The 144,179-nt window shown below is 42.4% G+C and overlaps 6 protein-coding genes and 1 long non-coding RNA gene across 11 annotated transcripts; 2 read left to right on the top strand and 5 right to left on the bottom strand.

The window, feature by feature from the left end:
* Nucleotides 1-32,071: 32,071 nt before the first annotated feature.
* On the bottom strand, nucleotides 32,072-34,584 carry lhb (luteinizing hormone subunit beta). The gene is made up of 3 exons (XM_076975328.1): nucleotides 34,521-34,584; nucleotides 33,279-33,465; nucleotides 32,072-32,465 (listed from the first exon to the last, which is right to left on the bottom strand). The coding sequence occupies exons 2-3, from the start codon at nucleotides 33,462-33,464 to the stop codon at nucleotides 32,226-32,228; spliced, it is 426 nt and encodes a 141-aa protein (XP_076831443.1). The 5' UTR covers nucleotide 33,465; nucleotides 34,521-34,584; the 3' UTR covers nucleotides 32,072-32,225.
* Nucleotides 34,252-35,716, top strand: cox20 (cytochrome c oxidase assembly factor COX20). Its single transcript, XM_076975329.1, has 4 exons — nucleotides 34,252-34,395; nucleotides 34,547-34,661; nucleotides 34,960-35,023; nucleotides 35,422-35,716. The coding sequence occupies exons 1-4, from the start codon at nucleotides 34,363-34,365 to the stop codon at nucleotides 35,546-35,548; spliced, it is 339 nt and encodes a 112-aa protein (XP_076831444.1). The 5' UTR covers nucleotides 34,252-34,362; the 3' UTR covers nucleotides 35,549-35,716.
* A 2,159-nt stretch (nucleotides 35,717-37,875) lies between these two features.
* On the bottom strand, nucleotides 37,876-81,314 carry arfgef3 (ARFGEF family member 3). Of its 2 annotated transcripts, none has more exons than XM_076973870.1 (35): nucleotides 80,901-81,314; nucleotides 79,686-79,737; nucleotides 76,591-76,672; nucleotides 76,044-76,175; nucleotides 74,369-74,437; nucleotides 72,774-72,896; nucleotides 72,209-72,245; nucleotides 71,829-71,913; nucleotides 70,813-70,917; nucleotides 70,395-70,722; nucleotides 70,062-70,174; nucleotides 69,019-69,977; nucleotides 68,633-68,799; nucleotides 68,241-68,406; nucleotides 66,453-66,560; nucleotides 65,737-65,952; nucleotides 64,160-64,270; nucleotides 57,498-57,648; nucleotides 56,655-56,951; nucleotides 55,839-55,972; nucleotides 55,471-55,616; nucleotides 55,010-55,189; nucleotides 54,449-54,590; nucleotides 54,245-54,367; nucleotides 54,015-54,118; nucleotides 53,587-53,731; nucleotides 53,141-53,269; nucleotides 50,550-50,726; nucleotides 50,309-50,423; nucleotides 50,031-50,133; nucleotides 45,367-45,498; nucleotides 43,933-44,063; nucleotides 42,498-42,999; nucleotides 41,193-42,077; nucleotides 37,876-40,758 (listed from the first exon to the last, which is right to left on the bottom strand). In XM_076973870.1, exons 1-35 carry the CDS (start codon nucleotides 80,983-80,985, stop codon nucleotides 40,567-40,569), a joined length of 6,726 nt encoding a protein of 2,241 aa, XP_076829985.1. In that variant the 5' UTR covers nucleotides 80,986-81,314; the 3' UTR covers nucleotides 37,876-40,566. The 2 variants fall into 2 exon arrangements, with proteins under 2 accessions (XP_076829985.1, XP_076829986.1); XM_076973871.1 differs by having other exon boundaries at nucleotides 76,044-76,172.
* A 957-nt stretch (nucleotides 81,315-82,271) lies between these two features.
* fbxo9 (F-box protein 9) lies at nucleotides 82,272-87,369 on the top strand. The gene is made up of 13 exons (XM_076975016.1): nucleotides 82,272-82,448; nucleotides 83,030-83,107; nucleotides 83,274-83,396; nucleotides 83,574-83,631; nucleotides 83,738-83,837; nucleotides 84,085-84,215; nucleotides 84,315-84,429; nucleotides 84,689-84,807; nucleotides 84,903-84,993; nucleotides 85,226-85,321; nucleotides 85,897-85,990; nucleotides 86,480-86,634; nucleotides 86,861-87,369. Exons 1-13 carry the CDS (start codon nucleotides 82,446-82,448, stop codon nucleotides 86,967-86,969), a joined length of 1,272 nt encoding a protein of 423 aa, XP_076831131.1. The 5' UTR covers nucleotides 82,272-82,445; the 3' UTR covers nucleotides 86,970-87,369.
* Nucleotides 87,370-88,835: 1,466 nt separating this feature from the next.
* elovl5 (ELOVL fatty acid elongase 5) lies at nucleotides 88,836-103,748 on the bottom strand. 3 transcript variants are annotated; one of them, XM_076973867.1, is made up of 8 exons: nucleotides 103,630-103,748; nucleotides 101,623-101,687; nucleotides 97,620-97,807; nucleotides 94,267-94,344; nucleotides 93,289-93,460; nucleotides 92,549-92,673; nucleotides 92,220-92,354; nucleotides 88,836-90,768 (listed from the first exon to the last, which is right to left on the bottom strand). In XM_076973867.1, the coding sequence occupies exons 2-8, from the start codon at nucleotides 101,678-101,680 to the stop codon at nucleotides 90,640-90,642; spliced, it is 885 nt and encodes a 294-aa protein (XP_076829982.1). In that variant the 5' UTR covers nucleotides 101,681-101,687; nucleotides 103,630-103,748; the 3' UTR covers nucleotides 88,836-90,639. The 3 variants fall into 3 exon arrangements, with proteins under 3 accessions (XP_076829982.1, XP_076829981.1, XP_076829983.1); XM_076973866.1 differs by lacking the exon at nucleotides 103,630-103,748 and adding an exon at nucleotides 102,757-102,930; XM_076973868.1 differs by lacking the exon at nucleotides 103,630-103,748 and adding an exon at nucleotides 102,343-102,651.
* A 3,090-nt stretch (nucleotides 103,749-106,838) lies between these two features.
* On the bottom strand, nucleotides 106,839-118,609 carry gclc (glutamate-cysteine ligase, catalytic subunit). Of its 2 annotated transcripts, XM_076973865.1 has the most exons (17): nucleotides 118,176-118,609; nucleotides 117,785-118,017; nucleotides 116,787-116,899; nucleotides 116,011-116,193; nucleotides 115,645-115,758; nucleotides 114,645-114,703; nucleotides 114,045-114,181; nucleotides 113,843-113,917; nucleotides 110,903-111,019; nucleotides 110,655-110,793; nucleotides 110,414-110,526; nucleotides 110,166-110,258; nucleotides 108,895-108,999; nucleotides 108,641-108,722; nucleotides 108,389-108,486; nucleotides 108,174-108,294; nucleotides 106,839-107,976 (listed from the first exon to the last, which is right to left on the bottom strand). In XM_076973865.1, the coding sequence occupies exons 2-17, from the start codon at nucleotides 117,932-117,934 to the stop codon at nucleotides 107,795-107,797; spliced, it is 1,881 nt and encodes a 626-aa protein (XP_076829980.1). In that variant the 5' UTR covers nucleotides 117,935-118,017; nucleotides 118,176-118,609; the 3' UTR covers nucleotides 106,839-107,794. The 2 variants fall into 2 exon arrangements, with proteins under 2 accessions (XP_076829980.1, XP_076829979.1); XM_076973864.1 differs by having other exon boundaries at nucleotides 117,785-118,609.
* Nucleotides 118,610-129,222: 10,613 nt separating this feature from the next.
* Nucleotides 129,223-129,932, bottom strand: LOC143476703 (uncharacterized). Its single transcript, XR_013121360.1, has 3 exons — nucleotides 129,720-129,932; nucleotides 129,564-129,633; nucleotides 129,223-129,354 (listed from the first exon to the last, which is right to left on the bottom strand). It is a non-coding gene; the product is annotated as an uncharacterized LOC143476703 (long non-coding RNA).
* Nucleotides 129,933-144,179: the final 14,247 nt, after the last annotated feature.

Here is a 144,179-nt window from a genome sequence, read left to right as displayed (position 1 = left end):
ATGTAAAAAGAATCGATACTTAGGAGAAACGAGTATTGTACTGTTTCAGAATGTTCAATATCGATACATATCGATATATAAATTATTTTGACAACACTACTAGAGACCACAGTTCACAGGCTGGTTTGGTCTTCCCAGATTCTGAGCGATGTGAAGACGTTAGTTCTGATTGGATGGTTACCCGGTTTGTCCCGCCTCTCCGTGTATGCTAAAGTAGTTACGGGTGGATCTCTTCTTAACTCATCCCTACCTTTCTCAAAAGCTAAATCAGATCTGACTGAATGTCATCGCTGGCCAATATTTTCGTCTCGTTTTTATTCGTTGACGAAAATGACCCAGTGTTGCCAACTTAGCGACTTTGTCGCTATATTTAGCGACTTTTCATAACCTCTAGAGACTTTTTGTAGTAAAAAGCGACTAGCGACAAATCTAGTGACTTTTTGTGGTGTTATCGGAGACTTTTGGAGACTCTGAACACACACGCTCTTCAGTTGCTATCCTCTGGGGCGGATGCTGCCGTGAGCCCCGCCCCACAACACTCAGTGCAGTCTCTCACTCAGAACAGACCCTCACGGCTCCATGTCCACACTGCAAATGAACTGCGCATGCCCAAAGCTGCCGCAGACGCCCCACACCGTATTTACAGGGATGTTAATATAAATGCTTTAGTCTTCAGTGAGACACGAAAAGAAAATCACTGCATTTAACTCATGCAGTCTCAGTCATTCTACACCTCATTCACCACGTAGCCTGTCACTCGACTCGTCCACAGTGTGTCAGGGTTTGTACGGTCATGAAAAACCTGGAAAAGTTATGGAATTTGAAAATAGCAATTTCCAGGCCTGGATAAGTTTTGGAAAAATAAAAAATACTCAAATGTTTTGGAAAAGTCATGGAAATTTGCTTGACACAATAAATGTATGTTGTTCTGATAACCGGAATAAAAAATTAATAAATATAATATAGCCATTTTTTTTCATTGTGCGGACCGCTAACGTAACTTCACACATTAGTTCACTGCGTTAGCGTCGGACTCCAAGCGGAGCTGTAGATTGTACTTTGATGTAAATCAGCGTAATGCTGGTAAATGCCGATTAAACAATGACTGCTTCAGTTGGACAAATACAAGCTATGGCTTGTGAAAGACAAGGACACGGGGCGTGCAAAATGTGCACGGTTAACGATGGGGTTAGAAACTGAAAAGTCCGTCATAAAGCAGTTTTCGTCGTTAAGCGCGACCCTAGATTTAGATACGTTTTGATCGTAAACACAGTAGGCTATAGAAAAAAAACTAACGATGTCCTCGTGCGTACAACGCGAGAAAGAGCGATCGTGTTGCCGAGATGGGCTGCAGTGGAGCCTGTGCTGCCTCAGCTTATCGTACACAACACTCCACAACACTCCACTGTGCTGCCACTGCTCCTCCGTGCACGCGCAAAATAAAAAAAAAAGTAGGTCGTAACTCCGGTTTATATTGATATTGAAAATACGGTAAATGTTTATTTTTTCAATTAAATCACGTGGCTTGTAATTAATTTATGATATACTGTGGAATTTTGGCCTGGATTTTTTCTTATTTTTCATGTCTACCCATATGTTTAGAGAATGTATAGTCATTAAAATTTGCCTCAAAGTCATGGAAAAGTCATGGAAATTGATTGTCAAAAAAGTGTATGAACCCTGGTGTGTGCATCTCTGTGAAAGCTAAACATCTAGATGCTCATCATGTCTCACTCTAAAACTTTATGTAATTTACGTAAAAATGATTTATACAAAGCCTATTTCAAAGGCAACAGATGTTCATTTTTAGTTCTAACATATTTAGGGTGTTTTTTTACTCACTTTTTTCTCTCCCAACGTTATTCTTTTACAGCTTCAAAAACATGTATTATGCAAATTACGTGATGACATCATTTAGCGACTTCTAGCAACTTTTAGGACAAACAATAGCTACTTTCCTTACTGAGGAGTTGGCAACACTGAAATGACCATTAATTTCATCATCGTTTTTATCCCTTCGTATAGTTTTTATTTAGTTATTGTCTCGTTTTCGTCATGAAAAAAAGGTTTGTTGACGAAAACTATGATGAAAATTATTCGTCAACGAAATTAACACTGATGTGGACTTCATCGCATGTCAACTTTGGCCTTTACTCGTACTAAAAGTTTTCTGTGATTTATTTTGTGGACTCAAAATCTTCCACTGAGTTCCACTGCAATACTCCTCAAGTGGCATTTACTTTTATTTGGATCTTGTCATTATGATTGATTTTTAGATGAACAAACCATAGTTCATAGAAAAGTAGGCTAGACTTAATCCAACCTACATATGAGGCTAATTAAGCCTACACTCACAGAGCAGCAGACACTATAATGAGTAATCCAGCTTTGGATATAAATCAAATAAAAGGTCATTAATGTCAATGTCCTTGCTTACAATGAGGGAGTCAATGTCCTTGCTTACAATTAGAGAGACTCTTGTAAAAGTGTTTAGGCTATGTGTGAGGTTAATGGTGTTAAGTATTGGTTTAAGCTTAAGTATAATCTATCTACTGATGGCCATTGTAACATTATTTCAGTAGTCATTAAGTATGACAACATTAATTTCATATCTGTTACATAGAATGATACTTTTGAGCCCTTAAAACGAACCCCCTCATACATTATGATATTTTGTGCTTCATTATGTAAACAAACTCAGACACCCACTCACCCCTAAGATTAACTCCTGGTCTCCCACTTTGTGTACCTAAAGAGATTCATTCAGGCTCTCTTTTGCAGCCCATGCCAGAAGTGTCCCCCACAGAAAAGTGCGTATCGTCACAGCACAAGCCGAAAATACCAATGAATACTTTTAGTTCAGTGCTTAAAGTCTGTAGATAAGACAGGTAGGAGGATCACAAACTAAAGCAAATTGCCGGTATAAGAAAGCACATATGACACACAATGGTCCTCTGCTGTCCCCACAGCCAGTTCATATTGGTCTGTATCTCAAAGGGACAGATAGAGAAGACAGAAGTTTCACTGCAGGGTAAGAATACACTGTGGTTATCCTGTGTGAACAAGTGATGCATCTTTCATCTATGACCAGAAACAAGTCTGGCTATTGGGAAACTGGCATGGGAGATGAATTGTTATCTTTTCTTTCTGGTGTGTATGTGTGTGTTTGTTGGGGGGAGGGGGCGAGTAATGTTCCACTGTAAGTGAAAGGCTTGAGTTATTTTTTATTTTCTTATATTGAAATGTGTTTGATGGACAAGGCATTCAGACAAGGCTACTCTTGAAGTAAGAATAAGAAGGAAAATAGTTTTAAGAGGGAGACAGAGAGATGCGACAGCGGCTGACAGAGCCAGACGTTTCCCCTCGTGTCCCACACATGCTGTTTAGATATAGATTCATTTGTGAAGAAAAATGTGTAACTTGAGGTTTGCAGCCTACCTAATTTGCTTTGATGCCATTGTGGTGATGGCAGTGAGCCTTGATGTAAAGGTCAGCTCTGACACCATTATTACTTTCCTCTAGCTTGGAAAGTCTTACCTGGCCTTAACACCATGAAAGCACAGAAAAGCAGAGAAGTGACAGATGATTTATCCAGAAGCTGATCCATACTATAATACTATTGCTGTTTGGCCTTTTTAAATTGAGACAGGTTTCTGTTCTGTGTGCACTGTGAGCCTTAAATCACTGAGATTAAATCCAGAGGGGACCTTACATTAAAGTAAGAGAATAATTTCAGTCAGGTCATGCATTTTAGATGAGTCACAACTCTGAATATATTTAGGCATTCCCTGAAGGCTCTGCTGCTCTTCTAGCTGAAGGTGATTATTGTAAATGGGCTTGATATTGTCCACCTAGTTAACACAGTAATCAGTGCTTTGAACTTTGAACAGAACGTCTTGTGGGGTGTATGTTAGATGATATGCACAAAAACATTATCAGTATCAGAAGAACCTCACCTTAAAACTGCTCTGCTTAATAAATCATTTTTTTTATTACATGTCTTTTAACTCAGCAAATACATCTGGCTTAAGAAGATGATTCTTTGTTATACTCTTTTACCATCTTGTGGTGGTACCTTGCAAACACATCTGAGTTTTGCAGTTTCAAATGAGAACCGGAATATAAACTGAAACATCAATACATTCTCTATTTATTGCCTTTAGGGTACAACTTGGATTTATTTCATTTTAATAATCAGACAGAGTGTATCTATATGATTCTTTTTATATGTTACTTTGTGTATTAACACATTTTAGATTTTTGCTGATCTCTACTCTGGAATCTGTGTGAATGTTTAAGTAGACCAATTTATGTCTTAAATTAAAGACATTAGACCAATATACTGTATGTTAAACAGGGACAAAGTTTTGTTGATGAGCACCAAGACTCTTTAAGTGATATTTATTCTTCAAAGCAGGTTTTTAAGAATGGTGTAATGGAAGACAAAGAAAGCTACTAGGATAGAATTGTGATCTGCCTTGTGCTTTAATAATGTTTATTGTGTTCAGATGCAGAAGTCAGAAAAGTGAATAAGTGATTTTAAACCGACAAACATATCAAGGTTCCTTCCAATTCAATTAATAAAATAGGCATATGTTTCTTCCAAATTATGCACACTATCAAATTATGCACCAAGTCTCTGATTTTAAAGGTTGTTTCATAATAATCCAATGAGAGGCTTTGAAGCAAGCAGTAAGTCAATGAACTGAAATATCTCAGCATGGCAAGATCCTCGCATATTTCAACCAATCACTGCTCCGTCAAGGCCAACCTGGCTGCAGTCAAGATGGAATGAGCAGAAGATCCATTTTACTTGCTCAATTCATTTGTGAAATCTGAGATAAACAGAACAGAAATATTAAGCTCATCATCAGTCTTTCAACTGTTGCCTAATAGACTGCCACAACATCATCTGAAAAGAAATGTGCCTTAGGTTTGTTTACAGATAAGACCAAACCTCTGCAAAATAATAATATCATCTTAACTGTCACGCACTTCCAGTGGAATAGAATGTCAAAGTCACAGTCAAACACATCACAACAGCTTCACAAATGTTTGGGTCCTGTGGGGCCATTTACAGATTTATAAGTCAACAAGAATATTTTAAAGCCAAGTTAAAATTTAACTAGGAGACAGAGTGCAGAACTGAAAGAGCTAATGTATTCAATTTTTTTTAGCTTTTATAAGGTCACTGCATTCTGCACAAGTCCGAGTGTCAGGAACAGCACATGATCTCCCTTCTGATTCTGTTCACCTGCTGCTTGTCACCTCTCCCCTTCGCAACTACTTAAGCCTCCTCCTCTCTCTTCCGGGTTGCGAAGTATTGTTGCCATGCCACGTACCGAGCGTTTCTTCCGAGTTATTGCCTTTTCGTATACTGACCTCTGTTCTCCTCCTAAACCTCGTTTCCTGCCTAGTCCCACTGTACCTTCTGGCTTCTGTCTTACTGGCGTGACCCTGGACCATCCTGATTACGTATGCAGTACTCCTGTACAGTGCGCCCTGAATGGAGTTACTCGTCAGTTCGATTGCTCTGTAATCATGATTTCAATAAAAGCGGCTATTTTCAGCACTTGGATCCTTGTCTGCCTGATCAATACATTTACATTTACGGCATTTAGCAGACGCTCTTATCCAGAGCGACTTACAAAAGTGCTATGTAGTTGCTTGGAATCTCCAAGGTAGTATAGATAGTCCTGAACACAAGGTACTCTAAGCTGGAAAAACCACTAGACGAAAGTCATATGATACCTAATAATTATACCTGAATATACACTGAGGAAAAATACAGTAAACAATTCCTGTAACCCAATTATGCACAATACCTGAGAAAAGACAGTAAGCAATACCTTTAACAAACACCTGACATAATAACGTTACATAATAATTCGCCTTTATCGATGGATCCAGCGGACGTACCTGCACTCCTGACTCAGTAAGGAAATACTATAGCCGTACTCCAGGGAGAGGTTCGATAGCTCGCCGAGGCTATGAACATCCAGGCTGCACAGTTACCGACGGCTCAACAACAGGTGACGCAACACCAGGCTGTACGACAACAGTCAGTTCAACGTTAGGCTGCTGTAGCCGCTACTCCGCCCATCTTTCCCCCCTGTATCCCCGTAGCAGTACCGCAGCGGTATGACGGCTCTCCAGAACGTTGTCAGAAATTTTTTATGCAATGCTCCATGTACTTCAAGCATCACCCTGCCCAGTACCAGACAGAGAAGCAGAGAATACACTTTGTTTTGACACATCCCACTGGAGAGGCCGGTACCTGGGTTCTCTGCGTTGTTCAAGTCAGTGTTCGACCACCCGGCTGCAGGAAGAGACGTGGGCACCCTGTTATGCGAAATACATCAAGGGCAACGTAGTGCAGCGGATTACGCTCGAGCGTTCCGTACCCTGGCTGCCGGTAGCGAGTGGAGTGAACCAGCCCTCAAGACCATGTTCCGTAAAGGACTAAGGCAGGATTTACAAGTGGAGCTCACCTGTCGTAGTGACAGTCACTGTCGGAATTCATTCAATCAACTGTGAACGTCGACAAGCTGTTACTCACCCGCCGTCCGACATCTTGGAGAAGCAAACCCTACCTTTGCCTGAAGCACCATGAGAGGGTGCGGAGCCTATGCAATTAAGCAGAACACCCCTGTCCTCACATGAAAGGTCTCGGCATCTACGAGAGGGCCTCTGCCTGTACTGCGGTGAGAGCGGCCACTTCCATGATCGTTGCCCAGTTCCGCGGCTCGCACTGGGGAGGAGAATCCCATGAACAGACGCGTAAGCAACCTTGTTTTCTGCTTGGATCGTAATAATCAACTTAACGTGCCTGTTTAAGTCATCTGTGGGGGGCATGTCTACTCACCTGTCAGCACTTTTAGACTCTGGGGACGCGGACAATATTCTGGATGTTGATATGGCACACATTCCACATTCCCACCCCGTCTGTCTGTCCTCCTCTGCGAGTTAATGCTCTGAAAGGCCAACCTACAGGTGAGGGACTGATCACTCAGTGTACGGTACCAGTTACGCTCCAGGTAGGACTGTTTCATACCGAGACTATCCAGTTCTTGCTCCTGCCGTCACCCCGTGATCCTGTCATTCTCGGCTTTCCCTGACTGTCTCTACATAGCCCAGTAATTTCCTGGGAAAAAAAAACGAAATGGGGTTCTTACTGTTTCAAACATTGTATGCACTTACCTCTCCAGTCCTCATCTATAGAAAGCCCAGAGTCCCCTCTCGAGACTGCCATTCCCATGCAATATCAAGGTTATGCAGACGTTTTCTGTAAAGACAGTGCTAGTCACCTGCCACCACACAGACCAGGAGACTGTGCCATTGATCTGCTGTCCGGCTCCCTGCTCCCACGTAAAACAAAACCTTACCCTTGTCCCATCCTGAAGATTTAGCGATGGAGCAATATGTAGAAGAAGCCCTTCAGAATGGATTTATCTGTCCCTCCACGTCACCTGTAGCGGGGTTCTTCTTTGTGGAGAAGAAGGGGGGAGGCTTGCGTCTATGTATAGATTATCACTCTTTAAACGCTGTCACCTCTAAGGTTGTTTATCCCCTTCCATTCATCTCTGTGTCACAAGAGCATCTCAGAGAGGCACGTATATTCACAAAGTTGGACTTAGAGTGCCTATAACCTAATTCGTATTTGCAAGGGAGACGAATGGAAAACTGCGTTTGTTACTGCCCGAAGCCATTACGAATACCTTGTGATTACATATGCACTAGCCAACAGCCAACAGTTTTCAAAGCATTTATGGATGAAATATTCCGAGACATGATAGGGAGGTTTGTCCTTGTCTATATTGATGACATCCTGATATATTCCAACTCGGTTGCAGACCACGTCCGTCACGTCACTGCAGTACTGGCCTGTCTGCGGCAGCACCGCCTCTATGCCAAATCAGAGAAATTCGAGTTTCATCTGGCTTCCATGAATTAATTCGTCGGCTTCCATGACTCCGTTTATCTCCTGGGCAAATCTCTATGAACCTGGACAAGGTGTCGGCCATCACACAATGGCCCGCACCCCAAACAAGAAAGGAACTGCAGTGTTTCCTGGGATTTGTCAACATTTATCGCCGCTTTATTAGGGGTTTTGGTTCGCTGGCCACTCCGCTTACTAATCTCCTTCGGGGTGGGCAGCATCTGCAGCTAAACTGGACAACTGGAGCTGATCGGGCGTTTTCATTGCTCAAAGGAGCGTTCACCTCGGCGCCCATTCTACATCTCCCTGATCCCCAAGTCCCTTTCGTAGTTGAGGTCGATGCCTCTGAGGTGGGCATGGAGGTGATTTTCTCTCAGCGCCAAGGAAACCCCCCCTAAATTGGTCCCCTGTGCGTTTTACTCAAAAAAATTGCCACCGGCAGAGCTAAATTATGAAGTCGGTAACTGTGAACTCCTAGCGATAAAACTCGCTCTAGAGCAGTGGAGACACTGGTTAGTGGAGGCTGAACATCCCTTTGTTGTTTACACAGACCATAAAAATTTGGAATACCTGAAAGAGGCCAAGCGACTGAATCCCCAACAAGCCAGATGGGCATTGTTCTTCTCGTTTTGTTTCTCTGTCTCCTTCCGGCCTGGTTCAAAAGAACACAAAAGCTGATGCCCTCTCACGCATTCACAAAAAAGATCCCACTGACAGAGTACTGGAATATGTACTGCCTCACACCTTTTTCCTAGCTGCTGTTCGTTGGAACCTGCAAGGTGAAATGGAGGATGCTCTGCAAAGTGATCCTAGTCCTCACGACTGCCCTGAAGGAAAGAAGTACGTTCCTGTGTCACTAAGAGGACACTTCCTACAACTTGCACACAATACCAGAGGTACTGGTCACCCCAGAATTACACGTATGGTACATCTCCTATCACGGCGGTATTGGTGGGTGTCCGTACAAAACAATGTTTGGGACTATATATTAGCGTGTAGCGTATGCGCAAAGGGTCGGACCCCCTGAACTCTCCCTGCAGGAAAACTATTACCACTCTCGATTCCACGCCGATCCTGGTCACACATTGCCATGGACTTCATTGCTGATCTGCCCAAGTCACAGGGAAACACAGTTATTTTAGTATTAGTAGATAGATTCTCGAAGATATGTCGCTTAATTCCTTTTCCGGGGCTGCCCACAGCCATGGAAACAGCCCAAGCCGTTTTCACTTTCGTTTTCCGCGTCTTCGGATTACCCGAAGATATTGTATTCGATCGAGGAGTCCAATTCACCTAATTCACCTCACAGCTGTGGAGGCAATTCTGTAAACTACTCGGGGTTGCAGATAGCCTTACCTGTGGGTATCACCCTCAGTCTAATGGAGAGGTAGAATCAGGAAATAGGGAGATTTCTACGGCAATACTGTGTTTCTCAAACTGACTGGAGTAGATACTAACCCTTGGCTGAATATGCCCATAATTTGCTGATGCATTCTTCCACCAAAATGACTCCCTTCCAATGTGTATATGGCTATCAACTAGCCTTCTTTCCCTTCGTTCCAGTGCTGGACGACTGGTTTAGGAACAGTGCGCGAACATGGGAACGGGCCCATGTACACCTACGATGTGCCTTACACACTCGGAGGCTCTACGCTGATCGTTGCCGCCTGCCCACTCTGGTTTACCAACCAGGTCAGAGAGTATGGCTATCCACCCGTAACCTGAATCTGTGACAGAACAACAAGAAGCTTAGCCCTAAATACATCAGGCCCTTCAAGGTTTTGAGTCGTGTTAATGCCTTGACCTATAAATTGCAGCTCGCTCCTCAGTATCGCAGTACCCACTTTTCATGTCTCACTGCTTAAGCCTGTGTTTTACAGTCCTATGTCCGCTGCCACGTTGCTTACCAAGCTACTTGAGCCACTGGAACTCGACGGTCGCCCTGCTTACCTCATTCCGGACATTCTGGAATCCCGTCGGGGTAGGCTTCAATATCTTAGAGTGGGAAGGTTATGGTCCCGAGGAGTGGGCATGGATCCCTGCATGGGATGTGCTGGATCCTACTCTCATCGCTGAATTCCACACTGCACATCCTAATTTCACTGCTCCCCGGCATCGTGTCCGCCCCCCATCTAGCCGTTCTGTTGCGGCTCGAGCTGCTTGTCGGAATCATCTGAATTTGTTATTAGCCCCCTCCCACAAGGTTACAGTATCTTGTTTACCCTATATGAGCTGGGGTGCAACCTACTCCATGCACTCTGCCTCTGTTGTTCAGAATCATCCAAATTATCCTATCCCTGGGGAGCGCACACACACCAACAAATGTAGTATCTGGTCCAGCTTTACCCGTTATGGTCTGTACGCTCTACCCATCCCCAGATAAAGCAGGCCAGTGCACTATGCCTCTAGCCAACAGGGAGATTCTCCAACAGGGAGATTCTCCACACATCAGGGCTGTCCTCTGTCTGCCCAGGTACTGGAACCTTCTTGCAATGGCTGGCGTGAATCCACGTTGCCCTCTCGGCCACCTTCACTGCTGTCGGGGTTGTTAGGAGGATCTGGAACACAAAAACGTTATGATAAAGCCAATCAGTTTGACTAGGAACATCAGAAAATAAAGAAAGGTGAGTATTAATCTTTAAATCTTTAATAAAAAGGTGAGTATTAAGCTTTAAATGTTTGATGAAATCGTTCAAGTGCACCCTGAGATTCGGGATGGTAAGCACTTGACATACAATGTTCAATATGTAACAATTTCATCACTTGATTAAACAAACATGAAGTGAAGTTTGATCCCTGATCGGTCTGAATGCGTTTGGGTAACCCAAACATAGAGAGGAATCTAACTAATGCTTTCACGATCCCTTTTGCTTTCAGGTTGCGTAGAGGCATAGCCTCAGGATATCGGGTAGCTGTACACATGAGAGAAAGCAAATACATATTACCAGACTTGGTTTTAGGTAGGGGTCCAACACAGTCAATAATCAGCTGTTCAAATGGTGCCCCCAACACAGGATTTGGATGAAGTGAAGCCAATTAAATTGTCTGATTTGGTTTACCCGCTACTTGACAGACATGACATGAACAACAATAAGTTACGAAATCACGTTTCAACATCACGTTTTCAACCACTTTCTCAACAATAACCCATTGTGGTCGAAGTATGTTACAGCATGTTGTGGCAATTCTTCTTCAGTAACAGCTTTTATCTTACAACAGTTTAAAGAAGAATCTTTACTCTGTTCCTCAATGAATGACTCCCTTCCGAACTTTACATCTGACCCCAAATCTATTTCACTCGAGTCACCATATAATACTTTATATGGCAGAACTTCACAATCAACCTTTGTTTTTGCTTCAACCAATCCTGATACGGGGACAGAGAGATCAATCTGATCTGCAAACTTGCATGCTTGCGCATGAGTCATTACACAAGCAGAAAACAGGATTCACTTTACCCCCTGCCAAATCATTCCCCAAAAGAAAATGTACTCCCTTCATAGGAAATGGAGGTAGAATTCCTGCCCTCACTTCACCCGTCACTAACCGGGATTTAAGATGAATATTATGCAGAGGAACTCTACATATGCTTAATTCAATCCCTTGGATCAGAATATCCCATCCACAAGCAGACAGCACCGTGTCTGAGGTTTATTTCATCCTATCACAGCCTCCAACCTTCTGAGTTGCATGTGTACAGAACCTGGCCTTATGATGTAACCAAGGAAGTTTACCTTGGTGAGGTGAACCTTGCACTTCTCAAGCTTACAATAGAGCGTATTGTGCAGGAGAGTGCCCAGGACAGCATGTACGTCACGCGCATGTTGATCCATGGAGGTGAATAAATGAGGATGTCGTTGATGTAAGCAATGACGCATCTATTCAAATACTCCCGTATGACCACATTAATGTACGCCTGCAAAAATGACGGCGCCAAAGCCAAGCCAAGCCATAAGGCAGTGGTTCCCAAAGTGGGGGGTGCGGAGCTTGGAAGTAAAGCCTGATTTATACTTTCGCGAGTGACCGTAGCGCATGACTCCGCCCACCTCGCGCGACCCTGCACAAACCGTGGAGGTGTTTATACTTGCGCGAGCTTCACTGCAGTGTTCTCCGAAACGATAGGTGGCGATAGGTGGCAATGGAGAATAAAAAACTCCTGCAAAACCAGTGAAAGAACATTTTTACCTGACACTACACCAGGGGGGTATTCCAGAAAGCGGGTTTAACAAACTCTAAACTTAACCCTGAACTCTGAGTTGTCTTACCCCGAGCTGACATACTCAGAGTTTTCGATTCCAAAACGGCTGATCGGAGTTAAAGTAATCAGGGTCGCTCAACTCTGAGTAGGTTGACCCAGAAAGAAGCGCGTTATACAGTAGCTTTGCTGACAGATTCCGCATCTCCTCTATAAAGAAAACTTCCACTAGCAAAAAACTAAGATGTATAACAATCTGGAGAGAATTTAGGGCTGATCCACGATGTGTAATATTTTAAATGTGACGCCTAATAATGTTACTAATGTAAGTAATGAATTGTGAAACGATTACGAACGATAACGTTCATTAAAAAATAATCCGAAAATGATAGTAGGCCTATGTCTATTCGGGGTTTTATAAGGCGTTCCCGACGAAGAGCTCGGCGAATAAACTGAGCTTCAATATCCACATGATCTTCGAGGAAAGGACATGTCATGATGACGTGTTTGTAACTCTGGTTCAGGTCCAAGTTAACCTGCCAGCGAGCAGGTTAGCTTCAGAGCATAAGTTGCTATAGTAACTGACTCAGGTTCTCTCTAAGCTCGGTTTCTGGAACGGAAAACCTTGAGTTTCTGTGAACTCTGAATTAACTTACCCCGTTTTCTCGCTTAACCCGCTTCTTGGAATAACCCCCAGTTCTCTTGTATCACGTTAACAAATTCGAGCCTCTTGTAATTCCAGGACGAAACATGAGAGAACGTGAAGACATTAAGATTGGGCATTTCGAAAATAAATAACCATTAAATGTGATTAAAAAGCGAATTATTTCGAATCATTTTGAGTATATGTATAAATATTTAACTTAATTAAGTTTAACGTGCTGGGAAATATTGAAATGGACCTTGAAAGTGATGTACAAGTGCTTGAATTCCACCTTGTTTAGGTGATGAACCCTGCAAACATGACTTTGTTCATTGCGCTGAGGCGCGGCGCGCGCGAAGTTACAAATTTCGAGAGGTGCAAGACCTCGCAAATCGACAGCGTGCGAGGCCTCGTGCACGTGCGGAGCCACCGCGATTACGTAATTTTTGCCGTGCGGACACTCGCAAGGCGTCAAGTATAAACCAGGCTTAAAACATGTGCACATGTGTCAAGATGGGGGTGTGTGTGTAGGGGGACGCAAAAATATTCTTATCTACTAAAGGGGGGCACGGCAGAAAAAGTTTGGGAACCACTGTCATAAGGCAAGACCTGGTACTGATAGTGCCCAGTGGATGTACTAAATGCCGTTTTCCACTCATCCTCCTCCCAGACGTGGATGTGGTTGTAGGCGCTGCTTGGTGAACACCCTTGCTGCTCGCAACTGCTCCAGCGCCGACGGCTGCTCAGGCGAGCAGTCTCCTTGGCTGTCGTCGTCTCTTTGATCTGCATGGGCTCCACCATCGGGCTTTCCTGGGGACTCGCCTTTGAGGGATGCATGGGAGCTGGGCTATGCGGCACTTGAATGCCTCGCTCCTGAATGAGTAGTCATAGGTAACTGCTACCGGACTACCTGGTTAAAGCTTTGCCCCTCCTGCCTGCAAGCCAACTCGGCTCGCAACTCAGGTCGCAAGCTGGCTACGAAAACATTCACTAAGGCGGCGTCATTCCAACTCGTGCTGGTTGCCAAAGTGTGGAAGTCCAAGGCATATTCCGCAGCAGGGCATGTAACTTGCCACAGTTTCAGAAGGCTCTATCCACAGGTACTGCCCTGACAAGGGTGGTGGAACACTTCTCGCAGCTCTGCAATAAAAGAGTCATAAGCAGACAGGAGAGGTGACTCGTTTTACATCAGGGCTGCCCCCCATTCCAGCGCCTTATCGGTCAGGCATGAAATAACATACGCAACCCTCGCACTTGTCGGGGTCTCCTCCGTAAGGCTCCGGTGGCGCAATGTGGACCTTCTCCTCTTCTGGTTCGGGTGCTGAAGAGACCGTCGCCTGGGAAGTAAGGCTCTGCAGACAGCTGGATATAAGATGCATCAGGTTCTTCATCTCGATTTCTTGTTGTTGCTTGCCAATGGTCCTACCTTGTAATGTTAGGATCTCGACTAGCGACAGCTCCTCTGCTCCAGTGTCCTGTTATGAGAGGGTGTGCTCTGTGTAGACGTGGGCGTGTGTATGAGAAGCGGTGCATGTGTGAGCCCTCTGGTGGCGTCCGGGCCAACCCACCATGACAAATATTGCCAAGCTGAGAAACTTACTATCACGTCCAACCCCTCCCTCCTCCCTGGTCCCGCCTAGCTTCCCCGTTCCCTTGGTTTCTTCCTCTGTCTGCCACACCCCTATCCTCATTATTCCCACCTGTATATCCTCCGATAATTTTGGAACAGTGAGAAACTGCAGGTAAGACTCACACTGGAAAAGATCCTGACCAACCCATTCTCGCCATTGCATTCCTCTGGACAGAGACATAGGGAGGGCAGCGCCATGGGCTTACCCTCAGTGTCTCTGACAAGCAATGCTTGGATAGAGTCCAGCTGCTCCCTGAAAGCATCCATGTCAAATGGTTGTATCGGTACAACCAATGTTTTTCCACTCTGTTGCGTCATATCGACTGGGTCGGTCATTTTGTAACATTTCAAAATACCACTAAAATAAAATACCAACACTAAAATACCACACAAAAGGCAGAATGAGACTAAACTAAATACCGAAGGGAAGACACAGACAAACGGGCAAGCATGACGACTAGGAAACGATAATACAACTGAGAACATACTAATCCATAAAACCACATAAACATTACGGGAAGATTCATAACTATGGAGTTTTTTTTAGTGTCACCAGAACCTGAACCTGAAATCATTATTACTTGAAAAAAATTCATTCAAGTATGCACAAATTCAAGTTCATGTCGAAATTCAGGTTCGGGTCGAAATTTGGGTCGGGAAAAGTAATCTTTAAAAAAAATAATCTTAAAATGGACTCTCTGTTCCACCGGCAGCCAGTAAAGCACAAATAACAGTGGTGAGGCATGAGAACGTCTCCCAGACTTGGTGAGCAGCCTCGCTGCCGCATTTTGAACAGCCTGAAGGCGTCCCCGAGCATGGACACTAATAGATGTAAATAGAGAGTTACAGTAGTCAAGTCTCGAGGTAATAAAAGTGTGCACCAGCATCTCCAGCTCCTTAGGGGAGACCACTCGCCTCAGTTTGCTGATGTTCCTTAAATGATAAAAACTAGACTTGACCACCAGGTTAATATGGAAGTCAAACATTAAGGTTTTATCAAATAAAACACCCAGATTTCGTACAGTGGGGCGGACTGCAAAGGAGAGTGGGACTAGGCCCTTGACAATAGGAGGAGTGACTCTGTCAGGTGCAAAAAACATTGCCTTGGTTTTATTAGCATTTAGCTGGAGTGAGTTGCTGGAAGCCCAGTCTCTGATTGCGTTGACAATTTATGAGCCTATCAAGGCAATTTATCTCACCCGGGGTAAAGGACACATATAACTGGATGTCATCAGCAAAAATGTGGTACAAGATATTGTAACTCCCAATTAGCTGACCCAGAGGCAATAAATAAAGTGAAAAAAACAATGGCCCCAACACTGATCCCTGTGGAACCCCACAGTACAGAGGGGTCCCGTGTGACCTATTGTCATTAGAGGACACTGAAAAACTCCCCTCAAGATAAGAAATGAACCATTTGAGGGCTGGTCCAGCGATTCCAACCCAGTCCCTTGGCCTGTCAATCAGTATGGCATGATTGACCGTGTTGAAAGCAGAACTCAGGTCAAGCAAGTACAGAACATTTTCCAGCATCAGCCATCAGTAAATCATTCTGAACTTTAACAAGAGCAGACTCTGTAGAGTGCTGCTTTCAAAAACCTGACTGGACGTTGTCATACACCTCATATTTGTCCAGGGTTGCAGTCAACTGGTTCGCTACTACCTTCTCCAGGATTTTGGTTATAAAAGGTAAATTTGAAATCGGTCTAAAATTACTAAACCGATGGGTCGAGGTTAGGCTTTTTCAGGAGAGGTGTAACAGCATGCTTAAAATATGATGGAACACAACCACTTGATAATGAGGAGTTCACTATAGCTAAAATAGATGGACCTATACTGTGAAATAGCTCAACAACAAAATGAGATGGTATTATGTCAAGAGAGCTGGTGGAAGGCTTCAGTGACCTGATCACATCTAGTAAGTCTTGAAGTAAAATAGGTTTAAAAACGTCCAAAATGAGGGATGAGTCTGGTAAGTATTTAGAAGTCATCCCCTGGACAGGTTTGATAATAGACATGATAGCTGTTAGGGTGCGGTACATGTTTGGCGTGTAAGTAGCATGTAAGCAGCACGACATTGACCACTGTGCCACCCAGAAATTGCATCTTGTGGCAGCTGCCACATAATCGTGGCACTTAGTGTGGCCAGTGCTGCTTGACTGTGGCCTCCGTTGACCAGAAACGCCACCTGCCTCTGCTGACAGACATCTAAAGACTCTTGGGTGACTCTGCATATCGGCCACTCGCTTAAATCATCCCAACGAGCTCTGAATCGCCATTTGTTGCATTTGTTGAAATGAAGATGGTTCATAACTTGTGTTTGAAAAATATGTTGAGTGAGATACTAGCCGACATCCAGCTAGACAGCTCTAAATTACTAGTATTACTAGAATTACTAGAATACAGTTTTGCGATAACGTCGAATTAAGATTATAGGAGGGTACGTGAATCTACAGTGGTAGACCGTTAATGACAGCACTGTAAATTTAAAGGATTCATAATTATAGATGTATGGTTATCAGTGAATGTTCCTCCACACCATCAGCGTAATTTAAACCTTTGCGAGCGAGTGGCATAGCATTAGTAGTATTTGTGCAAATGTAGATAGTTTAGCTTTGTATTGGTTTCGATTGTTAGTCTAGATTTTTAGCAGCAGTATCAGCCATCAACCACCGAACGGCTCCTGCAACTCATCGTCTACCACTAATCTAAATTCGACATTATCGTTAAACAGCATCCGGTGTTCTGTCGAATTTTCCTACCATGTCTGAGTGTATTGCGTATTTGTAGACGTATCTCTGTAAAGTTTGTTTACCTAATGGAAATGTCATAATGTAGTGCAAATCAGCGTTTAAAAGGTAGGATAATCTTTAAATTAAGTTTTATTTTGCGTATTCATGTATTGTTATAAATATTAATACAAGCAAATTGGATTGTTTACATCTTTGTATGAACATGTTTTATCCTGTGTGTCATTATAAACCAGCATTAAGCCACCAAAATCATGACGTAATAGTGACTTGCGTATGCGCTGTAAGCCTAGGTAGGCATTTTCGGCAGAACACCGGAACTTGTAGTTTGGAGCTGTCGGCTAGCTCCGAATCGTTCACCCAACATAAATTAACAAACAAAAAATAGAATCCATCTTCATTTCCACAAATCCTACAAATGTGATGCCACTCGCTCGGATGAACGTTCACTGATTAACAATATGTAATAAATCTTTATTGTTCATGTTGTGACATGGGGGTGTAGTGTTATCAATGGGAGGATACACTTGCTGAGAAGAGCATTTTATATAAGGGGTTTCACATTTAACATTAACTAAGTTAATATAATAGAAAACACATGGACAGCACGATCATGATAAGGCATGACTATACTAAACTAGACGAAACCAGAAACCACTACAGCGACACAACACGGATGACTAAACCGAACATACCAGAGAATGCGTACAGATAAACACAAAAACACCCAAACTCATGCACACACATACTCTCATACAAAACACATACTCTTTAAACTGTATAATACCATAAACAGAGTTGTATAGTAACGAAGTAGAACTACTTCACTACTGTACTTAAGTACTAAAATGCTGTATCTGTACTTTACTGGAGTATTATTTTTTTCTCCTACTTCCACTTTTACTTCACTACATATTTTCCATCAGTTTAATACTTTTACTCCGATACATGTTTTACGTGCTGTATAGTTACTCGTTACAATTATAAACATGTTAGTTGGCGCTGTCATCGGGTCAAGCGATCAGGCTGTCTCATGAGAAAACTGCGCATGCTCCGATCGCGTCTCGTTTACTTTGCTGCTGCCTTCACTCAACACTTGAGCTTCGTAATCTAGGTTCACTTGACACGTCGTGACTGCCGTTAGGGTATGGAGTGATTTTTGTTTCAATAGTTCCACAAAAGCAAAAGTAAATCCAAGAGCAGAAAGTATATGTTATGAATGCAAAACAGAAAAAAATATATCAAAAGTATATATTTTTTATATAATTGGTTATTTGAAACTTATTTTCGTTTGCATTTTGACAAGTTTTTGGTTCCATTGTTTTTGTTTTTTTGGATTTTCCCAGTAAGGTCTTTTGCTTCTTGAATCTCTCTTTGCTTCTGCTTCGTTTTTTGCTTCTGACTTTTGGAACACATTTCACGTGTGGGAGGGTCTTAGATGAAGGCGTTCCTCTGCAATCTCCATTGGTCACTGATTGCGGACTGACACAGAGCTCTGAGACCGCCTCTGGGACCAAGCCACGCCCACCCCACCAGCTTCCCAGCGTTTTCAAACATGGCGGAACGCGGTGGTTCTGTTTCACAGTAGCATGTAAACTAAGTTTTACCATAAAAGTTTATACAAAGGTTAGAATTAATTGCTAAATGGTCTGTAGATATTGCAAATGTACACTGTATAATAACTACATTAAGCATGGCAGTTAATATTTAGCACACTTCACCAGCGCGAGCTTTTTAAAATTTTAGTGAACTGGATGCAGGCATGAAAATCTGTCACCTTGCGGCGAAATTCGCCGTTTTGAAGTTTTCATATTTTGCGGTAAAACAAACTCTTATGAAAAATAGGTAGATAGTAAAATAAGAAACAAGATTTTTTTGTAGTTCTAAATGATGAACCCTGGTATTTTTTACACTCATTTTTGCCCCTGATGTTATTTATTGGTTCATTAAGATGTAATGGTTTTGACTGAGCCATCTGGAATGGCGAAAGCGGCTCGCGTTTACGGATCTGGCTCCATATATTGACAAGACAGGTCAATATTTTTCAGCGCGACATTACCGTGAGAGAAGTCAACAGGGAAGAGCGTGTTTAAAGCTAGCCTTTAAATTATTTTTAATTTAATCGCTGCTGTAGCTTCTGTCACCGTTTTGCTACATTCACAATAGTAGCGACTAGTTACTCGCTCCTCCTGGATCATTCGCTAGCGTCCCCGCGGGTCTAAAGTGAGAAGGAAACTAATCCGCACTCTGCGTTTTAATGGACTACTCTTCTTACTCCCACCCCTCCAAGTTAAAATCTTTTTGTTTTTATCTCTGAGTCGGACAGTGTCTGAATGTCATGTCTGACATGTATTATGTTTAGTATCTCTATGTTCAATGGTTCAATGAATATTGTTCACTTCTTAATAAAATATGGACAGCACAAGATGCATGTGATGTGTGTTTGTGTGTGGTACCTGCAGAACACTGAAAAACTGTGAGTGAACAAAGCTGGTTGTATATAGGGTGGCCACTTTTCAGTATTGCTTTAATTTTGGTATTTGGCTTTAATTTTGGTATTTTTGACTATTAGGCTATGGATTTTACAATATTTGGCATCACCTCTCGTACACCAGCTGCCCCCCACCCCCCGTCCGTCGCCATACCAGATATTGCAAATACTCATATTTCTTCCACACATCAATGTTCTCTCCATCCAGTTCACTAAAATTTTAAAAAGCTCGTGCTGGTGAGCATGCTTAATGTAGTTATTATACAATGTACATTTGCAATATCTACAGACAATTTAGCAATTAATTATAACCTTTGTATAAACTTTTATGGTAAAACTTAGTTTACATGCTACTGTGAAACAGAACCACCGCGTTCTGCCATGTTTGAAAACGCTGGGAAGCTGGTGGGATGGGCGTGGCTTGGTCCCAGAGGCGGTCTCAGAGCTCTGTGTCAGTCCGGAATCAGTGACCAATGGAGATTGCAGAGGAACGCCTTCATCTAAGACCCTCCCACACGTGAAATGTGTTCCAAAAGTCAGAAGCAAAAAACGAAGCAGAAGCAAAGAGAGATTCCAGAAGCAAAAGACCTTACTGGGAAAATCCAAAAAAACAAAAACAATGGAACCAAAAACTTGTCAAAATGCAAACGAAAATAAGTTTCAAATAACCAATTATATAAAAAATATATACTTTTGATATATTTTTTTCTGTTTTGCATTCATAACATATACTTTCTGCTCTTGGATTTACTTTTGCTTTTGTGGAACTATTGAAACAAAAATCACACCATATAAGGGTCCGCGCGGCAAAAATGGTGCAATCGCGGTGGCTCTGCCCATGCGCGTTGGACACGCGCGCGGTGGCGTCGCGAGGTCGTGCACCTCTCGATTTTTGTGCGTGCGAAGTTACAAGGTGGAATAGGCCCTTTTCACACTTCCGCATTTTTTCTAATGGACTAATGGAACCAGCTATACCTTAAATAATAGTTAGTTACCTAGCTAGTGCTAGCTGGTGTTAGCTTACCCTGGTATAAGTGAATAAAATATTCTACAAACAATTTGTAGCCTCTATTTAACTTGGAACCGTTTGTTGTTGAATGTTCTCCAACGATACTGGAAACGTATTTAAAATTCAGTCTCGGCAGCGAAGACAGGGATGAAGTAAACACACGCTCCATGCTGAGGTGAATTGACAACAACTATCTTCTGCGAGTACCGGAACTTGTTTTACCCGGCGGTGACGTATTTCCGTTTTGTTGTGAAAAGGGCCTATAGACCCTTTCAAAGTTTGTATACAAAGATGACGTCACGAAGATGCGCGCACATATTGGCAACGGAAGTGTAGCATTTTATCATTGACTTGCGTTAGCATCAGCACTGTTTTTTAAAATATGTAGTGTTGTTCAAAATAGAGATGTCTGGTTGTTGTGTATACGGCTGTTCGAACCGTTATTCGTCGGGTAAAGGTTTATAGTTTTATCGAATACCATCTGGATCGCGTCCATTTCAGAGCAATAGGAGACGGCTATGGCTGCAGGCTGGGTGGACTGGACAGAGGACATCATAAATCAAATCAAATCAAATCAAATCAAAGTTTATTTGTATAGCGCTTTTCACAACACATGTTGTCACAAAGCGCTTTACAGGATTTAAAAGGTTAACAATACTATGGGTCCAGAACCCTAATGAGCAAGCCAAAGGCGACAGTGGCGAGGAAAAACTCCCTATGATGGTGGGGAATAGGAAGAAACCTCGGGAGAACCAAGACTCAAAAGGGAACCCATCCTCCATTGGGCGGCCCGTTAACACACAAATTACACAAAATACAGACAAATACACAAGCCACACACAAATCACACAATCAGACTAAGTAAAGGTAAAAATGAAAGTTCTGGGTTTTGATATTGTCATTGTAAATGTCTGTTGATGAACGCCAGGCTTTCATTCCATGTCGGAGCAGCGATGCTGGTATTGTAGGCTCCGACTGCAGTGTTACTCTCCAGGTGAACCTTGGAGAAAAGATACGAGATGTAGTAAATATGTAACAAATTAATCAAAGGCCAAACTAAACAGATGAGTCTTTAATCGAGTTTTAAACATTGAGACTGTGTCTGAGTCCCGAATAGAGGCAGGAAGATTATTCCACAATTGTGGAGCTTTAAAAGAAAAGGCTCTTCCACCTGCTGTGATCTTTTTGATCCTAGGAACAGTTAATAACCCTGCGTCCTGTGAGCGAAGTGAACGCGCTGGGTTATATTGTTCAATAAGTTCACTAAGATAGTCTGGAGCTAAGCCATGCAGCGTTTTATATGTTAATAAAAGTATTTTATAGTCAATACGGAATCTAATTGGCAGCCAGTGTAATGACGATAGTACGGGACTAATGTGATCAAACAAATAAAAGAATGCCCGCGTCTGTAGCGCCCATTTCATTATTGCTAACTAGCTAGTGCAAGCACTTTCGGATTTCACGTATGTATTTCATACATTGTATATGCATTGTCTATTGTATATACACATATGAGATTTATAATTTCATTTGCCACGTTTATTAAACTGAGTACAGTAACAAATAAAATATTTTTCTACAATATATGTCTCTGTACTTTTTTTTAATCATTGTAGCATGTTCACCAAAATAATCACCTAATTTCATCCAGTGACTTGTAGGCGCGCAGTTTCTCTTTAGTGTAAAAGAAACTTAGGTTTCTCAATCAAATAAGTAAAGATATCTGGCCACTGAACTGGAGGCCATTCTGACAAATCATTCTCCCATTCTAATATTTTGTAAGGATCTGGAAGAATTTCTCCTGTCGGCAGGGTGAGTTTGCTCATATAAATGATACGATCTTGATTATTAAGCTGACTGACGTAGAGACTTACAGTAGATTCGGCTATTATTGAGAGACTTTTATTTTGAAAGATCGAATTAAATCTAAATACCTGCGTATATGCATCATCATTGTGTGAGGATAATAGTGCAATAATGTCTTGCTACACATACATACAGTGCTTGAAAATAGTAACGTTTATTATCTTGTTTATATGGTAAAGAATTTGGATCTGCACTGTGGTCCCATGGGACAAATCTCCACTTCCGTTGCCAAAAAGCGCGCGCATCTTTTTGGTGACGTTGCTCATGAAACCGTCTATTCATGAACTTTGAAGGTTCATTTTCAGTATTTTTCAGCACCTTCAGCTTAATTTACATATTTATACAAATACAGGTATACTTGAAATTATTCCAAATAATTCGCTTTTTATCTCATTAAAAGAGATGGTACCGTGTTTGGTAACAGCAGAAGTGCTGCCTAATAAGCTTGTTGGTGTTTTAATGTACATATTGGCACCTTCCACACCATCAACATCGAGTGATTGTGGTGGTGACGATGAGGAAGGAGACCACCCTGGCCCTAGAGACAGTGTTTGTGTTTGGAGTGAAAGTAAATTCCTATAGGATGAAGTGCCATCTCTGCCTCCCTAAAGAGGGTGAAATATTGGCCTTCAAACATTCACCTTCGAACTTGAAGAAACATCAATGTAAGTTACAAATGTTACGCACAGAAGACCCACCAGCTTTAGCTGTCAGTAAGCGCTAGTTAGGTTAGATATATTAGCTAACTAACCTAATTATGTTCATGACGCGCTGCAGTATTCACTTAACATTAGCTGGCAATCATAAAGGCGATGTGACACTGAGTTGTGTTTTTAGCAACAGTAAGCCATGTCTCTTTTCATGCTGACTAATCATGTGTCCATTTTTATAGTGTAGTGTTTTTATAGGGTAAGGGCATTTAGGGTAAACGCAGGGCAGTAGGCTCACCCTTAGAATCAGAATCAGACGGACGGATTTTACATCCAAAATACACCTCGTTTTCTCAGCTAAATTAAGGCGAATTTGTACTTCTGCGTCAAACCTACGACGTATCGGGACATGTGTTATCTGGTTTTTGTGTATGAAGTGTTAAGCCCAGTTAAGTTGCTACTTGTTTGTACATACAGAACACTTGTATTTGTGGTTTTTGACATCTTTGATTTGTAAGTGATATATAAAAACAATTGATAATCAAACTTTGACGGCTTTCTTTAATTAATTCAAAACACAATACTTGTACTTTTTACTTTCAGTACTTGAGTAATAAATTTTTGAATAAACTACTTGCAATACTTAAGTACAAAAAATGCTGAATACTTCTGTACTTCTACTTAAGTAAAGTTTTTAAAGAACACTTCAACTGCTACTCAAGTCAATTTTTTTATAGAGTACTTGTACTTTTACTCAAGTATGGGTCTCTAATACTTTATACAACACTGACCATAAAACAGACATCACAACTATTAACAATAAACTCAAACCTTATCACTTAAACAATGATTCTTAATGAACCTTACGTAACTTCCATCATTAATTTCATCAATGATCCCGAGGGTATAGTCTATACACACACGTGCATACATCAATGATCCCTGAGGGTATAGTCTATACACACACATACATCAATGTGGTAATGACGGTATGGGCTATACACACACATACAAAGATGCATGTCTACAAAACACTCAAGGGAAAGAGACAAAACTGGCGGGGGCGATTGATAGGTGATTATCTATATTATCTATATCTCTGGAAAGCTCTAAAAACTGACGTTATGAGACAGTGTGATTTGGCAGGTGTCATTTAAGTGTGATAAATGAAAGGCGGTACAAAGCCAATGACTTCCGACGGCTTGTAGTCACTCGCAGTGGCAGGAGCCGCTCGGTGGTTAAGAGCTGATGCTGCAGCTTTTATTTCAATGTTGATCGTCAAAAGATCTTGTCTAAAGATCTTTCTTTTTTATTTTCCTCACTACTGGTTACAAGTTAAGCAAAATAGCTAGGCTAAAAATCAAAACCAATACAAAGCTAAACTATCTACATTTGCACAAATACTATAAATGCGATGCCACTCACTCGCAGAGGTTTAAATTACGCTGATGGCGTACGCTGATAGAGGAAAATTCACTGATAACCATACATCTATAATAATAAATCCTTTAAATTTACAGTGCTGTCATTAACAGTCTACCACTGTAGATTTGTACCTTCCTATAATCTTAACTCGACGTTATCGCTAAACAGTATTCTGAACTAGTAATTCAGAGCGGTCTAGCTGGATGTCCGTTAGTATCTTTCACTCAACATATTTTCAAACACAAGTTATGAACCATCTTTATTTCAACAAATGCAACAAATGGTTATTCGGAGCTCATCGGGATGATTTAAGCGAGTGGCCGATACGCAGGGTCACCCAAGAGTCTTTAGATGTCTGTCAGCAGAGGCAGGCGACGTTTCTGGACAACGGAGGCCAGTCACGCAGCACTGGCCACATTAAGTGCCATGATTATGTAGTAGCAGCTGCCACAACGTGCCATTTCTGGGTGGCACAGTGGTCACTTTCGTGCTGCTTACATGCTGCTTACACACCAAACATAGACCGCACCCTTATAGGAAATTTTAGCAGAAATACTTAGCTCTGAGTTTGTTTGCTCATCCTAAGTATCCCGGATGCATTCCCGACCCTAATTCTTACCTGAACCTGAATTTTTACTTGAATTTTTGCATACCTGAATGAATTTTACAGACTGTTTTTTCAAGTAATAATGATTTCAGGTTCAGGTTCTGGTGACACTAAAAAAGCTCCATACATAACATAAAGGGAGCAACGACTAAAGGGGTTAGCAGGCATAAACACCAAACCATGAATGACTATGGTTTGAATGACATGACATAACGGACAACCAGGAAAGAAATAACCAATGACCATGAACGACAGGGGAAAACAACATACACAAACAAAACCAGTGCTAAACGGAGAAAAACATGATTTAACAACGAAGGCTAGGAACTAAGGACAAGAACATACATAAGGATAACTCATAATAGCAGGCTGACAGATAAACAAAGGAGAACTCACGTACAAGCAATGACCGACAAAGGAGTGTAGAACGGACGGGTGTAAATACACAGACAACATGACGGTGAAACGAGACGCAGATGCAAAACGTTTTGCAAATGCTTTTGTAAATATTGCAAATGGACATGAACCGTTGTCTGTTGTTGTTTACATTATCAGTTGCTTATGACATGTTTATCAAAACAGGTTGTACGGATTATCTGTTGAATTGTCTTACCCTCCCAAACATTTAGTCTTTAGGTCATCGCCTAGGTCATTATATGCAAAAGTGCTGAATATGTTGTCATAATCTCTAAGGCATCATTTTACATTTATTTATTTAGTTATTTTTTTTGTTACATTTATTTGTTACCATTATTAGGATGGTAATTTATCCTAATTTGATTAAATTGTTTGCAAGTGAACATTCAGTTACGGTTGTCACGGTACGGCGGCCCCCTACTGGTCGCCCCCGTCTACAGCAGCAGCTTGTCATGTGGGTGTGGCGTTGTGTTCGTCCCTCAGGTGGGCGGAGCCCGCGATCCGTCTCACCTGAGGGTCGTTTGTTCGTCTATATATGTCTTGTCTTTGTACCAGTTGACTGCTGGTTATTATATCCTTAATTCGGATCAGTTCACGGGTTTTGGTTTGCGCACTTTACATATTAAACCATCCTATTTCCCTGAGACTTGGCGTGATCGCTTCCATTTATTTTCGCTCACCCTGCCCGTCACAGAATAACCAGCCACCTTCGGAAGCCGCCAGTCTCCTTTGCTTTCTCCTTCGTTCGTGGTCATGTCTCGTGGTAAGTGTTTGTCTGCGTGGTGTTTTGTTTGAAGAGCTCCGCCGTGCTTTTGTGTTGTGTTTTGTGTGTGCGTAGCACGGCGAGGACCAGGGCAGTCTGCCCTGAGACAGCTCTTCATGTCCGTCGTTTGTCTGTCTGAAGAGTTTCGCCGTGCGTTTGTTTTGTGTGTTGCACGGCGAGGACCAGGGCGTCTTCCCTGTAAAACTCTTCATGTTGTGTGGGTGAAGTGTACATGTGAACGGGCGTGTGGACCTGTGTGCGTGCTCGTGGCGTTTTGTGTTTAGTTTCGTGTGTGACGCGGGTGCCGCTCGTCACTGTCGCCTCGCTCCCCTGTTGTCTTGTGTTTTGTGTGGGGGAGCGACTGCGAATCTGAGCGGCACGTCACAACATACCGAGCGCGCATGTAAGAGTTCCGTTCGTTCGTTGTTTGTACACTGTTTTTTGTTTGTCTAGTCTTTGCGTGTGTGTTCTTGCGTGCCCGTGATTATGTTGTGTGTAATTCCACACATGCTCCTCCCCTTGAATGTGTGTTGGGGGTGGACCAGTGGTGGTCCCGTGCCACGGAACATGGCACGGAGGGCGTAGCTCCTAAGGGAGGCCCTGACCAGGGAGTCGGGGGTGTTCTCCGGAGCCGGTAGGGGCCCCTCTCCTGATGAATCAGGTGAGTTGTTTGGTGTCCCCTCCTGCTGAGATGGAGACCCCTCCCCCCGGATGCGGGGTGCCGAGATGGTCAGGGTAAGTGCGCGTATGTGTTTTGTGTGGGTGTGTGTGTGCATTTTGTGTTTTATGTGCAGGTGCTTCTCCCTGGCGGTGGATCGTGGCAGTCCTGGACCTTGTGGGGGTCTCCAGCTGGCAGGAGCCCCCTTATGTCGTGGGGTGACTGGAGCCCGGTCGGAAAGAGCCCCTCCCTAGAGGGCTGGGGCCCCCGGATGTTTGGGGACGATAGGGCTCTGGTCCGAAGAGCTCCTGCTGAAGTTGGAGATCCTCCCTCCTGCTCGGGGTGACCAGGAGGCCCTTGGGGGCTGTTCCCCAGCCCGCGATAAGGGTGCTCTGGGCCTCGGTCTCTGGTGCTCCTGGGTTTGGTGGAGGAGTTCACCTCGTAAAGTCAGGCTCCGGCTGGGGCTGACTCCCCAGGAGGCTGGGGTGGCCCCTAGCAGAAGGCAGGGGCCAGCTCCGGGAGGAGGTAGGTCCAGGAGGTGACTTAGCCACGCCCCAGGGAGGTAACCTGCACACATACACCCCGGACGGACACGGAGCCGTGGCCCGCCGTCCTCGCACCTGTGGGGCTATGCGGCTTAAGGCCGGTTAGGGCGTGAGGGCCCTGTGACCGACCGGGGCGTGGTTTTGTCTTGTTGACGGCCCAGTCGGTCCAGGGTCCCGCCCAGGTAGGCGAGCTAACCTGTTTGTGTTTTGTGTTTCAGCTCCGGGACTACAGGGGGTGTGTCCCTTGTCCCTGCCTGCCTGCCCCTTTGTTTTGTGTGCTGCTGCTGTAGGCCGCACAGCCAGTGGAGGGGAGTGCGGCTTGGAGGGGGGATCTGTCACGGTACGGCGGCCCCCTACTGGTCGCCCCCGTCTACAGCAGCAGCTTGTCATGTGGGTGTGGCGTTGTGTTCGTCCCTCAGGTGGGCGGAGCCCGCGATCCGTCTCACCTGAGGGTCGTTTGTTCGTCTATATATGTCTTGTCTTTGTACCAGTTGACTGCTGGTTATTATATCCTTAATTCGGATCAGTTCACGGGTTTTGGTTTGCACACTTTACATATTAATCCATCCTATTTCCCTGAGACTTGGCGTGATCGCTTCCATTTATTTTCGCTCACCCTGCCCGTCACAACGGTAAGAAAGGGAATTGGTGAAGGCTTAGATCAACCGATGGTCTCAACCATAGGTCAGAGGTGCATCTCATGAACCTTTACTGTAATTGGCAAACATTTATAGACACTAAACACTGCAGTATCACAAAGTCTCATAATGGAAAGACAAGGTCATGTATAGGGTGAGCAGTCAATAAGAGAAGTAAGACCTGTCGTGTAGAGGGGTAAGACTGTGTGCTGTAAGGCTGAGGGGACACAACAATGAAATACAGTAAGGGCAACAATTGTGGACCATGTTTTACATGTAAGTCATGGTCTCACAATGGCTGAAGCTGGTCGCTGGGTGCAGCTGAAGAACAACTGTGTCTTCAATCGTTTAAACATTTCATAGAGAAAACATGTGTATACTGTAATTCAGAAATGTGCTCTCTGCTGTAATGCTGCACATTGACATACATTCTGACGTTATTCATGACATATATATATATATTTGCATTCTTATACCATTTAGGGTATCAAGACTAGCTCATAGGGGGAGCAGAGGTTCCATTTTCACATACAGTAACAAGAAGAGACTGTATGTGCTTAGGTTGTTTTGAATGTGTAGAGTAAGTTTCTAATTTTGCAGTATTTCCATACAGTCAAACAATATTGCTGTACAAATTTGATTCCAGTCCAATTTCTTGCTATCAGTCTCTGACATACAGTCATGTGTAACTTGTGTTCCATGTAAGTTTGTATGTGTGTAACATGTTTTTGATATACCACAAATGTGCAGTGTTCTTGAAATCAAAAGCTTAGCTAGTTTCCATCAGAATATACAGTCTACACTGACTGTGACTTATAGTTGCACTGACAACATGACTAAGTATTTTGACTGCCTTGTTCATAGGCAATGGCACACCGACTAGATATTCTGATGGCACTGACAAATTGATTGACCTAAATATTTGCTTTTGGGGCAAATACAAAGAATTTTGAGTGAAGTATGTGATTTTGCAGGTATTTCATTGAGTTCTGCTGTTTGCACTAACTGTTTTGAGAAATGCACTAGTTGTGATGCCAATGTAAAGCATGATGTGAGAAATGAACCAAACTGACTGGGAAAAACTGTAAATCGATGGTTGTCTAAACTAATGTTCACATACTCAACCTGTATTTTATATCTTGGTTGCATGTTTCTACCAAAGAAAATTTCATACAAACACCTAGGAGATTGTCTGTATTGCCAGCGATTGTGCTGATGCTGTGGTTGGATGTGCCATTGCCACAAGAGGACACGCTGATGTCATCTCCTACCTGAGGTTCACCATCTGCACTGAATGGACTGTGGCTACTCGTCCTGGAATTACAACTATAACTATAGAACTAGATTTGAACTATAAATACGGACTTCTGCTAGCGGGCCGCCCAATGGAGGACGAGTTCACTTTTGAGTCTTGGTCCTCCCGAGGTTTCTTCCTAATCCCTGTATTCTTCGGGAGTTTTTCCTTGTCACTGTCGTCTCTGGTTTTTTTTTTCTCATTAGGGATCTGGACCTATTCAATTGTAATACTTCTTTGTGACATGTGTTGTAAAAAGCACTATATACATTAATTTGACTTTGACTTTAAATAATTACATAGAGTACATAAGCTTCGGAAATCTCCAGAAATCAGTCAGTGCGTCACTGTAATGGCAGCATCATTGTCTGTGTACTAAGCCTTTCTCTTGATTTATCTGATCTGTCAGTGTACCAACTTCTGCCTGTTTATTGTGATCACCTTTTTGAACTGTTGTGGTCTCTGCCTGGAAACTTTGGCCCTATCGCCACATTCTCCTCTCTTGCTTCTGGTCCCTTGTGTATTTATTAAAATGCTCTGCACATGTATCTGCTTCAGAGAATATTACCTTTGTTATAGTCGTTTATGCCATCTAACTGCTGTCATCTATTTACAGACTGAAAATAATATTGGACTTAGTTGTCTATATACAGTAATTGTGAACTCTTTTTTCTATTATTTTGGTAATAAAGAACAGGTTCGAAATTAACATGTAACTGTAATGGGATTGTAATGGGATTACTATCACAGAGATGTGCATGGTGGGTGTCACGATACGGAGGCCCCGTCTTGTATATGTCTTGTCTATGTGTTGTATATGTCTTGTCTATGTGTTGTATATGTCTTGTATATGTCTATGTGTTGTATATGTCTTGTCTATGTGTTGTATATGTCTTGTATATGTCTGTGTTGTATATGTCTTGTCTATGTCTTGTATATGTCTATGTGTTGTATATGTCTTGTATATGTCTATGTCTTGTATATGTCTTGTATATGTCTATGTGTTGTATATGTTTTGTTTATGTCTTGTATATGTACCAGTTGTCTGCTAGTTATTGTTTCCTGTTTTGATTGTCACGTGTTTAGTGTTAGTTATTAAAACTCATTCTGTGAGACTGGCGTAACTGCTTTATTTTCATATTTTTCTGGCTTGTCACAGTAGGAAACGTGGCCAAGCAATAAGAAAAAAATGGAAAAAACATTGCTTGCACGAGTCCACAAGTGTGACACTGTTTTGTGTGAGAGATCACTTTAAATTTCATAGAGGTGCAAACGGTCCCACTCTAATGAAAGCGAGAAGCACAAGCCAATATATTGTCTCTTAAGCTTTAATTTTGCAGCTTCAGGTTCAACACCACAGTCCTAGAAAAGCTCAACTTAATGTCGGTCTAGGCATAGCAAATAAAATACATATATCTGGCTGGGAGTGTAGATTAATCATAATCATGCTGTGCTTTTTCCCCCTTTAGTAATATGCTGGCACAATCAGAAGACTATGATCAGCTATGTCTTGTTTAAAATTATATAATGAAACTTTATTTCTGAAGTGAGGCAGTTTTGAAAGTTTTTTAGAGACTTTGGGTCAAGAAAGGACACACCCCTGTCCACACACCCCTGAACACACCCCTGTCCACACACACCCCCTGAACACACCCCTGTTCACACACACCCGAGAACACACCTGTCCACACACCCCTGAACACACCCCTGTCCACACACACCCCCTGAACACACCCCTGTCCACACACCCCTGAACACACCCCTGTCCACACACACCCCCTGAACACACCCCTGTCCACACACCCCTGAACACACCCCTGTTCACACACACCCGAGAACACACCTGTCCACACACCCCTGAACACACCCCTGTCCACACACCCCTGAACACACCCCTGTCCACACACCCCTGAACACACCCCTGTTCACACACACCCGAGAACACACCTGTCCACACACCCCTGAACACACCCCTGTCCACACACCCCTGAACACACCCCTGTTCACACACACCCGAGAACACACCTGTCCACACACCCCTGAACACACCCCTGTCCACACACACCCCCTGAACACACCCCTGTTCACACACACCCGAGAACACACCTGTCCACACACCCCTGAACACACCCCTGTCCACACACCCCTGAACACACCCCTGTCCACACACACCCCCTGAACACACCCCTGTTCACACACACCCGAGAACACACCTGTCCACACACCCCTGAACACACCCCTGTCCACACACACCCCCTGAACACACCCCTGTCCACACACACCCCCTGAACACACTCATATTAATGGGCGATGACAAACAGGGATGTTTGAAAGGTCACTGGATATTATATCTCATGTTTTGTAGCAGAATATGATAAGACTATGACAATTATATGACTTTGACTATGAATCTTAAAGACTGTGAGTTTCTGGTGGTAGTGTAGCATCCTTTGTGTCACTACATTTCTCCCTCTATGAAGATGTTTAACCTTTGCTTAATCCAAGAAAATTTGTCCAAGAAAATGCATTTGGTTTTATAAGATATTGGTTGATTTCATTTAAAGCATAACAATACTGGATTTACCTACTACAGTAGTAAGTTTAGAGTGCAGTCGACAATGGAATAAAATCATCTTACAGAAATTACATTGAATGCATCCATTTGTATTCAAATACATCAAAACTACACATTTACTGGTCGATGGTCAGTAATCAAAAATGATCTCTCTCTGTGTCATGCAGTAATCTGGCTTCACACTCTCAATGGTGCAGTCAGAGGTGTCCATGGTGCAGAGAGTGCAGTCACAGCTGAGAGCTACAGGATATGTGACATGGGGGTCCACACCAGGAGGGCAGTCAGGCAGGCGGATGGTTTCATAGCGGACGTCTCTGTAAGTGCACACATGCTGATAGATAGTGGAGAATGGACTCTTGTACACCGGCTCCTATATGGGACACATTACATTGGAAACAATTTATAACACAGGCAATGTACTCTCTGGGATTCATTAGTTGTGTCAGTGAAGTAACAACAAGGAGATCTAGAGAATGTGGAGATAAAGAAGCTAGTGTCCATCTCTGTCTGCTTTAACATGGTCTGATGTCACCTGTCCAAATACCCCCTACCCTTAACTATACAGTTAACACTCACCTTACTGACAGCACCTCCCTTGTACCACCTGGCCACTGTGTTAGGTACACCAATCTGATACGTGCTTTGTAAACATGTATATACATTTGCTGACAGTTTTTTCTTCATTCAGTTCATCACTGTTGCATACAGGTCCACTGTAGAGAATATTATTTGCGTGGCGAACCATTATAAAAACAGCAGTAATATTGCAGTAGGATTGTTGTTGCATACATAGCTGCAGATGAATTGACATGCATCAGTTTTGCTGCATATTTTACATTGTTACTGGTGTGGTGAGAAATCCAAAAATATCCAGTCAACAAGCCAACAGTGGTCCTGTGGTCTGATAAGGAGAAGCGGAATGGCTAACACAAATTATGCCATGGTAACACAGGACTGTAGTCTCTAACTATGGCACGACAGGGCTAATAAATAAATGAGTGGTGTTTCTAATAAAAGTGAGTGGTGAATGGAACTACACAGCTCTCTAATTATTATTCACATTATTTCGAATGGGAATGGTTTGATAGCAAAAGTATGAGTGTTCAAGAATAGTTTTTGAATAGTCATTGTTTCATTATAAAACAGGTGTTCAAGAACAGTTTCCAAAGAGAGTTGTATTCACCTTGGTTAGGCAGTGCCCGCTGCAAATAGAGGTTTGAAATACCAGGCATTTCGGGCAGCCTTCTTTCTCCACTGACACGGTCTCGTTGACTGGCTCACAGGGCGGTAGAAGGTAACTGTTGGCAGGGGAGAATAAGGCGGCAGCATAACACAGGAGCAGAAGAGAGCAAACTGTGACTGCTGACATCCTGCAAGAAGACAGATATAAATGCAGTCAAATGTGCAATAACACAGTAACACATCAGAGTATCATGGAAGCTGAAGGCTGTTTGAAATGTGTGGGGCTCATTAAACAATATAAGTGTTGTCATCTTAATGCATTTATATGCTGCTGTATTAAATGCCCTTTTGGCTTACTTTGCAGATTCTGCTGTGAGCACTCAGCCGGCTGTTGTGCGGTGTGGTAAGTGTTCAAACAGGGAGCGTCTTGACCCATTTATATAGCACCAAAACCTTGGAGCTATTGTACTATGAATGACCTTACATAAATTGTGTTAATCTCAAACGTTTTGAGTGCGCTTAAGTATGATTACATTTAAGTGCGCTGTCATAATGACTTCCTAATTTCTCAAGGCTACACTGACTGTAACAAGACACTAAAGAACACCAGATCTCCCTTTATCTAGAAAAACCTTTTCCAAGATAATTTATGAACAACCTTTCTTTGACATTTAAATTAAAATTAGGAAACGTTCAGCAATGGCCCTTTGTATTCTTATAGAATGGACTGGAATCACTGGAATTAATCAAGATTATCATTCAGACAGGCTTGTCAAATATGATAGATCGCTGAAATTCCGTATTAACATCATTAATCATCATTGTTAACATAATTAATTCCAATACTTTCTGCACTCAAGACATGAAAACAGTAAGTAATTGGAAATTTAGAAGCTATTTCTTTATTATTTCTGTAAAAAAAAAACACGGATATACGGAACTAACGAGTTGGCTACATGTTGCAGTCAGGAATATTTCAGGACCGTACTGTTGGTACAGCTAGCTGTCAGAGTCACTCGTATTGTAACAAGGGTGGTAAATATTAGAAATAGTGTGTTGATACAAATACAGTATATATTTAAAACATGGCAGGGCAGGAGCCCGAGGACAAAAAACAGGTTTGATTTTTTCTTTGGTGTTACGTACTGTCTAGAAATAGAAGCAAATATTGTAGTAGCTACTTGGCTACATGAAGGTAGCTAGTTAAACAGGTCATCTCTTCGTTGTGTTACGTGTTTCTGACCGTTTTGATGGTCTGGTGCTTCACAGGGCTTCAAGCTTTTAGGGATCATTGACGTGGAGAAAACTCCATGTTCACGAGATGCTATTCTCCATGGTGCCGGTGCATCTGTCGTTGTAGGACTTGTACATTTTTTGGCGACTAGTAAGTCTGGTTTGTTTAAGAAAACAACAGCCTTCTGTTTGATTAAGAAACCCGCAATAAAATAAGCTAGACTATTACTGCAACGTTAAACACAAATCTTAAGCTGTGGCTGAAATGACCTACTACATACTGCATCCTAGTTAGGGGCCCAATCAGTTCGCTAGTAGTATGTAGTAGGGTCTTTCGAACAGAACCTAAGATCCATTACATTATCCTTTAAATATTATTTCAGTTGGCGCGCTAATTGTGTAATGGTGTTCAGCCTAGACTAAACGCCTTATTAAATTCTTATTGACAGGCAGAGTGAAGCGGTCATTTGATGTTGGCATGGCTGGTTACATTCTGACAACACTGGGTTCATGGTATGTGATCACATTACTGAATAGCGGAATCATTTTATACAAAATCTTCATATATTTTGAATACATTCATTATTATAATTATAATTATTATATTTTATCTATTTTATTACTGTTTTATCACTGTTATTTTTTTAAGTAAAATTACTGTTTCATTTCTTCACTGAATTCATTTGCTAAGATAGATAGTTTGAGTAGTGTCACAAAAAATAGGCCTAATTCGCAGAAAAAAAATTTATGTGTTAGATTTAGAGCAGAGAGAAGAAAAAAAAACATCCAGGATTTATCTTGGATAGATATTAACAAAATAACAAGTGTGACACACTTATAACCTTGACTGGGAGCAATTGATGAGAAATATTTGTTATTGAAAATAACAGTTTTGCTCTTAAATACTCTAGGTTCTACTGTCGTTACAACAATGCAAAACTACGGGTTCAGCAGAAGATGATTCAGGATGGGATAAAGAATAAAGTGTTATATGAAGGGACAAGTTATGACCCCAAACATAAAGCAAGGGATCAATGAAGTGATGGCAGACATGAACTACCCTCTTTCACATCCAAAGACCAGATCTTTGCTTTTCATCCAATTGAGTTTGTTCTCCTGTTTAAATATGAAACACATTTGTATCTGTTAAATAAAATTGTTTAGTTTGTTTATTGATGTGACATAATAAACATAATTATTTTTTAATTTGTGGTGTTTCTACCTATAATAATGATATAATTACTTTAAAAAAGTATACCTCATGTATACCACAAGAAAAAACCTGTCTGTAATGGAACTATTGCCAGGTAGATTTTGTCGGATAGAAAGCCTGCATTGCTATTGGTCCAATTGAAATCCTTCGTGATTACATTAGTTCCGTTCTCCTTGAGCTCCAAACATGTTTTGAAGAAGGATATAATACTCAGGAACAGCAAGGAGACCATCGCTATGACAACGTACAAAGTGACCTCCGTTTTCTGAGCTTTACACAATGTCGGTTCATCCACTTGGTAAACCTGCCAACATTACATAATATTTAGTGAGGAAATAGCTTTCAATGGCTTTTTATTGATTTGGCAATGTGGGTAATATTTCTTCAGAATCGATTACTTCACACACCTGGGCTCAGATCCTTAAAAGGGCATTATTTGCTTAATGCATACTTGGTCCATATTAAATCGTCCATGAGCTACAAGCTTGTCATTTCATTTGAATCTTTATCAGTTCATTCAGTAATACTCCATCTTTCTCCTTTTAAAAATCTAAAAGCAAGCCCAAGTATAATTAAATCATCTTCTCATAGCATTATATTTGTCCAACAAACTTAACCTTCAGCCATTGTTCACAGTACCAGTCAAAAGCTTGGATACAATAAAACAAAACAGGACTTGCACACAAAATAAGAATGAAGTTCAGAGTAGAGTCAATAAAATAAAAAAAATTATATACTGTATATAAATATTAAACAATACTTGCTAAGAAGTTTTTCAGATCAGATGGCTGAAGTCCAGTTGCAAGATCATCACCACAGTTCACATAATATCAATAGTTCTGCTACTTCTGAGAAGACCCCAGCTCATATGTACAGGAAGGACAAACTGATGGTGAAAAGTAGGAGAGAATGAAATAAAAAAATGATTGGGCAGAGAATAAAGATTAAAGATGGCCAGATGCAATAGACAAGGATGATGTGAACAGTTTTAAGGGATCGGTGTAGAATAATTTGAATTGGTAAATTAATTTGTGAATAGGGGATGTCAAGGTTTGGTAGGTTACAGAAAATGGAAAAGGGAGAAGGCATAGGGAGGTCAAGAGGGTAGAAATAGACTCATTCAAGAGTTACGGTCTCTTAGAATGCACCGGAGGTGAGTAGCAGAGGAGGAAAGAGGGGATAAATATGCTTCAGAAGCAGATCAATGGTTGTCTGGCAGTGTTGAGAAGAGCCGAGGGCTCGAGGAAAAGGAGGGAAAATATGGAGAATGCTAGGGCAGCCTTCTGGAACCCTTATTAAGAGCTCATTTAGTAAGGAGAAATCTGACAAAAAGTTGGCAAAAAGGAACTAGCATTGCACTTTGGTTGTGTGTGTATGTGTGTGTGCGTGTTCTGATAAGGATAAGGCAAAGGAGCTGGAGAGAGAAAAAAGAGAAGTAATCTGTGGGTATAGGACCGTCTTCTTAACCTGGAGGGTAAGGTTTTTAGTGTGATAGCATGACTAAATGTAGAAAGTCTAGAAATTGTCATGAAGTAGCCCCTTGGGCATGTGTATATATGGTCTGCATCTGTTTATCGTGCATATATGTATTTCCATTGGGTGTGGTTCAATGTGCGTGCGTGCGTAGTGGCTAGAGAAGATTATGAATACGTTTGTATGGTAGTGGCTAGGGGTGGTGCATTGTTGATGTAATATAGCACAGTATGGGGGATGGGTGCTGGAGCTACCACTGAGAGGCTTAATTTAAACGTGCTAGGGTGAGTCACAAGATGACTTTGTTAAGACCCAAAATGCAGTGATAAAAGTCGTGGTCATATAAGTAGGCAGGAGGTGCAATCCAAGAGTGAAGGGGGGGGCAGTTAGCTACAAGCTCACTACAATTCAGGAACATGATTGTCTGAGTGCAATGTGGAAAAACAGGTTTTGGGTGATTTCTGGATTTAAATACGGCCACGTTGGACATTTCACTGGTAGTATAGCAGAAGGCTATATTTGACCTCACATGCCCTCATTAGACACAAATGAAGGATTATGAATGTGGGTGAGTCTGGATGAGGGACTTCAGTCCCATTTGAAACTAAAAGCTCTGCTGATTTTATCCTAGTATAGTAAAAAATGTAATTAGTTATTAGACAATCAAAAAAATCAGACACCAAGTATTTTGCATTTTATTCTGTAATACATGACATAAATTATCATCTGGCAAACAGGTATTCAGCATGTGCACATACAGGATATGCCTACTGCAACAGTTTGATATTTGTGGCACAGAAAATATGAAAGGTAAAATAAATAAATAATGCTTCTGACTTTACACACCAACAGCTCTTTAAACATTCAGACAAGCAGGGTTGTACCATTATCATATAACCATAATCATAATCATAAGAATATCCAGTCCTGCATTAAATTCCAATACACAGCAGTAGAGTGTCACTGAGTGACAGATAACAAATACAGTAAAGTAAAAATTAAATGGCATTAAATGACTATAAGAAATTATTTGAATAATTTGTTTGCTTTCATCAGTTTTAGGAAAGTGTAAGGGATCACCAGTAACTCACCCCCCCCCTCCCCACTCAAAGCACATACCACTATGTTGTGTTAGGGTCTCAGCAGAGGCAATTAAAAATATTACTACATATCTCTCTTGAAGAAACTGAAATGGAAAACACACACAAAAATGACCCCATATAAATGACATGGAAGCTTATGGCATTTACAAGGGTGAATTTGCACAAAAATGACTCCCCTGTTAGTAAGATAGTAATAAATACTATCCCATTGGATTAGAAATTTTGACTTGCGTTATTAATAAGAGGAAAGCACATCCTTTTGGAGAGAAAAGTCGATTTCTGACCAAAATACATCCAGTTCTGTCAAATCAAAATATGCCTTAAAAACACTCACAGCAAAAACAGCTTATACATTTAGTTATACACTGGCTAAACCACAAATTCTCACTCCCAGTCATTTTAATACAAGTCTTTGGTCCTTTTCACTCACTGACACAATCATATTTACTGTCTGCCAAATAATGCACAGACTGGTTTGTGATAGAAGGTTTTCCATTTAAATTCTGCTTATTTTTATTCTGATTGTTAGACAAATCAGTGAAACCTCTGCTTAAATACTACGTATGGGGCACTATTCCGTTACAGTTATTGCCCAAAAAATATCGCAATAAAAATTTTGCAGTAACTTTGCTTGGAACTGGTAAAAATAAAAATGATTTAGAAACAAGCAGTAAGTTGTGATTGGTGCTCTACTCCACTACTAGGAGCTGAAAGACAAAGTCTATCAACTTATACAGGTCACATGATGCACTACTTCCAGAAATGATTACAGAAATGATTATTGAATAAGCTGTTATTGAGGATGCACAAACATTTCCTGCATTATGGCAACCATTTAAACTACGAAACAAGCAAGAAACATGTCGACTGAAGCACTTTTGAAGAGACACAATTGATAGCATTTGCAACACAGCGGTGCTATGTACAGTAGCAACAATCCACTCATAGAAGGGGAATCATGTAAATGCATGATTAAAGGGCTCAAGCAAAAACCTTAAACCTAAAAAAACAAGGAAACTATTAAAGGTCAATTAAATGTACTCGCAGTAACTCTTGACCAGAGTGGGTAATTGGCCTTAAAAGGTCATTTCATCCAGGACAGGTACAGTGCTCACACAGTCCAAGTTTTGACAGGTCTGAGAGTGTTAGGGAACCCGGGCGTGCGACAGCTGAGAAGAGGACGGTCTGTCCTGGCCTCCAGCAGTCCTGCCCCCGGGGCTGAGCCAGTCGAGGACATTTGTGAGGACTCTGCAGCCCCAGATATCAGCAGGCAGACAGCACTGCAGCTGCTGTCGCCTAACAGACCTTCTCGGTCATATGGAGAAAAAATGTGTCCAAGACAAAAAGGAAAATAAAGAAGGAAACAGAAAAGTGACTTTCTGGCATATTTCATGCAGAGGGGATCTTCTTTTATATTATGCCCTGGGCATAAAGTTAGCTGAGAATGAGGACAATGCAGTGGGAACCCATGAATATTTTCCCCTCACCTAAAATGTTTGAGATGAAAAAGGTCATACCATAGCAGAGCACAAATGTATCTGCAATGGGCTGCAGGGATTCATTCTAAATGAAGAAGGAACCCACATGTTTGCTCTTAATCAGTTAGTCTCAGTCTTCAAAGACGTTATTAATTGCATCAGGTGTGCTCCTGTTGGGCTGGAAGGAAACCCTGCAGACCAACCTGTAGTCACAGCAGACCAGAGGAGGACTGCCCTCCCCTTCAGTGTAAGACTGCCCTCCCCTTCAGTGTAAGGCTGCATGTTGGTAATTAACATGTTACATATGTCATGTGACATCAGAGATAAAAGTAGATCCATTTCGTGCGAAATTTCTAGGAAATATTGTATCATAGAATTAAAACAACATTTTATCAGAGGCATTGGTTATTGAGTCAACAAATGCGCAGGAAGTAAACACTGATTCATGGGAGCTAAATGTTAAAGCTGATAGGTACATAATGGTAGATAATGCAATCTGAATAAATTAATTTCTAAAGACACTAAATATAATAAATAAATTATAGACTGTGTGCTTACAATTTGCAAAGCATTCACATAAATATGTTCTACAGAGATTACAGGGTTCAACAATAAATAGGTTTGTCAATTATACAGGAAAATCCTTCTGAACTCAATGAATGCTACAATGTCAAGCAAAAAATAAATAAATTACAATCAAATGGGTCTATGGACAAAGCCAATTCACAACAGCAGCAACAATGACAATGAAAAGAAACAAAACAACAAACAAACAAACCAGCAGGCTCTTCACAGGATGATGTCATACACTCGACCGACGCGTCCCAGCCACTCACGCACCGCCTGACGCACTCTGAGGTCAGTCACATGACATGTCAGCTGACTGATGCACGGGAACACGACAGGCTGGAGGCCGATGAAGATGGGGTCTGAGAGCAGTTGGACTTGGTTGAGGATGGTGAGGACCATGTTGGTCCAGGCCTGGATGTACGGAAAGACAAACCAAGTGATGAAACAAAACTAAACAAACACTTCCATAGACGTCAGCATGACATCATTTGTACGATCTAGTTTGTACTTCTGCTGTAATGGATTTTAAAATTCATGTTAACTTCCACCAGCTACGTAAGGAGTTCATCTCTTCCCTTGAGGCGCAGGTCCTCCATCAACGCCCCTCCTACCAAAGCCCCTCTCACCAGACACACAGAGCACTTAGCCCACTCATAGAAATTAAATGACAGTGATGACCACTGAGTGTTTATTATTTGTGTTTATTAAAGAACCCAATAGGGTCACAGATAGTTATTGGCATGTCAAGATAGTTTTGCCGATGTCTTTAAGTATTTTTAAAACATTTATCAGGAAAATATCTAAACATACAGTATATATGATGAGCATAAATGCAGTTCCCTTACTTGTATTTGTGCCTCTGAGTCTCTGAGGGAGATATTATGGGAGCTGGCGGTGGAGCCGGATCGGGGCCGCTTGTCCTGCCGCAGGAGCTCGGGCCCTGCACTGAAGGAGTGACGCATGGGCCCCTGCTCCACCAGCTGCTGGGGCCTCTGGGGCCCCTGTGAGTCCTGCGCTTCCGTCCTCCTCTCTCCCGCCTTGGCCTCCCTCACAAACGCGGCGTGGTTGTGCTGCTGCTTACGCTTCTTGTACTCGATCATCAACTTGGTGATGGTTTTGTCCGTAGCAATGCTGTACAGCTTGTTTCCAGCACTCTCCCACCACTCCTTCTTCCGGCCGGCCGCGCCCCGCCTCTCGGCCCACTGGTGCTGCGCCATGGTCGGGTCCGGCCCGGCCGTAGCCCCGGGGCTCCGCTCCTCCTCCGGAGGTACCTCGGCCAGCTGGGGGCGGAGCCCGTCCTCTGAGGGTGTGCCGTGGCCGGAGGGTCCCCCGGCCGAGGGCGTGGACGTCTCCGACGGGAACAGGGGCAGGAAGAAGAGGGCGTCGGGTCGGGGGGCGGGCTGTTCTTCGATGCCGCTCTCCAGGTCCAGGTGCATCTGGATGTAGTTGTTGCAGAGGTCCGTGCAGAGCTTGTGCATGCGCGTGACCAGCCAGGCCCAGTCGGCGCTGCTGGCCGGTGGCGTGCTGAGGGACGGCACGCGCGCTCGCCACTGCCGCTTCTCACGCCCACGGGGCGGGCTCACCTGCGCCATCTCCTCGAAGATGTCCTCGTCCTCCGACGAACACTGCTCCGACGAGTCCGAGCTGCCCTCCTCCTCCTCGCTAAGGATCTTCTTCACCTGGTCCACTGTGATGTTCTCCTGGTTGACCAGCATGGCGCACAACAGAGCCTGTAGGGCCCAGCAGACAATCATGAGCGTGGAGTCACTAGAAGAGTCTATACCGTCGTTACTATAGAAGCCACTTCACTTTCAAATGTTATCTTTTAAAATACTAATGAGGCCCTGCAGCCTCCAATTATTAGCCAAGATGCCTAAAGAGTCACATTTACAGAAACAATTATTAATTGTCTAATTCAACAAGTCTACATTGACAAATGTAAATTAAAGCAGCAAGGAATGTATGTGCCTGGAGCCAGTTATTATGACCAAGTTCATCATAATAACTGAGCATTAATATCTTCATTCATCCTTGCAAAAATTAAAAGGCTGAATGTCAGGGTGAATTATTCCCTCAATACCAGTTCAGTGAGAATTCACATCATCAGAAAACAGCAAAGAACCATAAGCACCAGCTTTCATAATCAGCACCTGGAAATAGATGTTGAAGCTCATGGCGGACTGGCGGTAGAGGTTAGCAGCACTGCACACCCCAGACACCTTCATGAGGAGATACTTGAGGCCGGGCCTCGTGTCGAAGTCTCGTGCCGTGCAGTACGAGTCCAGAAGCAGGTCGAAGATGATGGCCAGGTTATGCATGGAGATGTAGCGCAGAAAGCCGGCGGACTTAGGCTCTGACGCGGGCGTGGGTTCTGACACGGGCGTGGGCCCTGACACGGGCGTGGGTTCTGACACGGGCGTGGGCCCTGACACGGGCGTGGGTTCTGACACAGGCGTGGGCCCTGACACGGGCGTGGGTTCTGACACGGGCGTGGGTTCTGACACGGGCGTGGGCCCTGACACGGGCGTGGGCCGATCATGGGTCTCCCCACTCCCTGAGCCCTTCACAAACTCCTCCAGAAGGATGTCATAGAGGTTCTGTAGGAGCACTTGATGAGACAGCAAACTCACCACAATCGTCCGGAACGGAATGCTGCAGAGGACATCAGATGGACCCATTACAGGAACCAATCAATAATCAATCAGATTATAGGAACCAATCAATAATCATTCAAAATCATGTGGACACCTGTTGGATGTTCCTGTAGTAAAATGGTAATCAAATTTTATTTATGAAGCAAATTTAGAACAGTTGTTGACCAAAGTGCTGTACAGTGTCGTCAGTTTAGTTAACAAGACGTTACATATATAAGAACATACAATGTACGCTTCCAAAGGAAACAGACATACTGACCACTTACATACTTTAAAAATATTAAAAAATGCTAAATGTATACATTTTTGTATACTTCAAAGCCATAACTCAAGGAGCACATCTAATGTTCAGCGGTAGGCTGATTCACAGTATTTGGCAAGAGACTGCAATGGCACTCGACTTGAGCATTCGAGACCATGGACCAGCCAAAAGTAACTAATCTGAAAACCTCAAAGACCTAGGGCCTGGGAAAGGCTTCAAGCAACTCACTGTTACTGGAAAGGGTTTTCTGAGGCCAAGTTCAATTTGTGGAGATGCCAAAAAGAACTTTAAATGGAAGAAATTATGATCTGACGTCCTGTGAGGTCAGTTCTATTCTACTGCTCTGCTGCGTAATATATCCCTGGAAAGGTCAGTGAAAAAGAATCAGACGAAATAAATTCAGTGAGACAAAGAAGCTCTTACCCAATTTTCCTGTATCACGTTGAAGCAGGATGGAAAAGAGAAACATGTAAGCATGCAAATGTGAAAGACAATCACGGCGTCTGGAAATAATAATCAGGAATTGCTGCAAATATCAGCGTGATTAATTTTTAGTACAACAATGGCGTTAAATCAGGACAGCACCATCACAATTAATCAGCTTCTGATTAGGACTTTTATTGTGCCTCTCTTTCTGCTCTCAGTATGATCTAACTAGACTTTTCCCACCTCTTCTGAGTGTGACCGTTGGATTGCTGCTCAGCAGGAAGTTCAATGATGAGCACACAGGACTGAGCATGCTCAAAACCTTCCTTGCTGCTGGGAGTCTTAGGAGAGCACTGTGTGTCCAGCATGAAGACCTGTAAAACAAGCACACAACAGCATATCTCCATATTCCAATGACTACTGGCTTTCCTAATTCATAAATGGATCATTCACCAGGATTTAGGTAAGGGTGGTCTGGACAGATATTAGGCCTTAAATCATCTGCTCAGGGTTCAGAGAACGTGAGGGTGAGCGTCGTGAGGGTGGGCGGAGTGAGGGTGGGCGGAGTGAGGGTGGGCGGAGTGAGGGTGGGCGGTGTGAGAGTGGGCGGTGTGAGAGTGGGCGGTGTGAGTGTGGGCGGTGTGAGAGTGGGCGGTGTGAGTGTGTGCGGTGTGAGGGTGGGCGGTGTGAGAGTGGGCGGTGTGAGTGTGGGCGGTGTGAGAGTGGGCGGTGTGAGAGTGGGCGGTGTGAGAGTGGGCGGTGTGAGGGTGGGTGGTGTGAGGGTGGGCGGTGTGAGAGTGGGCGGTGTGAGTGTGTGCGGTGTGAGTGTGGGCGGTGTGAGGGTGGGCGGTGTGAGGGTGGGCGGTGTGAGGGTGGGCGGTGTGAGTGTGTGCGGTGTGAGGGTGGGCAGTGTGAGGGTGGGCGGTGTGAGAGTGGGCGGTGTGAGTGTGTGCGGTGTGCGGGTGGGCGGAGTGAGGGTGGACGGAGTGAGGGTGGGCGGTGTGTGGTGTAGGAGTGGGCGGTGTGAGAGTGGACGGTGTGCGGGTGGGCGGAGTGAGGGTGGGCGGTGTGTGGGTGGGCGGTGTGAGAGTGGGCGGTGTGAGAGTGGACGGTGTGAGGGTGGGCGGAGTGAGGGTGGGCGGTGTGTGGGTGGGCGGTGTGAGAGTGGGCGGTGTGAGTGTGGGCGGTGTGAGAGTGGGCGGTGTGAGGGTAGACGGTGTGAGAGTGGGCGGTGTGAGGGTGGGCGGTGTGAGAGTGGGCGGTGTGAGAGTGGGCGGTGTGAGGGTGGGCAGTGTGAGGGTGGGCGGTGTGAGGGTGGGCGGTGTGAGGGTGGGCGGTGTGAGGGTGGGCGGTGTGAGAGTGGGCGGTGTGAGTGTGTGCGGTGTGAGTGTGTGCGGTGTGCGGAGTGAGGATGGACGGAGTGAGGGTGGGCGGTGTGTGGTGTAGGAGTGGGCGGTGTGAGAGTGGACGGTGTGCGGGTGGGCGGAGTGAGGGTGGGCGGTGTGTGGGTAGGCGGTGTGTGGTGTGAGAGTGGGCGGTGTGTGGTGTGCGGGTGGGCGGAGTGAAGGTGGGCGGTGTGTGGTGTGAGGGTGGGCGGCGTGTGGGTGGGTGGAGTGAGGGTGGGCGGTGTGCGGGTGTGCAGTGTGAGAGTGAGCGGTGTACGGGACTACGCTGCACCTGCTGTGCCATAGCGCGGATCCTCAGGTACTCGGCCTCTGCGGAAGCGGAATGTGTTGGTGCCGCCACCTTCACCTCACACGCGTCACCCGTGAAAGTGTCGGAGCCGCTCCGGAAACACGCCAGCAGGTTCTGTTAAATGAACGTTCAACTTATATAGCGCCTTTCTAGATACTCAAGGTCGCTTTACAATTTTAACACAGGTACAACTCTTACACTACCATTCACACACCGGCGAGAAGCGGCAGCCAGTTGCACACAGCGTACTCTCTACTGTGATCAGTGTTGTATAAAGTATTAGATACCCATACTTGAGTAAAAGTACAAGTACTCTATCAAAAAATTGACTTGAGAAGAAGTTGAAGTGTTCTTTAAAAACTTTACTTAAGTGGAAGTACCGAAGTATTCAGCAATTTTTGTACTTAAGTATTGCAAATAGTTTATTCTAAAATGTATTACTCAAGTACTGAAAGTAAAAAGTCCAAGTATTGTGTTTTGAAATAATTAAAGAAAGCTGTCAAAGTTTGATTATCAATTGTTTTTATATATCACTTACAAATCAAAGATGTCAAAGACCACAAATACAAGTGTTCCGTATGTAAAAACACTTCGTACACAAAAAACAGATAACCTATGTCATAGGTTTGACTAGAGCTGGGCGATTAATCGAAATTATCTATTAATTCGAATTTACAGTTAAGGACAATGTGTTTTTAAGAAAATCGATTTTCTGAGTTTTAATTTTCACCACCGACACTGCACTGTAGGCTCCCGTAGTTCAGTGAGTTTAGCACCTCCCACCCATCCACCCTCAACACACACACACACACATAAACATGACGGCGGAGCTTGTGCCCCAAAAAAGAGCAACTAGCTCCGTGATCTGGAGTTGGTTCGGTTTTGCGGCGTCAGACGTAGACCAAACAAGTCCTCGCTGTAAGGTGTGTTTGAAACAGATAGAGGGAGAGAGCAAAGAGTACTATTGTTCAGTTGCGCTGTCAATAAAGTTTCTCTCCGCGGGATATTTTGGATTAAGCAGTTTCTGCCTGGTTACCGAACCCGCTTCAATGGTTTATACTTTCGCGAGTGACCGTAGCGCGCGGCTCCCCACACCTCGCGCGAATCTGCGTGAACGGTGGCATGGAGGCGGCCGAAACGATATGTGGTAGTATAAAGAAACACCCCTCAAAAACAGGGGAAGGAACATTTACCTGAAAAATTTTAATGTTGCTTTGTATTCCAGGTTTGAAAAGTGAATTTAGGCTAAAGCCCTGTTCTTAATCAGAATGCAGACAGCGTGACTGTCAGTACGCAACATGCAACAATTGTTAAATTGTATTTGTTTTCCATTTTATTAAAAAGGGCACCAAATTATTTATATCTATTTATTTTTTGAGGGTGTGTTTTATTTATTTATTTTAAGTTTGAGGGTGCATTGTGTCAGTGCTTAAACTATGTTGGAGAAAGCCTTCTAAAAGTTACTGAATGTTCTCACTTGTTTACAATTGTTTTTTGCTTATTTCTGGTTGCACTTTAACCCCAAAGGGGAAATTTAAGTGAAAAATAAATTAAAACTTTTTTAACCATTCCTTTATCATTTGTAGTTTTTTAGTAGAGGAAAATAAATCTATTAAAATCGAAAATCGAATTAAAAAAAAATTTTTTGGAGGGCCATATCGCCCAGCTCTAGGTTTGACGCAGAAGTACAAGTTCGCCTTAATTTAGCTGAGAAAACGAGGTGTATTTTGGACGTAAAATTCGTCCGTCGGATCCTAAGGGTGAGCCTACTGCCCTGTGTTTACCCTCAATAAATGCCCTTACCCTATAAAAACACTACACTATAAAAATGGGCACATGATTAGTCAGCATGAAGAGACATGGCTTACTGTTGCTAAAAACACAACTCAGCGTGACATCGCCTTTATGATTGCCAGCTAATGTTAAGTGAATACTGCAGCACGTCATGAACATAATTAGGTTAGTTAGCCAAGATATCTAAGCTAACTAGCGCTTACTGACAGCTAAAGCTGGTGTGTCTTCTGTGCGTTATATTTATAACTTACATTGATGTTTCTTCAAGTTTGAAGGTGAATTTTTGAAGGCCAATATTTTGCCCTCTTTAAGGAGGCAGAGATGGCACTTCATCCTATAGGAATTTACTTTCACTCCAGCAAACGCAAACACTGTCTCACTGGGCGGAGCCACCGCGATTGCATCATTTTTGCCACGCGGACCCTTGCGGCAGTCACATGTCAAGTGAACCTAGATTACGAAGTTCAAGTGTCAAGTGAAGGCAGCAACAGAGTAAACGAGATGCGACCGGAGCATGCGCAGTTTTCTCATAAGACAGCCTGATCGCTTGACCCGTTGACAGCGCTAGCTAACATGTTTATAATTGTAACGAGTAACTATACAGCACGTAAAAAATGTATCAGAGTAAAAGTATTAAACTGATGGAAAATATGTAGTGAAGTAAAAGTGGAAGTAGGAGAAAAAAATAATACTCCAGTAAAGTACAGATACAGCATTTTAGTACTTAAGTACAGTAGTGAAGTAGTTCTACTTTGTTACTATACAACTCTGACCGGGATCCACAGCCCCCTGGGGGACTGAATGGGGTGCAGGAAGGGGAGAGAAGGAGAAACTAAGTGGTGATGCCGCCCACAACATGGCTGCCACACCTGCTCGGCAGGGGTGTAGTGGGGGGGGTCGCGGAGGGACGCCAACCCCCCACTTATTTTAACAGGGGGGACGCGTCCCCCCCCAGTGGTGTAGTGGGAGTGTGTAGCGGGGGAACACCGTCCCCCCACTTATTTTAACTGGATGTTGCTCTTGCTGAGACTGTTACGTCAAACGCTAGATTTATACATGATGCGTTAGTAATTATTCGCCAAATCCTGGTGATCGATAGCCACCCCCCGCTCAACAACTTACACTCGCTACCCCCCCCCCCCAACCCCATCCCGCTCAACAATTTAGAATCGCTACACCGCCACTCCAAAAACGACCCCCCACTTATTTTTTTAGGACTACACCACTGCTGCTCGGGTAACATAGGTCAGTCTGTTCATTGTATTTACAACCACAACATTTACAACCGCTCACAAGCTTCCAGCCTTGTATTAGGTTCACCAATCTTACAGGTGTTCAATTACAGACTTCTGTTGGTGTGCACAGGTTGCCAGGTAACTTCTCTCTCATTCGTCACTGGTCAGTTTATGACCATGGGACCCCTGCTTACCCAATATTGCTTGGGTGGATGGATCATTCCTGGAGTTTTAACAATAACATGATTATGGCTGTTGAGCTTGGTGAGCTGATTAGACACAGCTGTGGTCCTCAAGCTTTTCACGCGTCAGTGCTGAGTTGAGAGTAGTCCTCCGTTCAGCAAGACCACCAGCATACACAGACTGTACTAAGACTATATAAAAGACACATTGGGCCCAGGGTGTTTCCGATTGGTGACAAAACCACGGTGATCTCCACCAGGAGGCCAAGAGAGCTGAACTAAAGCTTCAGAATATGAACCGACACATGCTGACATGTCAAAGCACTTAAAGTTCAAGACTACGCAGTTTTCTCAACGCGTAAGGATAACTGGGATTAGGTTAGACTCATACTTAGAGTATGGTTGTGTTGTGTGTTATCTCTGCATACAGGGCACTCCAGTTCTTGACCTTTACATTATTTTTGTTTAATAATATACAGACAGAATAGGCTCCTGCTTTAGAACATGGTGGTAAGAATAATGGTAGTACAATCAGTCAGGTATTGACAGTCTGTGAGTTGCAAAGGTTTGTATAAAAAGTCATCTGTCTTCAGCTATAGAGTACAGATCATCTCCAATGTTTTCCCCCCGTGTAATCATTTTCCAAGTAGAGTTCCTACATGTATCCACAAGACTTATTTTGTCATTCTTAATGCCCCTGCTCTATTATTGACAAATATATGCTATATAACCAGCAGCGAATGCAATTGGCATTTGAAAAATTTGAATTAAATCCCAAAGTAATTCAGAGATTGAACAAATAATAAGCTTCATGAAACTTTGTAGCACCAGTGAATGGTGACACAGCAACATAATGTATAAAGCCATTGGTTGTGCGCTATAGAGTACTAATCATCTCAGTGGTGATGCTGGCCTACCTAAAATGTAGTACGTATGAAAGAAAAGGTGGATAGTACATCCTATAGTTCACCAGCTTAACAATTCACCAGTTCAAGAATTAATCAACCATCACTGCTAATCTAAATAATGTCCTCCGTGACACAGTCCCTTAACCAGCAGTATCAGCACAGGTATAGTGGAAGTTACTGCTAACACATGAAGTCAATGTCAAAGTCAAGTTTATTTATATAGCACATGTTGTCACAAAGCATCTTTACAATCATATGGGTCCAGATCCCTAATGAGCAAACAGTGACAGTGGTAAGGAAAAACTGGCTAATTGGGATTAGGAAGAAACCTCGGGAGGACCAAGACTCAAATGAGCCCATCCTCCATTGGGCAGCCTGCTCATTTATGTTTGGCTTCCTAACTGGAGGGTCTCTTGCGATCATCTGCCCATCCTGGAACAGGTACTGCAGGAGTCGCCTCACTCAGTAAGAGCAGAGGACCAACCAAACGTGCTGTGTGGGCTCATGGATGGTGGGTGGTGTTTTACCTTCACCGGTTCAAGCGTGGCTGAGAAAGCATCTTGCAGGGCACAGCAGGCCAACTTCCACATCTCCTCAGTGAAGACGGGCCCCGCCGTCACCAGCACGTACCTGGGAAGAGCAAACATCTAGCATCCGCACGCCCATCAAGTCTGTATCACTGCCGTGTGAAGATCTGCACATTGGCAACCAGCTCTAGGTGCCGTGTAGCAGATCACAGGCTTCTGAGAACTGAAGCTGTGTGGTTTTAGCAGAGAGCTCCTGACCTGCGCACGGCTACACTGACCTGATGCAGGAGCAGCCCACCCGTGAGATGATCTCCGCTGGTTCAGCCACACATGCCACGAGCAGCTTGAAGAGGTCCTTTAGCATCAGGTTAATGAGACTCTCGTAACCCATGTCTACAGGAGGTACAAAATGTAATGAAAAATAAAATATCTCACTGTAATGTCATTTTGAGATTTATACTATATCTCGTGCATCATACTCAGAAACCAGAAACCAATTTTTTGAAATGGCAGACCTACCTGAATGGATGAAACTCTGGATATGCTCCACCACCAGCTCACAGGACAGGCCGATGGCGTGCTTGAAGTTCGCAGCTGCGACGTCCCAGTAGGAGTAGTCTCCGTGGCTACGCTGTAGCCATAGCGACATGACTGGCAGAAGGAGCTGGATGACAGAGAAAATGGCAAAGCCAGGACCTTTGGAGGCAATCAGAGAACAGGACAAACGGGAGACGGTTTGTCATCAAGGAGAGGCCTGAGATAGCAGAGGCTGTCCGAATAGTTAGGCATAGAAAAAGAGCTTTAGATTAAAGTATTTTTCATATGTACAGAATTTGAGAAGAGAAATGTAATTCAAATCAAATCAAATCAAATCAGATTTATTGTCACATCACCAGAGTACAGGTACACCGGTGAGTGAAAAACTTGTGTGAAAGTTCCGCAATTTGCAGCGACAATATTTACAATAATATGTATAAATTACAAACAATTAAGCTAGTGTATGTACATTTAAAACTTAGTCTGTAGTCATGAAAATAAAATAAGTATTTACTAGCTTTAAGCCTTGTTTATACTTTCGCGAGTGGCTGTAGCGCTCGACTCCGCCCACCTCGCGCGAACCTGCGTGAACGGTGGAGGCATTTATACTTTCCACGTCACATTCTTTGCAGTGGTGTCCGAAACGATATGTGGTAGTATAAAGAAACACCCCTCAAAAACAGGGGAATGAACATTTCCCTGACGAATTGTAATGTTGCTTTGTGTTTCAGTGTGATTCAGGTTTGAAAAGTGCTGGAATTTAGGCTAAAGTACTTGAAAATGCTTGAAATTGTAACTACTTCATTTCACAACAAATAGCTATCTGACTGCACAGTTCTCTTGTATTAAGTTAAATATGAGCCTCTTGTAATTCCAGGACGAAACATGAGAGAACGTGAAGATAAACAACTATTAAATAATGTGATAAAAAGTGAATAATTTTGAGTATATGAATATGTATAAATATTTAACTTAAATATTGAAATGGACCTTTAAAGTGACGAACAAGTGCTTGAATTGATGATCCCTGCAAACATGACTTTGTTCATTGCGCTAAGGCGCGGCGCGCACGAAGTTACAAAATTCAATAGGTGCACGACCTCGCGAATCGACAGTAACGCGAATCGACAGTAACGCGTATCAATGCTCGCGAGGCGTCAAGTATAACCAAGCTTATACACGTCAGCTTATACGCTGTGTTTCATTCATTCAGTATAAAAAGTGTGCTTGAAAAAAAGTTAACAAAATAAGAGCCCAGGACCAAATAATATTTCATACAGGCTTCTGAGTGCTCATCCAGATCAGCTAAGTGAGATATTTAATTTTGTCTGGAGAGGAAGAAAAAACATTCTAGAAAAGGTTCATTGTTGTACCCACTGCATAATTATCACCCACAAAGCTGAATGATTTTCACCCTGCAGCCATCATTGGTGATGGAGGCATCGGAGTGAAGACGCTCATTAAACGGGAATTACTGGGCTTAGTGGAGGATCATTTAGACCCAGCGCAGTTTCCATATAGAACCAGTGGGGGAGGGGCACGGTGCTGCTGTCCCTCTGGTGAATCTCCAGTACAGACATCTTAAATGTTCAAAAACTCATGCAAGACTCCATCACTGTGGAGTTCAGTCAGACAGCAGGATTGATACTGGGCTACCCAGATGACACACACTGTCACAGTTGGCCCCTCCTTGGAATCTCTGTTTCCATGGTTTCCCTGTCTCATGTCTGGTCCTTGTTGTTGCGTTGCTGGGCAATGGTTTTTGCCTCGGTTGTGTTTGTCTACACCATCACTGTATACTCACCCTGCTCATTTGTTTCCCTGTTTTCATCTTGTATCATCAAGTATTATGTATTCATGTACTGGACCTGCTGGTCTCGGTACTGTAACTGGTGCTACAGGTACTGGGGTGTCTCATCGTTCTAGGAGATCAGTCAGGGTCACATTCAGCCAGTTGCTACGGGTCTACTTGATACACTACAGGGAGTTTCTCTGTTTCTCTCTGTATCCATGGCCTCATGTATAATTTTCTCCATTGCTGTTATCATTACAGACTGTGAGGTTTAGACTCTTCCTTCTGGACATGGATCCATCCTCATGGTGGGGAAAAGTAGTATATGGAAAAACTATAGCTATAAATTTGTGATAAACTGTCTTAACCCTATTGGACTGAATTGAGGATATGATATGTACTGTCACGGTACGGCGGGCCCCCTACCGGTCGCCTCCGTCTACAGTGGCAGTTGTGTTGTTGTTGTGGTGTTGTGTTTGTCCCTCAGGTGGGCGGAGCCCGCGATCCATCTCACCTGAGGGTCGTTTGTTTGTCTATATATGTTTTGTCTTTGTACCAGTTGACCACTGGTCATTATATCCTTTGTTTGTATCTAAGTCACGGGTTTTTGGTTTGCGCACTTTTTCTATTAAACCATTCTTTTTCCCTGAGACTTGGCGTGATCGCTTCCATTTTATTTCGCTCACCCTGCCCGTCACATGTACTGTGTATTTGTGAATGTGTATTTTGTTTTTTTAACCTTTAAGAACATTAACAGAACTGAACAGCCAATGCTGCTTACCTGGCGTTTTGGTGACCTCTCTGAGCAGCTCAAACAGCAGCTCCAGGGTGGGCGGTTGGTGCTGTCGAGGGCAGTTAGACACAGCTGCAGTCAGCTGCTCCAACAGTAGGATCCACACCTGGATCAGACCTGCAGAAAGGGTCTCACACACACACACACATTTACACACACACACACACACACACACACACACACACACACACACACACACACACACACACACACACATACACACACACACACACACACACACACACACACACATACATTTACACACACACACACATTTACACACACACACACACACACACACCCAGACTGAGTGCGATGATCTTGTCTCCAATCAGTTCAACAGGCAACAGCCTAAATTCAACACGTGTAGCACACTGCTATGTTCTACATCTTCTGCAGAGGTTGATAACACAGCCGTGAGCTCGAGGGTTCACCTGTGTCGTCGTCGAACTCGGCTAGCACGCAGTCCATGCCGTCCTCGCTGCTCACCGAGCGCTCCTGAGCTCTCATTGGCAGGCTGGCCAGCCGCGCCCCCAGGAACACCGGCTTGGAAGGCATCTTGTAGATCCTGGCCAGCAGCTGGAACCCATAAGCAGCACGTTACGCTCTATAAAAAAGAGCACTTCACATCTAAACCTTCTATTCTATGTTCCTCTATACTGAGCAGTGCACTTGACACCAATTTAAGGTAAGAGAGGAATTTTTACTTCTCAAAAGACCACACACTAGGCTTTATACTGCCAGATACGTTTTTTAAATGGGAAAACAAATAAATATCAAAATCTACAAAGCTATGGGAAGCCAGCATATTTGAGCAAGTATTATGTCTGACATGAGTTTAGTAAACTAGAGGTGCGAGCACCTGTGAGCACTTCCTCAGGTAGTCCAGAGCAGGAAGGCACAGATCTGTAGAGCTGTATCCGCTCATGTGAACACAGTCCCCAATTTCCTTATAATCCACTTCACCTGCGCACAAGACCCATGGCCAAAAATGCAATAATAAGACAAAAATTCTGATGTGGTTGTGTGTGTGTGTGTGTGTGTGTGTGTGTGTGGCATTTCAATAATGACTCTAGAACCCAGGCACCTTACCTAATCCCTTCACGAATTTCATAAGGCACATGATGTAGTCAGTCGCCGCATTGGCAAAAACCTGAATGTTGTCCGTGTTTATGAAGGCTTCAAAGACGTCGAACACGGGTGCCTGGGATTTGCCTGTAATCGTGCAAGATGAAGCAGAGATGAATCGCCTCCGTGTTACAGTACTGACCCCACAGCCGAATGTTGGACACTTACCCATGGAGTATTCTCCAATCAGATAGTCCTTCATGTCAGTCTTGCTTCCGTGTACGGTGCGGAGGGCGCTGAAGAGGGGCCTCCACCCGGACTGGATCTGAGGAGAGCACAGCTCCACCAGCTCCCCGATGGAGGTGATCACCTGCCAGCCAGGACAAGAGAAACAGCAATCAGGGTATGAGTGATGGGGAACACCATGTGGTGATCACATACAAAACATAACACATTTAGTATAAGTATAGTATAAGTGTAGTCTTGAGCTATATTATACAGTAAATGGCTAGTCAATATATAAGTAAAAAATAAAAAAAATAAAAACTTGGTTGGTAACAGTTATGACACAATGCACTGCTGAGTGGGCGGAGTTATGACACACTGCACTGCTGAGTGGGCGGAGTTATGACACACTGCACTGCTGAGTGGGCGGAGTTATGACACAATGCACTGCTGAGTGGGCGGAGTTATGACACACTGCACTGCTGAGTGGGCGGAGTTATGACACACTGCACTGCTGAGTGGGTGGAGTTATGACACACTGCGCTGCTGAGTGGGCGGAGTCACCTGGTCCTGCACGTCCTCGTCACACAACTCCAGCTGCATGATGTGTTCGAAGGGCCGGAAGAGCGCCTCGTTGAAGTGGAAGTGCGCTAGCTCCGCCCAGCTGGTCAGCACCTCCACCAGAACGTCGTGGATGAAGGAGACGGCCTTCTGTGACACGTGCCGCTCTTTGTGACAGGCAGCCTGCAAACCCCCCCCCAAAAAAAACAGACAGAAATAGTGGCTTGATGGTTAAGTGTTGTAATGAGTTTTTTGTCATTTCACTTACTGAATGTCAGCTCTGTTCTACATACAGGATATACAGGATATGTTCAAAGCTTCAAAAAATGTGTGAACATCTATCTTGAATATGCATGCAAATTAGTGAGCACCAAAAATGCCTGGTAAGTGTGGGCTTAAGATCCGTCATTGCCGTTGTATCAGTTAAGCCCATTGTGAGTCATGTGCGGTGAGTCCTTGCGTACCTCCACCAGGTGAGGGGCCACCACGCTCCAGGCCCTCATCATGTGCAGCAGAGGTCTGCTTTTGTTGCGCACCACGTGAAGCATGGCCTCCCCCAGCCGGAAGAGATGAAGGGCACTGCGCTTGTCGTGAGTCGACTTCGCCTCGCCTTTAGTGCAAGAATACAGAAACACGTTCGGCATCAAAGACAGCGGCTCCCTCCCCAGCAAACACTTGAGATGTATCGCGGTCGAAAAGCACCGTTACGGAACAGAAACCCCTTGAAATGTCAAACTATTTAACTGAAGACTGGATCAACAGGAAGTGGGGAACATCAACACACAGGCTGCTGCTGTGTTCAGGCCAGCAGGCCACGAGGGAGCCGTCTTACCTGGCATGGCTAAGGAGTAATCTCCTGTCTCTGTCACCGAATTGAAGAGCTGTGATTGGGAGGCTTTTCTCAGCTGGTGCAGGAAACCCACCAGGCCCACCAAGTTAAGTTTGCTTACTGCATCTTCAAACAGTCTTCAAGAAGGAAGCCAGAAACAGGTTGTACACAAAGAAGGAGAGAGAGAGAGAGGGAGAAAGAGAGAGAGAGAGAGAAAAAAAAACTGGAGTGCCATACATGAGCAGTAAAAAGTAAAACATCTGTACATTTACATCTATGTACATTTAATATCAACTTTAATATCAACTATTAACTATAAATTAACTATTGAGAGCTGCAAGTGATTTGATTCTCTTATTCATTCACATAAGACTAAAGAATAGAAATTTTTTATTAAATTGATAATCATGCATTCATGCGTGTCTTAAAATTCATTTATAAATTGTTAAAGTCACTCTTATTATCATAAATCAAAATTATTTATGAAGAATATCAGAACATACATTGAATTCAAGGAGTATTATGAAGTCTGATTACAGATTTTTTTCCTTTAAGTAATTGAATAAAAGGGGTGGCAGATCATTTGCCAGATCACCTTCATTATACCCTGAGTTTTTTTTTTGTTTTTTCACTTCATATAGTGGCTACAGACAACATGCCATCATACGATTTTAAAGGCACTCTCCTAGCCAAGAGCTCACACTGCCCCCTAGTGGCGAGAGGAATTCCTGCAGGAGGCAAAGATGTTAAAACACAGAAGAAACACGAAGACCCCTGCATCCCAGTCCCAGGCACCCCACCCCCCCACAGGCCCCCTACCTGTCTGCCTGCGTGGAGAGTGCGTACACGGCTTTGGCAGCTGCGGCGCCCGTCAGCAGGCTGCCCCCCCTCAGGTCGAAGCCTCTGGCTTGGCTGCCTTCACGCAGGAGCTCCTGGATTGAGAGTGGCTGGATGACGGGGTGGCCCAGGCTGAGGTCCAGGGGCGGGCCGTGCTCAGAGCCCAGCTCGGGGGCCTCTCGTCCCGCCTGCTGCGGGGTCTGAGTGATGGCTACCGGAGGCTGCGGCTTGCCGTCGCTGAAGTGGGTGTGCTCCAGTGAGCTGACGTATTCCATCACCCTGAAACAGGAAGTGAAGGTCAGGGGGCGGGGCCTCGCTCATCAAGTCTAGCTTGTTGAGGTTAGAGAAAATGACACCATTGATCCAGGGCCTTAATTTCAACGTAGTAAATTGAGCTAATATGTAACACAACATTTAATTCACATCTTGTAGTAATAATTTTCTACAAATCATTGAGAACATTTAACTAATGGAGCCATACCAATTGTACAGCACATTCAAATAAACTGCTATTAACAGTTTAATGTTGCAATCCTTTTCTCTGCAAGTGAAGTCAAAATCAGTTCAGTATCTGAAAAATCATGCTTTTTTTGGATTTTTAGTGAAATCATGACATACGCACGTTAGATCAGACTCCTCCAATCCTCTCTGCCTTCAACATACGCAAACCAAGAAATCTTTTTTTTACTCATTACCCGCCCAAAGGCCGTCACGAACCTTGGCTTGGGAAGAGGACGCACGTGAGCACACACTGTGTGAGCTCTCATGAAGACCTGCATGAAGACCTACCTGAAGACCTACATGAAGACCTACATGAAGACCTACCTGAAGACGTGGGGCCAGCAGTCGTGGTTATGGCTCCCCATCTCCAGGCCCACGTTGAGGATGGCGTCCATGCACAGCACATGGGCCGTGTGGAGCTTCACTCCTGGACAGCGGCCCATCTGCTCCAGCCTCTGCTCCATTCGCTGTTTGACTAGCAGCAACACAGATGATCACCCCATTAACACCAGCAACACAGATGATCACCCCATTAACACCAGCAACACAGACGATCACCCCATTAACACCAGCAACAAGCATGTTATACACAGGGATATAAAGTCAATGACAGGTAAAACATACAATGTTGTACATGTAAGTGCAGCAAACATGGAAAATGAATTTGAATTTGAAATTGAAAATGCAACGCTCAGTTGTCTTTATTGTTGATGTGAACATTGATCGTACTTAGCATGATCAGTTTAAAAATACTCAACACAGACCTCAATCACAGACCTCAATGCAACCATGTCAGGGTTCATACACTTTTTTGACAATCAATTTCCATGACTTTTCCATGACTTTTCCATGACTTTGAGGCAAATTTTAATGACTATACATTCTCTAAACATATGTGTAGACATGAAAAATAAGAAAAAATCCAGGCCAAAATTCCACAGTATATCAAAAATTAATGACAAGCCACGTGGTTTAATTGAAAAAATAAACATTTACCGTATTTTCAATATCAATATAAACCGGAGTTACGACCTACTTTTTTTTTTATTTCGCGCGTGCACGGAGGAGCAGTGGCAGCACAGTGGAGTGTTGTGGAGTGTTGTGTACGATAAGCTGAGGCAGCGCAGGCTCCACTGCAGCCCATCTCGGCAACACGATCGCTCTTTCTCGCGTTGTACGCACGAGGACATGTGGTGTTTTAGGGATCACACGCACCAGAGTAGTGTCCGTTTTATCGTGGTTTTTTTTTATCAACACATTCAACACGGCACACATACATATTCGTCGCGGCTACTTCTCAATCCTTCTAATCTCGTTAGTGACCTTGCGTTCGTCACTACTCTACTCTCGCGATATGTTACTTTATAATAAGAACACTACATCTTCCCTCTTTTTAATAATGAAATTCCTGGAGGTAGAATTAAAGAAAATGAAACATATCTACTCCAATGTAGCTATACCATGTTGAACTTGACTTGTATGACACCAGCTCTGCATTCTGAACTAATCCCATTTTGACATGTTAACATAAGTGTTCTTTCCTTTATATCAGAATGAAAAATAAATAAATATCAGTTTTAAACTAAACTTATAAGTAATTCTCCCTTCCCTCTTTTTAAACAACAACACCATTCTCCTTTCACTCTCCTTTTTTTTTTTTTTTTACATGTTAAGGTTAGAGGTCAGGCAGACATAACAAAGTCCTTCTGCCACACAGGTGGATGCCGGACACGAGTCGACTTCACAGGGACATCAGGTGTCGGTACCGCTGTCATGGGCTCTGGATCTACGGAAGGGGGGTACTGGGTGGGTGTGGGAATGGTGACTGGGACCGACTCAGCCGGTGTGACAACTGGATTTGGAATGGAGGGAGCACTGAGACTGCCATCACTGTTGAACTTCTTCACATGAGCAGCATTTCTCATTTTGGGTGGGCTGTTGGGTTGTTGAATGATGACTGCATTTCCTTGTTTCCTGATGACTTCATATGGCTGTGACTCGAAGTTGGGGTCTAGCTTATTGGACTTGTGTAGGTTCTTGCAAAGAACGGTGTCTCCTGGTTTTATTTCCTGATCCTTAGCCCCTCTTCGCTGATTAGCAGCGATGTTTCGTTTTAGCTTGTGCAAAGCGTCCTTGTCATGGATTTCTTCTGAAACAGCTGCATGGGGTTCATCACTGTCAGCAGGCATACCGGTGAAGCTTGGCAGTTTGTCGCGGAGATCTCTGTTCATCAACAGCTTTGCCGGGGACACTCCCGTGACTGCATGAGGAGTGGTCCGGTAGTGGAACAGAAAACTTTTCAGTGCAATTTTCCAATCTTTCTTTTCAATTCTGGCTATCTTCACTGATTTCAGAATTGTTCTGTTGAATCTTTCCACTTCTCCGTTCGACTGAGGCCAGTATGGTACTCCTTTCAGCTGAATGATGCCATGCGCGGTGAGATATTCGTGAAACTCTCTGGATGCAAACGGTTGTCCGTTGTCACTTCTCAGATACTTGGGATATCCATGAATTTGGAACATCTTTTCGAGAGCATTAATCACATTGGTGGCATTGGTGACCTTCATGTAGGCAACTTCGGGCCACCTGGAGTAGTAGTCAACTACAGCCAGCAGGTAGTTACCTTCAGAGATACTCAGCAGGTCAACTGCCAGGTAAGTCCAGGGTTGGTCTGGCAATGGCGTATGCTCTAACTCTTCTGGTGGAGCATTCTTGCCGATCACTTGACAAGGGTAGCATCGCTTTATTTGCTCTCCCACCATCTTGTCAATTTCCGGCCACCAGACTTTAGTTCGCAGTCGGTTTTTCGTTCGTACAATCCCCTGATGTCCTTCATGTCCCAACTGTACCACGTGCTCTTGCAGGGCTTCGGGAATCACGATCCTGTTTCCTCGCATGACCATCTGTCCAGCCGTCCAAAGTTCATCTTTGACCGCCTGGAATGCTGTACCCTTAAAGTAGGTCCAGTCGTTTGTCTGTATGGCTTGGCGCAGCTTGGAGATAGTCGGATCATCCTTGGAGACCTGCTCGATCTCACGGGGGGTTAGAGCATGAGGCGTGGAATCTTTGATGACACTGTAGATGTACTCATCTGTTTCTCTCTCCTCAGCTTTGTCGCGATGACCAACAGGTTGACGACTCAGGGGATCAGCCTTGTTGGTTTTTCCAGGGATGTGGACTACTTGGTAGGTGAACTGTTGCAGGTACAGCAACCACCGTTCCACTCTGGCTGATGGAGGGATTGAATTAGGTGACAACACTTTCACAAGCGCCTTGTGATCTGTGAGGATCTTGAATTCACATCCGATGAGATACAAGCTGAATTTTCGACAGGCCCAGAATACTCCGAGAGCTTCTCTTTCAAATTGTGAGTAACGTGTCTCAGTGGGTGTGAGTTTCCTGCTGGCGTAATACACCGGCTTCCAGACTCCGTCTGCCTGTTGTTGCTCTAAGATGGCGCCTACGCCAATAGGGGAAGCGTCACAGGTGATTCTGGTTGGTCTTCCAACTGAGTAGTATGCCATGACGGGGGCGTTGATCAAAGCATCTTTGAGCTGGTCAAACGCACACAGTTCCTCTTTGTCCCATCTCCACTCAGCATCTTGCTTAGTGAGTTCCCAGAGAGGCGCAGTTATTGTGGCGAACTTTGCACAGAATTGGGCCAATCCGAGGAAGCTACGCATTTGTGACGCGTCTGTTGGTGGGGGAGCATGTGTGATGGCTTTGACCTTTTCATCTGACACTTTAAGACCTTCTTGTGATAGGACATGACCCATGTACTTGATGGATGTCAGTTTGATCTGGCATTTCTTTTCATTGACTGTCAGTCCTCTTTCAGCTAGCCGTTGCACTACGGTAGCAAGCCTTGTGTCATGTTCAGCTTCTGTGCTGCCAACTAGGACTATGTCGTCGGACATGTTGTACGCACCTGGGCAGTCCTTGATAACTTGGCTGATTATCTGTTGGAATTTTTCTGAGGCCATGTTCACTCCGAATAAGAGCCTTTTATACCTGTAGAGTCCTCCTGGTGCAGCGAATGTTGTGATTTCTCTGGAGTCGGGGTGGAGCTCTACTTGGTGATACGCCATGTTGAGATCAATTTTGGAAAAGTATTTCCCTCCGGCCATTTCCTGGATTGTCTCGTCAATGGTAGGCACAGGATGACGCTCACGGACGATGGCCACATTGGCTCTTCGCATGTCAATGCAGATTCTCACATCTCCGTGTTTGTGGTCATTTTCTGGCCTTTTTTCCACAGTGACTAGCGGATTCACCCAATGTGCTGGTTCTGACACTCGCTCAATGACGTCTAGGTCAACTAGCTCTTGTAACTTTTCTATGACGCGCTGCCTCCGGTTAAAGGGAATCCTCCGCACGGGCTGAATGACTGGAGTGACATCTGGATCAATTTTTAGTCTGAGCTGGTAGTTCTTGAGTTTCCCCAGCCCAGTGAAGACTTGTGGGTACTTGTTGCGTAGACTTGACCATACGTCGGCTCCAGAGCAGCTCAGGATGTTCGCATTGATGCCAACTCTCAACAATCCTAGCTCTTTGCTGGTTCTGCTACTCAGGAGTGACGCCTGTGCTCGTGGCACCACGAAGAATGAAGCAGTAGCACACCGTGTTGTGTTTGGGACTTCAACTTCAAGTGTGCATTTGCCTAAGAGCCTGAGGGCTTGCTTGCTGGCATAAGAATACAGTTTTGTGGAGGCAGGTTGCAGACTGACTTCAGTCCTGGCCTTCTGTAATCTTTTAAAATCATGCTCGGACAGCGTGTTGTGGTGAGCACCAGAGTCTATCACCATGGGTAAGGTGAAACCGTTCAGGCACAGATCTAGGGTGTCCTCTGCTTTAGATATTCTGAATAGGTAGAGCTCCTCGGAACCACTCTGTGAGTCGTTTTCTCCCTCTTCTACCCTATGTTGGTTTTTTTTGTTTCGACCTTTGCTTTGCTTTGGATCATCCCTGCTGCGACCTGAAGCTCTGCTACGTCCCCGTGGACTCAGTGTGTCATCTTGGTTTGACTTATATTTATCTTTGTGAAAGCAGAGATCATCAAAGTGACCCTTTTTCCCACAGTGGCTGCACTTGTGGTTCTTGGATCGGATGCATTCGCGACCTATGTGTCCTTGTGCACCACACTTGTAACACCCTGACTGTGGTGGTGCCTTGGGCTTTGTTTTGAACCTTGCTCTACCAGAGACATGGTTTGTATTTGCTGGAGATCTGAGGATTAGCGCCTCCTTATAGTGATATGAGCCAATTACTTGGATAAGGCGATCCAGTGTAAGATTATCTTCTCTGTATAATTTGCCTTTTAACTCAGAATTTTTAATGTGCAGTAGTACTTTATCTCTTACATGGTTATCAGCTTCAGCATCGAAGTTGCATGTTTTCACTAGTACTTTGAGGCGAATGATAAAATTATTTATTGTCTCACCAGCATTGGGCTCTGTTTCCCAGAATTTTGTACGGGCTTTTGGTATGTTCTCCCTTAATGCAAAGGTGTTGTCAAGGAGTCGAATGGCTACTTGATATACATCTCGTTCAGGTTGCTCATCAGTAGCGGGTTGGTGGGCTTTCTGCTCGTCAGTGAAATTTTTCCATATCTCACGCAGTCCCTCTCCCCCTGTTAGCAATAACACAGCTCGCTTTTGTGCAGCATTTACGACTCCTGACGCTACAATGTATATTTCAAGTTCACTCTTCCACATTTCCCATCGCTGATGTAAAGTTTCAGGCTCTCCAACAGTGTCCAATGGTTTCGGTGGCGCGAGCCCACCGAGCGGGACAGCATTAGCCATTCTCTTTTTTTTTTTTACTTTCGATTTTAAACGAGTCTTCTAACAAGTTACGTGATCAGCAATTCTGGAATATGCACGCTCAATTCCTATCATTAAACGTTTTGGCATTACACAGAAAACTCATTTCACTTCCCTGAAAGAATGTTGTCGAATTCTCAGTGAAAATCCGGAATCGTAGCACCGACGTTTGTAGACTTTTTTTTTCGTCTCCCCCCCCGGGTCCGTTAACAGCTGAGAGAGCAATTTTCTTCCGTCCTCCTATGCTGTCGGGATCATCCTCGTCGCCAGTTGTGGTGTTTTAGGGATCACACGCACCAGAGTAGTGTCCGTTTTATCGTGGTTTTTTTTAATCAACACATTCAACACGGCACACATACATATTCGTCGCGGCTACTTCTCAATCCTTCTAATCTCGTTAGTGACCTTGCGTTCGTCACTACTCTACTCTCGCGATATGTTACTTTATAATAAGAACACTACAGGACATCGTTAGTTTTTTTTCTATAGTGTGTTTACGATCAAAACGTATCTAAATCTAGGGTCGCGCTTAACGACGAAAACTGCTTTATGACGGACTTTTCAGTCTCTAACCCCATCGTTAACCGTGCACATTTTGCACGCCCCGTGTCCTTGTCTTTCACAAGCCATAGCTTGTGTTTGTCCAACTGAAGCAGTCATTGTTTAATCGGCATTTACCAGCATTACGCTGATTTACATCAAAGTACAATCTACAGCTCCGCTTGGAGTCCGACGCTAACGCAGTGAACTAATGTGTGAAGTTATGTTAGCGGTCCGCACAATGAAAAAAAAATGGCTATATTATATTTATTAATTTTTTCTTCCGGTTATCAGAACAACATACATTTATTGTGTCAAGCAAATTTCCATGACTTTTCTAAAACATGTGAGTATTTTTTATTTTTCCAAAACTTATCCAGGCCTGGAAATTGCTATTTTCAAATTCCATAACTTTTCCAGGTTTTTCATGACCGTACGAACCCTGCATGTACTAAACATTGTCGTTCTGTAACTTGAATGAAAAGATGAGATCTTTACTACAACACCAGAGTTGCTTCATGTCCAGTCCTAGGTGCTGGAGTACAGACACTAACAATCGTGTTTACTTATTGACAGCATGGTACCTATATACACAAAACAGGCTCCATATAAGTGGGTGAGCACCTTGAGTAATGGCATCTCCAGCCTCCAGCAAATCTCTCTCCTCCTTCTCCTCCTGAACACAGGAAGCCGCTGCCATCTGGGCTACAGCTGACGCACAGTTGGCAGCCACGCCTACATGTGCACACACACTCACGCAAATACACACACACGCCAATACACACACACACACGCAAATACACACACACACACATCAGTGCACAGAGGCAGTCCTGTTCTCCACCTGCTAATATGTGTCAGCATTGCCAATGATCAAAAATCTTTGTTTGAAGGAATTTCATGTGAAATAAGGTTCTACATTGTCTTGTATCAAAAGCTCAAATCTGTAAGAAGTTTATTGACATTTTAAAATATAGGTCTTTTATTTTAAATAGCTGGAAGGACCAAAAACCCCCACAAAATCTAAACTGTCAATGCGAATGGTTCGAAACTTTTCATCACATGCAATTTCCAAATTTTGTCCCAAACTATGCTGCTGGAACCAGCTAATGCCTATACTAGGTTTTTGCCAGAGAATCTTGATTAGTTTGTTATGTATGCCATCTTTACATGCAGTATTATCATGGTTATTGCAAAAGCTAGTAGCAAACCTTCAAATATGAGGCAGAACCTTCCTCGTAAAGCTAACCAATAAAAGGCCACAGAACAAAAAGTATAGTTAAAGCTGCCAACGTATGAGTCACTGCCATATTCTCTATCAGGCACCATCCCTGGACCAGCACTGTTTACTCTACACCTGCTCTCGTTAGCCAAGAGATTTAATAACGCTTGTCTTTCCATCATACATAGATGTAACATATACCTTTATCCAGCTGTCTGTAAACCTCACTACCGAAGGCTTAAATCTCTGTCAAATCCATGGATGTTTCTTTTGAAAGTGATCTTATGACTGCAAAGCTGCATTCTGTTACTGGACAGATATATCCAAGGTCAGGGGGCATTCACTCAGTAGCTGATACCCAGAAGAAGCTTTTGTATCAGTGCATCTGGTTCAAATAATCATATAATTTTGAAAAATAATCAAATACTTTTGACTGTCATGAGAACAAGGCAGAGTAGTTGATTTGTTCTCAGACAGCAGCACTTATAGATTGATTTTAAGATACTGCCCATGACCTTCAAATACGCTGCATTGAACTTCAGTGGAGAGATAACTGGGGATCAACAGATCCATCAACAGTATATGTGCACCACTGCCTAAATGGTTAAGCTGCCTTCTCTTATTATGGCCCTAGGTTTTGGAATGCCTTTCCTAGTAATCTGAGGGCTCCTTACAATCTAGGCACACTGGCGAAAGTTAAGACCTGTATGTTCAAATTATCTTTTAGTTAACTTTAAAATTGTACCTTACTCCTCCACTTTACTTTCTGCTAGTGTATTTTATTATCTGTATCTTTCTTATCTTTCCATTTAACCCCATTTATTTTAATGCATTATTTAAGATATTTATTCTCCTCTTCCAATTTATTCTTTTTTCATATTCTATGTTAATTTCATCTGCTCAGCTGTATTTCTACTGTATCTTTCCCGTAATGCTCCTGGTAATCCCGGATTAACGGCGTGATTGGGTGGACCGTTACCCAGAGCGCAGCTGAGTGCGGCGGCCTTGCGGAGGCCATCCAGGCTGAGGCAGATGGTGTCACGTTCCCTCACGTTCTGGACCTTCATGCCCTCCACCCCCAGTATGAAGGCCAGCCCCCGCGAACTCCCCGCCATCCGGCCCGTCAGCGGCGTGGAGAGAGTGTCAATCAGGTTCTTCCAGCAGCCAGTCAGGATGTAGCGGGCAAACACAACACCTGTGGGAGAGAGAGAGAGAGAAAGAGACAGAACGAGAGTGAGAAAGAGAGAGAGAGAGAGAGAGAGAGAGAGAGAGAGAGAGAGAGAATGCTGAAAAAATCAAAAGGTGTATGGTGCAGCTTCACAGTATACGAATGAGACCATCCTAAATAGTGCATGCTAGTTTACGATCACTATCTATGTTAGCATGTCTAGGAACTGAAGCATTCACCATTAGTGTCTTTTCATGGCTGACAAGGCTGCAGTGGCTAGTGTAGTGTGTGAATAACTGACTCAGGAACAGAGCAGTGTGCCTGAGCAATAAACAAGCATGGAGATTTGGACATGAAAATGAACCATCAGCCAGGTAGAACACATCTTTTGTCCTCTGCTGGTAGCAGCTGGGACGCGGGCGGCCTAACTGCCTTTGAGCACTCATAAAAGAAGAAAGCCACGCCCACCCAGCACCAGGTGTACACACGCACACAGGGAAGTGGTGGAAAGCACACACACACTGTACCTGCCGTCATGGTGTCACTGTCATTCTTATCACTTTTAAAGGGTGACTGCATTGAAGCCCTTCTGATCAGCTGACCTCCGATAGCACTGCTGCCAAGACCATCGATATCTACAGAAAGAGAGAGAAAAACATTCCTTGGTGAACTATAAATAAAATATTTTCCAAAAGTGTTTGAGAAGCCTGTTTGATATCAGAACTAGGCAGTCTCTCACCCCAAAACACTCCATCAATTAATTTACTTTATTGGTCTACACTTGGTCTACAAAAACATGTTTTAGGAAATATGTAAAAATGTAATACCTTATTTTACATTTTTCCTTTTGTAAAGGTTGTTTGATAATTTTAATCAAGAGCATACATTTTGGGGCCAAAACTACTTCAGTAACTCCCTAAATGTAATATGTTCCACAGTAACATACAGTGTAGCCTACATGGCCAAAAGTATCCAGACATAAAAGTATTTATTGAGTTTCAGCCACAGCTGATGATAGCAGATTATACGTTTAGGCACATAGCCAGATAATCTCCATATACAAACATTAGTCACAAGGCAGCGTGTGACATTCCGTCCTGCAGAATCCTCCGTGCTCAGCTGTGGCCTCTATAACTGTGAAACGGAATCATGTAAGAACAGCAGTTCTGCCCCCTAGGGGCGGCCCACGCAATCGCACAGCAGAGCTGGCAGGTGCCGTAGCCCCTCGTGTGTACGCAGTGGTGGAGCTAGACTTTTTTTCAAGGGGTGGCCAAAGGGTGAGCAAGGCTTTACCAGAGGGGTCCATATACAAATGATGAACAAAAGGAAACACATATTTTCTCTTAAAATTACCATTTCCAGTGGGGTGGCACTAGGGGTGGCAAGGGCTCTGTTGGGGGTGGCGATTGCCACTCCTGCCCCCCCTTTGGCTCCACCACAGTGTGTACGTATTGCTATGAGCTTCACAGACCTCCAATCTGCCTGTGATAGCAATATCTGTGCGGAATGGCGAGAGCTCCAGTGAAATGGAAGACTATGACCCTACGAGTAAGGCAACCCAGCACTGGACCGTGGAGAAAGCGCAAATGTGAATCACTGTTTAATTACTGAGCAGACTGATGGACGAATCTGCACTGTGGAGATACCAGGTGAACCCTGCCTAGCGGAGGGTGCAGGTCCATCGGGACAGTTGAACGGAGGACAGATAATGGTCTGGGCTGGACCCTTAGTTACAGTGAAGGATATGGATAATGGTAAACCACACAAAAACCAAGTACATGACTTCATGACTTTGTGACTACAGTTCCCACATGTGCATGTCCATAAAGACATGGCTTGATGTGAGAAACTCCAGTGGCCTACACAAAGCCCTGACCTCAAGCCCAACAAACACCTTTACAATTTACCAGAACACTGACTGTGAGCCAGGCCTTCTCATGTAATATCAGACCCTGACTTCACATGGGAACTGAACAGGCACACAGTGGTTTTGGGATGTTCAACAAGCCCTCATTGTTTGTGTGTGGGCAAAATGGCTGGCTATAGATATGAATACATTCCTTCATCATCTAATAAGTAATTGTTTTAGATCAGATTACAGTATATGGGGTATACACAGTTCTGTTCTATGTATTTTCATGCATTTAAATTTAAATATTTGGAAATACCTTGATTTCAATTATGCAATTTGAATGTCAAATTGATGTAATGTGGCTTATGTATCTAGGTCAATGGTAAACACCACAGGTAATATCAAAGTTTAAATGATCAGATTGTCCAGTGCTACGTGGGCCATGGCAGGTGGAGCACGTTACCCGTGAGCATGGTGATGAGGGGGAGGACGTGGTTCTCCGGAGAGCCCCAGTAACCAGCATCGCCCAGCATGTTCCTCTCCAGGACCTGCTGGTACAGTTCTTCTATCCAGGCCTGAGAGAGCACCACCAGCACCCCACTGCTCTGGATCTGACGCACAAACTCCTTCTGCATACACACACGCAAACAAGCACACAGGAGCATGCCTCATTCAGACCTTCCGAAATCGAACGGGACCAGAATTCAGCATTCAGACAGTTCCCTCAAAAAGGTGAAAATGGTCAGCAGTACATGTTAACATGACATCATGTTAAAGGCATTTTAAAAGTCTGGATGTTTCTGTAGCATCTGACATGCAGCTATGAGCAGCTGAGCTTCAGCGGAGGGCTTGTACCAGAGTGATGGTGGCTGGCGTGGGCCTCCTGTGGTAGTAGTCCCAGGTGCAGAGTTTGAGGTTGAGGAGCAAGGCGTAGTAAGACACCAGATACAGTCCGTCAGCGTTCATCAGAGCCTGGCAGTTCAGATTCTCACTGGCCTCAAAGCCAGGAGAACGGACGCCCCCTGGATGGTGACACAACGTCAACAGTGCATCCATGGCAAAAAGGGACTTATCAAACAGTCATAACACAACGACAGCAGTGCTTACAAAGCTTCAAGAGAAAAGAGACCAGTGGAAACCAAAGCATGTTCTCAGCGTACAACCCCTAGAGTTCTGTTACCAAAGCATCAGCTTGTCTCTGCTTGGCACTGGTCCATATTTGGCTCCCCTGCACAACCTACCTGCTTGCAAGCCCGAGCAGAAGGTGGAGGAGAAGTTCTGGAAGGCCACGTCCACGTCGGCGGGGCTACGCAGGGTCAGCAGGCGCGGCAGCAGTGTGGCCAGCGACTGGGCGAACAGGCGGGCGCTCTGCTGGTCAGCCTCCTGGTTCTTCAGCAGCTTGAGGGAGAGCGCGGCCGTGCGTAGCGAGCGGTGGCCGGGGCAGTCGCGGGGCGTCTGCTCCTCGTCCACCAGCGAGCAGTTGTCTGAGCCCATGTCGGAGACGTCCGAGCGGCCCGAGTCCTTCTCGGCCGCCATGGAGTACTGGTCGCACGAGTCGAACTCGGTGCGCGACAGCTCCTGCTCATCCACGCTGAAGTTGCTCTCGCTGTAGCGTGAGCCGTGCGAGCGGCCGCGAGACTCCACCGACAGGAAGTTGGTGATGTCCGGGTAGGCCAGGGCGTGGCTGCGCTGCACCACGTCGGGGGGGGCGCCGCCGGCGCTGGGGGGCGGGGCTTGCCCGGAGCTCTCCCGGGCGCACGCCGGCAGGTCAGGCGCGGCACCCCCCCCTCCCCTGCAGGAGGAAGGTGAGGGCAGGCGTGGCTCCTCCCCACACTCCTCTGGAGTGGTTTGGCCCAGCTCCCCCTCCAGAGTGGTTTTGCCCGTGTCGGTGGTGACACTGATGCTGATGTCAGGGCTGCACTCGGGGGCGTCTGGCTCCCACGGCGCGTTCTCTGAGGACAGCACACGCCGCTGCCAGCGGAAGTCGGCCTCGTTCAGCTCGACCGATTCCCGCGCTGACTCCACACCCTCCTTCAGGTCATCCAAGCGCCGCAGCAACAGGTGGGCCTGGTCCGGCTGCAGGCCCCCACCCTGGCTGAGCTCCTCCAGGGCCCCCAGTAGGGCGCAGGCACAAGACACTGAGGCGTAGCAGGCCTCAATCCCACCCTTCACGCAAGCCTCCGTCATGCCATCCATCACCCTACAACAACACCATTCAGCAACATCACTAATAATGAAAGTTCTTCATTTACACAAGCTTGCTAAACTTTGAGGAGAACTTTACAATTTGAGGAGGTCGAGATGTGACTTCCTCTTCGAGAAGGATCTCTTTCTCGTTTCAGGTTCAATAACACATGGGCCGGCGAGATCAAACAAGCGCTGTGGGCTTCCCAGGATCTGAGCAACAGACAAAGAAAGTGAGCTATGTAGAACAGATAAACTTCCAATGTTAAATGTTAACAAATGTTAACAATCCATGAAAGTCAATTAATAAATAAAGAATAAAGATAATAATAATAAAGAGTCTTTTAAAAGTCCCAGGGGCGAGCACCACACCAGTATATTTAAGCAAAACACAAGCCACAAACTTTAAAACCGATAAAAAAGGAAAGCTCACCTCCCTCATGATCTTGATGGCCTCCGCCCTGTGCTGTGGGGGTGGGTAGAGCAGGATGCGGTGATAGAGCGACTGTAGCACGGGCTTCATGGACTCCACACAGCCCACGAGGCGCACCAGCTCGGCGGCGATGTAGCAGACGGTGCGCACCACCGGCCCAATCATGGCAGGGGCGCTGGAGGAGCATCCCGAGCCCCTTCCCTGGTCGCTCACCCCTGCCCCACACGCAGGCTCCGACTCCGGGCCCGGCCCTCCGTGAGCCGAGGTGACGGTTTTGTCGTTGGCGGGGTTCCCTGTGATCACCACCATCGTTGGACACAGCTGTTTCCTGTGTGGTGGGACAATAATCAACCGCCAAATGAGTATAGGAATACCCTAACGCAAAACCAGGGGCGGAGGCCCCGGCGGGGGGGCTTACCAGACGAGGTCCAGGAAGCAGCGGTGCAGGTGCATGATGGGAGGACAGCTGCTGAGCATGGCCAGAATGCACTCAAGGTAGAGCAGCTGCAACAGCTGGTTGTCACTATGCGGATGAGAAAAGAGCAGCTATGTAAGAACATGGGTCGCATCAATCTATCAGACCAGACCAGACCAGACCAGTCCAGACCAGACCAGACCAGAACAGGCCAGACCAGACCAGAACACACCAGGCCAGGCCAGGCCAGACCAGACCAGAACAGGCCAGACCAGACCAGGCAAGGCAAGGCCAGACCAGACCAGACCAGACCAGGCCAGACCAGGCCAGACCAGAACAGACCAGAACAGACCAGGCCAGACCAGACCAGACCAGAACAGGCCAGGCCAGACCAGACCAGAACAGGCCAGCCCAGAACAGGCCAGAACAGGCCAGACCAGGCCAGACCAGACCAGGCCAGGCCAGGCCAGGCCAGGCCAGGCCAGAACAGACCAGACCAGACTTCCAATGTTAAATTTGGTTAACATTCTGGTCAGACCAGACCAGGCCAGCCCAGAACAGACCAGACCAGACCAGACCAGACCAGGCTTCCAATGTTAAATGGTAACAAATGTTAAATTTGGTTAACATTCTGGTCAGACCAGACCAGGCCAGCCCAGAACAGACCAGACCAGACCAGACCAGACCAGGCCAGGCCAGACCAGACCAGACCAGGCTAGGCCAGACCAGACCAGACCAGACCAGACCAGGCCAGGCCAGGCCAGGCCAGGCCAGGCCAGACCAGACCAGACCAGACCAGACCAGGCCAGGCCAGACCATGCAGCCTGCGGGACACCTGGGGGAGTCACGCTTAGCACCAATCACGTTTCACGCATGTAATGTATCTGTTTGCTCTGCTTGTGGGCAGTGATGTCACCTTTAAGATGAAGAAGAAAAAAGATGATAGTGAAGCAAAACAACACAGTGTGAAGTTCACACAACAGGGCGAAGCAGATCGTTTGTAAAAGTTGGATACGTACTTTGAAACAGACTCCAGTTTATCGCAGAACGCAGTGAGGACGGTCACAACATCCTCATACAAGGCCGCAGTGGTGGGAGAGATGTCTACAGAGAACATCACACACACACACACACACACACACACACACACACACACACACACACACACACACACACACACACACATTACTTTCAAATCAGAGCCAGCATGCGGAAGAAGTGCAATTCTATCACGCATGTTTGCTAGACGTTGTCTTGTTAGTGCATCATTAATAACTGAATTGCATCAGTTAGATGTAATTTGCTCTGTTTTACATCCCATGTGGGATGCTGTTGTGGTCTGAAGAGAAAACACTCATTCAGCTTCAAGCTATTTTTGCTCCATCAGTGACACCAGTACCTTTGCGCTGGACCAGACACTCAACTCCATCTGTGCCCTACAACACAGAGCAGATCACTCATAGGGAAGGTTTGTCTAGTTTTTATGCATATATTCATGTAATTGTGCATATGTTTACCTGAGGTTAAGCATGCGATTATAAGAGCCATATCCCTTCATATTCATGACATTAAAATAATAGTAAAAATCAGTGTATAAAATTGTGAATGCATCAGATCAAACTGAGACCTGCGTCTTTGGTGAAAAAGTCAGCGTTTGAAGATAAGGTCTAATGGAACACCATAAACCACATACCCGTGGGACAGAAATATGGGTCTTGGAAAATGAGTTGACCTTTCATTGAAAATGCTGTAACACACATATGCAGCTTGTGCCGTGTTTATATCACAGCACATTGGTCAATCTTGTTGAAATGGTGTGTAACAGGTAGGACGTGAGGAAGCTTGCACCTACGTTGGCAGGCAAAAGTGTGTGTGTGTGTTCTTGAAGGAGCTCCGTGTGTGTGTGTTCTTGAAGGAGCTCTGTGTGTGTGTACATGTTCGTGGGGGGGTGGATGTTGACTCACTGTGTTCTCATGTCTGTGCTGCAGCTGGAGGGTGAAATCTCCAAGTATTTGACTGAGTGTAGCTCTCACTGCTGTGTTGATACTTCTCTGATGACAACTCGATATGTATGTGTCGATACACACCTGCAGACCACACACACACACACACACACACACACACACACACACACACACACACACATACACGCACACACACCGAATTCATATACTGAAACGCACATCGAGCCTTGAAGCTGGGAGCTGCAATGGATTTTTTAAAATGGCTGAATGCAGGTTCCTAGGAAGTGGAGTTTTAACCTTCTGGCATAGAGCCATTTTAGACAGTTTGCATACAACATGGCTTTATTGGTAGGAAGATCTTCCCAGTTGATTATAGAGCAGATACCAGAGTAAGGTCAGATAATCTCTGATCATTTCTTCATATTAAAATATTCACTTCAATCTACTCTGCTAGATTAAAAACAGATTTGCACGGTTGCAAATATGTAGCAAACTATTAAAAATGAAAAGGAAGAAAAATAAAAGGAAATCAGGTAACAACCTTTTCTAGTTTAACCTAACATCATCATGGCCATTAAAACATTTCTAAAAAGGCATATTTCCAACGAATGCTTCATATGAAGGAGCAGGTTCATATGAAGGAGCAGGTTCATATGAAGGAGCAGGTTCTGTCGGTGGGACTCATTTGTAAATGTTGGTTTTGTTAGCTTGAACAGCCAGTGTTCTGTCACTAAATGAATAAACAAAGAAAACCAGGAACTCGTTATACCTTGTACAAACTGATTCTCAGCAGTAGGGCAGGTATAAAATGGAAAACTCTGAAGTCACTGATGCTGACAAAATAAGGACGCATTTAGAAATCTAAAACTTATATAAATGCCATAGGCCTGCTATCTTCTGTCATGTCTAAAAAACAGAGGACGTCTAAAATGGAAAATTCCTCATTCTCCCATTAAAACACTGATGTGACCACAAATAGCGTCTGCACCTGCTGGACCAGGTTGCCTGGGAACCCTCACCCCTCCCTTCTGACTGTGTCATGGAAACGGGCCCCAGCATTCTCAGTCACATCAGCAACAGCATGGCGGAAATGTCAAGGATTGGAAAAGAACATTTCATTATTCACAGTGATTAGCTTTCATGGAAGAGTTTTTAAAAAAGGGAGGGGTTAGTCATGCCTGTGTACTTCAGGCATTCTGATCTGGCCGGATACTGAGTCATACATACATGTCACACAGAGCGAGAGCGAGAGAGAGAGAGAGAGAGAGAGAGAGAGAGCAGGCCTCCAGCTGTGTAGGGATCTTGCAAATGGCAGCGTCTGGCAAGACCAGACTCATTTACACACTGTTATGAGGTTTTTATGGTGTGTTTGTAGACATAGTCACAAACACTTGCACACTGCTTGAACTACAGCCCTGGGGCTATGGGGCCATATTTCTGGAATACCCAATAACAAAAATATCTCATGATTTTGGACCATTTTTCCAAGTTTCTTCAAAGCACGCATGAGCATGTGTGTTTGTGTTTGTGTGCTTGGCTTCTCCTCAGTCACACCGTTATTAAAGTGCCCTGTGTCCTGTATTAAGTGGCCTTACCTCAGCAATCTTCAGAATGTTGTTGCCATTGACCTCAAAGGCAGACGAGTAGGTGACACACAGTAGAACCTGGACAGGAACAAGAAACGACAAATCGTCTTCAGTGGAAATTGCAGCGGATGTTACACTGGTGGTGAGGAAATTCATGAAACTCACCCATGGGCATCTCATGAAATCATGCTATAGTGATGAGATCCAGTAGATGAGATTAGATACACTAAAACTATCAGCAAACAGTGATCCAGAACTGATCTGATTTGCTACGTGTAACACAGCACATAAGGTGTGAGAGATCAACACGTTTTCATTGGTTGGGTTTTCCCTTCGCCCCATTTGCAGCCAACAGGCGTTCAGAATCTCACACATAGTCTGTTCATAACTGCAAACCACTAGGTCCCTGGAAACTACATATTATAGCTGCTTCTTTGAAACTCAGTATTAAAAAAAGTTATTCCAATAAAAGAGAATTCTATTTAGCACATAAAAAATTCTTGATATGAAATATGAGCCTTGGAACTTGATTACTGGCACAAATTTACAAAATCCTTCTTGGCTCAAAAACCAAGGTTTTCTTCTTTTGAGATGAAAAGAAAAAAATCCCACAAATTAGAATGTTCATCTTCATCTTTTAGAATCACAAGTTCAGGGTAGGGTGGTAATTCCTCCCTAATTCTAATCCAGGGAATTGGGTCTACAAAAGCCTAGCAACTATGGACAAAAGTATGTGGACACCTGATGTATATGCTCTTAATAGACATCGCATCCCAAACCCATGTGCATTAATATGGAGTTGGCACCCCTCTACAAGAACCTCCTCTCTTCTGGGAGGTAAAATACATATGTTGGATGAGAAGATCTGGCTCACAATCAACATTCCTATTCATTCCAATTCCAGCTCTGAAGGTGTGGAGGTCAGTGGTCTGTGCAGGCCACAGAAGCTCTTCCAAAGTAAAGTGTCTTAATGGACATCAATATGTACTCCAGGGTTCAATTATCCTCAAACACATATCACCAAGTTTCACAAATACACCTTTTCGTTTGCTGGCTTTTATTTTACATTAAAGTGACATTGAGTACTTTATAAATAAAACTATTATATTAGCAGCACCAAATTGTTTAAAACATCTTTGTGTTCTGTAACATTAACAATACCCTTCACTGGAACTAAGAGGCCTACACCAACCCCAGAAAACATCTCCACTTTCCTATTAATCTGTGTGTGCTGTACATTCCAATAGGTACTGCTCTCTTGTCATCCACCAAACCAATTTGTCATCTATCACTGTCCAGAGACAGAACCAGTGTCCAGAGACAGAACCAGTGTCCAGAGTGCAGGACCAGTGACCAGAGACAGGACCAGTGTCCAGAGACAGGACCAGTGTCCAGAGTGCAGGACCAGTGACCAGAGATAGGACCAGGGACCAGAGACAGGACCAGTATCCAGAGTGCAGGACCAGTGTCCAGAGACAGGACCAATGACCAGAGACAGGACCAGTGTCCAGAGTGCAGGACTATGTGCTGGAGTCTATGCACTACTCAGTAAAAAAGTTTGCCCGGAATACTAATTACAATGGGGATCCACATACGTTTGAGCATACAGTGTAATGTTTTGCTGTTAAATCTGTAATTTAAAATGTTCTATGCATTGAAGAAGCACTTCTACACCGGCACCCACCTTCATCACCTCCACCTGCAAGTCTTCGTTCAGAGTAGGAGTCACACTGACCGCCTCAAGCACTTGACTCAGCAGTTGTTTCCCTGGGACCTTTGATTCCACTGCAACAAAGCGATCCTCACAAAGGATCTTCTATCACAGAATCACGTAGAGATGGAAAATCCACAATAAGTACACATTTTTATGCAGAAAACTCCTTATATGAGATAATTTTATCCCCCCCCCCCCCCATATGTGCACATATGGGCTCCCAGCACTAACATCAAATATTTATACCTAATGAGAATCACAGCAGAAAGGGTCTTTATAAAAATAGACAAACATTTATAGAAAATACACATTTAATATTTAATATGTATGCACATTCTTTATTGTTATCCAAAATTTCTGAATATATTAACAGGCATATACATATGGTCACCTGCATTATAAGTTAAACACACCGATAAGCACTAATCACTTTATTTCCATGCTTGTTTGTTTTTCTCTTCTGCTTATTTACTGATTTGCATTTTGGCTGAAGAGGAAACTGAAGTAATTCCTTCACCTGCATCCCCGCGAGAGCCGTCTGGGCCAGCTTGGGATTTTTGGACTCCAGGGCCAGCTGAAGTGGGAACAGGCATCTCTCCCTGGAGACACAGACCTGGCACTTAACAGAGAACCATACACATGTGCCACTGATCACAGGCTTACAGGAACACGAGGCCAAACAGAATTTAATTGTGCAGTTCTCCATTTCTGAGGCATTAAAGGCTTCAGCAGAGACAAAGGTCACAAAGCAACTTTTACCTAAAAGTTTTGTCAGTTTCAAAGTCACTGGTGTTTATCCCAATTTAAAGTGATCCTACCTGAGAAGAAGGGGCGTAGCTGAAGTGAATTTCATAATTTAAAGGAACACTTTGGGACCTTTCATGGTTACTGGACGTATTATTATGTATAGCTGTTTATCTGACACCTGGTGCTAATGTCCTTAATTACCTGACAAACCCTGTTTACCTCACAACAGTCAGTCATTTTATAACGGCAAGCTGCTCCAAGGTGATTGGATCCCTGCAACACTGCAGCTGGTATCATTTGCCAATGCAGCAGTGATCAGGTCCAGGTTCTGACTTGGTATCCACCGTGTCGCTGTCTGACAGAATCCTGACTTAAAGCCGAAAGCTGCAGTAACCAAGCAAGAATCAGAAGGTGACACGAACCTTTGACTGGAAGCATGTTTTGTACTTGGAAGAGAACTGGTTCAAGTGCATTTTAATGATGAGATGAAATGTAATTTATTTATTTATACATTATGTCCAGCATCGACCTGGGAAAAGACAGATCCCAATGTGTGTTAAGAAATCAGCAAAGTTTGAAGGAGGAAGTGGTGTAGTTTGGAAGCAGATGATTGGCCTCTAATCCAGTTACAGGGCAATGTGAATGCTAATGTTTATCCTTCTGTTTCCCTGTGAACACTTCCCAATCAGCCAGCCACTTTTATGCACTACCATGCCCTGTGTCACACTGCAAAACAGGCAAGCACTGACTTGAAGCTGAGAACACAGAAATAAGTCTGCATACAGTCCTGAACTGAACTCCACAGAGTTCATTAGCAACATTAGCAACAAAGTTCTGGAAAACACTGGAAGAAGAGTGGAGCAAGTCCAAACCAGAGCAGTGTGAGAACCTGGTGATGTCCTGCTGGTGCAGATGTGCTGAGGTAATGCAAAGTTCTCTTCACCTACTAACTTCATAAAGTGCAACCATCTAAAATTCCTTTGTAAGCTTCTCCACAGTATAAGTTTTGCCTTGGTTTTGCCTTGATTAGTAGTGGTATACACACAACTAATATCCCTTTATGTTTTGAGTAATGAAGGTCACCAATATTTAAGAATAAAATCCAGTATCTACGAATTGTTCTCTAGTTTTGATCTCTACTTCAAACATCACTCTTCATGCTCAATCCGACTGAGAGGAGAACAGGAGACCCCTGCAAATCTTAACATGTCCCTAATGACCAGTGCCCTGTATGAAAGGGTTTGGCAAAGATACATACTGGCAGGATTTTAAGAGACAAGCTCTGAATGGATCCTCACGGAAATTACTGCAGAGTCAGTAAACTCTGCAGGGGCATAAACTGAGCTCATGATTTGGGGCAGCTCTGTGCTTCCACTGGAGAGCTTTAGTAGCTCAGGAGTAAAAGGTTTAAGCCCCAAATCAGCAATTAAACAGAAGCACAACCCTTGTTTGCATTTAGCTTGTATCATTAGCCAAAAGCTACCTAAGGTAATACTGATCGATGCACACACTTGTTTCTGAAAAGATCTTTGAGCAAGTTCAGCTTTTTGAGAACAGTATATACACGTGAGCTACTTGAAGCTTTAGCAGTATGTCATTTTTCTCTTATGCAAGTAAAGTTCAAAGGTCATGAGAAAGCCATAATCCATTTGTCTGCTTTCATGTATAACAATCGCACACATTCAGATGGTATGAGAGTTTCTCTCCCATCTTAAACATAAACAGCACAAACATAAAGATGTTAATTAAAAAAAGAAATGACAAATCTATGCATACCAAAATTACTGATTGGAGTTTAAGCATGCAACATGACAGTCAACATTTATTTTATTGAATGTTACACTTAATTAATGTTTTATCATCCTGCTTTTTTTGCTGACAGGTCTTTTGGCAAGTCGCAAGCCCAGATGGTTGAAAGAATGTCCTCCAAGAGAGAAGAGGCAAAGCAGAACAGGAGTGATCATCTCTGACACCAGGGCAGGGCAGGAGTGATCATCTCTGATATCAGGGCAGGGCAGGAGTGATCATCTCTGACACCAGGGCAGGGCAGGAGTGATCATCTCTGATATCAGAGCAGGGCAGGAGTGATCATCTCTGATATCAGAGCAGGGCAGGAGTGGTCATTTCTAACACCAGGGCAGGGAAGGAGTGGTCATTTCTAACACCAGGGCAGGGCAGGAGTGATCATCTCTGACACCAGGGCAGGGCAGGAGTGATCATCTCTGGCACTAGGGCAGGAGTGATCATCTCTGACACCAGGGCAGGGCAGGAGTGATCATCTCTGGCACTAGGGCAGGAGTGATCATCTCTGACACCAGGACAGGGCAGGAGTGATCATCTCTGATATCAGAGCAGGGCAGGAGTGGTCATTTCTAACACCAGGGCAGGGCAGGAGTGGTCATTTCTAACACCAGGGCAGGGCAGGAGTGATCATCTCTGGCACCAGGGCAGGAGTGATCATCTCTGGCACCAGGGCAGGAGTGATCATCTCTGGCACCAGGGCAGGAGTGATCATCTCTGGCACTAGGGCAGGAGTGATCATCTCTGGCACCAGGGCAGGGCAGGAGTGATCATCTCTGACACCAGGGCAGGGCAGGAGTGATCATCTCTGGCACCAGGGCAGGGCAGGAGTGATCATCTCTGGCATCAGCCATGGGCTGGAGTCCTGCATGCCACATCCTGCTTCCAGGAATGAGCTGAAAGGATGCCTCTGTGGTCGCGGCATGTTTACCACAAACAGCCAGTGTGTGATTTCTGCAGTGCTCAGACACTGCACACGGGCACAAACAGGGCCGCCAGCTGTTCTGGGCTAAACTAACATGCCTGGCAGACCTGGTGTGTAAACACAAAGGAAATCCAACTTACCTGAGCTTCGATGGTGAGGTCTTAACGGATCCATTTTGAGCATGAAGGGTTTCTGTTGCAAATACAATAAAACAGTGTAACTATATTTTCAATATCTTGTGCACTAAAACAAGTGTAGCATATATTAGACCAAAACAGAGATGGGGTGGGGTGGGGGGTGAGGGGTGGAGGTTCAAATCACATAGGACAAGTCCAAGATGTTCAAGACAGCCTCACCCTTCACTGAAAAAATCAGCATTCTGCAAAAAATCATATTAGTCTCCTATCAGCATAGCTGCTCTGTTATTAGCACATCAGCAAAGGGCTGCTGCTGCAGTTAAGCCACACACACACACACACACACACACACACACATACATACATACATACATACATACATACATACATACATACATACATACATACATACATATATATATATATATATATATATATATATATATATATATATATATATATAATTAAGTGCATCATACACATGTGTCCTTCACAGTATTGATTGCCAGTTCAAATTAGTGTTCATTAAATCATTTTTAAAAGATGACAACATCTGGAGTTCTGGATTGACTATATTGACTGTGCAGGACTTCCTGTGCTCTTACACCTGGTCCACCTTTTTGGTTGACTTCATGCTGTTTTTCAACCTTTGTCAACATTAATCGCAGAGAAATAAAGAACTTATTTTAACTAAGGACCTGTGAAGCGTCCTCCACAAATTTCCTACGCAATCGTTGGTTTGTCTGCTTATTTATTTGAATCATAAATCGTGTTGATTTAGTCTGTTCTACAGTTTTATGCCTAAATACAGCTAAGCTTTTAAGGGACAGACGCAAGATGACCATTAATAGTTCAGTGTCATGTATTCAACTAGGAATACATGACATGCGCATAGGCGCAACATCTAGTGTAAAAGAGGAAACATTTGTTCAGCTGCGACGTGGAGCATACATGAAGGTTACAGTGTGGGTTTGATATATTCAATAAAACCAAGACAGTGTTTTGTACCTTCGCCATAAGCTCGTCCAATGATGACCAATAAGTTTGAGATAAAACCGATTTAATCATGTAGTTTCCAAAACGAAATGGTGAAGACTACAATTAGCCATAAAGGTCTGCGAGAGACAACCGTGTGAATATATCAGGGAATAATATAGTGGACCGTCTAAACACACTGTGCAGTAATTCAGACACAGCTGACAGGTTGGACCGTCTTACCACACGCCGAGCCACAAGCCTCCCGAACCGCCCTGTATTTGTGTCCGGATGCGTCTTTTTGAAGCTTTCGTAGAATCTCCTCCATGGTGAGAGTTGTTGGTTAAGATGCAAACGGTATAAAATACAGTGTTAGGCCTCCGGTGTAGCGCAGGGCGTGCTGGAGCTAGGCTAGAGATGATTCACTCTTAGTCAACAGTGCAGCTCCACACGCCAGCGTCTTAAATGAGAAGAACCCGCTCATTCACTTACATTACAAACGAAACTCTTGTTCTTCTTTTACACTATTTCAATATACCACATCAAAAAATGTGAATAAATCGCTGGTATAAATACATTGGTGCTCTCAAAGTGAGGTGCGCAAGCCTGTCATCCCTCACTGCGACCACCTCCCTCCGCACGGAGTGAGGAGGACCTGCGCGTTCTTCTCCTCAGACCCAGGAACACGAACGGAACCGACCTGGACGTCTTTACTATACACCTTATAGAAATATATATATGCGTATGCCTGTTTTTTATTTTTTGTTTGTTTGTTTTTTTTGTAATTGTAAAGTGTAAAGTGTCAACACATTTCAGACTGATGAAATCAGTTTATACGTTGACTTCCAAATCCACAGGAGCTCTGTTGTTACTCCATCATGGTGTTTTACACTCGTGTGTATGTACTCTTAAACAGGCTGTGTGTGTAATCTAGCGGTCTGGTCCATACAGCTACTGCAGACAACTCCTACATCCGTGGCAATCTAGGACCATATAATAACAATATTATTGACGATATTAATAGTGTCTCTTTTTGTCAGGGATGAATACACCCTGCAATATATTTTATTTTTATGTATGGATCAGGCAACTGTAACATCTGCAATTTGCCCTCGGGGATCAATAAAGTATTCTGATTCTGATTGAAAATGGAGTCTAGTTAGTCTCAGTTTAAGTTAAAATACTCTATAAAACTGCATTAAAAGCTGAATGCAGTAATATGTTTTATGTTTCATGTATTCTACTGATATGTAGATTAAGCTACGTGTGTGTGCGTGTGTGTGTGTTCATTAACTGTATTTTATCCCTTTAATCGCAGCATAACCTAATAATACAACAAAACCACACCAGCACCGAAGAGCAACACCATTACACCACATGTAACCAGTATTTACTTAACAATTATATCTTCTTCTTCTTTTTTCGGCAATTAAATTATATAGATTTAACAATTATATATATATATATATTTTTTTTTTTACCTGGCATGGTTCTTATTATTTTTAAATGTACTTATTGAGTACTTTAGTCCGCTACAGGATAAATATGTTCTAATGGGAACTCTTATTTTGAAAGGCGCCAGTGTTCCGGTGTGGCTGGCTTCACACTGCTGTGGTGTTGTAAACACTCTGCGACCTTCAGGCCGTTCCTGCTCCGCTGCCGTGATGGCTGCCGTGTGGCGAGCTCGCAACTTCGGCCGCTGCGTCGTCCGTTTCTCCGACCGTGATCTGTAGAACTTGGACCTTGCACGTTTCACGCGTCCGAACAGGATCTCGCAGATAAATCAACATGGTAAATATGTGGTGTGTGTTTTTATGAAGCGGATCTGTGGCGTGATCACGTCGCCACACACACACACACACACACACACACACACACACACAGGCGCGTCTGGCTCCGTGTCCACACCACAGACCGTGTACACACACACACACACACACACAGGCGCGTCTGGCTCCGTGTCCACACCACAGACCGTGTACACACACACACACACACACACACAGGCGGGTCTGGTTCCGCTACTGAAGGGGTAACGTGTCCTTGTGGGTTTATTTCTGACTCGTATCGCTGGACTATTAAGGAGTCTGTGGTCGTATCCAGGTAGAGGACACACGGGTAGATGGTCCAGATGGTGTAAAGTCACATCTACAACACGGGACTCGTAACGTGGATGTGATATTTTATGTGTAGCTGCTGTTATTGGTGTAAACAGGCAATATTATGTTTCTCTATATGGTTCTCTATATACGTTTCTCTGACAAGCGTGGGAAATGTCGGTTGGTCAGTGTTACACCCTGAACTAAGCAGCTCTTCCTGGATCTGTGCACGCTTCTATTTATATACTTTATATCTGTACCGACCACAAACAGGCTGAAAGCAACCAAAACGCAGGAGCTGGTTCTGTCGAAGAGGGTGAAGATGAAAATTCAGAAGACTCTCATTTGCAGGCAAGTTGCACACATCACCATCAGACAAGATTGTTTTGCCTGAACTTCCATCAACTTGCCTACGTACAGACGTCCCTTGTTTTGGTATTTGTTTTAACTTTCTGGCATCTGGGTAATGACTTTGTGATAATAAATGTTAATGATAAACCACACGATTTCCTTCCAGCTGGAGCTTAATGCTTTCAGGGTTCAGTGGATGTCTGAGCTACTTCCCACCTCTGGTATTAAACGAGGACTTTCCAGAGCTGCTGAGCTGAAAAAGAAACAGGAGCTGGCTAGAGAAGAGAAGGTGCGTGAACATGGTTTCTGTGTAGTGGCAAGACCACTAGCACTGCAGTTAGGTTCAGTTTTGAGCCCAAATGACACAGCAACACACAGTTAGCCTTTGGGTAGACCATTCCAAACCCTATAAACACAGCTCTGAGTAAAATTACTATCTTATTAATTGGCATGTATTCTGCCATAGGCCCGAGAGCTGTTTCTTAGGGCTGTTGAGAAGGAACAGAATGGGGCTGTTTATGAAGGTACTTCTGTTGCTTCACTTTTTGAAATAAAGAACCAAAAGGAGAAGAAAAAAAGAATTTGCATTTTTTACAACTGGATATGTAACTGCATCTTTTGATGTTGCAGCCATCAAGTACTATAAGAGTGCAATGCAGCTTGTGCCTGACATTGAGTTTAAGATCAACTACAGCAGATCTCCTGATCCAGATAGAGCTGGTGGGAGCTAGTAAGTCCACTGGACAATATGTTCTTGCATGTTCTTGCATACGTAATGGTGTGAGGTCACAATACACAAATCTAGGAGGTGGTACATGTAGTTTGTAGTTTTCATTGTGTGCCCCCTCCCCTTTAAAAGGCACTCCTCACATATTTGCTAAAAAGTACCTGTTCTTTGTGGTGCTGTTTACCTCTTTCAACATGCCATATTCTTTCTAAATGTTGTTTCTCCCTCTTGCTCGTCTGTTTTGCTGTAGTTTGGAAGAGAATGAAAATGATGGCGTGATTGATGACCTCCTCGCCTACTTTCAGCAGCAGCTCACCATAGAGCGCTCCTCTCAGAAGATCTGCGAGCCCGAGGTGGAGACATCTCAGATGCACATTTCAGGTAATTCCGTTTTGGTTTCGTATCACCCGTCCACCCCAGCCGTTTGAATGGAGGTGCTGACCTTTGGCCAAATGGTCCTCGGGCCACGTGTTTCCACAGCGCTGCCACTGGAGGTGCTGATGTACATCTTCCGTTGGGTGGTGTCCTCCGACTTGGACCTGCGGGCTCTAGAGCAGCTCTCCCTGGTCTGCAGGGGGTTCTACATCTGCGCAAGGTGGGTCTTTCAGGCCATCCGCATACTGTCCGCAGTGTTGAAACTTTGTTGAACCCGGTCGCAGCAGACAGAAACGTAGCAGTACCTTTTACTTCATAGCTTTAGAAATCACTTTATACACCATCGAGCCAAAGCCATTCAAGAGAAGGAGTGTATTTATGTAGGGGGATTCGTATCCTAATGAATGCCGTTTGGTGGGAAACCATGATCAGCACGTTTGGGATATCGGGTGCATACAAGCTGTGATGTGTCCTCGCAGAGACCCTGAGATCTGGCGCTGTGCCTGTTTGAAGGTGTGGGGCCGGAGCTGCACCAGAACGCTGCCGTTCTCCTCCTGGAGGGAGATGTTTCTAGAGCGACCCCGTGTGCGCTACGATGGTAAACCACGCATGTGTGTGCATTCTCCAAACGCATCTGTGGAGTGCACTCTTATGTTCAGAATACATTCTTTCTGCTTGTCCTGTTTCTCTTAGGTGTTTACATTAGTAAAACGTCATACATTCGTCAGGGAGAGGAGTCTCTGGATGGGTTCTATCGAGCGTGGCACCAGGTAGATTACTACAGGTAAGCTGAGCAATAGTTGCACTTCGGGTTTGAGTTCCATTCCTCTTTTTGCATCCATTTTCAGAAGTTTTCTTTTCGTTTAGTTGATTCAGTGGGTACATGTACACACGAAAGGATGAGGAAACACGTACAGTTGCATTGAAGGCCTTCAAGTGTTTGTGTGTGTGTCTCTCTCTCTGTCTGTCTCTCTCTCTGTCTGTCTCTCTCTCTGTCTGTCTGTCTGTCTTCTCAGATATCTGCGCTTCTTCCCCGATGGTCAGGTGATGATGTTGACCACCCCTGAGGAGCCTTTGGCAACTGTTCCACGTCTGCGCAGCAGGAACTCGAGGTGTTTGTCTTCAAGTTCTCCAGTTAGAAAATGTCTTCTGAGCTGAGGTTATGAATGCTGTGATGTGGACTTGAGAGCAGTTAGCAGTTTAGATTTCGTGAAATGAAGCCAAAAAACAATTTCTAACCCATTTCCTAAACAAACCGGGGGAGCAGGAACTGTGCCAAACGCTGTGTGTGTAAGCTAATTGGCTACATTTGCAAGCCTTTGTAAAAAGTAAATAAACATACACGGGAATGTCATTCGGTGCACTTTTGTTTTTAAATAGGTAAATAAATAGGTAATGTAATATACAGGGTTTCTGCAGTCTTAAGCGAATGACATTGGCCTGCCAAGCAACTAAGTTGTAAAAGTGTACAGTATTGATTCCAAAAGGATCCAGTTAGTGAAGGTGAAAAAACAGCCTTCTTACATTGAATCTTTTTGCATACCATCCACTTAATAAAGAAATGAATTCTAAAACTTCTGTGCCCATGGTGCTAAATTTGGTGCTATATCCAGGCCATATTTGGAAAAACCTTTTTATTTTGCTGAAATCACTGATGTGATGTCTTCTCATTTCTGCTTTCGCACAGGATGGAGTCCATCTTGTTTGGCCACTACCGGCTGTCCCAGGACCCGGACAATCAAACCAAAGTTTATGTTGTTGTCTCCAAGAGCAAAGAGGAGGTAAGACGTGATGATGAGACGCTGCTGTCTCTTGCATCAGGTTCCTCTGCAGTGTTTCAGATATATGCTATTGGCTTATGTGGAAATAGTTCTCCAAAATAACCGTTTCAGAAATACACTACAGCAAAATGCACCAAAATACACACTCAGTGAGAGGGTGAGTGAGCCCTCCAAATGTGAAGTCCAGCATAATACTGTATTTGTTATATACACATTTCACTCCCTGCTATATATAGTGAGTTGCAGGACAGATCGATGCTGATTGCACTTTTAGGCCTTTGTTTCATGATCGATGCTGACAGCTTCTCGTTTTCACTCAGTAAACCCTAAAATAAAAATCACATTTGTGTTGTTGAACTCCACACTTTGTCATTATTGTATTTTTCAAGGGATTTGCATGCGGGGCGTGTTGCTAGGCGGGGGCCACATGTTTGTGTTGTCGTTCACATAAATGGTGATGAATCTGCCTGTGTCTGCATGCTGCCGCAGAGGGGGCCCGATTACCAGAGGAGCCGGTTCTGCAGGCGGAACCAGACCCCAGACTCGGACCGCACCTTCCACATCGGGCTGCAGTTGTCCTCTGGGGGGCGCCAACGATTCAACAAGCTGGTCTGGATCCACCACTCTTGCCACATTACCTACAGGTATTCTGCACTGCTGGCTGTAACTTGTAGGAAATGTAACGCCTTCTTGTGTTTGCCATCACATTACTGTTCATGTAATGAGTTGCTTTGCATCACATAAATGTGATGTTTGCTCATCATCCTTAGTCTAATCGAATGTTCTCAAGTCTACTAAACGTAATAAGCTGGGCGTATGAGTACATGGTTGGGTTGGCTGGTTTTTTAATCTGCCTCTTTGCCTTCCTAGATCGACTGGGGAAACCGTCATCACAGCATTCGACTTGGACAAAATGTACACCCCTTTGTTTTTTGCACGAGTGAAGAGCTACACCGCTTTTTCAGAGCGCCCCCTGTGAGCTGGTCCAAGAACTGCATGTAGAACATCAGCCCTCCAAAATGTTTACGCCCAAATACGGCAGTGCAACGCGTGGCCGCCTAGCACCCCCCTCGCTTTGAGTGTGATGCTCCTCTGTAAGGAATGTTTGTGTGGGGTTTTTTTCTTTTTTAAAGCAACATGTTGACATTTCCTTACAGGTATCCTGTCCATGTTAACTGATGTAGGATGTTACCGATGTCCCATTTTAACTTCAAAGTTACAGTGGATTTGTTTATGTCTTCTGGGATGAGGCTTACGCTGAAAGAGCATGGCTATCTTCAGCTGTCTATCCCAGTAATGAATGTTTTGCATTGTTTTTTAAATGTGAGGAAACATGTCTACTTATGACTGGAACAACCAAATAAACTGGTTAAAAGCTGTTTAACTTTCCACACTGTCAAACATTTCTCATACAGTACTTTTTACATGAACATTATGCTAGTCGCTCTCTTGTGCTGCAGAAGAATGTTTTTATCTGCAGTCAGAAATTACCTGCAGATACTTAAACTAGTTACAGAGTGAGGCGATTTATGATGCTCTCTCCATTCAATGCAAATATGTCATTGCAAAGAAGGTTTGTAGGTAAAGTAGCTGGTAGTTAATACACAGCATAACTGGTGTAAGCTAACTTTGCATTTTCAGACAGAATTCTTCCTGAAAACATCCATTACTTCTGCCAGAGTGAAGTTGTACCACATTACTTGCTGGTGCAGACATATCAGTGTCACATGCATACAGTACATTCTGCATCTGGGAGGGGTGCACAGAGTTTAATTAAAAAAGGTCCAGTCTTTAAAGATTAATAATGCAATATCATGATTACCAAAGAAAAATGGCTTTAGTACACTGTAATTGACATGTATGCACTGTCCTGTATGTAAAGAGGACTAACTACAATATAAGGAGTCTCAAACCTTGCCATGTTATTCCAGTGGGGAAACGCAATGTCTGTGTGTAATGAGATTAACATTTTGAAGCCTTTTTCATTTTCTCAGATATAAAACTCAGAAAACCAGAACTGCAGCCCCAGAACCTGTTTAAAAACCATTACGGGGGGCAGGGTCAAACTAGACTCTAGTCCAATACCAGGGATGGTGAGCTCAAGGAATAAAAACGTGGTCAGTAATTACAAAACAAATTAAGAGTGTAGTGAGGTTGTGCTTATAAAATATATTTTTAATATCTGCATACAAACCCTTTATTAGTTTATCAAACGTTTGCTCCTTTTATAGGCCGTATTATAGAATGCACTAGATAGATGTGTTCCTGCTCCAATGTCCACAAAGGGGTCAAAACAAAGTGCAAGAGAAACATGAAAAGGCTGCATTGCAAAACAATTGCTGTAAGGTATAACACACAAACTACACCAAACACACACAAACACACACAAACTACACCAAACACACACAAACTACACCAAACCATTTGTTTTGCAACTGATGGTGGCTCATTTTGGGGGATATTTCTTATTCACCTTTTACCATCTTCACTCCATAACAGATCTGTTGAATATAACACCTATCACAATCATTAGCAAGTGGTCTGCACGTATCGCATGCTTTGGCTTAAAGTGTAATTTGTCCTCTCTCCACTAAGGTCAAGTTTCTGCTTGTTAAGTGCCACTTGGGTAAACTCAAGGGGCTGTTTGTTGAGTAAATCATCCAACATCATGCAATTAAAAGCGTGTGCCACAATATTCCCGAGTCACGGCCCGCGTCTTAGGAGGGACACTCAAGAACGTGTGGACCATGACGTGATCTAGGCCAAAAGTGCAGCCTTTATATTGAAAATCCAGGAAACTATTCCAAAGAGTAATTGTGACTGAAATCACACACAAATAGCAGGATGAACACCAGTGTCTTTATTCGCACTGCTAAAATAGACCAGCTTCTATGCAGTTTTTGTCTGATTTTAATAATGTTACAAACAACACCTTATGGGGACTCACAGCACTGAAAGGTTAATAATCAGATATCAGCTGAATGGTTTTTTGCCAGAATTTAAGGCAAAATATGACCATACTCAAAATATTACGACAGTACACAGAAAATATAACAGAGGATACACTCCGATAATTTGGTGACTTGGTGTATTTTAAGGCAATAATGAAATGGAATGAATGTATTAGAGGACAATATAACCTCAGACAAAACTACACAAAGGTTTTACATATTGGTTGGTGAAGCTACATTAGTGGGACAGAAAATGTCAAATTGTAGTTTTAGCACCAAGCTTTAGCAGGTAAATTATGGTTTGCGGTAGTTATTTTCCACACTTCAAAATTCAAAATGTCTACAAATTATTCTCTATATCAAATCAAATATATTTGTATAGCGCTTTTCACAACATATGTTGTCACAAAGCGCTTTACAGGATTTACAATGTATATCTGAAGTTCATGCTCTAATTTCACTTTTGGAGCTTCTAGCACCGCTATACTGAAAGCAACCTACTCTGAATAAAGTATTGCGGTTTCATTATAGCACAGTAACTGCTAACGCACAGGAATTCATTACGAGGGGAAGTGATCCTTCATGGACATGCAGCCTCCATGGATTCATATTATGATTCTATTGACTGTAGAGTGGATAATGTACGATATCCTTTCCATTGCAAAATGAAATACTTCACCAATATATGTGCTAATGAAACACTTATCAGACTTATCAGATAACCTTAACATAACGTAACTGATGATCAAGTCCAGCTCAAGTGGGGATCATTTGTTAGCTTCTGGAATGTTCCTTAGCAACCAGGTGAGAGGATGATGACGACAGCCACTATGGAGGGAAGGATCAGAGCGCGCACGTGTGTGTGTGTGTGTGTTGCACCCTTATGTGCAAGCAGCTAATATGTATTATACATTTCTTCACTTCTCAGTGGCAAACATAAAAACCCAAGTCATCAAGGTTTTTTGTGGTTGTCAGTATGTGTACGGTGGCTGGAATGCTGTTTAAACATCCAGTCTGGGAGGTCAGGACTTCTTAGCACCTACACCTCACGCAGGTTGACTCATCTTTGTGAAGTCACACCAGACTCGGCACAATGATTTGGGAAAATACAGTGTAGTTATGTTAAAACTTTGTAAAACTACAACAGAAACAAAAACAAACAAATCCAAAAGCAGTCGTAGTGTAAAAGTGGTCCACTTTCATTCAACAACCACAAAAAACAAAAAACAAAATCCTAAACCAAACTTGCCAACAATTTTGCTTTTAATTATTTTGATTATGGCAAGGTGTTTGGTTTATTCTAGGTAATTTCCCCTTTACATCTATTAGACATGTTAAGACTTTGTTAGAATGCTTATTAAGTTTTATTTGGCGAAACAAGAATTTACCTTAGATATTAACATTTAGATATTAACATTTCCTACATAAGTTGGACCCTGTTTTTAAATTCAATTAATTATTTTTACTACATCGTGTCTCTCCTCTTTAAGTACGTTGGTCTTTGATTCAATATGAACTATAACAGGTCATGGTGTGTAAACCGTTAAAGATTGAAATGGCTTTAGTTGTGGTGTTTCGCTGTTGTCTCTACGGAGCATGTGCTAAACTCTTCTGCTGCATTAAGACACCCTTTCACAGCACAGACGTATAAAACACGAGGATCAAAAGCGCCGACCCAGAAAGCTGCTGGACTTCTGCTCAATCGGCCCTTGGCTTCCTGCGTTTCAGCACCTCTGACGCAACTGCCCCGTTCACGTGGCCGTTGAGGGACGTCGCGTCACCGTTGCCGTAGCCCTTCTCCTGGGTGGCTCCACGTAGTTTATAAGTCTGACAGAGAGAGGGAGAATGAATTAGGAGGGTGGATCTGCTGACATCCATCACTAGTGTTTTATGTATTACATTCCCGTTCATTTTGTCTCATGAAAACCAGTAACACTGCACAAAAAAGTGGGAAGGGATACTGTAGCTAAAACAAATGACACCTAGATGTCCTGTTTGAGAATGAAGCCATTCTTCTTTAGACTGATAATAATAAGACTGAAATATACCCTAATTCTAGGATGATTTTAACTCCAGGGCCTACAACCACTAAAATGTCAGCGTGTTAAGACACTGTTCTTCACGGCATTGGTTTCTGGGTCTGTGCTTAGGGCTTATGATTCAGAGGAATTTTCCCCTGAGGTTTTATTTGAGTGATTTTAAAGTCTTAACATGTCTCACGTATACTCATAAGCAGTGTTGCGAATAACAATGCGTTATTTTTAACGGCGTTAGGTAACGTCGTCATTTTGTCAGTAACGGGATAATATAATTAGTTACTTTTCCTGTCGTTACAACGCCGTTGACGTTACTGGTCATTAAAAGCGGTGCGTTACTATATATTGATATACTAATGCGAGCGGACCGCTGTCCAGGCTAGTGAGGGGTAACAGATCCCGATAGGTCACAGTTCTCGGTGTAACACCTGTTTAACTTAACAAGTCAGTAAGCGATTGGCTAAGGCAGTGTTGTGATAGCCAATCAGAGCCAGTGTTTTTACACGCGCGCCGAAGCACGCGAGTGACACGACACAAACGGAGAAGAGGCCGAAATGGCGTCAGGTGCAAGCCGAAGAAAATGTAGCATTTTCAAGGCGATATAAGCATTATTTAAGAAAATACTTGAAGTTCCTGAATGTCTACCAGACTGGGTATTTGATTTACTTAATTAAGAATAGAGGTTTTATTGTTAAGTTTACTTCTGTTGTAAACAAACCAGTTGTCTCAGGTTGAGAGAATTTAATTTAATAGATGTAAATGCACTTTATATAGTGTAACTGTTTACTTTTGCTTTTTTTTTTTCCAAAGATTTGGGATTTTAAAGGATTTTATCCTGCACTGGTCTGTGGATGTGCAATAAATATCAAAAGTTAAACTTTCTGATCTACTAATTTCAACTGACTGTGAAAACTGCTTTAAAAAAAAAAAAAAAACGTAATTAATTGGCATATAAACTTTTTTTTAACTGTAACGCAAATAGTTACTTTCCCTGGTAACGAGTTACTTTTATTATAGAGTAATTCAGTTACTAACTCAGTTACTTTTTTGAACAAGTAGTGAGTAACTATAACTAATTACTTTTTTAAAGTAACGTTCCCAACACTGCTCATAAGATGCATTAAAATTTTATGTAAAAGCACTTTCTGACAGAGGCCTTTAAAAGAACAGTATTTACAGTCTTTACTAGTCTTACAGTTAGACAGCACCCCCCCCCCCCCCCAACAAAAAACATCTTCCCACCTGTATGTAGAAGTTCATGAAGAGAATAATGAGTGTGATCATATAACTGATCTGGAAATAGAGCCAGCCCATTGGGAATCCGCATGGCCAGACCACAGCACAAGCCGTCTGGATCATGGTCATAACAAACTGGATCTGTTGGAGTGGGAAGGAGACAGCAGGATGTAAAGAAACTGACCCAAAACACTGCATCAGCCTTCCTTAGATGGCCAGGGATGTATGTGTTCATTCTGGAATGTCATCATGTAGGAAGGAAGTAATCTCAACGCATGTCAACCGTAGCGGAGGTCTGGTCAGCGTTGGACGTTAGGAGCTGATAAGCATCTCACCAGCTGCCCTTGGGTTATGTACTTCTTCCACCAGAGGTAGGGTCGCACCGCAGGAACGGCGGAGAGCCCATAATAGGAGTACATGAGCACGTGGATGAAGCTGTTGAACGTGGCACCAAAATAGGCTGCAGCAAGGAAGAGAAACGGAGCATGAGACGGCGTCTTCATAGGAGGCTTCTCATCATGATCCCCACTGCACCGCTCTGACAGCGGACGCTTCTATTTCAAAAAACGCCCTTCAACTGTTCTGCTTGACCGAGTCCAGCATTCGTCTGGGTCGAGCTGAACTGTGTTGTGCACTGAAGTCTATAATAGATAATCTTTCACGGGTGCTTCTACTGTATTTTAGAGCAGAGGTTTTTATTTGAGCATTTCCTTTGCAGTGTTCTGGGCCCCGCTGATTAGGCCGGGTGCAGAACAGAGTGGCCTAGCTAAACAAACACTCTAATGCCAATCGGTGCACCTCCAATGTATGGGAAACTCTCCTGTAATGCAAATACATAGACATACATTTAACAAAGTCTATGATCTGATCTGGTCAGGTGACAGTAGATGTAGAAACCATGCTCATTTAAGTTGGCTAAAACCAAGAATAACATTACACTGCACATATTTTGAGGAGCACCTGGACACTTTTGTCTTGCTTGCGTTTGCTTTTGCACATCTGAATTATTCAGCACATAACATGCAGTCCTCAACCTCCTCAGAGACAGAGCAGAGAGACGAGGGCAGAGACTCACAGTGGCCACACGGCACCCAGTTCATTACAAACCACCAGATGTTCAACATGGTGGCGTGGTGGTAGACGTGCAGGAAGGTGATCTGGTGGTTGTTCTTCCGCAGGATGAAGAAGAAGGTGTCCATGAACTCAATGAGCTTGGAGAAGTAGTACCACCAGAGGACATGGATGATCTGGGGGAGGAGATCAACAATAACAACATTAACAACATATGAGCAACTTAAACTGGTACTCGTCTGTCAACTTTATTTATTTATTTATTTATTTACGCCAAAGAGGACTTACACAACTGAAATAATGCTTCACTGCTAAAGGTTCATGATTGCTACTTTGAAATCATGCCCCTTCCTCAAAAACTTTGACGGGCCCTTTCAGACACATTTCGTGCGTCATTTACAGCATCTAGCAGATGCTCTGACCCAGGGTAACTTGCATATTTATCAGTACGACGGTGCTCCCTGGGAACATGGCCCATCTGGTAGAGCAGCAAGGGCAAGGTGCTAGCAGAAATTGTCACCTTCAATGGTTCGCTTATTTTTTCTGCCTCGAAAAAAAGCAGGAAACAACGGACAAAAAAAACGAAGCTTTTTAGGAAGAAGAAATGCAGGGCCTTGCAGAGCCTTTAGGTCTGCAGTGACAGGCTCTCTCAGTGCTGCATTACTGCACCTGCTGCTTTTTAGGGGGTCGTACATGATGACTCTGTCGGGGTGCACACCTGTCGAGGTGTCTGAGGGAAAAGTGCAGGGGCAGAGTGGCCAAGCGTGAGCCCTACTGACACATGGCAGGGGTGATGCATCACATCGACATCGCAGGAAGCCAGTGTGTCGCACCACAGGACGTCTCGGGAGGATGCGAGGCATATCGAAGTTCATCACTTCTACTTTCTGGCACATGTTGGGGGGGGGGGGGGGGGGGGGCGCGTTTGCTGGACGCACAATGTGACCAAACGTGTGAAACATGATGCCTGTGCTCGTGGTACCTTGTCATCGGACTCGCCGGCGCTATGGGTGTCTTGGCAGAAGAAGTTATATCCACCTTGCCACGCAGAGGTCACAAGCTGCAGAGACATATAGGGGGGAGGGTTGATTTCAAAAGCATTATCAATACAAAACATTGTGGTCATAATGCTTATACAACTGGTCCCGTAATGCTTATGCAACTTGATGTTTTGAAATCGGCCAGTGAGAGAGTCCCTGTGCGTTAGAGCGCATCACTAGTTAACAAAGGAAGATCGGTTTAAACAGGAAATGGAATCCACTCAGACCAACATGTGGCTGTATGGTGTTCAGGTGTAGGACAGAGGCACTTCTGCATTTAAAAAGCGATGCAGGCATAAACCGCTCTTTGTCTCGTTTTTGCCCTCATCGGTGGGTGGGGCCTTCCCCACTGAAGTCTCCCTCGAACTCGTGACCTGCCTTTGTTTACTGTCTCTGGTTTTCTCGCCTCTGCAGCACGCTTTTTTTTTTTACCTCCTCAATCAAATCTTTGTTTCTTCATTTTGTCCAATTTTTGGATGCAATCAGCCGTATTGAAGTAGGTCCTTTTCACAGCATATAAACACTTGTGCACAAAAAGTGGCTTAAAGAAGAATCTTGTATGGGTGGAGATGCATTGTTGTTTAAAGAACATCTATTCTACTTTTCAGTTTTGGAGATATAAAAACAAAGTTCACTAATCTTTCAGTTACTGGACACCGATATAGTACAGTGCAGTCATCACACAAACATTTAGTTTGTCACAATATAAATGTATTATATAGCAGTTACCTTCTTTGAAGTTTCTGAGAAACAGGAATTATGGGGATGTCTAGTCTCACAAAGATAAAAATACCTCAGTACTGTATTTAATGACATCAGACCAAGTTAGAATAACCTGGAATAACCAGCTACACTATCTTTCCTATATCCTTGCACACTGTATTCCGGTGAGGTAATTTTAGATGACCTCACCTGAAAACCCCTAGATGACTCTAGCTGACCTCTTTAAAGGGGCACTCAGGTCACACAAAACATGATTAAATCTCTCTATACAGCTTGATTATTTTGGCTTTTGGAAGGCTGGCAGACTGACATGACATTAAAGTGAACTTTAGTCCAGTTGGAGAAATATCCTATCCAACTGTAATGCAGCATAATCCAGCTCCCTTGCTGTGCACGGCCTCCTCGTCTCAGCGAGACCCCCCGAGACAGGTGCTACTTCTGACGGAAATACAATCAGTCCCACCCTCCTAACAGGGATTACAAGCAGAAGTGTTTTCGCTGGGCAGGAGGGCCCCTGCTAAGCCTCTGCTAGAGACCAGGAACACACAAAATCAATTCTCAATGGGCCAGGATTTTAAACTCATGATATTATATGATATTGTCCCACAAGGGACAGTCCTAGGACCACTTCTATTTACACTTTACATGTTACCCATAGGCGAGATTATGCATAAGCACGACATCAGCTTCCACTCCTACGCAGACGACACCCAACTATATTTATCGGCTAAACCCGATGATTTAGGTGTAAACAGTAAAATCGAGAAGTGTGTAGAAGAGATAAAACATTGGATGGCATGTAACTTTCTAGCACTAAATCCCGATAAAACAGAGCTAATAATAGTTGGGTCTAGGGCAGCGAGAGACAAGATATGTAATGTAGCATTTAATCTACATTCCTTTACTATAACCCCCAGCGCAGAGGTAAAGAACTTAGGCGTCACAATAGACCCAGATCTCTCGTTCGATTCACACATTAATAATATAATTAGGGTAGCGTTCTTTCACTTACGCAACATTGCTAAAATTAGAAACATATTAAATACTAGTGATGCAGAAAAACTAATCCATGCATTCATATCCTCTCGTTTAGATTATTGCAACAGTCTCCTAGCTGGATGTTCTGGTAAATCGATAAACAAACTCCAACTTGTTCAGAACGCAGCAGCACGAGTTTTAACGAAAACTAAAAAATTTGATCACATTAGTCCTGTACTATCATCATTACATTGGCTGCCAGTTAGATTCTGTATTGACTATAAAATACTTTTATTAACATATAAAACACTGCATGGCTTAGGTCCAGAGTATCTTAGTGAACTTATTGATCATTACAACACAGCACGTTCACTTCGTTCACAGGACGCAGGGTTATTAACTGTTCCTAGGATCAAAAAGATCACAGCAGGTGGAAGAGCCTTTTCTTTTAAAGCTCCACAACTGTGGAATAATCTCCCTGCCTCTATTCGGGACTCAGACACAGTCTCAATGTTTAAAACTCAACTAAAGACTTATCTGTACATTTTGGCCTTTGATTAATCTGTTACATATTTACCACATCACATATCTTTCTTCTCGGAGGTTCACCTGGGGAGTAACACTGCAGTTGGAGCCTACAATACCAGCATCACTGCTCCGACACGGAATGAAAACCTGGTGTTCATCATAAGACATTTACATTGACAATATCAACACCCAGAACTTTCATTCTAGTTACCTGATACTTAGCCTGATTGTGTGATTTGTTTGTAACTTGTGTATTCGTCTGTATAATTTGTTTTTGTGTAATTTGTGTGTTAACAGGTCACCCAATGGAGGATGGGTTCCATTTTGAGTCTTGTTCTCCCGAGGTTTCTTCCTATTTCCCACCATCATAGGGAGTTTTTCCACTGTCGCCTTTGGCTTGCTCATTAGGGATTTGGACCCATAGTATTGTTAACCTTGTTAATCCTGTAAAGCGCTTTGTGACAACATGTGTTGTGAAAAGCGCTATACAAATATATTTGATTTGATTTGATATTAGCATAAAAGCAATGACACCTCTTCTCGAGCGACTACAGCTTAGTTAGGAATGCTTTGTTCTCTATGCTACTAGTTTAGAATTTGCATTGTTCTTTACAGCGTTAGATCTCGGATTAAGAAAAATTTGCATCAAAACTATTTGCATATTTTATACATGTTGTGGAATCAACTGGCAACAAGGAAATGAGTTTAGGAAAATCAGTAATTGAGAAATTACTCATCCAAACAAGCCTTTCAATTTGAAGGTTTATTGCATTAGCCCCCACCCCTCCCCCCACAACGCATAGTGATATAACTAACTGTATTTTTTGATAACTCATACAAGTTAAAAATAATGTACAACTCTAACCCCACCCTTGGGCTCCATTGTCCTGCCTGCCCAGAGTTTGTTTTACTTTTATAAAACACCAGGATCAATTTAGCTCTTAGTACCTAGTTTAGGTCAGGAACAATACAAAACCAGAGACCACCAAGTGGTTTAAAGATTGTGTTGTGCCCTTGGAAGAATGATATGCGCTTGACTATGGGAGAACCAATGTTGTTGACCCACCTGGTGGAACATATAGAGAGAGAGGAGAGTGAGAGCCAGGTTGTACACCACCAGAATCCTCCCACAGGAGACGGCCTTCCTGCTCTTCATGTACTTGGGCCCCACCCACACGATGAAGAGGTACGTGATGCTGAAGGCTAAAGTGGGAGGGTAGTTGTCTAGCAGGAGCCATCCTTTCACACGAGGATCTGAGAAGGAAAATAAATTAAATTGTGGTAAATCAGTCTGTATGGCTAACTATAAATGGTGCAGGAAAAGATGTTTAAAACATGCAATCAAAAAGAGGGAGACACCCAGTGAACTTCTTTTAGAGGGAATAGTGCCGAGACTGGCGAGAGTACATTTCAGCACAGCACCTCCATGTCATGTGGCCCAGTTTGGATCACTGTATTTTGGGGCAATCAATGGATTGCTTTCTTAGTCTTAAAACTAGTCAGACACTTGGCCAAAACATGGAGAGAAATCAAATTGTTAACAGTACAAAGGATTTGGGTATTCCAGTTATTAAAATTCAGTCAATCATTCTGTCAATTTTGTAATAGTGTGTGATCAAACATTGAAAACATGAACCATTTAGGGTGGAAGAAGACATTAAAATGATCTACATTAAAAAATACAACATTTTTAGTATGAAATGAATGAGTTTCAGAACAGTGCTGGACAATAAAACAATCTTGAAACAGGATTGTGATAAAATTCACGTCAAATTAAATACTTTTGATATTTTTACTTCATAAGGAAAGATGTCACCACTTAACACAGAGCAGACATAAACAAAACAGCAGACAGTCAGTCCTGGCATCCAGTCAGTGTTAGCTTGCATGCCAAACTACACACCTATTTCCTACCACAAGGCTTTGTGTGAGCACCCAGCGCTGAAGAAAACACTGAGATGAAGTGGAACTTTAGTAGGGTGACCAAACGTCCGTATTTCCCGGGACATGTCCGTATTTCACGTCCTGTCCCGGGCGTCCCGGGATATTTTTTAAAACTGTGGAAATGTCCTGGTTTTTAAATTACGTTAATCGGGCCATTAATTATACAGGCACTAGGACCCTGAGCACGGCGCTGTATGACACGGAATCCCTGAGCCTCATCAGTTGAGCCTCATCATACTCAACTGGCGGAGAACCAACAACTTACGTTCGCCACCCCCCCCCCCCCCCCCCACCCCCCGCTCGACAACCTACACACAGTGTCCTGGTTTTCCCAAACAAAAATATGGTCACCCTAGCTATCCTCCAAAGGAAATCATCAACAAAGTTACCACGACATTAGATATATGGAAGTGAATTGGATATCTGAAAAGCTATGACGCAGAATAAAGTTATCGGTTAGTGCAAACCAAGACAGGAAAGAACAGATCTTTTCAATCACCTGACAAGGTGACCACAGTCACGACACCCACAGTATGAAAATGCCTGTGCTAAACCACCTGTTTTAGTAGTGCTACCAAAACAATAGTAAGTTGTGGAGTCTTTAGCAGCCTTTATGCATGAAAAGCAACCAAAAAATAAGTAGATATCAAAACCATAGATTCAATGATACATCAATAGCATAATAGACTAATTTGCAACATTTTTCATACAGATTTCTATCTTTAAAACATTTGAGAGACCAGTACAAATTGCTATTTATTTTGTTAAATTAATTTAAAAAATGTTTTTGCAAATATAAAATATTCTAAAGTTTAACTAATTATTCCTCTGGATTCCTTAGGCATCAGTCATTAACAGGACCAGAGGCGGTCTTTGCATAGAGGCGTTCCTAGGCAATTGCCTTGGGCCCCTCCCACTGCAGCCCACTGTAGGGGCCCCCTGACTAGCTAACTTAAGCCTGGTTTATACTTTCGCGAGTGACCGTAGCGCGCGACTCCGCCCACCTCGTGCAACCCTGCGCGAACGGTGGAAGCGCTTATACTTTACGCGTGCAATGTTCTCCGAAATGATGTGGTAGTATAAAGAAACGCCCCTCAAAAACAGGGGAAGGAACATTTATGACGAATTTTAATGTTGCTTTGTGTTTCAGGTTTGAATGTGCTGGAATTTAGGCTAAAGTACTTGAAAATGCTTGAAATTGTAACTACTTCGTTTCACAACAAATATCTGTCTAACTGAACAGTTCTCCTGTATTACGTTAACAAATACGAGCCTCTTGTAATTCCAGGACGAAACATGAGAGAACGTGAAGACATTAATATTGGGTGTTTTGAAAATAAACCATTAAATAATGTGATTAAATCTAGATTAATCTAGATTAATTTCAAGATTTCAGTGAGATTAATCTAGATAAAAAAAATGAATCTATGCCCACCCCTAATAAATATGCATATTATTAGCTGCTGTATTCTAGAACATAGCTGGTGTAGTAGACAATAAATACAAGAATTCCAGCCAGTACCTGTAACTTTGGGATAATGACTTTATCAAAGGAGACTACTCAAGAAACTCACTTCTAGTCATCCATTCTGGCACATCCTTTTCCATTCAGAATGGTTTCATTTCTCCCATTACAGCCATTGTTCTCAGCAAGATCTAAGATGAATTTCAAACTGTTCCCTTTTTCATGCCAATTAAACGAGACACCCGCCATTTCATGTCATGCACAGCTGTCTGTAAGATTCAGTACTTCAATAATGGAGGGAAAGTTCAGGATCGAGTTTCGTGATGCTTCTACAGAGTGAGATGATAAGCGAGTCTTTGATGTTTTAAATGCACGACTCTCATGGCTTCATCTCTGAATGGAGTCCAGGCAAAAGCTTAAGAAATATCCCCAAATATAACGTTTGTGTATTGTTATACACACATAATAAACTTTGTGCTATCTCAGACACAATGCTTGTCTGAATCCAGTGTGTATTTGCAACAATCACTGGGTTTGCCACATTTCTTTTGCTAAATCTACAAAGAGAGTGGCCTCGTGTCTGCAGGACGTTCATGGTGTAAATTACATTACATTATAGAAGAGGAGACCACAGGCTAGTAGACAAGGACACATTCAAAGGTTTCATGAGGACATTGGAGGACGTTTAACTTGTTTTATGCTGAATGTGACCCTAACATATGAAACAAATCTCAGACATTGTTGTGGTCTTTGACACTGTATAGCAGAGGGCTACGGATATTCTCTATTGCAAACTGAAAAAGAGCATGCAGACAACGTTTTGATGAACTCTCTATTCAGTTCCTCAAAATTAACCTAGACAAAAGTGTCAGGGTCTGTCGCTATGGTCTTTCCCTATGGCCATCTTAGACAATCTAAGAAAGTAGATTTCACCATGATTTTCCAGTTGAAAAGTATACACTTCCTTGAACCAATGAGGCCAAGGAAATTTGATGAACTAAATGGGGTACTTCCTTTATAAGGAGACATTTTAAAACTTATTTTATAGGTTTAAATGTTTACAGCCATTTCTTTGATGCAGGGAGACAGAAATATCCAGAAGTTTTATTTTGCTGGAAAATCTGACAGAAAAGACATGACTTCATGGGCTTTTTCCACAGAACTCGTACATAATGAAAGCCACTGGTCACATGTCATATTGCAGGTATAAATACATTTTTCTACATGATCTTTGGACAGGTATCTGCAGCAGGTTGCTCTATAATACATTTTTATAGGACACTTACAGTGGTGTGGGAAATAAAATCAGCCATTCAGAAGGTAAAAGGAGGTCAGAAATCACATATGAATAACAACAATTAAGTCATTTAAGGTGCAGGCCTCATATTCACTAGCCTTAACTAAGCCTGGCCATGTGTCATCAATGTGCCAGTACAATAAAACAACTAGTACCAAGACTATTAAGCAAATAAGAATCAACGTGAAGTCTGTGAATAAATGGTCTATCCAGCATTGTTTGATGAACTGCTTTTGAAAGTACAATATAAAGCTGGAACACACAGGGGCTGTCCACACCCAACACCGAGAGGCCACACACTCCTGGCCTGCTTGCTTCTTATAGGAGGGTCTGTGTATAAGTCGAGGGATATGCAGAACTTACCTCTGGGCCCCATCCATGAGTCAATATATGTGTTAAGTCTTTGATTAAAGGTCTCCATCTCCACCCTGTGGCAAAGGACAATGTGATTAGCCCATTTTAGCTCGACCTCTGAGGTAAGAGAACCACCTTTGACAGCTCAAATTATTGGGATCTGTGTAAGGATGCGAAAGAAATATTTCAGCAACCCATCTCAGTGCCAAAAGAGAGCTGTAGCATCCACCATGCATGTTGTACAACTCTCTCTATTCCTCTACATATCTTTATCAAAGGTCCTAATATTGCTAATAAAGGTATCCCTATTGCTGATCAGTTCAAAATCAGCGGTCACATTCCAGCTAAACTGACATACGTCTTGCCAAGTGCACACAATTATACAGCCTTGTCCTCGACAACCCTGTTAAACACTTACATACAAAAACAGAAAAAATTCAATATGAGCGCGCGCGCGCACACACACACACACACACACACACACACACACACACACACACACACGAGTATTCCTAGAGTTGAAGTGCGATGAACAGCATCACAGTTATAGGGTTACATTTGCTACCTTCTATATTTCATGCAGAAGAGGATTTGCCGTTACGTCATTACATCAACAACACTTTCTGTAAGTAACAACTGCAGTCCTGTAACTACCATTCTTAGTTTTTCATGGACAATAGTTATTAATTTCTTAAAAGGCATACACAGTCGTACAGAAACAAAACCTACTTTTACAATCATAACATGAGATGATATTCCAGTAAAACTTTTCTTGCGAGGATGTACACTTGGAGCGTAGATTAAAACATGACTCTGGTTCACTAGTTCAGACTATCCTGATGAATATGTGACAGTAGCTCCGCGTCTTTAACAACTCCCAACGGAGACTTTCCATGACGAGAATCCAGAATAGGTTCAGGATTAAAGTGAAATTACTGTTTTCTGTCCCTGTGCAATACGGGTAAATAGGTATTTCTGCATTTCAGGTCATTAAAACAAGCATCACACCAACACCCCTAGCGGATAAAGCTGTTAGAAACCATCCGTTTCTTGGTCCTTATACCAAACATGTTCAATATATTTTGCTGAACATTAAAACATTTTTTGCGCATTCAAAACAAACGAATTAATCAATGACCAGACCTATTTCCGGATGTCCTTGGGTAGGTCCGCCGGTATTACCTCCCCAACTCTGGAAGAGTGTAAAGGGCTCGTGAAGAGTGTAAACGGGCTCGCGCCCTTCGCGTCACAGTGACGTCCTGCCTCAATATAACGGGACGGCAGCCAAACGTCTCGGTAGCCTGACAGGACAAAGTCTACAACGCCTTGCTTTCTCAGTAGAGATCACATCACAACACATTTTAGATAAAAATATGAACGCGATTATTTTCCTTTCTTGAAATTACAGGCGAACTTCCACGAACTATCCGATTGTTAATATTAAGTACTTCGCTCTCAACAAGTGAATTTACAGGTGGTAGAATATAAACTCATGGATCGTATTTTGTTTAATAAGACAAAGTTTATATTCGATGCGTTACTTCGTACTTCGCACGGGGTTTAGGAAAGCAGTGCTTTAACTCCGTGTTTGCAGCCCAACGCTGCGGAGGTGTTTAGGACCGTGTTAATCATCATAACGCTTCCTGGGCGCTGCGACCCCTCGCTCGGTCACGCCATTCGTCTCGAGTGAGAACGGGCCAATCACAACGCTGCTCTCGTGTTCCCGTCAAATCACAACGGGCCAATCACAACGCTGCTCTCATGCGCCTGTCAAACGCACGCGGGCAGGCTGCGCGTGATACCTGCAGCCTTGCGCGAGGCCCGCAGCGCGAGGCAACATTTGCACAGAATGTGCGGAAACCGAATTTTTCTTTGGCCGTTCGCATGATGTGTTTAATGTGGCTGTATCCGACATTAGTATGAGTAAAACACAAACAAGAACACTGCTTCACATGCCACACACATCCAGAAGTAAAATAATACGGATTAAACAGTTACAGAAGAGTTCATGCTCACGTTAATGTGTAGTGGAGATTGGGTCATCATTTGAATGATCCCTAAAATGAGGACACATGGAAGACTAAACTAAAACTATGACCTATCCAGCTAAGAGTTGAGCAGAAATCCTAATTGGAGACAGGTGTTCTCATCCTAATCACGTGGTCCTAGGTGAGGTTATAGCGCAGGCGCACATTGCTTTTACGCATAATTCAACACTTGGATGTTTGGCCCCAGTTATTGTAATGTAATGCTTTGTGTTTTGTGATCCGTTCTTGTGTGTCACCGGTAGTTTCTCATCTTAATGTATAACGTTTCTGTTTTTAATATTAATTTGGACTCACGTTATCTGGACGTTTAGAAAACGTGTAATGCGTGTCTTCCTTCCCCGTAGCCACTGAGTTTATGTGCCTGGCTGTACGTTTCCTTGACTGTGGTGCATTAGTTAACGCTTGTTGAATAGACCTGAGTAGGCTACTCTAAAAGAAACAAGTGTTGTAATGACAGGTGATTACATACAAAGCAGATCTATTTGTAGATGAAATTTGTGATTGATCATAGTTCTGCTTATTGTTTTATGTTAATAGCCTTGGGTGTAAGGCCATATGCCAAACTATAGTAGAGGAACGTCGATAGAGGATTTCAATGAGGTAATTGCATTTAAAACAGTAAAACCTGTTCAAAATAACAACAAAGTTCCAACCAGGTAGTACATATTGATGAAATCTTTAAATATGGGCTAAGTTTGAAATAGCCTACTACATACTGAATATTGCGCTCAGTATATACTGGGTACTGCATTCTGGTCCTCGTATAGTATGCAGTAGTATGCGCCCATTAATGCTCCGCCTGATGTAACTGCTGTAGCAGTCCTGTATTGTCGGACTGTTTATCAGTTTTGAAAAGAAACGAGAGAGAAGACAGAAAATAAATGCTGAGATAACAGCTACTGTTACCACTTTCTTTTTGGACCAGGAGTTTAATGTCAACTGTTCAAGTAGATGTATTGTACTAAGAATAGCCTACCACATTTGCCAGCACTACCGGTATCCATATAAAATGTGCCATAGTTGTCAATTGTGATTTTCACCCCAATCGAAATTTGTCCTCTGCATTTACCCATCTATGCAGTGATACACACAAACACACACACACACACAAAAGTGATCACTAGGGGGCTGTGGTGCACACATGCCCAGAGCGGTGGGCAGCCCCAGCAGATCAGTAAGGGTTAGGTTGTGAGGAGTGTATATATAGTGTGAGTTAGCCCTGTCATGCGCTCGTCTTTGTGAGTCTACAGCTCATGCTGGTTTTCTATCGTTTACTATTAAACGCTACATTTGTATGAAACACTCAACCCTGCATCCTGCATACCTCACAACATTACAGGTTATAAACGATGTGAAATGCATACATTACCCTGGCTATGAAGATGGCATGGGTGTGTTATATTTTGATTGCAGTATACAGAAATTACCTAACAACATTTGCAACAAATTCAATTAGCATAAATTTTATTTTATTTTTGGTTTTTCAGTCAGTTTACCTGAAGACATTTTGTCCATTATTTCTGTTTTTTTGTGAAGCTTTGAAATAGCAAAATGCTATTGTTATAATTTGTGTTGCCCTTAAAATGTAGTGTTATGCACAGTGACCAAGTTGGCTGCCTCAGTTTTTATGGTGCCAATTTGTATAAACTCTACATTGTGAAGATTGATTAAATGAACTGCAATTAATTTCAAAGTAATTACCTGTCATGATAACGTTATTTTAAAAAAAAATACTGCATTGCAGACACAACATGTCGTTAACTCAGGAGAAAATGTTGATGAGGACAAGATAGCTGATATCACTGTGTTGATTAGAAGAGCAGACTGGTTGCTTTAAAAGGATGGTGGTGCTTTTAAGCTTTCTTCAATTAACCATGGTTACCTCCAAGGAAACACCTGCAGTCATCAAAAGGCTTTCATCGTCAAGGACCTTGCTTGTAAGATAGTACTCCAATCAACCAGAACTTCAAGGAGAGTGATTCAGTTGCAACTAAGAAGGCTTCAGTCAATTGACTGTCTCCTAAAGAGGATGCAGCTACGAGATGGGGTCACCACCAGTGCAGTTTGTTCAGAAACGGCAGAGGGCAGGTGTGAGTGCATCTGAACATGCAGTGAGAAGAAGACTTTTGTAAGATGGCTTGGTGTCGAAGGGCAGTAAAGAAAAATATCAAGGACAGAGTGACATGGGGTGAAGACATCTGGAAAAATTATTGTCCAGAGAAGAAAAAGTGAATGCAAACATGAGTCATGTGACATGCCAACAGTGAAGCATCCTGAGATGATTCATATGTGGGTTCGCATCCATTTTCAAAGACCTGAGAAATTTTTCAACATTCTGGTGACAGCTAATAATGGTCAAACAGCTACATTATGCAAGTATCCAAACATGCACACATTTTAGGAGTTTGATGACCTACACTTGAAACAAAAAAAAGTAACCATTCTGTTACAAGCATTGCTGCAGTAAGGATGGGTCATTGTACTATACTGACCTCTGCAGCAGTTGAGATGATCTTGGATAAGTGAAGGTGGAACATGAGGCACCTTTTAATTGTAGGTGCCTGAGCTGTGAAATTTGAAAATGTAATAAACTTAATGCTATACTTTTAATGGATAGAGTTTCACCTCCTTAATGTTTTATCTTATGTAACATTAGTTTTGAATAGCCTCCTTATAGGTAAGTTGGCATAAATAAAGTTCAGGTTCATTTAGTGTTCTGCTCTTGTGCATTAGCTACAGTAAAACTCTTCACAGGTTAAGCTTCGCTACTATTTTGTGCACAAAATATAATAAATATGCAAATAAGGTGCAACAATTGCTTTCTGTGGAATTACAAGATTAATTATAAGCTGAAACAGATTAGTAATATAGTGGCTTGTTACACCCAGTTATTGAGCTGTAAGCTCAGAAAACAGGATATGTAAATATGACTAATGAACACAAGGTGTGGTTGATGGGATTGTTTCAAATAGGATTGGCAACAATCTCTCCAGTATCAGATTTGGCCATTCTTTTAGAAACACTTGACACAAGCTGTAGAAACAGCCTAAAGAAATCAATATGCACTTATTGCAGATATCAAGATGTTTTAATGTTAGTAAATATGCCATGAAATATTAAGTTTTTTGAAACTTTTGATTTACAATGAAAACATGTTAGTAATATGGCAAGGGAAAATGTGCATGAAGAATTTCACTTTAATCATTGAGGCCAATTGAGCTAATCATCCCCACCACCAATAAGGTATTATACATTCTTCATACAGTGCCTGAGTCCTGTGCGCCATCTAGTGGATGATCAAGATATAGCTGCTAGTCAAATGTACCAACATTGACTTCAACCAATAAATACCTACATACCAAACTTTATGGTAAGGGATACAAAATGGGTAGTTTTGCCTATTTCTAAATACAATTAAATCTCAGAATTCTTCATTTGAAACTGATAATAGTCTCTTAAAGTTAACATCAACGACTGTTTTGATTATTAAGTGTCAATGGACTAAGCTGCATGTGGCAATCCACATGGACAAACCTTAATTCAGTGCTGTCCAAAGAGCAGTTCTGTATAAAATTCACATCTCGGATTTCATACATGCCACAAAATCAAAACCAAAGCCTACAGAAAGCAAAATTACAAGATATTTTGTTTTCTAATAAAACAGTAGCTCAAGTAAATGTCAATGATAAAAGTACATAAAAGAACAAATATTTACAGTGGTGTATCAGTGACACATTTACAAATGTAGTGTTTCCCACATTTCCATAGTTCCATAAGAACTCCAAGGTGGAGCTGAAGTCAGGATCAAATGGGGAAATATATACATTTCTGATATTAAAATAACTTTGAGAATCATATAAATCTTCATTCATATATATATATATTATATATATATATATATATATATATATATATATATATATATATATCTCACACATACATATATATACACACACACAAGTTTGATAAACATTCAACTGAACCCTGAAATGCACACATGCATTTTATTCTCTTAATGTTCCCTCTAAAAGACGAGATTGGTCGGGACTCTTTTTTTTTTTTACGCTCATTTTGGTCTTAAATTTTCATGCAAACCACCCAAACAAAATAAAAGCAGCTTCCATTTGCTGAGGTCAGGGGCGTCTTTTGGCCGTGTCTCCTAGCAGCTGGGGGCATCCCTCCTCCCCCTTGGCTATTCGGTCGCACTTCCGCAGCATGTCATAGTTTATTTTGTCGCTGATCACGCTGTCTTGCTTGTACTGCGGGTGATTGGCAACAAACTCCCTCATCCACTTGGCCATGGTCATCAGCTCCCCTGAGGTTAATTAAGAGAAATGCATGATCAAAACACCAAGCTCTAGTGGATTGCCGGTGAGACTGTGCGTCACAGCTAGCAGCCCGGTGAGACCCAAACGGTTTCTCCCAGGAAGCCTCGCTCAGCAAGTTGGCCATTGTGCTAAGGCAGTGGCTGCCCTGTCAGTGCGTCAAGGCCGGCGTGCGCGCGCTACCTACCAGACGCTCGTTTCTTTATCAGCTTCAGGTAATTCAGGATGGTGCACCGCGTGTCCACATCCACCTCCATGTTTTCCAGGTAGCAGTTCAGGATGGGTATCAGCCCCTGGAACACCCCTTCCTGCAGACACGAGGAGCTATCGTTAGCGCCTGCAGCGTGAGAACAGTGGCGCGGGTCGCGTAGCCCGCCGGGCGGCGCCGGGGTTGAACGGTACCTTGCCGTTGATGATGGTGTCGATGCTCATCAGCACATACTCCTCATTCTGCCCCCCGCACTCCAAGCCGTTTGGTGTCGTCATGGCGGAGTTGCAGCCTTGGTGATAGAACCGGTTCAGTGCACGTGTTAGTGTTGTTTGTAGCACATAAAGGTTGATTTGTTGTTTAAGTTACTAATGTTCACCCTAGCAAATAATTGTCTGGGAGACAGGACGATTTGGCACGAGTGATGGTTCAGAATGTTCCTTTACCTTTGAATATGTCCTTGCGGAAATAAAACAGGCCTTCTTGCACCGCATTTCGCTTCTGAGCAACCTTCATGTTGTCATCCACCTAAAATAAACAATTCAAGCACGCTCAGTTGAATTTGGTGAAAGGATCTATTGCCATTCCTTATAGAAAACTAACACACTTTCAGAATTAAGATTGGCACATAAATCTATATAATACGTTTGAACAGAAGTCAGCAAACAGATAAATGAAAGTAAAAAAAAATAAAGCAAACCTTGGACAAGGGAATAAGGAAGTCTAACTTGTAGGACAAGATCACTCTGGTCAGAAGAACGATAAAAACAACATATGCGGAGTTCTCGAAATCCGTTAGCTGGACCTGCCGAGCAGAATGTATTCACATGTACATACTTAGAGCAAAAAGAGTTTCCTGAGGAAAATCAATGTTAATCAGGTGTGACTAGGCCACAAGTCACAATCATTAAATGCCTATATATGAGCTCACAATGTAGCAGCCTAAAAGGTTAATTAATTTATGAAGTACCATTGAGTACCATGTGATCAATAATCTGAGCAATGCATATATTGTTATTAATGAATATTACAAGTACTGCATGTGCAAGATGTAAGGGCTCTGAGAAACTGATGGGAGTGCTACTTTGCATTTCTAGCAGCATGTCATATCATGCAGCATCCACCAGAGGGCAGCAGACGCTATTTTTAAAGCAAGGGGAACAGGTCACAAGAGGACGCAGGAAGCTGGCCATGTATGCAGTAAGTGCTAAAACAGGCCCTCAACCATAATGCGCTATTCAGACAGGATTAGTTTTACATGGGGATGTTTGTAATGAAACATTTTACACCACACTAGAGTGATGACTCATGATGGAACTAATTCGTACAGCTATGTCAAGTTTATAGTGTTGCATTTTCTATGAACCTGTATGTTTGCAGCAGTTTGAATATAATCAATAATTTACAGATTGATAGGATATAACATTGGCTCTTTAAGGAACTTGGTGATGGTAGTTGCAATTAGTGATGGGCCGATCCAGTGTTTTTCAGTTCCGATCCGATACCAACATATAACTGCCAATACCGATATAAATACTGATATAAGGGCTCCTTAATTCAGGGGTTCTCAACTGGTCTCAGCCCGGGACCCACATTTTCTCATTGTCATTAAGTTGCAACCCAATTTATACAGTACAAATGTTATGACAAATTAAAAGGGCATGTGCCTCTGTATTTTCAAGATAAAAGACGAGTAAAAATTTTGAAGTGTAGACTAGTGATACTAAAATGATCAGACCAGTGAGCATGTGGTGAAAACCAGGTCATTTCCCCTGTAATTTTCTCAGGAGAGCACAAATGTTTTTTTTAATCCCACCAAAATAAGGCTACACAAAGAATTCATTGGTTTAAAAGTATATTGGGAGATAATGATATCTTAGCAATCATGTTAATATGCTGATGCATTATAATATTTTTTTTGCATTAGTATCCTCCTGTTGTGATGGAGGAGAGTCTAAATGGGATGCATACCTCCATGGGACGGAACTCAACTCTCCATCCTATATCAGAGTTTGGAGGAGGTGGTTTGAACCTCATGGTCTGCCAGTTGGTTGACTGAAGATTCTGTGCGAAAATTAAAACAAAATGGCCCAATAATCCACAAAAAACTTTTCCAAATTTTTGTCAAATTTTGAGTACCAACATGGTTTAAAGCTTTCAGAAAGAAAAATGCATTGGACATATGGTTCCCGCAGATAAAAGTTTCGTTTTTTAAGTACCTCAAAGTGGTCAGACTCATTTGCATCATCCAAGTGAATCTTCTCCTCGAAGAGAGACAGAGGGTCCCGAATAAAGAGGTGTGCAATGTGCTGAGCCAGCAATGTGTCAATCCCTGCAGTGAAAACGTCAGGACAACCTGTCAACTCGCGTCTATGATGAGGCCAACTAATAAGACTTATCTGATGCTAGTTTTTCAGCTTACTGACACTTCTATTACGTACAACGTTCCCATCTTTCTACCTGCGTCAAGAAGCTGTTTGTAGATTTCTTCATCTTTCGTCAGCTCTATATCATTGTACTTTTCACCACAAGGGGAGAGGTAGCTATCAATCGAGTCATATCTGGACTTGTGGATCCTGAACTTGTTGTTTTTCAGCGGCTGAAAAGGGTGGACATGCAGGTGGGGGTTAGTGCATGCTGCGTTTTTGGAGTCCTTGCATCGAAAATGCCAAGCGAGGCTCTATTGAGTCATTGGGAGTCTCACTCACCTCCAGCCCCCTCTCCTCCCGGGTCCTGTCGTCCACGGAGGCTGAGATCACGCCCCAGCGGCAGTCAATGTCCGACACGTAGCCACGATAAAATGGAGATGCGGCACTGAGGGCCATCTGTACATGGTGGGACAGATTTTAAACAGATGGCTGTAACTGATAACACTAAAGTGGTCAACAGAAAACTGAAGCCAACAATGCCATGATGTCAACCTCAAACACACATCCACTTGCACATTCATTTTAAATAAATCTCATACAGCCTTATTTATTAATTTAATTTTTTAAATACATTTTAAGTTCTAATAATTGTGGCTGTGGCTTCCTGTTTTAGTCCTTAGCTTAACGTGTCAATCAAAATTTGATGCAAAAACAGGACACCCCTGTTCTTCAGTATGCAGCGTGTGCACAATGTGATGCCTCCCCCTCTTTTTTCTCCAGTAGTAATGTCAACTAGTTTTCAGGGTTTTCCATCCAAACTGCCTGGTGAGCATCTCATGCAGCTGGCAGATCTTCCTCAAACTTGTTTCCAATTCCATCTATAGTTTCTTCAATGATCTGCAACTCCCTACAAAAATCTCCAGAATGCTGTGGACTGCTGAACTGTCCACCCCATCCCCCAGAGAGAGCACAGCTGACAAGACCAAACACTAAGGCAAGAAAAGCATAGGAAAGCACTATGATACTGTTACGACCAGTGATGGATTAGTTACCTTGAACAAGTAATCTGATTACTGATTACTCCTTTAAAAAGTAACTTAGTTACGGGATGCAGTGCTTCGAGAAACTGGTTCTCAATCACCTCAAGGTGAAGCTTGCACAGTCACTGGATACACACAAGTTTTCATTCTGCCTGAACAGATCGGTGGAGGACACCATTACACAGCCCATCATTCTACCCTCACCCACCTAGACAATAAGATAAACTATATTACAGTTATGGCCATCAACTTCATCTCCAACTTCTGCTCTGCTTTCAACAATGTCAAGCTCAACTTGGGAATGAGCGCCACCTTGTGTAACTGGGTATTGGACTTCTTGACAAACAGACCCCCTTCCGTGAGGATGAGCAGACCCCGCTCTCCAGCCTCATTCTGAACACTGGCTTAGTTCTTAGCAGTATTGATGAACTGATTTTACAGGGACGTGATCCAACACCTGGCAGCATGGTGCTCTGCCAACTAGAGGTGTGCCAAAAAATCGTTTCATATATCAAAAATCGATTCTCATTTACTACGATTCAGAATCAATTTTAAATGTCTCAAAATCGATTCTAGATCGTGGTGAAGTCTTGCGTTACGTAATTACAAAATTACGCGCCAAAATTAAGCAGGTTCTGGGACACACTCATGCGCGGAAAAGGTTCAAAACAGATGGAGGAAAGAGATATTCAACCTGTCCGGTCTTCATTTAAGGCAAAAATATGGGTTCATTTTGGTTTTTACCGAATGCCCGGAAAGACCGAACTGGACACAATGTAGCTCGTGTGCAAGGCTTGTGCAACGCGGTGTGCACGGGAGCGTTAATATAGAGAAGGGTGAGAAAAAGAGAAGGGTGGACCCAAGTGAAATAATATAGAGAAGGGTGGACCCAAATGCCAGTTCTCAAGATCAAGACGTTTGACACTCCTCAAATGTATTAGCGAGAGGGAAAAGCGCACAGCGACTCAGAACGAACAAACAAAACAACACGGAAGACTCAACGTGCAGAAGAATAGAAACCAAAACCGTGAGGGCACGGAGTAAACAGAAACAAAAAAACAATGCGCAAAATACAATGCATGAAAAAATAACACTCAACCGTAGAGAGACGGGAGAAACAAACTAAATATCAACAGTAACTAAAAAACAGCGCGGATAAATGCAACGCAAAAACGAAACCAAGGACGCCAGCAGAAGTAACTGGCAAAAAACGCCGCAGCAAAATAAAACCCTTCCCAAAAATAAAGGCAAAACGGATAGGAAGAAATACAGGATTGGGAAAACTTGAGATGAGTCAAGAAGCGACGCAGGAGATAGATACTCGAATAAGTAAAGAGAAAGCATAACAGAGAGAGGTGGCAAGACACCATTAAACGAGAAGCAACCACAGAGAAAGCAGGGACCTGGCTGTGTACGGTTATGCCGGTTTAGTCTGGGACTGAGTCTGGTGCCCCTAGCAACGGCTGGGGGAACTGCATCCGAGCCATCCCTGACAGCTCGCTAAATGAAGCTCAAGAATTTTGGTAACACAACAAAAACCATTTTATTTTACCAAAGCACTTTATTTTTGTTAATTAAATGTGAAAGACACTTAATTTTCTGTATTTGTCATTCTGTCTTGTAAAGCAGACTGTAGTAGATCATGCAGATTTTATAGACTGAAGCACATTTTTATAAATCAAATCGTTTTTTAATCAAAAATCGTTTTGAATCGAAAATCGTTTTTGGATCAAATCGTGGCCCCCCAAATCGGAATCGAATCGTGAGATAGTAAACGATTCCCACCCCTACTGCCAACCTTTCCCCTCAACACAGAGAGGACCAGAGTGCTCATTGTAGAACAAAGACTGCACACACGGTCCAGTCCACATCATCAGGGCCAAGGCCATCACCAGCTTTATGTCCTTGGCAGTCCGCGTCACTGAGAACTTCTCTTGGACCTTGAACACCTCTCATTTAATTTAAAAGGCACAGCAGTACCTTCCTCAGGAGACTGAAAAAGGATAATCCATCACCTCAGATGCTCACTACGTTTTATCGCTGCACAATCAATAACATGCAGACCACCCGTGCGACAGTATTGCTCAATATCCTGCACCATGACCTGCAATCAGTAGTGAAGACCGTTGAGCGCCTCACTGGTGCACAGCTACAAGCCATTTATATTATGTAGTGAACTATGACAAAGGTGAATCCTAATCCCCAAATCCTGCCCCCACCTCCCGGCACGCTCACTCACCACAATGGGACAGAAGGTAGCCAGCTGGTCATAGAGGTAGCGCGCCTCACTGATGCTACAGGCCTGGAACGTCACCTGCAATGACAGCAGCTCAGTCATTCGCCTCCCGGCAAAGAAACGGCAGAGGGAACTTGCGAGGCTAAGAGCAGGTACACCTGTGGCAGGATGTTGGGAGGAGGGCCAAAGGAGAGCTGGAACGTACCTGCAGGCAGCAGTTGCCCATGCCGAAGCCCATGGCGTCCATGTAGATGTGGTCGTGGAGGGCAGCGCGCACCGCCTCACCATCGTCTTCCGGAAACGTCTCCAAGAATGGAGATGGAGTGTTCTTGTCTTTAAAGACTGTGAAAGACATACAGGAAGGGACAATCTATAAGATACTTGCAGTAAGCCCCCAACAGAAAAGCACATAGAGCTTTTACAGTCATAAAAAAAATGAAATAAACTCTGTAATAAACTGCACAAAACTGAATCACTCGCACAATAAAAACTTTCCTTTGCATGAGCGCATATTAACAGATTTCTAGATGATGTGGAATTTCATGAGGACAAAACTTTCATGTATGCACCAAATGACTCATTTCAGCCACATCATTACTTAGCAGTGCTTATCTTTTCAGAAGAATCTAAAGCATGCATTAAAATGTGGCTTTTCACATCCGGTAAAACTTGGTGCTCAATCTTCTCATGGACAAGTAAGCAAGCAATGGTATTTTAACAACTGCGATCTTAACATTCATCCCCAAGCAAGAATAATCTGTTTTCAGAAAAAATGCACATGGAATGACAGTTATATCCAACTCACTTGGTACATTGATCACCACCTTCTCCCCCCTCCTGTGACGTATATTTCTGGTCAAGGTGCTGAAATGGATATACAGAATTGCTGAAAACTGCAATAACGTAATAAAGTGCAGGAACAACAAGACTACAACATGATAACTACAATTAACTATTACATATCATGACACGTTTAACTGCAACTACTCGCAGTATCTGAAATAGTGATTTCAACAGGGTATCTGCACATTTTTAAATCTCAAATTCAATGACTTTTAAGACCTTTTTAATACCTCTCACAAGAAAAAATAATACTATTACCGGGGATGCAGGTGTGTTCCACATCGTTGACGGGGGGGGGGGGGGGGGGGGGGGGGGGGGGGGGCGAACGAGAATTGTTGACGGGGGGGGGGGGGGGGGGGGGGGGGGGGGTTGGCGAACGAAAATTGTTGACGTTGTTGAGGCCGTATACTCCAACGCTAGGAATCTAGCACTAGGACCCTGGAGCGGTTATTTTCTGCATTAGCGCTAGATTCGGCAAAGTTCACGTCGCGCCAGAACAACTGAACAACACACACTTATAATAATTTAATGCCTCCCCTCATAAAATTCCAGACATTTTAAGACATTTTTAGGCCTTGAATATGGAAAACTAAATTTAAGACATTTTAAGACTTTTTAAGGACCCGCGGGTACCCTGTTTCAAGGAATATAGATTAAAACAGGCCTGATTATGCACAAACATAATAATATATGACCTCTTAACAAGATGAGACATTTATTATGTAGCTTGATATTTGTTGGCTACAGACTACTCTTGTCCTCTGGTATGTGCCCACCCTCCTCCTGAAGAGCTGTGTTGGAATGGGAGGGTGTTCGCCCCTACCTCTAACTACTTTTATTTTGAGAAAACTCAAAAAGCTCACTCCATTACAAACGGCCCTGCAGTGGCATTCTGGGAGGCCACTCCCTTCCTTTGAGCTGTGGCGAGCAGTGGGGGTGGGGGTGGGGGAACAAGGGCATACCTGAAGCGGGGGTGCCTGTTGATGGCCTCGTCGGGGAAGAACAGGGACTTGGATGCTCCTTTTTCAACAGGAGTGGGCCTGCATTCTGGCTTTGTGAAGCCCAAACAGCCCAACCTGAAACACACGTGGTATCAAATTATTAGTTTCAGCATAGCTGCAGCATAGATCAGTGTAGACATATTCTGTACCTTAACCACTATAAACCTTATAAATAAGGTTCACATATCACCATCTTTATCTATACAATATTAATAATGTTTTCAGTGCATAAAAAGGAACATTATCTCTACAGTAGGTGGGGAGTGAGAGGGCTTATGCCGGATTTCTCAAACCTTCCATAAGCACCTGAAACTGGGCCCGCATTACCTGGGGAATGACGTGATGGTGCAGAGAGTCTCATCCTCGCCGAGCACAGAAGATGCCTCCCTCCGACGCTTCCCCATGTTGTCCTCCACAGTGTTGAACTCGGACATGGTCCCGCCGTACGGCTGGCCTGGGGTTCCCTCGATCATGTAGCTGCCATACTCTGGCCTCCACAGGGTCGGGTGGCTGCATTATCACGAAGGGAAGGAACGTGTTTTCAAAACACAAGGGAATGCAAATTGTGCACAAAGGAAAAGGCTAAATGAACAGAGTAAGAGTTTTAGCTGTCAACATATTTGTTTCTGGATATCCACCACAAACTGTCCTGGGTGGATTAATAAAAGACCAAACAAAACGCCAAACCCCAAATATGAAAGGAGTTTACTGGCTAAGGCATAAGCAATTCACATTTTCAAACACACAATCAGCTAGTATCTAGCTGGGCAGGATGAACATGTTTCTGATGCAAAGTAAGATGGTGTGTGTGCGTGTGTGTAAAGGAGATGTGTATATAAAGTGAAAGGTGACCAGGTGAAAAGCAGTTATGAATACAAAGACAACTGATTATTCTTGTCCTGGATGTATTACAAAATAGGACCATGTGCTAAGAATGTCACCAGACACTCTTTTATTGCCTGTATAGGAGTGAGAAGCATTTCAGAGTGCCATTGTGTTGGATTGTGGGAAATAAGCTTGCGGAAAAGAAACTCGGATAAGCATGATTTATATGCAAGCATAATTTACTTTCAAACTTTCATCAACTGACGGCAGTCACTCACTTGGGATTGATCTTTTCACCCTTTCCTTGGAGTGTTTCCAAAACTTCGTTTCCGTTCAGAACCAATCGGACCTTTTCATTTTTGTCATCTAACTCAACCAGCATGTACTCTACCTGCAAATAAAATGACATTTGGACTCACTTTTAATTAGAATAAAAAATTAGGATAATGTGTGACACAACAAATCCCATAATGAACTACTTCATATAATGTTTTGAAATTCCACTTGCTTTTTCTGATAAGTATACCTATTGTACCTTATTCCACATTATTAATGTACATATTCCCATATATTGTTGCATTTGTAGTCATAAAATGTTAAATGAAATTGGTCAACACCAGTTTAATCGCAAAGCTTGAATTCTTGGCTTTGATTGCACTAATGCTGAATCCACTGCCAGACCAAAGGATGTAAAACCAACAACATTCCATCATGATTGCAATCATGGAAGGCCATATGAAACTCATGTTTTATGGAAACTGTAGGTCACGAATGTAAACTGCTTCCATCTCAAGTAAATCTATAAATATCTTTTTTCCCTTTATTATGCATACATTAGAGTTGAATCTATGTATCAGCACAGCCTGGCTCTGACCTAACTGCAAGGTAGTAACTGTAAAAATAAATTACAGTTGCACACAGTAGGTTCACTCAGACCCTTTCATGCACCAGGGTCAGGTGGCTAGCCATCTAGCTCATACACCTAGTGAACTTACAATATAAACACAGTATACCCAAATACTAGCGACACGCGCGCGCCTGCGACGGAGCGAGCGCGCACCTGCTGCGCGCGCCTTTACCGGCTACACTGATTTTGCTAGCAAGCTCAAGGTCTTCAACTGTGTCACTTAGAAAACACTGTTAACCGGAACCACAGATAATTGCTTCCAAAATAGTAACGCGCACAAAAGGTTTGTTTCAATGAGGGTGACGTTAAACACGAGCTGCTACCACACGAAAACGGAGGCGTGTAGCTGCTAATTGACGGTCCTCTTACCTCGTCACCCCATTTCAGGACGTCTTTCTGGCGATCCTTCACCTTGTTGTAGATGTTGAGGAACTGAAGGACGCCGTGTGTCCTCACATGATCCGCGTACTTCTTGGTCTCGACCCAGTTGAGCGGTGATCCTTGAGACAGCAAGCCCATGGCACGAACTTACGGGCGGCGAGACGACTGGTGCCTGCTCGTCTGTCTGCAGTTAACTTCCGCTTTATTCGGATAACACGTCCCTCAACACCGCGAAAACACAATAACGCAATAAAACACAATAACGCACAAGAAGACGCGGTGTTGTCTAGCAATAAGCTCCTGCTGGTTAGCTAGTAGGCTATTTAAAGAAAGGCCTTAAATGCTTTATAAAATACAGCGCCCGCTGTAATGCCCTTACTTTATTTCACCAGGCCGTTACGTGTGATGTTGAGGCGGAACTAAAGGTCCAGTGATGTAGCTACTGCCCTCGGTACGCGGATACTGAACATGCGGAGCGGTTAACGTGAGCTAAACGGCCCAGGCGGAGCGGTTAACATGACCCTGCCGGAGCGCCTGCACCATGAGAAACCCAGTCACGCGAACCCGCAGGACCACGTGACTACAGGTCAGGCGGAGGCGCGTCACGACGTGACTCAGCACAGTGACTCAGCACAGCGACTCAACACAGAACACAGATCCCAGCTCCCAGTTCACAGCACACAGCTCCCAGCTCACAGAACACAGTTCACAGCTCCCAGCACACACCTCACAGGACTCTCAGGAACTTTCACGTTGGCAAATATATAGGGCGTTTCCAAGACAACAGTCCTCAAGTGTCTTGTAATCATGACATTGCAGAATACTATATAATTAAGTGTAGCAACCCTCAAATGTTTATTTTTTATTATTGTTGTAATAATATATATTATATTATATTATATTTTTCATTTTCAACTTCAGATATAAATACTTAGGCTATAGGCATTCAGTGCCAGAATACATTTCAAGGCAATACAAAACAAACAAGCAACAACCAAAAAGCCCAAAACATTAGTAGCAGGCCCATCATTCTTAGCATGGCCAAGTCTTTAGGATACTGTGCGGCCTTTAACCTTGATGTAAAACCACCTTAGCAGTTTCTTTTAAGTTAAAAGAGCCATATAAAGGGTTTTGGTGAGTTGCCAAAAATACATGAATAACACTTGAAACCAGACCTGTAGAGGGGTGCAGGATTCAACCTACCATATACAGTACTATATCATATCTTTTTCAATTCAGCTGAGAGCAATCACAATGTGTAGGCTGATGTGTAAGATAGACAAAAGATCTCCTGTTATAAGTCAAATAGGAAATTGGACTATTAATAAACATACATGATCTGGGCTATCAACACCTACGCTCTGCCAGTCATCACATACCCAGCTGATTTAATATGCTGACCAAAGGAGGACCACTGACATCAAGACACTGACATCAAGACAAGCAAACTCCTCACAATGCACAAAGGATTTCAACCCAAATCCAGCACTCAGTGACTACACACTAAGCACAAGGTCCAAGGTGGGTTGGCCAAGGACTAGTGAGCATCAGAGTTACTATCCAGCATGAAACATCCGAGATGATAGACCCAAGTGATGAAGTAGTGCTTAATGAGTTCAAAAGAAACCCAAGATGGATGGACATGAAGAGGAAGAGGAACTGTCATGGGAGTGTAAACCCCTGCATGGTATATACCACTGGCAAATAGGGGGAAGGTTGCTATGGAGAAATACTACCAATGGCTGGAAGTAGGGTTGCAACGGTATGAGATTTTCACGGTATGATAACCGTCTCAGAAAATACCGCGGTATCACGGTATCACAGTTTTTTACATATATTATTAAAAGATACACTGACCCTTAAAGAAATTACAACAAGTTCAATGTTTGTTCAATGAACTATTTATTTTAGAAACCTGGAACTATTGTATACAAAATGTCTCCTTAAAAAAAATAAGCTGTACACGTGTTTATATAAATACTGCAAAATATTAGAGAAACCTAAATCATGGATTTCAGTACAATTATTTAAGTTTAAATTATTTAATATCTGATAAACTCAGCCGGGGTCACTGTCTGATCAACAACTGTTGTAAACGTCCGTTGTACTGCCAAGTTAGAATATAACCAGATACTGCAGGAAGAGAGGATTTATTTCTGACATCATCACAATAGAGATTTCTATTTTAAGGCTTTCACACCAAGTCTGGTTTTAACATATGAAAAACAGGCACGTCAGAATTAGAAAATGAACGCATGTAAATTAATGGCGTCAAGGACCTTAAAAAGCTAGGTTTATACTTTCACTAGTGACCGTAGCGCGCGAGTCCGCACACCTCGCGCAAACCTAAAGTAGGCCTACTTGAAAATGCTTGAAATTGTAACTACTTCGTTTCACAACAAATATTTGTCTAACTGAACAGTTCACTTGTATTACGTTAACAAATACGAGCCTTTTGTAATTCCAGGACGAAACATGAGAGAACGTGAAGACGTTAAGATTGGACGTTTTGAAAATAAACCACCATTAAATAATGTGATAAAAAGCGAATTATTTCAAATCATTTGTAGTATATGTATAAATATTTAACTTAATTAAGTTTAACGTGTTGGAAAATATTGAAATGGATCTTGAAAGTGACGTACAAGTGCTTTAATTCCACCTTATAAAGGTGTATGAACTCCGCAAACATGCTTTGTTCATTGCGCTGAGGCGTGTTACAAAATTTGAGGTGTATGACGTCAAATACAAGTCAATAATCGCGAGCGCGGAAAATGATTTCGCGCGAGGAAAAGTGCTTATTCACGCGAATTTGTCACACCCTTACTGCTTGTGATTAAGCTCCTGCTCGCGGAGCAGTTTGATTTTTGACAGTCATGGGAGGGACCCAGACAGGATTGGCTTCTGGATGTGAATTGTGATTGGCTGTCAGTAGGGTCTGTTTCATGTTTATTTTTTCACGATATCAACGCATTTAGACAGTTGGAAGCTCCATGAACTATGGTAAAACAAATAACCAGCTAGCTAGCTAGATATTTATAAGTCCGACTAGCTAGCTAACTAACTATGTATACAATGCTAATGTCAGACTTATTTTAACATACACAAAGAAAAGTTTTGCTGCAAGGTATTGTTCGTTTTCACATTAACATCTAAGGATTTTTACCTCATAAACCAAGTGTCCACATATGTGGGCATTATGCAATAATGGCAATACGTTGAACGATGTACCATGTCATAGATTTTTAAGCCGTTCATATAAATAATAATAGTAAATTTGTACAAAATGTGTTGTTGCTGTAAATAGAAACAAATATAAAATTTTCCATTTTTATTGCCTAAAAAGCTAAATCTTTTTAAATCTAAAGCTAAGAACATTTGTGTGTGTGTGTGTGTGTGTACTGTTGGTGAAAAATTGATATAGCGAAGGAGAATATGAGCCAGATGTGAGACGAAAAATAACAAAACGAGGAAGGGAACAAAGGAAATGAGGGAGGTTTAAATAATTAGCAAAGAAAACAGAATGTCAGAGGCAAGAATAGAATCTGGAGATACAAGGATATTGAGTCCCACCTATGTTCATGGGGATTTTTGAGGTGAAAGCGCAGGGTGAGGTACCCATTGAGTTATTCTCCAGTCTGTTTCGAGACTCACTAATAGATGAGACTGTTTTTGAGGGATTTCATACAAGGAAATAGCTGTGGAATAACCTGAATATTTTGACATCACTGCCTATCTTTATTTATCCAATTCAAGCTAAATTGTAGCCTGAACGGCATTAAATTGCAATTAACTGTTCAAATATTAAGAGCTTTTTGTTTCAAGATTATTTTAACAGAACAAAACTTACTCGTTTTAATGAAAAGAGGATAGATTCTCACAATTTGTTATATATTTGGGCAATTTTTATAGAAAATATTCACTCTGTTCTTGTATGGTGTCCACATATGTGGACAGTTGAATAACTTTATTTTAAAAACGTTTTTATGTAAAATAATAAACCATTTGACTTTTTATGCAAGTCAGACTAATAAAAACAATTATTTAAATCTAGCCACAAGCGGAGATTGCAGGTTCACACACGTATAGGCCTAAGCAGCCAAAGAAAACCAATGTGTTGTTTTGAGCAAATGTTTGACCTTTGATATGAATGTATAAAGTGTTTTTTTTTCATCTCAGATGAGGCACTAAATCTACAAAAAATCAAAATGTGGCTAAATGTATTAGCAAAAAATTATTCAGATCATATAACTAAATCACATGTTGAGATTAGCTTTGTGTGTATGTGTTTGCAAGGTGTTTCATGTAAGCAATGCTTTTCAGTAGGTTCCAGTATTTGGCCAGTAGATGGAGCCAAAGTACTACCATACAGATATTACAGCGATGAAAAGAAATTTTAGTGAAATAAAATGTTCCTTCCTGGTCAAGCAGTATACTTTTTGTTATAAGATGTAATTACAAAGTTATTTGGCTCATTGGTCTGAATCATACAAGATTCATTACTTCTCTGTATTCTGCATGACAGGATTGCAGCATTAGTTTTGATGATTTTAGAGGTTTTTGTGTACAGTAGCGTCCCTGACAGGTCAATTTGAACCAAACTTGGAGCACATCACAGGAACCTCAATCCATGACAGCATTTAAAAATTAGGAGTTGATCACTGTGACAGAAATTGTCATTCTTGATTAGGTCACGTCATTTAGATTATAAAAGATCATTATGAACGTTATGATTTAGTACATGTTGTTCTGATTATTGTAGTCCTTCTGCTTAATGAAGTAGTGTGATTCAGTGTAATCATGTACTTATGTTTAGTTAATATCATGCTATACTATATATCATGCTATGCTATACTGTGACCCAGGTCAGGGAGAGTGCGAAGGGTAAGAGCACTGTTAACTGGTACTCACTAGTCTACTATACTTGGGTCATTTAGCTTTCTATGTTTCAACTGATACATCAGTTTCTTCCGCTAACTCTAGAGAAGTACATATTAGGAGATACACATACGTGAGACAAAGTAGCCTGTTGGGCGCCTATGTTTTGGAACATGCTGTGCTTAAGATAACCTGTTTGCTAGAACTGCTGAATTGTGTTTAGGATTGTATATAAGCAGGGGGACTGTCCCCTTGCTTTCAGAGTTGGTTTACATGGTTTGAGTTATAGCAACATAGGTCATATATGGCATGGCCTGAATGATATAATGAAAAAAAAGACCAACCTGAAAATTTAAAAATCCAAAATTGTTTTGATAATTATTCACCTAGAAATTGCAACAACAAATACATTGTATATAGAAACAAATCTTTATTTTACCATCTATGGTTTCACAATATACTCTTGGTACAACAGTTATTTAACTCAAATGGCTCTCTACTGACAAATCAAGAATTTAGTAAATATTTAGTAAAATTCAGTGTTGCAATTCCTTTTGCTGAATTAGTTATAAAATGCTATACATGCTGGAGTGAGTATGCTATTTAAAAGTACACCAGGACATGATCCAACATTATTACCCATTGACCCAACCAATCTTGAAATAGGGAAAATATGTTTCTCTACATCACACAATAGTAATCATTATATATGCTCACTGTTTCAGAAAGATGGTGTATCTAATCCATATGTATCTATTGGAACACCATCTTTAACAACCTCGACTGGAAAGAGATCTGGACCTTGCCAGCAAAATATATATCATATATAAATTGAAAGAAGTATATTTTAAAATAATTTACAGTTTATCCATCAAAAACATTTTTAACAATGGTTTATAAAGGACATGGAAGCGAATTGCACTTTCTGCAGAATTCATCCTGACATTTCCCATTTCTACCAAATTATGGGAAGATATATGCAACATATCTAGTACCTGTATTGAACCATTTATCCCTCTGCTTTAATCGTGTATTGCTAGCTACATGCCAAGTGCATTGCTAAGGCAGTTTTATTTTGTGTACTACAAATAGCCAACTTAGCTAGCTAGCTAACAAACCATGTAAACAATGCAAACGTCAGACTTATAAATAACTAGCTAGCTAGGTTAACAGCTAGATGGTTATTTGTTTTACCATAGTTCATAGTATTTGGAGCATCCAGCTGCCTAAATGCATTGATATCGCGAAAAAACATGAAAACATGAAACGGACCCTACTGACAGCCAATCACAATTCACATCCTAAAAACAGCCACAGCCAATCCTGTCTGGGTCCCTCCCACGACTGTCAAAAATCAAACGATCTGCTCCGCGAGCAGGAGCTTAATCGCAAGCAGAGAGGGTGTGACAAATGTTCCTTGCGCGAGGAAGCTCTCTCCGCGCGTGCGAAAGCATTTTTGCTCGCGCGAATAAGCACTTTTCAAAGAAATGATTTTCCGTGCTCGCGATTATTGACTTGGATTTGACGCCATAGAGGTGCACGACCTCGCGAATCGCGAGCCTCTCGCGCACGGGCGTAGCCACCGCGATTACATCATTTTCGCCGCTGATTTTAGTTTAGCTTTTTTTTTGTTAAAAAATTGTTAAGTCTGATGCACTTTCTGCCATTCTCACCGCTGTGTGCTGAGTAGCTGAACCGGAGCGGAGTTGCGCATGCGCGGGTCAGTTTCTCCGCTAGCTTGCCTTTTACCGGTAATAAGCAAACACACACGGTATGATAACCGTGCATTTTAATACCGTGGTATACCGTGAAGCCGGTTACCGCTGCAACCCTAGTCATGACTGAAAGACAGCATGGCAGCACTAGTCATGGCAGCATAGGAGCAAGCTCTGAACACAACATGAGAAGAGGTAAAGTGGCATTATTTAAAGGAATCATTTGAAAAACTCACTTTTCCACTCACTGTTTATGTATATACATCTGGAGCGTATGGTCAGAAAACGTAATTTGGCAAACCTTCAGATTTGGCACCCCTTCCAAGAATTATATCACCCCCATATGAGTGCACCACACACGGATTGAGAACTAGCTAGCTCACTTCATTTGTGAAATGCTAGCTAGACAGCTAGCTAGCATTCTGTCAAAACTAAAAGCTTAGTATAGAAACTCATGTGTTAGTTGCAAAGATCAGCATGTTGCAAAATCAGCCCTCCAAACTTATCTGAGAGAACATTGGAATTGAGTTAATTTTACAGCAATGTTTTACAAAACAATGTCACTAAGTTATAACTAAGTTATCATACGTGTGTGTGCTAATGACTGTCTGCTCAGTCATGGTACAACACAAGACTGGCATCGAAACATTTTCTAAAAGGATATCAATAATTTCGTGGCAAGACAAGGAACATGTAGCTAGCAAGCTAACAAATTATTTTTGAAATAGGCTACTCAAAAAATCCACAAAGGTACATGGTGTTAATAAAATAGCGAAATTTATGAATAGATTCAGCCAACATTAAAAAAATCAAAATAAACTTAAGATGGAAAGACATTTTTTCTTGTTGCTCAGTTTTGCCCCCATGAAATCTAACCGAGGGTTTTGTCAACACTGCACAGAGCACAGTGTGACTCTCCTATGGACATTTAGAGACAAAAGATTCTTATGATCAGTTATGTAAGAATGGATATTTAATGAAGGGATTCTAGGTGTTATGGAATCCCTCATATCCATGATTCCTAAATGTGTGAGGAGAAAGGTGTGGCAAGCCTGTACCAAAATACTAGCCATCTAGCTTAAATACCCAGTGAACTTACATTATAGACACAGTGTACCCAAATACTAGCCATTGTGAACTTACAATATAGACACAGTGTACCCAATTACCCAAATAAATGTTTTAGCTTTTATTCCTATTTTTCTTAATACCAAGAATGTAATTCTTACATGTAAAATTAAATGTTTGATATCAGGAATGGAATTCTTACATGTACAAATTTAATTCTTACTAGTAAAAATTGAATTCTTACATGTAAGAATTACATTCTTGATTTCAAAAATTTAATTTAAAAATTTTAATTTTTACTGGTGATAATTCATGACTAATATGGCAAGCCTATGGTAAGCCGTTTTAGCTTTTATTCCTTTTTTCTTGATTGCTGGAATTAATACAATTTCCACTAGTACAAAGTTAATTCTTGATATAAATTAAATTCATTCAACTAAGAATTCATTTTTCACTAGTAAAAATGTTATTTCTACTAGTAAATATAAAATTTGTACTAGTAAGAATTGAATTATTACTATGGAAAGCCATTTTAGCTTTTATTCCTTTTTTCTTGATATCAGGAATTAAATTAATACATGTGAAAATACAATTTCCACTAGTACAAATTAAATTATTGATATCATAAATTAAATTCATTCAAGTAAGAATTCATTTTTCACTAGTAAAATTTTTATTTCTACTAGTAAATATTTAATTTCTACTAGTAAGAATTTATTATATGTACAAATTATATTTTTGATATCAACAATATAAATTTTACTAGTGAAAATTATATTTTTGATATCAATAATAGAATTCTTACTAGTAAAAATTTAATTCTTACTAGTAAAAATTTTATTCCTACATGTAAAAATTTAATTTCTACTAGTAAAAATTGAATTATTACATGTTCTAATGTTAATTAGCTTGATTTGCATGTGGATACAAAGGCGGAGCTAGTTAACGTTGCACTTTTCTTAAAGACACCACATCAAGTATTGTCTAGTTTTCAAAAAAAAAAAGTAGAGCTTGCTCCTTTCTTCATGGTGTCATGCACACAAGATTACTCCTTACACTGTAAAAAATTTCACTGTAAATTAACAGTAAAATACTGGCAGCTGTTGGAAAAAAGAAATTTAAAGGTGCATAACTTAATGTTTAAACTTAATGTTTTCCTGAAAGGCTATGGAAGAGCAGAAGTGAGAAAGCCTCAATGGCCTTGAGGAGAATAGAATGGGCCTATTCAGTGTAAGCTGCAAAACAAGCAGTTTGAGATAAGGAGATGGATGGCTAGAGAGGAGCAGGGGGGGCTCTAAGGAAGAGTAGCAAAGGTGGGGGCAGATATCGAAACTTAGAGATGAGGTATGAAAGGGAGGACATCGCCCAGCACGAGGACTTTTTGCTTGGACGCTGCTGAGATCCACTTGGGTTAGGTAGAGTTCTAGGCAACTAGTACCAGTGCACTGGAGAGTTTGTACCACGTATACTTTGACTATATTGTATTCAATTATATTCCATATAAATTAATCTAAAAGAACTTTTGGTGTTAAGACTTTGCTTGGGTAATTCAGTCAAAACCAATCGGTTCATCGGGGCAGTGTTGGGGCCTATCTGGGTCAAGAAAAAAATATCCCAACACAGCAGAGACGCCAGTATTTTACTGTTATTTTACAGTGCATCTACTGTAATTTATTTTAACAGTATTGTACTGTAAATTGAATTACAGTGTACTGTAAAAATTATACTGTAAATTAACAGTAAAATACTGGCAGCAGAGACGCCAGCATTTTATTGTTATTTTACAGTGCATCTACTGTAATTTATTTTAACAGTATTGTGCTGTAAATTGAATTACAGTATATCACAGTAAACTAACTGTGTATTTATGGTAAGTTTACAGTGCATTGCTGCTATTTTCCTGTGGCTGTATTGTAATTTAACAGTGTTGGATATGTTGGATGCCCACAAATACAAAAGTAGATTTCCAGATATTGCTGTAGTTTATTTAAGGTCCTTAATTATTTGTACACCTGAATTAATGACAGACTTTACTGCACTCTTGAGCATAAGATGCTCAGTTTTATTTGCCTCACAAGCAGTGGCACACAATAACAAAGGGCAGCAGTGACTTACAGCAGCACGGAGAGTGTATAGTGCAACAGAATCAAGAACAGTTTAGTGCTAACTTAAAATGGCATCAAGAAAACTAGTGCTGGTTTTAACCATGTGGAAGTATAAGGACTAAAAAATGAGGTAGATAAAAGGGAGAGCAAACAGTGAAAAAACATACAAATTTCAATGTGCTGATATCCTCCATCACCGATGACAAATATCTATAAAACAACAAAGACATTGAGCAGAAATGTCAAAAAATGGTAAAATATAAAATAAAGCCAAACAGAAACTAGAAAAAGTTATATTTTCAGAAATGTGTAGTCTTGAAAAAGAAGACAGTACTTGATATAGTTAAACTAAGAAGATTGAAGAACAGTTGTCTTTTACTATTTTTGAGGGAGTAGCAGAAGTAAAGTAGTATTTCAAGTAGTTGAATTGTGATTGTGGCATTTGAGGTATTTAAAGCAGTAGGTACAGAAGTTGAAGTAGTTGCAGCCAAAATTTCCCTAGTAATCAGTGAAAGTATTCAAAGTAAAATCCACAGAGAATGTTATAACGTTATTAAAGCAGAAGTAATTGAAATATTTGAAGTACTACTTCAACAACTTTACACCTTTTTGTAAGTGAAGTATTGCTTTTAATGTAATTTCTTTTAAGCACCCTTAAGTGCTTGAAGGAAAACTTTAAATACTACTGTCAAGATAGTTGGGTGTTGTTAGGAGGTTGCTATGGTGTTCCTGGAAGTACTAATATAAAGTTTAAAGACAAAGAGTTTTAGTATGTTGTTTTACTGGACCCGAAACAAGCACATAATAAAAAGACATCACAGCTACAAGACAACTGTGACCTACCTAGATGAAGTCCCACTCAAAGTCCAGCAAGTTTTTCAACAGCGTGGCAACATGTGGGTTCACACTCGCAGCCCTTTTCTGAACTATCTTTCCAGTTCTCTTGGAGATGACCTTTCCATGGGGTGTCTTGCTTCCTCTTTCTGGATTTATACCGATGAACCGTCTATAAAAAAAGAAAAAGCATTTGTGTCAAATACTGTCTCATTTGTCTGATGACTGGAAATATATGTTTGATTGCTTAGGAAAAAGCAATGTTAACCGCAAACTGTGACAATCATTTCAAGGAACACCAGTAATGTTTTAGAAATGTTTTGTGTTCAAGTAGCAGCCTTAAATGTAGTGAAAAACAGCTGCAGTTCAGAGTTCGCCATTAAATAGCCAAATTCCAGAAAGACTTTCATCAGACGAAAGAAGCTGTTAAAAATTGCACTGGTTATACAAGTCAATTATACACATGGTTAAGATCAATTAGAGACCAGTTGGATGACTGCAAGAGGAGTTCTCAACCTATATTGGACAAATTCAAGAAAATGATAACACCTCAAAGATTTTTACAATAAAACTCACAAAATTACCAGAATCCAATATTAGTGGAACTTCAGTGTGGTTAAACATCTGGTCATCCTATACATCCAATAACCTTTGCACTGAAGTGTTGCAATTTTTGTCTCACACTGGTCAACATGGAGTGGGAACTCCTCTTCAATCAGGCCTTAAAATTATCTTAACTTTCACCGCTACATACATTACTGCCGAACTTCGTTCAGTAAAAGCTACCTTTGAATAAATTCCAGGGTTTTGGAGGCCTCGTCTTGATACTGGAGGTTGAAAATGTAGAACACTGCAAACAGTGCAGCAAGCCCTGATGCAAAAGTTGGCTGAATGCCCTCACAGACCACATGTCCCTCAATGCTGATCATCCACTTGCAGTTTGCTGTGGGCTCGTTTCCTATAAAAAAAAACAAAACAAAATTAGTTTACATTTCCAGACAAACAAACAAACGACCCTCAGGTGAGACGGATCACGGGCTCCGCCCACCTGAGGGACGCACACGACGTAACAAAACAACAACTACAACAGCCGCTGTGGACGGAGGCGACTGGAAGGGGGCCACCTCACCGTGACAGTTCTTGTAAAATGTACATCAAAATACATACCAATTAAAATGAGGCGAGGACTGGCTGATAGAGTGAACTCTCTCTCAATGTCAGCAGATGTGGAAGACACCTGTAAGTTTACAAGACAACAGAACAAAATATTATACTATATGTACAATCACAAGAATAATTCAGAAACCACCGATCAATACTCACATCAGCAAGAATCAGCAATCCATCTGGGCTCTCTCCAAAATGAGCCATAAGAAGCTGAACGACATGGAAAGTCAAATCCCCATCCAAACCCTGGGAAACAATAGCTTGGACATCACGATGCTTTAGCTGGGCTCTGAAGTACTCCACAATTGCTCGGCCACATTCCTGAATAGAAAGCCAAAACTTGAAGTACTTTGACATCCGTCAACAGCTCAAAATTAGCATAGATGCCCCTCTGAGTAAAAAGGTATGGCCATTTGCTTCTTAAATCCTCAATGTTGGATGGTGGCATTGCATTTATGTGGTTACGTTGAAGACTGTATGTAGTCTCCATGAGATTTATTACTTCTGCTCTTTGTGCCCCATTCAAACCTTCCTGCTTGTAAATGTTTTCCATTCTGCATCGTTTTTCTTCCAAACCATCAGGAGTCTCCTCTGATGGGGGCTCTGGCTGGAATCGAGTGCAGCCGTAGGTATCAATGGGGCCCCGTCGAGGTCCACTTTCCCTGTGGCATCTCATAGACCGCTGCCGGTACAGGCCCCCCCTGTTGATATTCTCAATGCGAGTTTTGACCTGCTGAAGGAGTGAGGTAAAGCCACCTGCAATGAGAACTCCTTTTTTGGTCATGTCTGCGAAACTCTTTGGGTACTGCCTAACAATGTTGCAACAAACTGTACGGCACTGGGAGCGAGTGGGGTTGGGGTTGTATTTTCTAATTTCATCGACTACCACTCTGATCATCTGGCGCCGCCATTTGGAAGAAGGCCTCTGACCATTTGTAATGGCTGAAAGTATTTCCTGAGGCATCTTGTTCCATGGCACCTCAAATGCATCAGGCCATGCTATGTCTTGTGGAGGTACACCACTGGCAAGTTTTGGTAGTGGGTATGGTGATGAGCTGGTGCAGGGGGGGCAATTGGTGAGAGAGGATGAGGTGGACAAGAGTGAGGAGTTAGGGTCACAAGAAGCACTTGAATCTGAAGAATCAGTGCAAATAACCTGGAGATCCAAAGTGATGGTCTCAGATTCTGAAACAGCAAAAGACTTCAACATGAATTAATGTTAAGGAAGAACATCACTTTTTAAATAGTATATAGCTATTACAATATACAGTCAATATGAGCATGCACATCATGCACACGTGATTACATTTTATTGAATGAAAATAAATGTGCTTATGCCTGGATACATATTAATTACCTAATCTGAAGGCCTCCAGTAGTTTTCTCTGCTGTATAACAGGCAACAGGTCTTTAATGTCCTCCTGTTGTACATATTTCAGGTCAGCCACAGAGTTGACACCAGATGTCTGAAGTGTGGAAACAATCTGCAGCTGTGTCTCCACAGACAGACTGGGCAAAGTATTGATGATAATCCTCTTGATATTCTCTTCCAGTGAAGACATTCTTTTAATAGGTTGGGATAGAATGATGAAGAATTACAAGTGGCATTCCCCAAACAGTGTATTGTGTCAATGGATAATAGTCAAGTAGCTTCTCATGAGCAACACAGCAATAGGCTCTCTGCACTGGTTTAATGTAATAAACACCCATTTCTGGCAGACGTACAGCTTGATACTGTTCAGTAATGAAAAAAACACAGGAACTTCTATGAATAAGAGCCTGTTTAATTTTACCAACAATGAGGCCGTCATCATCATGAGCAATCACAACAAACATTTTAGTCCTGTATTCAGTCCCTTTTACTGACACATCATGGCTAACCACAGTGTGTAGAGGATCAAAGTTGTAATGTGCAACTGACTGTTTGATGCTTTCATTGTAATCTTCCAAGACAAACTCTGTGCATCTTTCTGCCACAACATCAGGTGGGAAACGGGGGCCAGCCCCTAAAAAAGCTTGCAAAAGTTGATGTCTCTCTGCTAAAGTACCACATAGGTTTTTAAAATTTAGCAGTTTTCTTGCACATCGTTTGAAGTATGTATGTTTACTTTCAAACCTTAATGTCCACAAGCGAATGAGTGGTCCAAAGTGAAAGATGAGTTCAGGATAATAGAGGATATAGTGGTGCTTTGGTTTTAGTGGATTATCTGGAAAATGTTGTATTCTAGACTCCAAGTACTCCTCTATTAGGACACCTAAATAGGCTACCTGACCCTTGGAAATAGCTGGAGCAGTAATAAGGTCCACAATCTCCCTTAGCTGTAAAATTAGCTGCCATATCTCACTGTCACCTGCATTTACTATTTTGTCTCCAATTAACACAGGTAACATCCTGAGAAAGCACCAGTTCTGGACTGCATGTCCAGACAGCTTCTCTGCTCCTGGGTTCACCTCACAGGGTTTGTTGCTTGCATCGCTACCAAGATATTTGAACTGTTTTAAGCGGCGATTCAAATCAAGATATCTGAACTGTTTCTCCACCATTACAAGATGTTTAATGTAAAGTGCCAGATCAAAGGAGACAACACCCTCAAAAAGATCATGGCCAAGGCAGGGAGGTAACCCTGGCTGACATACATGAAAATAAGTCAACTCATTGAAAACAGAGTCAAATTTGACTTGATTTACGTTCTGAGTCTGAACATGTTTCTGATATGACTTTTCTGTACGATCTTGGCCCTTGGCAAGGGGATTCGCTGCAAATGTTGCACGGTCAATCTCACAATATCTACAGAAGTGTATACTGGTGCTAAAATTCTCAGTAAAGCCTCCAATGGAGTGTGAACCTAAGTTATCACCTGCAATAGCACATACAGTTCCTTTGTAGGTCTTACCATCACCCATGGTCATGCCACTTGCCTCAAGATCTTTTAGATCCTTTATCAAAGGGCCAAACACTAACTCTTGGCCAAAATACTTAAAATGCTGTTCATTACACAACAACACCAGTTGCATGTGATCAATGTTTGACCTATTGTGGGGGAAAATATTAGCAAGAGTGACATATACTGCAAGAACTTTGTGTCTTTTTTTCCCTGACCCAAGCGGATTTACAACCTCAAAAGCATCCTGATAAAGAATTAATCCTAAGGACGAACTGTTTAGCTCATACAGCTTGTTATTTTCAGTGACTGTTCCATCCCACACATCTCTAAGCACATGTGCCGAGTTGATGTTGGTGTTTGAATAGCAATGTTCCAACATATTCGACTGCAGTAGAGATGCAATTGTGTCTTTGATGGGGATGTATTGTACAAAACACTCCTTGCCTGATTCATTCTGGCCCAAACAAATTGGCATGGGTTCAACATAATGAAAGTTAGTTTTGAAGACAGTTTTTCTTCTCTGATCAGATTTCAGTGTTTGGGTATGACATTTTCTGAAAATATCCTCATACTTAATGGTATCAATTACATTCTCTATGTCAGCTTCTGCAAGACCAAGATTTATTAACTTTTCCTTAACTTTGAAAAGAAGATGTGACTGACTGACATCATGTATCTGTTGATAGTCCTCTATAATAGTCTGAATCACAGAGGCTGGAAGGAGAAATCTGGCTTGCAACTTAAGATAAAACAGTGCTAAGTTTGTAAAGAACTGATCTTCTTCCACAGCCTCTGGGCTGACCTCTGACTGTTCACAGCTTGGATCATTAAGCTGCATACCACTATCACCATCACCATCTTCTAAACTGGATGGATTAACAATGCAGTTCATGAAATCCTCTTCTGGGGACTTTTTATGCTTCCTTGACATATGTGATGTGAATGAAGACTGTACTTTAAATCTCTTGCCACAGTTTCTGAAAGGACATGACAGCTCTTTTCCCTCTCTGATATGCAGTTTCAAATGGGAAAAAAAACTGAGTATTCTCACATTTAGTACTACACAAGCCAACATTACAAGTTAACCCTTCGGTTTTGTTGACCTCACGTTTTTTACTTTAGTGTTCCCGGTCTTCAGACCGGTCTGTTTTAACACACAAAAAAAATTTTCACCACCTTGCAAATATAGGCATAACGTGTGTGTGTCTGTAGGTGTGTGTGTAGGTGTGTCTGTGTGTGTGTGTGTTTGTCTGTGTGTGTGTGTGTCTTGTGTGTAGGTGTGTGTGTAGGTGTGTGTGTGTGAGTGAGTGTGTGTGTGTGTGTGCGTGTCTGTGTGTGTTTAGGTGTGTGTGTGTGTGTGTGTGTGTGTGTGTAGGTGTGTGAGTGAGTGAGAGTGTGTGTGTGTGTCTGTGTGTGTGTGTGTGTGTGTGTGTGCACGCGCGCATGTGAATTCATGCACATGAGTGGCATGTCACACTCAGATCAGAGTGTGCCTTGCAAACATAGGCATAACATGTGTGTGTGTCTGTGTCTGTAGGTGTGTGTGTAGGTGTGTCTGTGTGTGTAGGTGTGTGTGTGTGTGAGTGAGTGAGTGTGTGTGTGTCTGTGTGTGTTTAGGTGTGTGTGTGTCTGTGTGTGTTTAGGTGTGTGTGTAGGTGTGTGAGTGAGTGAGTGAGTGAGTGAGTGTGTGTGTGTGAATTCATCACACTCAGATCAGAGTGTGCCTTGCAAACATAGGCATAACATGTGTGTGTGTCTGTGTCTGTAGGTGTGTGTGTGTCTGTGTGTGTAGGTGTGTGTGTGTGTGTGAATTCATCACACTCAGATCAGAGTGTGCCTTGCAAACATAGGCATAACGTGTGTGTGTCTGTGTCTGTAGGTGTGTGTGTATGTGTGTCTGTGTGTGTGTCTGTGTGTGTAGGTGTGTGTGTGTGTGAATTCATGCACATGAGTGGCATCTCACACTCAGATCATGTGTTGTGAAAAGCGCTATACAAATAAACTTTGATTGATTGAGATCAGAGGGGCCTTGCAAACATAGGCATAACATGTGTGTGTGTGTCTGTGTGTGTAGGTGTGTGTGTATGTGTGTGTGTCTGTGTGTGTGTAGGTGTGTGTGAGTGAGCGAGTGTCTGTGTGTATAGGTGTGTGTGTGTGTGTGTGTGTGTTTAGGTGTGTGTGTGTAGGTGTGTGTGTGTGTGTGTTTAGGTGTCTGTATAGGTGTGCGTGTGTGTGTGTGAGAGAGCGAGTGTGTGTGTGTGTGTGTGTGTGTAGGTGTGTGTGTGTGTGTGTGTGTGTGTGTAGGTGTGTGTCTGTGTGTGTAGGTGTGTGTGTGAGTGTGTGTGTGTCTGTGTGTGTAGGTGTGTGTGTAGGTGTGTGTGTGTGAGTGTGTATGGGGATGTTTTCTGTCTCATAGATGAATATATTCTGAATACCCATTCACTTCCTGTGATGGTCACGCTTGACCGGCAACAACACAGATGTAAAACATTGGTTTAAAACACTCAAAATTCAATGAAAAAGATGATCATCACTTTTATATGTTCCAGTGCATAGTGTGGAGGATGGCATAAGGCCTTGCAGCAATCAGATGTAAAACACAATATTTATGAGTGGTTTAAGTTGTAAATCGGTCAGATTTGACCCGAACACGACAGGAGGGTTAAATCAACAACACAGCACTGTGTAGATTTAGACTTGCGTCGATAGTGGCGATAGCTGTGAGATTTAAATGTTCTGAAGTTCTGGAAAGTTCTATGACATCCAGGATAAACACACTTAAAAGAAGCATTGGGTATGCAACTGTGAGTCCGCATGTGCCTCACATACATGGACGTAGTTTTGATTTCACAAGTGGGGGGGACACAACCTGGGGTGGCGAACTGTTAAGCGGGGGGGGGGGGTGCTGCATGATCCTAGTGCTAGATTTGTCGCTATTTGGATATTGGTTTTTTTACCGTTAAAAAGTGGGGGGGACATGACTTTGTCACTACTTAAATATTTGGTTTTAACTGTAAAAACTGGGGGGGACCAAAACCGGCTTTTGAAAAAGTGGGGGGGACATGTCCCCCCCGTCCCCCCCCAAAACTACGTCCGTGCTCACATATATTAACATATTAGTGCAAGTCTTACCACACATGTCACACGATATCATCTTGATAGGTAAATAGTCCGTCTTTAACAATAAATATGTATTTTCAGCTTTTGTGTGATTTTGAAGGAATTAAGAATGTAAAAGGACTGAATATAGGACTGAATCATTCATTCATTCATATATGTGAGAAACGGATTAAGTGAAGCTGAATTTGAATTAATGTTACTACAGTTTAGTACAGAGGAGTTTAGTACAATAAATTGTGTTTGCACCAATAAATAAAATGTTGACACCTCACTTTCACATCTGCTTCCACATCAATGCTTTCAGGTTCCCTCCTGTTTGCTGCGTTCCTGCTGGCTCTATAATAGGACAAGTATACTTAAGTTAATTATATCTTTAAATTATCATTGGCCACGTTTTACAACGTTAAGTTTACTGGCAGTTTTCCCGCCTGCAACTAAAGATGCAAAACCTTATCTACAGAACTATTTAACAGAATGGCTGGACAATTGTGGGTAATAGTCTAGCTTATATTTATAAGACGTGTAAAAGGTTAAATAAAAAGTTTAAAACTTAAACGCAAACACACTTTATAAAGGCCCAGAACTTGTTGCTTGCTAGCTAGCTTACACTGCTCACGTTTCTTCGTTAAACTTAGTCACTTAATGAAACAGACATAACATCGTAAATCTTAAAAGTTTAGTAATTATGCTGACAAAACAATACCGGCCACTGCAAATATTAGGAGACGCGACGTTTTAACAGCTACCTTCTTGCTTGAGCCTTTTTGGCAGAGCTGCAGTAAATGCTCAGTCGCGCATATACACTAAGCCACTACGTAAAACTCAAGTTCACTTGGTGTGACCGGTGCAGTCCAAACGTGTCGGTTGTAAATGCACCAGCTTGTGTCTCCTTTCTTTATTTTATTAATAAACACAATACGCTGCTCGGCACTTCCTACACTGACTGAATGCTGTTTATGTGTGAGTCTGCAGAGCACAAATGCTCGTTAACAGTGAAAAACAAAATTACTTAAAAGAATCTTACCTTAGCTTAGAGTCTAAACCGCGCATTTGTGCTCTGTAGACTATAAGCAGTTTGACAGAAAATACTGTATTATTACAGTTATCTGCTGTTATTGGGAAACTGACTGCATTGCTGTTAATTTACATACAATGAATAATTATTTAACAGTATTTTACAATTATTCTAAAATACAGTAAGATACTGTTGTATATCCACTGTAAATTTACAGAAATTTGTTACAGTGTACTTTAAGTGTGGGCTTAAACTCTTGTAAATTCAGCCAATTTAGGTTTATCACAGATTATGTGGAGAGTCAGACTACTTCATAGGGAAATGTAATGGAGGCTTGCGTGGAGGTTGCCAGACAACTTGCTACAAGTAGAAAAATCAAAAGCTCTGTTGTCTTAAGCGTCAAAAATGACCCGCCACCACATTTAACTGAAGAGACTGCATATAACCCCTTATTGATCTTTTTTCAACTTTACGTTTGATTACTTTTCCTACAGTGTCTCGAAGATTGGACAAAGTGAAGAAAACCTTTGTTAATATTTTCATGAAAGCTGTACAACTCCAGGGTACAAAGATTTTTTTAGGGTCATTTTTGACCCACCAGTCTCATATTCAGGTTCACGCACGCACACACACACAGTCTTGTGCCAGTTCACATGAGTTCAAAGTTCAGTTCATACTAATGAAAACGAACTACAGTGAGTCCCCACATAACGATGGAGTTAGAGACTGAAAAGTCCGTCGTAAAGCAGTTTTCGTTGTTAAGCGTGACCCTAGATTTAGATATACTTTGATCGTAAATACAGTATAGAAAAAACTAACAATGTTCTTGTGCGTGCGTACAGCGTGACAAAGAGCGATCGCGTTGCCGAGATGGTCTGTGGTGGAGGCTGCGCTGCTAGCTGCCTCAGCCCAGCGTATCGTACACAACACTCCACTGTGCTACCACTGCTCCTCCACGCACCGCGCAAAATAAAAAAAAGTCGTAACTCCGGTCCGTCATTAACCAGACATGTTATTAAGCAGGGACTCACTGTAGTTCAGGGGTCGGCAACCTTTGAGACATGGCGTGCCAACATATAACTCTAGTCAATAGGGATGGGAATCGTTTACTATCTCACGATTCGATTCGATTCCGATTTTGGGGGCCACAATTCAATTCAAAAATCGATTTTCGATTCAAAACGATATTCGATTCAAAAAACGATTTGATTTATAAAAATGTCTGCTTCAGTCTATAAAATCTGCATGATCTACTACAGTCTGCTTTGCAAGACAGAACGACAAATACAGAAAATTAAGTGTCTTTCACATTTAATTAACAAAAATTAAGTGCTTTGGTAAAATAAAATGGTTTTTGTTGTTACCAAAATTCTTGAGTTTCATTTTGCAAGCTGTCAGGGCTGGCTCGGATGCAGTTCCCCCAGCCGTCGCTAGGGGCACCAGAGTCAGTCCCAGACTAAATCGACGTAACCGTACATTCTCAGCCAGTCTCTGCTTTCTCTGTGATTGCTTATCGTTTAATGCTATCTCGCCACCTCTCTCTGTTATCACTACGGTTGAGTGTTATTTTTCATGCGTTGTATTTTCCGCATTGGTTTTTTGTTTCTATTTACTCTGTGCCCTCACGGTTTTGCTTTCTATTCTCTTGCGCGTTGAGTCTTCCGTGTTGTTTTGTTTGTTCGTTCTGGGTCGCTGTGCGCGTTTCCCTCTCGCTAATATATTTGACGAGTGTCAAACGTCTTGCTCTTGCGAGCCGGCACTTGGGTCCATCCTTCTCTATATTATTTCTCACCCTTAACGCTCCCGTGCTCACCGCGTTACACGAGCTACATTGTGTCCAGTTCGGTCTTCCCCGGCATTCTGTAAAAACCAAAATGAACCCATATTTTTGCCTTAAATGAAGACCGGACAGGTTGAATATCTCTTTCCTCCATGTGTTTTGAACCTTTTCCGCGCATGAGTGTGTCCCAGAACATGCGGCGTAAAGTCTCGCGTAATTTTGTATTTACGTAACGCGAGACTTCACCACGACTTAGAATCGATTTTGGAACATTTAAAATCGATTCTGAATCGTAGTAAATGAGAATCGATTTTTTATATATGAATCGATTTTTTGGCACACCTCTACTAGTCAATAAGTGTGCCACTATGGCGGCTTCTGTTAGCTTTCCGGTCCAATCTGGGGTGCTAATGGGTCCGTATGGACCCGTGTTTTAAATCAGCCTAAAAATCAATTAATTATCAACCAATTTGTTTCTTACCTCTTGTTTATCTTGTTAGGCTTCCTTATCCATGAAAGGATTGGTTTTAATTTTTTGTTGTGCCTCCCTGGGCCTATCTTTTGACCCTAAACTCTGTTTCGTTATCAGAAAAGATATGATCCAGACCTTGGCCAACATTAAATCTTCTTTTCATTGTTGCACTGGAGATGTGCACTCCACAAAAGGCCAACTCAAACTGACCTGGCCCTACATGTCTGGACATGTCCATCCTTCCCTTGTCTTTCGAAACAAGCAAAAATAGTAAGCTTAAATGCAAGATTTTTTATACCTGGGTCCACAGGGACCCTAACAATAGAGAAAGGTTAAATGTTGTGTGGCGAGTGTAAATTATTAGCGGAGGGGGGGTGTAAATGGACACAAATTAAGTATTATATCGCGATCAATCGCCAAGTATAAACGCCTCCGCCGAGTTGTGCGGAGTCGCGCGCTACGGTCACTCGCGAAAGTATAATCCATTCATATAATAATTTATATTAATTTATAATTTTTTTTTGCTGATGCTGGTCCAGCGTGCTGCGTGCCAGTGATTATGCCTCGGCGTGCCAATGGTGGCACGTGTGCCATAGGTTGCCGACCCCTGCTGTAGTTCATATTCATAGTTTGCTACAAGTAGAAAAATCAAAAGCTCTGCAACAATGACCCGCCACCACATTTAACTGAAGAGACTGCATTTAACCCCTTATTGATCTTTTTTCAACATGAAGTTTGATTACTTTTCCTACAGTGAAAAACCATTGTTAATATTTTCATGAAAGCTGTACAACTCCAGGGTACAAAGATTTTAGGATCATTTTTGATTTTTGACCCACCTGTCTCATATTGAATAGACACGGGTGAATTATTTATTTGCTTATACTTCTGTAATTGTTTAGATGTCGACTGTCAAACTGTAAGTAGATAATTTTTAAAAATAAATTTTAAATTTTAAAAATATTTTAGGCCCTCTGAGAGGGCGTAGAGGGCCCTGACGGTTCCCCACTGACACACAGTCTTGTTGTGCCAGTTCACATGAACTAAATGAACTAGTTCATATTCATAGTGCATTTTTTAAAGCACAGCAGATCACCCGCAATGTAACCCAGTATAAGTCTGTCCACGTCTTGGGAAACAGAAAACAGACAGCAGATACTTTACAAAATGCTATGAGCTTTATTTGGATGAATGGACTTTTGCAGTTGTTGCATCATACTTCTTAATTTCTTGTACTCAAGTCTCGTGTAAAAAATGTCATTTTAAATTTAAATTTTCAGACCAGGTGAACACATTTTGCATGAAAACATGCACTGCACACTGCAAAATGTAGGCCCAAGATTTGCATTGGACAGGACTGCTCGGCCTGGATATTGAACAATAAAAATGAACTGCTACTAGCTGGACTGCCCAATGGAGCATGGGTTCTAATCCATCCCTGGAGTTTTTCCTTGCAACGGTAATTTTTGCTCTTATGACAGGATGTGTGTACATTATTTTAAGACAACATGAGGGCTAAGATACCAGAATTTGTTGCCATTTTGTTATGAACGACTAATTTTAAAACTGGCTGCATACTTGGCAACCTTAGATCTTTGGAGGCACTCCCACAGACAGTGACAATGGGCCACTATTGGATAAGTTTAAACACGTGCTTCATTAGCTAATTTGTATAGATTTATACTAGTAAAAATGTTATTCTTACAAGTAAGAATGTAACAGAATTTTTACATGTAAAAATAACATTTTAGATATCAAGATAAGAATTTTCACATATAAAAATTGAAATTTTGATATCAATCAAAAAAAATTAATTTTTACATGTATGAATTACATTTTTACTAGTAATATAATTCTTGATATAAAAAAATTCAATTCTGATTTTTCACTAGTACAAATTGAATTCTTACATGTGAAAAATTATTTTTGTACACGTAAGAATACAATTTTTACATGTAAGAATTTAATTTATACTAGTAAAAATTTTATTCTTACATGTAAAAGTCATGAAATATCACATGTAAAAATTTTATTTTTGATATCAAGAATGTAATTCTTACATGTTCTAGACAGAATATACTCAATAAAAGCAATGAGAGGATCAAACAAATACATGTGCTGCTAAACAACTTTATTTGTTTTAATCTGATTTGCTCTGAATACAACAAACATTTAGCAGTATGTAATATATTTACACAGCATATTAGTAGTAGCAGCCCAGATAGCAAACGAATGTTGAATCAACGTTGATTCACCGTTGTCTTGCTCAACGTATAAATGTTGAATCAACGTTGAAATGTGACGTTGATTCAACGCTAAAGTGCACATACGGTTCTACGTTGAATCAATGTTGAAAACCGGTTGACACTGGACGGTTGATCAACGTTGGTTCAACCATTATCTAAATATTGTTTTTATTAAAATCCAGTCCTGCTTTATGTACAGCAGGATGCCCATAAAGGGAATTATAATCAATGAGTTAATTAGTTAGTCTATTATTAATGAGTAATTCGTGTATTAGTTATATAGTAGTCAAATATATTAATAATAATAATAATAAACAACAATCACAGTCACAAATAATTTATGCAAGAAAATGTATTTTAATAAATGTAGAACGTTGAATTTCACTGGTCAAGGGGTCTTGCTACTTCGCCACTGCAGCTGAATAAATATGAATAGAATTGAAATTAGATTATTGTATACGCACTATTTGAAATTTCATTTTCATTGTACAACCACACATAAGAGTACCTGTAAGAGTAAGATGTTTATCTTCTCCTTGGAACTTCTCCTTCTCTCTCTGGTGCGTATTTTAACCATTTCTTTACTGCATCAGCAAATCCTATGTGGGTGCTTCCAGGAATTTGCTTCTGGAGAGCAGCTGGAACAAACACAATTTTTATGATAAGTAGATATTCGATATCAGTTGCCTTTATAATAAAAGTTTAGCAGTTTAGCAATTCTTCCTCAAAGTGAGGCTGTTTCTGACCACAGCCTCATAACATACGAGTTGTGTTTAACTGACTGTGTTCATCGGCCACCCCGCTATCAAATTAAACGAGCTATAACACCCATATAACACCCAGCACCATAGCACCCCCCCGCTCAACAACTTACACTCGCCAATGCATGATGTGGCTCTTTGCCATTACACAGTACAAAAAATGGCTCTAGGTCTCTGGTGGGTTGGCCACCCCTGGTATAGACTATCATGGAAAAGCAGCCTTATTGAATATAAGCATGCCCTCCATATGGCAGTCCTTATACTTATCGGCCTTAATAGAAAAACATAAAAACAATTCAGGACTCCTTTTTAAAACTGTTTCCAGCCTTACGAGGAGTCATGAACAAAACAATTCTCTTATTCCACTAGAGTGTAGCAGTAACAATTTTATGAAATTCTTTAATGATAAGATTGATAAAATTAGGGAAAACATTAGTAGTGCTATCTCAGAGCCTGTCAACATGCCAATGCACCTTGACAGCTGTCTGGTCAGCTCTGATGCCCTGTTAGAGTCCTTCTCCCCAATTGGTCGTGAGGAGCTTATTTCACTGGTGAAATCTGCTAAACCCTCCACATGCATACTAGATGCTGTACCAACCCATCTAGAATTACTGCACAGCAATGTAGAACCGTTGCTTACTATAATAAATTATTCTCTGAGCCTGGGCTACGTTCCCAGTTCATTTAAACTTGCAGTCATCAAGCCGCTAATTAAAAAACCTGGTCTTAACCCCCAAGAACTGTCCAACTATAGGCCAATTTCTAATCTGTCATTCATATCCAAAATTTTAGAGAAAGTAGTTTCTTCACAACTCTCTTCCTTCTTACAGACAGAACATGTCTTAGAAGTATTTCAGTCTGGATTTAGAGCTCATCACAGCACTGAAAAAGCACTAACTAAAGTACTGAATGATCTCTTAATATCCTCTGATAAAGGACACATTTCGTTTCTCATACTGCTAGACCTCAGTGCTGCTTTTGACACCATTGATCATAATATTCTACTTAATAGACTGGAGACACTCATTGGCATAAGAGGTCAAGCACTCTCCTGGTTCAGGTCCTACCTGACAGATCGTTACCAATTTGTGCTAGTAAATAACGAATGCTCTGAGCATTCTAAAGTAAAGTATGGTGTCCCACAAGGATCTGTACTGGGCCCCATATTATTCTCAATATATATGCTGCCACTGGGCACTATCATTCGTAGGCATGGTATTAGCTTCCATTGCTACGCAGATGATACTCAGTTGTATATATCTTCTAATCCAGATGATACCACCACAACTCTCAAGATTGAGAACTGCGTCCAGGATATTAAAAACTGGATGGCGTCTAATTTTCTTAAGCTAAATTCTGACAAGACTGAGGTACTGATTCTTGGGCCTAAAGCTGTTAGAAGCAATTGGGCTGATATTCCCCTTACCCTAGATGGCTTTTCAGTAACACCAAAATCTACTGCAAAAAGTTTAGGTGTCACTATTGATTCTGATCTTTCATTTGACACACATGTATGCAATGTCACTAAGGCTGCCTTTTTCCATTTACGTAATATTGCCAAGCTGAGAGACTTAACTTTCATTAGCTGATGCAGAGAAGCTAGTTCATGCTTTTGTCTCGTCGAGATTGGACTACTGTAATAGTCTTCTAATTGGATGCTCTAAACAGTCCATAAAGAAGCTACAACTTGTACAAAATGCCGCAGCTAGAGTCCTAACCAAGGCTAGGAAATTCGATCATATTAGTCCCACTCTCGCCGCACTACTCTGGCTGCCGATTAAATATCGCATTGAATTTAAAGTTCTCCTGTTAACCTATAAGGCGTTAAATGGTCTTGCCCCACAATATCTGAGTGAACTCATTGATTACTACAACCCATCTCGCCCTTTGCGCTCCCAAAATGCTGGATTTCTCATAGTTCCAAAAATTAGTAAAACTACAGCCGGAGGCAGAGCTTTCTCTTTTAAAGCCCCTCAATTATGGAATAGCCTTCCAGCTCCAATCCAAGACTCTGACACAGTTCCAATCTTTAAATCTAGACTTAAGACTCACCTGTTTAGTCAAGCCTTCAGCTAAAATTCCCCTTGTAAGGTGTAGGGGCTTGGGGGCCCCCAGACGTTGAGATTTCTGGTGATCTGAGATGTTGATGCTGTCATCCAGCTGTGTCTTGGCATCACTCTATTTGTGACTATGACTTGACTGGAAAGCAATGTCTCAGTGAGCCCTCATGCCTGTGGTCACCTCTGAACCCCTCCCTTTAGTTATGCTGCTATAGATTAGTCTGCCGGAGCCACATGCTGATCACTGGCACGTGAGCTACATACATTTAAATCAACG

The sequence above is a fragment of the Brachyhypopomus gauderio genome, chromosome 15 (assembly GCF_052324685.1).
Source record: "Brachyhypopomus gauderio isolate BG-103 chromosome 15, BGAUD_0.2, whole genome shotgun sequence".
In the NCBI taxonomy this organism is placed as follows: domain Eukaryota; kingdom Metazoa; phylum Chordata; class Actinopteri; order Gymnotiformes; family Hypopomidae; genus Brachyhypopomus; species Brachyhypopomus gauderio.
Note: the sequence above shows the minus strand (reverse complement) of the source record. Positions and strands in the feature narration are given on the sequence as shown.

Bases quoted from the DNA above. Each gene is read 5' to 3' on its own strand.
- fbxo9 (XM_076975016.1), top strand. The intron at 84,430-84,688 runs GTGGGTCTTTCA...GTGTCCTCGCAG, and splicing joins GGGTTCTACATCTGCGCAAG to AGACCCTGAGATCTGGCGCT. The intron at 84,994-85,225 runs GTAAGCTGAGCA...CTGTCTTCTCAG, and splicing joins CACCAGGTAGATTACTACAG to ATATCTGCGCTTCTTCCCCG.
- elovl5 (XM_076973867.1), bottom strand. From the start codon at position 101,680: ATGGAGACCTTTAATCAAAGACTTAACACATATATTGACTCATGGATG. The intron at 92,674-93,288 runs GTGAGTCTCTGC...TCCTTGCTGCAG, and splicing joins CTGGGTGCCGTGTGGCCACT to CCTATTTTGGTGCCACGTTC. The intron at 92,355-92,548 runs GTGAGATGCTTA...CCACTCCAACAG, and splicing joins ACATAACCCAAGGGCAGCTG to ATCCAGTTTGTTATGACCAT.
- cox20 (XM_076975329.1), top strand. From the start codon at position 34,363: ATGGCAGGGCAGGAGCCCGAGGACAAAAAACAG. The intron at 34,396-34,546 runs GTTTGATTTTTT...GGTGCTTCACAG, and splicing joins AGCCCGAGGACAAAAAACAG to GGCTTCAAGCTTTTAGGGAT. The intron at 34,662-34,959 runs GTAAGTCTGGTT...TCTTATTGACAG, and splicing joins TGTACATTTTTTGGCGACTA to GCAGAGTGAAGCGGTCATTT.
- gclc (XM_076973864.1), bottom strand. From the start codon at position 117,934: ATGGGCTTGCTGTCTCAAGGATCACCGCTCAACTGGGTCGAGACCAAG. The intron at 116,900-117,784 runs GTAAGAGGACCG...TTTTATTTGCAG, and splicing joins TCCTGAAATGGGGTGACGAG to GTAGAGTACATGCTGGTTGA. The intron at 113,918-114,044 runs GTACGTTCCAGC...CTGTCATTGCAG, and splicing joins TGGGCAACTGCTGCCTGCAG to GTGACGTTCCAGGCCTGTAG.
- arfgef3 (XM_076973870.1), bottom strand. From the start codon at position 80,985: ATGGAGGAGATTCTACGAAAGCTTCAAAAAGACGCATCCGGACACAAA. The intron at 66,561-68,240 runs GTAACGTGCTCC...CTCTTTCTGTAG, and splicing joins CCTCATCACCATGCTCACGG to ATATCGATGGTCTTGGCAGC. The intron at 50,424-50,549 runs GTAGGTCTGCCA...TACCTCCTGTAG, and splicing joins CCAGAGTTTCATCCATTCAG to ACATGGGTTACGAGAGTCTC.
- lhb (XM_076975328.1), bottom strand. From the start codon at position 33,464: ATGTCAGCAGTCACAGTTTGCTCTCTTCTGCTCCTGTGTTATGCTGCC. The intron at 32,466-33,278 runs GTGAATACAACT...TGTCCCATATAG, and splicing joins GCGGGCACTGCCTAACCAAG to GAGCCGGTGTACAAGAGTCC.